Below are 140540 nucleotides of genomic sequence, written 5' to 3'. Positions count from 1 at the left end.
GAAATTTGACGCTATCTCATATATAAAGATATATTAAAAATATTTTAATTTATTAAGTTCAACTCAATAAAAAAAAAAATTAACACTAAAAAAATTTTTTTTTGTTTGTGGACTGGATCGAAATGATTTAGAAATTAGAATTTAGCTTTTACTTTTAGTACTTTTACTTTTTAGTAAATATGATTTAAAAATAACATTATGTTTGAGTTATGTAAGTTTGTTTTTATAATACAATTAAATATTTCGATTCAATAAATATATTTTTATTTAATTTATTCCACTCAAGAAACATAAATATTTAGATAAAGGACTTTTTAATAAGTGACACCGGGTGACCTTTACTTGTCAATAATGGTACATTGTTTTCAACGCGATTATCAAACTTGTTCTGACTATTCAGATTTTTTTCTTACATTTTTTAAAAAGTAAAAATGATAATTTATTCTTCATTTTTTTCATTCTAAGAGAAATTTTTTATATCATAAGGTGGCCGCTCGCTCGTTTGCCACCTTATGATATAAAAAAAAAAGAAATGTGAGAACTGTATTTGTATAAATTCATGGCGCCTATTTATTGTAAAAACATATGGCCGTAGTACATCGTAAAGTATTTATACGATTCTTTTTACGAAACATATTTTTATAATAACTTATTTTTTTTAAAGTCAGGACAATCTGTCAAATAAATACCGCGAAATCGTCAGCACAAAAAACGAGCTGTATCAAGCATCAAGAATTCAATTAAACAAAAGAAAACGGATTAAAGTAGGGCTTCCACTTCCGGTTAGCACGACGTAACGAATATTCAGGCTTAACAAGTCACTGTATACGTTGATTTTTCTTCGACAGCTAAGGATTAAGGATGAACGTCTTTTCTTCCGTCTTCCACCAAAGAGTCAAAGAGTGGTCGTAGTTATTTTTTCGTCAGTTATTTTTTGACAGTTGGCAGCCCTAATTAAAAGTCGAATACTGGGCATAACAAAGTATACACTAAATAAGGAAGTGATAACTTCAAAAGGGGGCGCGTCGATCGGAATTTTATATGACTAGAGTTAAATATACTGGATCAACCAGTCTTGATACTTTGGATGCAGCTGCCTGATCTAGTTTGTCAGTTGGAATTACATCGTTAACACTACGAGTGTATTTACTTTTTTGTATTACTTCAGATTTTTACCTTAACCTTTTGGTACTGACTTTATCATTTTTTGTTTCTATATCACATGAATATTGGCATGTTGATAACCTAGACATGTCGTGTAACTAAATGTCTAACAATTTAAAGTTCCAAATTATAATTTTATTTAAATTATAATCATCACGAATTTATATCTAATATAGTCTATAAATAAATGGATCGAGCAATACTTTCAGATATTAGTTATTCGGTTCCTGTATTCGCATTGCTTAATAATGGACTAAAGATCGTTTTGAATAAGTCTGCTTATAAACTAAGGGTGTTGCGTTCGTATAAATAAATATAATTATCACTAAACTACTCGATTCTATTTAGTTTTAGTAACATTATAAATGCGAAAGTTTAGACGTAGGGATGGATGGATGTTTGTTAGAATGTATCTCCAAAACAGCTGCATGAAGCTCGCTGAAATTTAGCATAGATGTAGACCATAATCTGGAAGAATACATAGGCTACTAATTAAGTATTTTATTCCGCGCGGACAGAGACGCGGTCTACACTAGTCTGTAGGACAAGAACAGCATTTTTTTAAATACAGTCGTAAGAATCATAATTGCAATTACATTTGACAATTATAAATTATGTAAATGTTTATAGTACGCAAATGCATAAAAGTATTTGTGTAAATGTGACAAAACGATTGGACATTCTCTTGTTATGTCCAGTTGGCGGGAAACGTAAGAGGCGAGCCCCCGCGTTTCTCGAATGCCAAGGGCGCTATACCAGTCTGTAGTGCATAAACATCGCTTGTAATTAACTCGGTCGCTACACTACTACTAAGGATTTTTGGTTTGGGTCGATGATTACGATAATCATTACTCGATTTTTAAATTCAAAAGAAGTAAAAAAAAATAACTGTACTTATATTTTACTAATATTTTAAATACGAATGTTTAGATGGATGGATGGATGTTTGAAGGTATCTCCGGATCGGTTAAACGAATCTAACTGAAATTTGGTAAAGACGCAGATAGCCTGGTCATATTATACTCTATATACAAAGTTTTTTTTTTAATTACTCGAAAAGCAAATAACATTATTATGTATGTAAATGCTAGAAGCTAATCGCGTAGTTTCTTTGGCACAACCCTAACTGCAGCAAGTTATAATATTCACACTACGCAAATCATATTCACATGTCAACCTGTGGCATAAACCGCCTTCCGACAACACAAACTATCCAATGTATTGTCGCGATCAAAATGGCGGATAAAACCCGCTAAAAGGAAATATCAAGAAAGTTTGACATCATACATTAGTGATTTTATTTCCACATTTTTGCTAAGATAACGTTACATTTCCGTTTTCCCAAAATTGTGTACTAAACGAGGTAAGGAAAGAGCTCTTACCAAATACAGATAGTTAATTTTAGCAAACAAACGAAGTCTTTGTTATGCCAATATACTAAAAATGCAATAGAATCAAAGATCTTTAGCACTGAGACCTTTAATTCTATTTACCATAGACTAGATGTCGCTGGGAACTTTGTCTACGTATAAATAAAAAAATTGTTCCAAATTTCATTTTGATCTGTTCAGCTGCTACGGTTACACACGTCCATAGTTACAAACTCCGGAGTTTGCATTTATTTGTTTGTATTTATTGAAAGAAATAAACATCGTACAACCACGTTCATTGTAATACAATATCGTAGTACATTGGAGCACGAACAGGATTTGTATCGACGTCGAATGTTTATGATGCCGCTCGTGTTAACTTGATAGACCATTTAGTATGGCCAAGGTTTACGACTAACTGAATACAACTTACAGTAAAATGTACCACAGTATAAACATGTCAGTGAACTTTACTGGTACATCGTCATTTGTTTTTTACCTAAAGTTGCCAGAGAGTTGACTGGAAATAAAAAAACATTTAGATTAAAAAAGAAAATAATTTGGTAATTAATTTTATTTAATTAAAAATGGTTATTTTGAAAAAAACTTTAATAGATAGGTATATGCTATCGCGGACTTTTATTTAGCAAATTTAAAGAGCTACAATTTGTTCATACGACATTTTTACGTAGGTCCTATAGTTTAGCCTACGTAAGCGAAGAAAGCAAAAAAGTCCAAAATGATGCTAACGCATTTTCAATTTAAACTCAAAATCTACTAAACTTCTAGTCAGTTTAAAAATTAATAAAAAAAATGGGACCCATCTGCAAGTAAAACCTTTCGATCAAAAAAAAATCAAAATCGAAGCACCAGGGACGGAGTTACGCTGTAACACACATAAAAAACATACAGACGAACTGAAAACCTTCTTTTTGAAGTCGGTTAAAAAGGACAAAAATCACACTTTTCATTATTAAATTGATCAGCAAATCATGAAAGAAACTGGTTAAGATGAAATCGATAACTTTAACACAACGTAAACATGAGATATCAATTTATGATATTTCGTTACACAATAAATTAATTTAACCGTCGACGATAAGCATCAATGTTTCAACACATGTCGTCGCTAATTGACAACGTGAATGGAGTTTCCTTGTTTTAAATATTTAAAGTAATGATATATCGCTGCGACTCCATTGACAGTTTTGTCGTGAAAACTGTATACAATCTACCAATTATCCGACTTTTCATCGAGGATTTTGTCAAATGATGGAATATTCCCTTGATGTGATAATTATTTTGACATTTAACGAGTTGAACTTATCACTGAATGAAAACATCTTTCCTTGTACGTAACTTTTCGATACATTTGGCTAACGATTTTGTATTCGAGTTTGATAAATTCGATAGAAATGTTATTGTGTTTATGACTTCAGTCTGCGTGGAATTAACAAAAACTAAATAGCCTTAGTATTCTTCTAAACTATGTTCGAAAACTATGCCAAATTTCTTCAAGATTCGTTGAGCCGTCTCGGAGATACCTTCCAACCACCCACCACCCACTCCACCCATCCATCTAAACATGTTCATTTATATAATTAGTAAGATAATAGTAAGTTTCAGGATTATTTTACAATTTATTGCACATAATAGCGATAGAATATTCGCTTTAGTTTATACATAAAGTTGAGTATTAAGTTGCCTGATAAAATTCTTTCTTTGAATTTAAGTAACATATTCTTGCTTTTAAATTAATTTTGTTTAAACCAGATTAAGCTCGACATACAAAAGACGTTAATTACACTTCCGAAGTACACAACAGATGAAATAAAAAAGTATTTTTTACATTGGCAGCAATCAATCTGTCGGATACTGTCGGAGTAAATAATTAACATTCGCCCGGATCATGTGAAGTAGCCTTTACAACGGCTTAATTCAATTTTAAACCATAATTAATGTTGGTGAAAAACAGTTGCGAAACGCGGTTTTTTCCAAATAACAAGGAAAATTATGTTTACAATTGTTTCATGATTCAGATAAAAGTCAAACGAAATGCTAAATGTTTGCATTGACGAGTTATTTGTCAGGATAATGTTAATATGTATAATTGTTTATTTTTAATATTATCTGTGCGTCAATTTCAATGTCAAAGATGTATTGTGTTGGTAAGACAGCGTGGTGAGTGAAAAATGACTCGGCAATTTTCAACCAGTTTGTAACTTGCTACCATTCGCATATTTTTTTTAATCATTTTACAACAAGCAAGAGTTAAAAATATAATTTCCGATTTTTATTTCATTTTCTTAAAACCTGACAATTACTGATTGAAACTGAAGCAGACGTAGAATATTTTCTTCTCATAAGTAGAGAAACGAGTGGACATCTGAATTCGTCGAAATAGCGAAACTTTGCCCATAGACATCCACAATTGCAGATGCGTTGCCTTTTAATCGACGGAGGAGGGGACACACGAAACGCGGGATTGCTTCCACATCACGCTTGTCTTTTGTCTGTAAAAAAACATTATGCTAACAAGACCTAGGACAAAAAAAGGTACTTAAGGAAAAAATATTGTTTTAAATTAAATTGTTATCGTAACATTTCCATGTATCGAAGGCAGAGAGATACTGAGAATAAGTTGCGGTAAATTAACAAAAAATAAAATTGGCTGTATAATAAGCGGGATTCTAGATAACAAGCTCGGAGAAGTTTTGCATGTTTTCTGTATTATTTGTGTGTTTTTCCACTGTAGGTCACTATTTCGCTTAATTGTGTTTGACTTCTGGTATCTTGTATTGAAACATGTTTTGTCCCTTCTTCAACAAGAATGTCCTCTATTGAAGTAACAAGAATAAAACATATTCTCATCCTTCGTTGACAATATTTTTTGTTCCCTACGGTGTTAATTATAATGAAATTGTTATGTCTCGACGAGAGCGTTCAAATAGCAGTATTGAAATGCCCAAGTGCTTTGCTTTACTTTTCTACTATGAAGCTCGTATTTTTATGTTCGGAAACACACTCTGCTGTGAAACACGCTCTGATTTGTAACACGCGCTGCTGTGAAACACGCTCTGATGTAAAACACGCTCTGATGTAAAACACGCTCTAGTGTGAAACACGCTCTACTGTGAAACTCGCATAAAGAGGAAATATATTGGTATCCATAGTAATATAGTATGTTAATGTATGTATAGAAGATTAATTACTTTGTATTCCTATCGTTCAGGAAATCAGATATTGAATTTAAGAAAAAGCCGGTTGATATTTAAGTAAGCGTCGTGCTGTCGGCAACATTTAATTATAGCAAATAGTGATAAATGTACCGCCGCCGTTTTCGTTTGTAAGCGATAATTCTATAGGAAACTGTTTAATGAACGGTCTTGCATGTTCTTAATTAATAAGTTTCTTGAAAATTATTTTTTTTTACAATTCGTGTAACGACAAAACGTTCTCACTACTTTTTTGCTTTTATTATTAATAGAATGTAAGGAATTGAAATAAAAATGGATTTTTTAATAAATAAAAACTACTTACGATGTAAAAAAATATTTGAAATTTATTGTGACGAAAGGTCTGTTGTTGTTACATTCATGGATTTTTTTTATTTTAGTAAATAATTTCTTAATTTTTTTCGTCAAATATTCCTCATAACTGTCATATGTATAATGACCAGACGTTAGCACTATTAACCCCATTCCATTTCCTGCGGAACAGGGAGCCATTAGCAACGGTACACGACGATAATCAAGTCCACGTTGATACGAATAATTTGCATAGAAATTCTTTTATACGTTCATTGTAACAAATCTCATGGGTCATTAAAAACTGTGAAGAGTTTTATATCTTAAAGATTGAGGTGGAAGATTAGAATCACATCTTTATATCTCATATTTTTTATGCAAACAGTATTTATGGTAAGATTCTGAAACTCTCCCAACAAATCTCAACTCAATAAAAAAAATGGATTTGTCTGAATGATCGTATTTATATTTTTTCCGCTTGAATATACATTTGAGAACAATATAAATCACCTTATATTTTCTGATTACGTAATCAATAATTAGGTGTTAAAGGTGGAGTGACTGATGGCTGTCAAGGCCGTACGACTGTTGACCCAGACGCCCACCACGCAGTCGTCGTCGGTCGTAACCCTGGGCGGCGGATTAAAGGTTAAACTTTTGGCGATTCACAAAATAGTAAAAGAAAAATGAAATATCAAAACTAATACTCTGCAACCCCGTAATTATAGTGACTTTTTTGTTGATTCGACGACGATAATTTGAGGCATAAATAAATTTCTTAATATTTAACATTTCCAATGCCGCCGATTCTATATTTCAACTCAAATACGACCACACTGAAGGGCTCAAGCCTACTCTAAGCATGTCTAAGATATTCTCTGCACTTCACATTAATACGTAAAATCGAAGCGGCTCGCTACAGTTGTTAACTTAGGCCAAACCAATACGGTGTCATCATTTAACCATCGACATATCAAAGTCAATTTTATTTTATGGCCTATAAAGTAACTATTTACGTGTCAACAATGGTATTAAGACATTAACATGGGTATTATATTCTCCATTCAATGCAAACGATACGCAAAAGCATTTGCGGATTACATGCATACTTATTGATGACTGAGTAATAAAGATCCGTGATGATTGCTTCTTAAAAAACTATAATAACTAAGTATTACATGACGTTTATTAGAATAAAATGTATGAGGATAAATGTTATTTATTTTAATAAACCTAATATATTATATAAACATTCAACATGTAATTGCAAATAAAATCATTAGGAACGAATTTACTCTTCTTTTTGGGTAACTTAAAAAGACAAATATCAAGTTATTAATTAGGGATGTGATGAATATTGTTATATTATAAATTAATAAACCCTTCAATTAGCAATACTACGTAACTACAACCAAAGAGTTAACTATTGCTTCGTAGTTTCGTAGAAGATTAAGTTTAAGCAGTCCAAGTTATGTATAAAAGTTGTGTAAGAAGAACCTAATAACTAACCGTAAGAACGTCGGATAAATGTACATCATCATCATCAGCTCAGTATACGTCTCCACCGATGGGCTCGGAGTCTACACTAAGTTAAGGGTGACTAGGCCATAGTCAGCCACGCTGGCCAAGTACGGGTTGGTTGACTTTACACATATCTTTGAATTTCTTCTCAGACATGTGCAGGTTGCATCACGATGTTTTCCTTCACCGTAAGAACGTCGGATAAATGTACATATGTAAATCAGAAATCGAAAAACACATTGGTACATGGCGGGATTCGAACCCAGGACTTGCAGATTGCAAGTCGAGTGCTTGACCCCTGAGCCACCGACGCTTTTAAAATCAACTGCAGCGAAACAATATCAACAAATGCAATCTTATAAATTTGAATTTAAAATTATGTCCCTATCAAAATACATTCCATTGTGAGTATAATTAAATCAACATCAGACTCAGCGAATAAGGAAAATAGACGCAGAATTTATATTAAAAAGAAAAAAGATAGTATTTGCAAGTAAAGTAAAATGCTAAAAATTATCAAAGTATTTATTAGTATGCGATATACAATAATTTAACTTACATTTAAAGCTTAGCTTCAAAACATTGGACAAAAAGATTTCATCAATTACTCGTGGTAAAAAGAAAATGATTGTGTTTTGGCAGAATTAAATGTAACAGCTATAAAAAGTTATGCCAATTTAAAAAGCTATAAAAAATGTAATTTATTGCTCACACTAGTGTCTGATTCCACTAAAGATGTGTTCTTTATTTTTGTCACATGTGTTTATTTTTCTTTTTAATTTGCATAGCTTCATCATAGCTACTTATTCGATCATAAATAACCTCCTTATATGATTCAATACAAAAGCCAAACAAAAAATAACTAGCTGTTAAATATGATTACATTTTTAAAAAAGTAAAATTCCTCGACGCTTTATTAAGAGTTTAATTACAAAATGTTGGATAGTAATGGATTAAACTGTGAGATATTGACCAATTAAAATGAAATTGGTACTAAAGGTCATCGTTCACAGGGCGAGTTGATTATTATAAAAGGAAGTGACACACGGGAGTGCTTCGCCAACTGGAATGTTTAAAAAATGCATAAATTTCAATGTTATTGCCGTTTCTGCTAAATTTTATGGCCATAAACTATCATATTTCTTATAATACCGTTTGGACGATTGGCACAAAATGTGTGGACTCGATTTTAAATTATTTCCAAAATAACACACTTAAGATACATTAAAGCTACGTAACTTTTAAACCAAAGACGGGCTCTCAGTACCGTCACCGTCAGCTAAAATACTCGTTAGTAAAATTATGTCAGACACTGAAAAAAGTGGAAGTAATAATAAAGACTGATTTCCAATATATTCCAGTCAAAAAGGTCCATAATGTGTACGTAATTTCTAACTAATATTATAATAATAATATTTTAAATTCGAATGTTTAGATGGACGGATGGATGCTTGTTTGTAGGTATCTCCAGAACATCTGTACAAAACAGTTTGGAAGAACACATAGGCTACTAATTATGTTTCTATTTGATTCTGCGCGAACTGATCTCGGGCGATAGCTAGTGTATTAGTCAATCCGCTATTGGTCCAAAATTGGTGACCTTAAATCATACCATATTACTAATAAATATTACGATTAAAATTTCAAATCGTTGATAATCGTTATCAGATGGGTTATAAATTTACAATTTCTAGACACAACTAACGCTTTTCGATTACCATATTTACATTTCGAATAGATCATAATTTGCTAGATTTGCATCTTTAAAATGTGTTAAATTGTAAAAATAACTGTCTATTATTTATTTATAATAGTTAATAATAGACAGTTACTTTTGTAATGTATCTATTTTTAAGGTTTCCGTTAAAATTGATTAGTACTTTTAGATATTGTTACTAAGAATGCTTTTGCACGAATGGCGCACTTTCGTTACCAAGTCGAGTGTCAGATTGATTAGTGAGGGGACATGAACGAATATTTTAATAAGGCTAGTGATGAGCCGATACACTGCCGTAGTTTCGGAATTCCTTCCTACAATTGTAGCTAATATTCAATAAGTTGTGACTTTTTTTTTTATCATAAGGTGGCGAACGAGCGAACGGCCACCTGAAATCGCTGTAATAGCGAAGTGACCGTTGCCCATATAGACATACGCAATTGCATATGCGTTGCCAAAGGTTGGCAACGCATAATCGGCCGAGGAGAGGATGCACAGAAAGAATTTTTTTTCCCTTTCCATCCATCCTCTCATCCGGAAAGTCCACTTCCACTTCCCATCCTTTAAAAAAAAGGATGGGAAGGAAAAGAGAATTAAATTAGGCCCCCGGGACGAACACTCATCAGACGAAACACGGAATTGCTTCCACTTGAAGCCTGTCTTCTGTGTGGTCGTGGTATTTCATCGGAACCGGGCCAATTCGTGTGAAGATGTTAAAGCGGGCTCTACCACTGTTAAATTTTTTAATGTCAATGAATTAAATGGGGTTAAAAAAAGTGTTTCATTTTCAGATGGAAATCAGAAGATATAAACGCAGCGGCGCATCATTTCTCACATACTGGATATTTCTGTTACAAGTTAGTAATTCATAATTAACTATTTCCCATACATTTATGTTGACGTTTGATAACGTAATGTTATGAATGTAAATAATATAATAATATCTACTCATAGAATACATTAAGTAATGATTGTAATTTTTTTTAATTACAGATGTTAGGCAGTGCCCGTCGTGGTGCTGAGGGTCACGGCAGACTGATGGACCCTCCAGCACGAAACTCTATGTGGCGGTTTGGTTTCCCGAATCCTGTGAATTATAACGATAACGAACTCTTCTGCGGCGGTTATGCCGGTCAGTTTCTCATTTATTATCCGACTCGAAGGACCATTTTTATAATTTTTTTCTGTGATTATTCTTGGAGCGATATCCTTTTAAAGAGAACACGTGCAAATATTTTTGTTCTTTCCTGATTAAACTAATGACTCGCCGCGAGGCCTTGCGGTTGAATAATGTAGGTAAAGTTTATTGAACTCGCTAACACAACAAAAGCTTAATGTTCTGGTATTGATCCATACAAAACGATATTTTTTCCATCGCTTGTAAACTTTATTCGTCACTATTTAAGGTGTTATTACAAATTATATTTAAATTTTCATTACAGCATAGCCATAGTGCACTAATTAGACATTAGACCTACAAAATACTATTCAGGTTTTTGTCTTTTTTTTTAAATATTAGCAGATTAGGAGATTTTTTGTTAATTTACTAACATTTCTTGTATCATTCCAACTAAGCTCTACGCTTGTTCAAGGGCATAGTTATGACAATAGTCGAATGGCGGAACTCGAACTCTCGACCACGTGATCGGAAATCTGTTCACTTCGGTTAGGTTAGGTTATTGGTGCTTCGTTTCCGTTAGGGTTTGGTAAAGTGGATTGTAAAAACCAATAATTTTGCATTTATTCTGACAAGAACCTAAAAGAATTTAAACTGTATTTGTTAGTATTTGTGTATGTTACTGAGATGGTGTGAGTTTAGTTCAGTGGGAGCAGAACGGTGGGCGTTGCGGCGTGTGCGGGGACGCGGAGCACTTGTCCGAGCCAAGACCTCATGAAGCTGGCGGCATGTTCGGGAAAGGCATCATCACACGACACTACAGCGTTGGGCAGGTGAGCATAAGTAAATGAACATCTGGTGTGCGTTTCCACAAAGCGTGAATCGATTGAAGATTAACAGTTACTCTCTGAGCTGTAACGACTCGAAGGACCAACTGGTAGCCGATTGGACGAGTGGATACACCCTTGAGCTACCACAGACTATCTTGTTACTGTGTGAAAAGTCACTATAGAATTATGAATATTTTTAAGATTTTGTACGAGATCTTAGGTCTATGATTGCTTAGTCTAAAATTATAGTAGAATAACATAGATTGAACGTAAAGAGTGAACGTTAACCCCAATCGTAACTTTGTAAATTAAAGTTTAGCTTTAGCGGATTGGATCTAAAATTAACTATGAAATTATATTAATTACAGGAAATCGAAGTAGAAATAGAGCTGACGGCCAATCACCTCGGCACTTTCATAATGAAGTTGTGTCCGAACAACAATCCAAAACAAGAAGCCACTCAAGAATGTTTTGACAGGTCATAAATGTTCCAATTTTTCATTATAACTACAACAAACTACTGTATTTAATGATTTTTTAATGTAAATTTTACTTTTAAATGAAATTAAAATCATATTATTTAACTAATAATAGATACCTCTAATACGTCTACTTTTTTTTAATAAAACTTCATTTGTTTAAAAACTTAAGCCGTTCAGATATGCTACAATACCAAGACTTATTTCTTAAGTTTTCTATATTCACGTATACAGGAGTTTTATCAACGACCTTTCTATAGAAAACTCCTCATAACTTCCATCACATCCTTGCAGATATCCTTTGTACATATCTGGTACACGTGAGGACCGCTTCCTGATCCCGCTGGACACCGCAAAGAAAGATACGTTTCGGTACCGCGTTCGGCTGCCGCCATACGTCACCTGCACACAATGCGTTCTACAATGGACTTACCATACTGGTACTGTATCACAATAAATGACGTCAAGGTCCACCTAATGCTACCCTCTATTGTTTTCATTATTATAATAATATTAAATTTGATTTGGAGATAAATGTCTTATCAAATTAGAGTAACCAGTGCTGACGTTAGGATAGGGTGAATATTGGTATACGCCCAGGGCGCTAGACAGAAAGTGACGCCACAATTTCACATAACTGTGATAACAAATGCATAGTAGAAAAGGATGCGCCATAGAAATCTCGCCAATTCGTCTGGAAAGAGGAGTAATTTTAATTTACTCTTTATTAATATTTGTAGGTAACATGTGGGGTATCTGTCCAAACGGCACGGAGGCGGTAGGATGCGGTCGTTCGGAGACGTTTAGGAACTGCGCCGATGTGAGCGTCATCACGAGCACTGGTGGACTCCCTCCTGCCTTCGCCGGAGACCTGAGGAGGGATAATCCATTCCTCCTCTACTACAGGGACTATCACATGCCTCAAAATGTCTTCCCCTTGGTGGTCAGGTGAGGAATTGAAACGTGCATTTGTGTGTGGTTTGATATTTAACGAACTTCTTTTCACACTTTTATTTTTACATTTTATTTATGTTTCACATTATTCAATTTATATGTTATAAACAAACTAGGGCAAGTTCCCATAATTAAAAACTTTGAATTAATGATTATTTCTTTGCCAGTTGGTTTCAAAAACAATTCAATATAAAAATATTGCTCTAGTTTGTTTATTATTATTTATTCTTATTTATTTATATATTTTCAATAAAGCTATTTATTATGTTATATATTATTTATTATCGTATATATTGTATGCAATATAAGTTATACATATATCATATTTATGCTTGATATTTCAGAAATTTACGAAAGGATTACAAAAAGGCACCGTTACGTGTAATTAGGTAAAACGTAATTGAATGCTATATATACACAACTATATGTAAACAAGTATATAACCAGCACTGTAATATATAATCAATTTTCTTTCAGCAACGATATTGAGAGTTCTACAGAGGAGGACTTATACATAGGTCCACCGGTTATTAGGTATATTCCAGTTTTTAAGGTGATTGTGGGTGCCTGCCTACCCACCTGGTGTCGGAGTACTTTGTATTTAGTACGGAATGTACTTTTGTGAATAAAATCCTCCTTTTTTATGTTTTGTACTCACAATATGTTTGTGTTGTTTACGAAGAGTGTGACTAACAATATTGTTTATCTGTGAGTTCGCTGTCAAACAAAAACATATTGTCATCTCGTTCGTCCTATTTTAAGAACAGAGAGAAATATATTTTTGTTTGTGTATTTGCAGTAACTCACGGTTTTGTAAATTGTCCTACTCACAAATGTACAGAAGCTTTGTAAAGATGTTATTAACCATGTAATATATAGAAAAATAATGATAAATTTGCATTATTGCCTAGTATTTGTTTTAAGCAAAATAAGCATATAAGCATTAATATGTCGCTATGCGTGTCGCGATAATCAACGTTCTCAACGTATGAATTTTATTTACCATTTATAGAAAACAATATTTTCTAAATTATTGAAAAATGATTTCCACAGGAAACATGTTTTTCCAAAAGGTTGACATGTACAAAAAAGTTTTTTATATTATAAATGCATGCAGATGGATGGATAGATGTTTGTTAGAAGGCATCTCTTTAACGACACAACGGATCTTGCTGAAATTTGGCACAGATGTAGAACGTAGTGTGGGCTACACATATGCGTAATTACGTTTTTTTTCGCGAGAGCAAAGTAGCAGGAAAAAGCTAGTAAAGTTTTTCAGGTCTTTTTCAGGTTTATCTGCAAAATGGTTACGGATTAGCAATAAGATGTAAAATAACAAACATCAATGTTAATACAGCAATTACACACAACTAAATATTTAAATTTAATATAAACGTGCTATATTCCACAGGGACCAAGTGTGCGTGCCATCTGAAGGTTTCCGCGTCATCCCCGGCATGCTGAACTGGTGCCAGACGAACTGTCTCCGGTACCCTCCCAACTGTCCTGATTCTCTCTGCCAATGCCCGTATGTATAACGAAGACTTTGAATTTGAATCTTACTGGACAACTTACACGAGATTAAATATGATTAAAAATAAAAAGGGAAAATTTATTTAATGTTTTCGTTTTCATCTGAATTAGATATTTTTTCTAATAAATACAAAACTTATAGATTTAATATACAGAAACTTGACTATAGGGAAGTTCATGTGACCAAACTACAAGGATGGGTATCTGATCAGTTTTAGGCACGTTCACATAGTGTCTTAACTTTCCCGACGTAACATAATTTAAACTACAAATTAATGGTATACTTATCGAAGGACCAATAGTAAAAATGTATTACTGTTTACAGGCAAGTATGTGAAGCGATTGGAGATCTGGAGGGACGTGACGGCGCCGACGTGTACTGCATGGACCTTTGCATCGTTTACCCTCCGAAGTGCCCCAAGCATAGATGTCGCTGCTACTAGACTTGACACGTTGTCTATGCGTCACAGATTATGTTACATGTACAATGTTACCATTACAAAAAAAAATTAAATATCTGTCATGTATTCTGTAACGCATATTTGAAATAAATCTAAATTTCATCACAAATCTTTTGGCAATGTTACATTTAACAAAATAAAAAATTTAATGTATTTTTAACGGTAAATATATGTTAATAAGGCAAAATCGTTAATTAGTTAAAAAAAACGGAATAAAAAATAAAATGCAACAAAGTGATTCTCTTTATCTCAAATTAAAATCGAATTATTAAATTAAAATTGCTTTTCAAATTAAATGACAATAATTAAAAACATATTGAAATTATAAAAACTTTAATTCGATAATTGCTTCAACAAAATAAAAAAAAAGAAGTTTTATCTCAATTTTATTCAAGCAATTTTAAAAATATGACAACATATTATTTTTATTATTGTACATTTGTATATATTATTAATAATTTCTGTTTAAAATTTTATTTATAAGTTGAAACACATACTCAATTCAATTTTACATAGATCTATAATGTAAAGTCCTGTTTGCCATGAAGTAAACGGTACCAGATTATGTAATTTTAAATATTTGTAAAATAAATAAAATATTATCAGAAAATGTGTTTTTTTTAGACAATTTAAAATTATAATTAATAATAGTTGACAAATCTAACCACAAATTTAAAACAAATTTTGACAAAATTTAAAAAAAAGTATTTGGAGGCGCCGGGTATCGATCCCGGTACCTCTCGCATGCTAAGCGAGCGCTCTACCATCTGAGCTACGCCCCCCGATACAAAATAAACTAAAATAAACATTGAATACTGCAATCTACGCATTTTGAATCCAAGATCACGTTTACTTTCACTTATTGCGTGATCTAAATAACGCGTATGATCAATTGTATAAGACACGTATTGTGCCTTTAATTCATAGTGAACAAGGTTGAAATTAATGTCTGCAGTGAACGAAAATACCTTTCGATAAAAACTTCTTTTGCGTACGTGCCAACTCGTGTAAAATATGTTAAATTTAAAAATGTATACAACGGGGGCGTAGCTCAGATGGTAGAGCGCTCGCTTAGCATGCGAGAGGTACCGGGATCGATACCCGGCGCCTCCAAAACTATTATTTTGTTAAGAAAGATTTATTAAACAAAATGTCAATAACATCAAAAAGTATACATAAATCTAGAGATAATAGAAAAAGATTTATTTTAATTAAATAAATAACATTTAAATATATTAATAAACTTTAAACGAATTAAAAAAACGGCCGAACGTTATTAACTTTTGCCTCCTACGTCATCAAGAAATTAAAAAAAAAACATTAGAGCGGGAATTAATTAAACTTCATTTTAAACAACAATTTATTTCGTATATTGATTTGAGTTTCTAATTATAAATAAATATGTTACGACAAAAGTGCAGCAAAGTTAATAAAAAGAAAATATTAATTGTAAGTCAAATAACTGTTAAAATTGCAATTCAATTATTTAAACATAAAATTTTTATTTCAAATGAGAAGTTAAATTGTGCAATTTTTGAACATACTCTGTGGTTGTAGTCACAAAATGCTGACCAAGATATTGATTTCAGATGAAAGGTATAAAGTCTAGATTAATAAAAATAAGTATGAAAGTAGATAACTATATTTACAAACAAAAGACGATAAGCAGTATACAAGCGAAAACTTACCTGGACGAAATATCTTCTTACGAGTCACTGTGTAAAGGTGACGTTCAGTGTCTTCAGGTATTTTCGTTTCGAGTTCGAGTTTTAATACAATAAAGTCTCATTTTAAACTATGCCATTAGTTCTCGTACTAACTTTTGAAGTAGTCCATTAAATCAACAAATAAAAATTAGTAACTTACGCGTTCTGTTACCAAACCAGAATGTTGCTATTTTTTTAGATATAACGTGTTAAAGTACTACCAGCTTTTACTTTTCAATGTTGCAAGTTTCATCATCATCAGCTCACTATGTCCCCCCTAAGGGAGGACTAGGCAACAGTCATTGAATTTCTTTAATGTGCAGATTGCATCACGATGTTTTCCTACACCGTAAGAACGTCGGATAAATGCACATATGTAAATCGACAATCGAGAAACACATGGCGGGATTCGAACCCAGGACCTACAAATTACAAGTCAAGTGCTTAACCCGTGAGCTATGGACGCTTTGAGTTTACGAATTGTTTATTTTTCAAGGTGATTGAAAAACTGACAAAATATATGAATATCGTCATATCTAATGAAGTTTCTACTATAGAAAATAACATTAATGAGAAAGTTAATACTATAGAGCTTGAAACAACGCATAATGAACATGAAATTCCCAATACCTCACCTATCTTTGAAGCAATCAAAAATAATAACAATGTAAACGAATATTTAATTCAAAATGATAATAACCATTGTAATTTCTCTAATTTAAATAAAGAACATACTGAAGATTTAACTAGTACTAACAAAAAAGAAACTATCATGCAGTTAGAAAACACGATTCCAACTAAATTTACAAAAAATAACATGAATACTGAATCCGAACATTCGATTCGAGTTATAGAAAACACGGATAGAATATCAGAAATTAATTCCATCACACCTTTAGATTTAAGAAAGCCTATAAACAAAGACTCAATTAGTAACTGGCCAGTTATTTTAAAAAAACCAGACAATACACAAAAACTGGCTGAAAAAGAAACTGATAAAAATCAAAAAGGTATTATAACTAAAATTTCAAATAAACTTTACATATTGAAATTAAATAAAGAAAATAATAACCAAGAAAAACCTAATAATGAATGTACATACAATAAATGTATGAAAAATATTTTTTTTAATAATCCCAAATCAAAAATAATGATTACACCAAAGCATCCATTGAAAACTATGGAACGCTGTACTAATATACAATTGATCCAGTCTATTTCATCTAATACCATATTAAATTCTCAAAACAAAAAGGTTGAACCTTATAAAAATGACATGGCCATAATTGGTGAAGGAAACCCAATAAAAATTTTACATAAAAATAAAATAAAACTCAACCACATTCCAATTGAAAATGAAATTACAAAAAAGAACATCGTTAAAGATAACGTAAAAAAGAAACTGACTGAAAAACCGAAAAATAAACGTAAAACCAAAAAAGATATGAATGGTCAAGAAAAAAGAGTTAAAAAAAGAGGAAGACAAGGACAAGAAAGTAAATGGAGAAAAAAAATCTAAAAGTAGTGAACCAAGGAATGCTAAAAAAACAAAAAATAAACAAAAATTAAAAAAGGATATTGTAAAAGTTGATTTATCTTGGTTTGATAATATCAAATTAATAAGACAAGTAGACGAACAAGAATATTTCAAAATAAAAAATTCAGATGAACATTAAAAAAAATAACCTGAAAGTTTTTTTCAAAGTGACGGCAAACAATTTCGCAACGTAGGAAATAAAACACAACCATATAAATGTCATAAATATTTATTATTAACTGGAAAACAAGCGAATTCACGAATTCACAAAAGAATAACGATTCCACAATATTCTTTATTAAATTATTCAAACTTTCGTGAGACATTATAACAAACTTGTATAAAAACGGCTAAACACTCACGTATATTCGTCCTGTGGCGGCACCAACTAGTCTCGAGCCCATCAGTGGCCCGCTCAGTAAGCTGGGGGCCACGTCCGCGATATAATACCAGTCCCACTCACCTTGATGAAGGGCCCTCCATGGGCTCGATACTAGTCGGTGCCGCCACAGGACGAATACACGCGAGACTGTTTAGCCGTTTTTATATAAGTTTATTCTTTATTACTTATACATATAAAATATGGAAATGTAGGCCTTCAAAATTACAACATAAAATGCTATTCAAACATATTAATTTTATAACAATACAAATATACATATTACCATCCTTATATAACATATTAACTTACATATATTTTATTTAGAGCATAATTGGCAATTCCAAAGCTACGAGTATAAAGACAAAGAAATTATTTTAAAAATCTCTCGATTTGTGTCACACAATCGATAAATAATATGTAATTTAAATATTCGATATTTATATATAAAATCTCTAAGGAAAAACCCAGTTTTTTCTGATTAATCTATATTTTTTTTTAACTGGCAAGACTAACTTAAATTTTAATTATAGTGAGCATAAGTATCACGCAAATTTAATATAATATTTTTTTGTATATCACAAATAAATAATACTGGTACAGCAGAATTGCATTTTAAATTGACAATTTGTGAAAAAAAAAACATCAATATAATTCAAAGCAGTGAAATTTCATGGCTACGTTAAGCTTCAATCAGATAAATTCGAATACAGTCAAATCTCGATAAGCGAGAGTCCAAAAAACTTCGATATATTTTAACAGTGGTAGAGCCTGCTATAACATCTTCGCACGACTTGGCCCGGCTCGCCCGGTGAAATACCACGACCTCACAGAAGACAGGCGTCAAGTGGAAGCTATTCCGCGTGCAGTCTGATGAGCTTGTGTCCCGGAGGCCTTATTTAGTCCTCTTTCCCTACCCACCCTTTTTCTTATAAGGAAAGGATGGGAAGTGGAAGTGGACTTTCGGGATGAGAGGATGCATGGAAAGGGAAGATATTTTTTCATTCTGTGCATCCTCTCCTCCGTCGATTAAAGGTAGGCAACGCATATGCAATTGCGTATGTCTATGGGCAACGGTCACTTGAGTCTCTCGCTTATGGAGGTCGGGCATCAACAAGGAGTGTTGCTTATCCATTTTCTATTATACATATATGTATAACAAAGCATTTGGCAGCTTTCTTTTAACCTATTTGATGACTGTAATAAGTTATTACAAAATAAATGCAATAATTAACATCTCTAACTAATCGGAACATTGTTGCGGTCCGTGTACCTGTAGTCGACAAGTCAATTTTATATTATAAAGGTTTTTTACTTTTCAAACAATCACTTTGTTATTAACTTTTCCTTAATTGTTCTTTAAATATTATTTCAACATCAAAATATCAACAAACAACTATTAACAATGACATTTTTTTTTAATTCCTACATTTTAAGTAAAATGTAACAATCACTTTTAAAATGCAAGCTAAAGTTTTAACTTCACTCATTTGGGGGGTAACTATGAAATTAATTTACATATTTAAATTATTATTATTAAATTGTTTTGTTTTAATATTTTCTAGTGATATGAGATAAACCCTATATATTTGCAATGCAACAGTTTAATTACAATTAGTGGCCATTAATTACATCATACAAGTTTCGTGATTTATTAACCCCGTGGTTGTGACAGCTGGTTACATAAAACACCCCCGTCCCTACCCGACCTAATAATATAATAACAAGTATTTTGTAATTCACAAATTTAAGAAATTTGAAATTTTATATTTAAAAAAGTGACAAGTCACAATATTGTGGACCCCCTTGCCCCTAGTCACACAATTTCATACTTTGTCTACGTCCCTCTTAACATGAGACGTAATTTATGGATGACCTTCAATCACACATGGCGGGACTTGAACCCAGGACCTGCAGATTGCAAGTCAAATGCTTAACCCGTGAGCTATAGACGCTTTGAGTTTACAAATTGTTTATTTTTCAAGGTCATAAATAATCGATAGCTTTTATTCGAGATCATAGTGAACCTTTTCATTTGTCTATTTATTGAAAAATTAGACCAAAAACAATGTCTTCACTTACTATTATGTAAGACAAAACTATTATAAAACATTGTTCTTTGTTAAGTAATGTTTTGTAAGACGTAGATAAATTAATAAGTATAGATGTTTTAAATACACGTTAGTTATATACTAAAACAAATCATATAGAAGAATAATATTTACATAATTCTATGAACGACATAACCTAGATTGTTATGTGAAATATCTTACATAAGTAGAAAAATTATGTATATAACAAAGAGCTATTTATAGTTTTCAATATAACTTGACGACAAAATTAAGTATTACATATTTAAAATTCCTTTTCTATTCAAAATATTAGTCAGTGTAATGAAATAAAAAAAAATGTAATAATATCTCAATTTGAAGCTATGTTTTAATTTTTACCTTTTTTCTACTTAGGTAAAGTTAGGAAGAAAATCCGATACTGTACCGGTGTGGCGCAACACTAGCCTTACTAAAATATCGACATTTATGTCCCCTCACTAATCATTCTGACATTTGACTTTGTAACAAAAGCGCGCCATTCGCGCCAAAAGATTATAACTAATAATCTCTAAAAGTATTAATTTTATTAATATTAAACAATCTATATTTAAAGAAACCTGATATAAACTATTGAATGTTTAATTCATAAATTTAACTTTAATAATTTAGAAGAAATTTCAAAAATAATTAAATTACGCCACCCAAATGAGTGATAACTAATTCAGAACAAGATTACACTTCAAAACTATAAATATATTAAAACTTAGTTACATAATTTCATTCATATATGTATATATGTACTTCTTTATAATATATTTTCTATATTTCGTAACAATAAGAAAGCTATTAATATGAAAAATACACGAACATCTACATCTAAACATGACTAATTATATGAGTTTGCACTGGCAAAACATTCACATAGCAACATGTTATCAAAACCGTATCATATATTTATATATTCGGCTTATCGAAGTCACCGGATATTATAATTTTAACATGAAATTGCACCATTAAACAAAAACTAGCAACAATTTCACAAATAAGCCATATTTAAGAATTAAAAACTAAATTTTCCCCTTACTTTGAAGAATCCTAGACTTATCTTGTTGTGTAGAAGCGAGGTTACACCTAAATAACTCTGGATTACAATCGGAGAGTGATGTATACAGCAGGCAGATGATGGCATTGACTCTATGGCCCGTTGCAACTTTTGAGCAAACGTCTCCATATCGTACATAGATCTTTCTTCTAGAGTGCCATCTGTAATAAATAACTTACCATAACTTACTATAACATATCTTCTCACTAATATTATAAATGCTTAAGTTTATATGTATGTATGTTAGAAGATATCTCCAGAACGGCTTAGTGGATCTCGCTGTAATTTGGCATAGATGTAGAACATAGTCTTGAAGTATAGGCTACTAATTAAGTTTATTCTTAATTCCGCGCAAAAAGTGTCGCGAGCGTCAGATAATAATAAAAAAAAAGATTTATTTCAAGTCTTAATTTTAGGCGAAATATAAAAAAAACATGGGATAGTGTAAAGGCTATGAATGGTTTATAATATTACAAAATTTAGGCTTTCATTTAAAATAGTACAAGGGTAATGGTTTCTACAAACAAATAATGCAACACAGGAGCTAAATAAAGAAAAAATAAACACAACTTCTCTAAGCTACGTTATAGAATTAAATCTAACCTCTCTCTTGCTCCGATGAAAAAAGTGAATCTTTCACCCCCTCAGTGTCTGCAAGTTTTAATCAAAATATGCTCAAATACATTTATGACTGACCAATTATGAAATTTCTCACTATATAGACTAGACATATTTCTTTTTTTTTATATTATAAAGTGGCGAACGAGCAAGCCGCTAAAATTCGCCGAAATAGCGAAGCAGTTGCTGCCATAGACATCCGCAATTGCAGATGCATTGCCTACCTTTAATCAATGATGGAGGGGATGCATGGAAATATAATATTTTCCCTTTCTACATGTCACCTCATCCATCAATATTTCGTTTACAGAAAATTGTAACTTTTAAAAGTATACTGTCGCAGATTAATCAAAAGCTATTTTTTAATAAGCCTAGTCCATAAACTAATACCAATCGGTCAGAGTCATTGACATTCAGAAAATTATTCAACCTAACAATTCTTTTTGCTAAATGTAAACTCACCTTTATGCCAAAATATTGGATGTGAAGCGAACGTCAGAAATGGTACATCTTGACTGAAAGGATTCCACGCAGTTTTAAGAGACAGGGGCTCACCCTTGTTCCACATTAGTCTTACGCCACGAAGATTTCGTTCCCTGTAATTGTCAGTTCAAAATTAACTAAAATTTAGATTTTATATAAATCAAAGAAAATAATATTAAATTCCAAACACCAATCATTATTATTTAGAAAAGTAATTAACATAAAGAAATGATTTTAGCATAATAATGTAAATAACAATTTCAAAGACATGCAAACTGTTATATCAGATCAATCCAGAGCACCTAAGTTCAGAGACATTTGAACGGAGCATTTATATTTTCTTCTAAAATATTGATTTAGTTTATGAAATTTTTGATGAAAGTGACACTATCTGAGATAAGATAACCTACAATATTATCTCTACGATTTTTATTGTTAATTTATTATCTTTTTAATTGATATATGAGAAATGAATACCACCATGTTATTTTCTACACTATGATTTTTGTTTAATGAAAAATAGAAAATTAATCAATGAGTAAAATTATTATATTTTAATATTAAATAAGAATAAGAAATATAACAAGAATTACGTGCAATTATTTAATTAGTATGTGTAAATGTAAAACATTAAAAAGCAGCTTTATTAAGCTTAAAAGCAGCTTCCGAGCTGAATGAATGGTTGCAATACTAATCTACTTTGCAAGCTAGCCACACCGCCACATATCAATGCATCTACAGCAACTCAAAGTACCTAGGTTCAAAATACTTGGGATCGAACAGTTTTGCCTCCTCGTTGCCTGTTGGTCGTCTGCAGAGGCGGTCTATGACACAGTCTTTGACAACTGTTGTCACACCTGTTGCGATGCCATTTAAGCGACTGTTGGGCCACAATAAGTGTTAAACTTGTTTTTAGTTTTAAACATTATATATAAAATCCTTTGGCGCGAATGGCGCGCTTTCGTTATAAGTCAAATGTCAAAGATAGTAAGAAGTAAGATTATTGACAATACCCTGTGACATTAAAAAATTAGGTTTTGTTTTATATAATATTAATAGTGATGTAATCATTTAACTATTGCATATTTTACTTTGTTCATTTTCTACAATACTGCGCCTGTCATTGTATAAATGAGTTCCATTTTCTTTTATGTAGTTACACTTTAAGCAAGTAAGGTCAAGTGCTTTTGTCACTTATCATATAGTAAAACCTGTCAATTATATAATAACTATAAATAATTCCAGGATTTAATAATTATTAACATAAATATAAAGTTTTATATCTTATAATAATAATTTGAATAACTTACGGTACTAAAGAGGAAGGTGGATAAACCAACTCGCCTATTACAATGGTGTCCAAATCATCTAAGTAAGTCTTTTTAAAATCTAACTGCTTCATTGCAATAAAATCATATTTGATTGTCATAACCAGCCTCGATGTAAGGAGAACAATTCTTTCTTTCTCATTATCCCATAATGTTATTCTGAAAAATTAACCATCTTATTAAGTTTAGTTTTGTACATGTCCTTTTACTTTTGATAAGTTAAGCTTTTTAGTGTTCCATTTAATGTTGAACCTGGAAAAGCGAATTTCTAAGGAACTACAATATTTTTTTCGATTTGATTCTATGGAGATTCAAGATTCTGGCATGTGGAGGTTGTCAGTCAAGACCAGATAATGGCTCTCATTTTTAGGGATTTTTCACTTTTCCAGGTCCATTTTTAATTCCATCCACCATTGTTTTAGTTAATAAAGATAAATGTACTTTCCTTATAAATTACATAATTGCTATATTAAAGTTATATTGATTAATTTAAAGAATGTATACATATAATAAGTTTACCCACTCAGTAAGTAACCAGGATCCTAGGTATTCCCCATCTTCAGGAAACAGCAAAGCTGTGATGCACTCTTGTATAGCATTCTCCACAACACCTTTACGGAATGTAAAGAAGTCCTTTATATTTTCTCTGTTGAATGGAACATCGTAACGCGGGTACACAGTCCTTTCTGGTTCTGATGCATTTCTTGGCTCTGGATTTGATATTCCTTCTGCTCTAGCATCTAGATTAATAATTATTGTTAAATAAGTGTGGCTTATGACAAGTAAACAAGTGTTTGTATATAGGGTTTCTTCAAACTCTCTAAAAATTACTTTTAGGTTTAATTAAGTGTAACAAGGAAACAAAATATGTGGCGTGTTTACCTCTACCTGCAAACGAAGACGTGGATGATGAAAGTGAATCAGCACCCGACAGAACAGAAGGATTCGCGTTCAATTGATTTTTATTTTTATTGGAACTTTTAGCATCTGACGCATTATCACGTCGATTATCCGCATTAGCATTATCTGAAGTTAGCTGTAACGTACCAACACGTAGTTCTAAATCATCGTCCAATATATCACTCATATTGTAATTTGCGCAAAGAATTCTAAGTATTTTTAGTAACTTTGAGATATTTTTTGTCGCTTTGCGAAAAGCGTAAATAATCGACCGGTTGATAATAAATAAACGTCAAGTGTCTATGTTGCCATTAGTAAAAAAAAATCTTTTTTGGGCGGAACGCTTTTCATAAGTACAAAACATGTACAATAGAAATAAAAAAAACATGTAAACATATCATGTTTTGTAATAAAAAAAGTCGAAAACAAATTTAAAAAAATTATAAACTTAGTTTGATTGACGTCCGACGTCTGAACTCAATAAACACTAAGCAAAGTCAAAGTCAAAAAGTTCCACCAACTTGCGACAACTCAAGCTCCCTTTCTACTTGTATTGTAAATTCCGAACCGTTGGGGTTCGAATTAGAATTAGAATAATTTAGCTGCTAAACACGATAGTAAAACAAAAACACGAAGATTAATAACTATTGTTGCTTCTTTTCTACTAACATTAAATAAAATGACATGAAATATTTTTTTTACTATCTCTTATAGATGAATAGATGTAATGAAATGCAATTTTTAACATTACTTTGTAACTTGGATAATTGGATAAATAAGTTCTAAGTTGAGCTTGGGCTAGTATTTACTAACAAAAAACAAAAAACAAAAACGAATATTTACAAAATATATCGCATTTATTCGATTGAGTACTTATTTCGTATTTGGATTATGCAGTTGGATTGGCATAATTATTGCAATTGGATACAAAAGATATCAATCTAAGCAATGGATATCCTTTTTGGATATCATTATTTAACGGACATACATAATTCGCCCACGCAGGTTTCTGAAGCTCCGTTATTTAAAGGAGATAAATATATCGTACCTATTTACGTAAAAACGTTTTCCAAAAATCTGTTTGTCTTACGTCTATGTCATTAATTTATAGGTAAATGTGTCACGTAATTAGTAATTTGATGTTTAACCTCAATTATTTGACCTTAACACAGTACGTCATTTTTCTCACAGGTTACAATGACTCTTTCCAAGAATGTTTGTGGTTATTTAGTTTAACTTGTACTACCAATTTGAATGCTTTGAATGTCATCACCATCAGCCTTTGTCTTCCCACTGTTGGACATAGTCTTTCCCAATTCTTTCTTCAGAATGCGGTCTTTCGCGTATTGCCTCTATCGACTTCTCACCGTATGCAAAACACGTCTAATACACAGGAATTTACTCTTACTAACTTATTAAATCAGAGAATTTTAATATGTGGCAGATTACAATAGTGGGACAAATTTTCAGTTGACATGTAAGGTTAGGTTGAGAGATTATTAAAACCTTATATTTACAGTAAGACTATTTATGCTATTTAGGAAGATCTGCGGCTTTTGTTTAGTAAATATTTTCTTCCCCAGAAATCAGATTCGTCACTACGTATTTTGTCGTAAGTGGGAAATTATCATTTCAAATTGCAATTATGTATTTTATTGTGTTATCGGGAATCATACTCGGGCTACTAATGTAAATAAGGTAAAACCGAATACTTTTTCAATGTAAATAAAAGATAATTAAGTAATCAACCGAATTTAAAAAATGAAGACATTCGTTCAACATTCGGCATATGTTATGGTTTAAAATTGTTTTGCGCATTCAGACAATAGGTGAAATTTATAATCGTTGATATAAATGTTTAAATAACTTTTTTTTTGTTATGAAAAAATACCGGTCCCCCTTACAAAAACTTCCGGAACTTAAAAATTATTTTATATTCAGTATTAGTTTGATTATCGTAATATTATTACTTGTCTTATTTGGGATCTAAAGAAAATATCTTCATCTAAATTAATGTTTAAATCATATAACAAAACGTTTATTTTATATATTATTAATTTTATTACGATAATTATTGAACTGATTTCACAGTTTTCCTTTAACCTATTTACTATTTGTTATTAAGTAGAACAACATTCTGATAAGTTTCTATGAAAACAGATAATACAAGAATTATTAATAATTATTGGACAAATCCTGTGGCTGCAGATAATTTTACTTATCGGGAGGATTCAGTTATATGAATATCCTGACTTATGTAAGATATATATGTATTTATAATACTGGCTAACACGCCGGTATTCAGTTCGGCTTGTGGCTTACAGGCTGACGAACGTGTCGTTAAGTACATCATAAATGGATACGAACAATTAATTGAAGATGTATTTACAAGAAGCGTTCATATTTTTGTGCGCGATTTATTTATGTAGAGCTGGATACGGCTACGGAGGCTATGAACCTACTGTGTAAGTTTTTTGTTTATAATTATCTCGCGGAATTAAAAAAAAACTTAATTAGTAGCCTATGTGTTCTTCCAGACTATGTTTTACATCTGTGCCAAATTTCATTGAGATCCGTCCAGCCGTTCTGGAGATACCTTCAAACAAACATCCATCTAAACTTTCACATTTATAATATTAAAATTATTAACGTTAAATTATTTACACTTTTTAATAAGCTTACTTTTAACTATCATTGAATTTGAGATATTTTTTTGCTGAATATTAAAAAAAAAGTTATAATTAAAGCTTAAAACCATCTGAAATTGTGTCGTCTATGTTGTAAATAGCTAATTTTAGATTATTGAATCGAAAACATATGTAGTCTTTTCATATTTTTTGAAAATTTTAATAAAATACGTGATGTACAATTTTACATTTTTGTGTTGCAAGATCGATTATTGAAAATTTTTACAACATAATTCGTGCTACGGAGATCTACAAGGTCTACAAGGGTCTACGACCCTATCTTATTTTTGACCTAAAAATTAACCCACTTAAATTGTGTTTTGACAAATTTACTCTCAGATAAAATATCTTCTAGGAAAGAAGAAATTAACGTTGATAACCTTTGTGTATGTTATAGAAACTATTGTGAAATGTTCTTTACATCTTGTGTACAGTACAGAGAGTGCTATTTAAACCGGTGGACATATATCGAACTAAATAATTAAAGTTCACTAATGCCCCCCTGTCACCTTATAAAATATAGCCGTCATGTCATTTTTAAGTCGTTTTCTATGTCTTAGTAGGTTATATATGTATTCTGATAGAACCAGCAGTAATAGCAGCGCCTATCTCACTGGTTCACATATCCTGATTTATCTATAAATTGAAGTCAATTTTAAATTAAGAATTATGACATTGACATTGGCCAAAATAAAAATATTTATATTTATAAAATAATGTAATTATTGCCAAGTGAGAGGTCAAAGAATCACGCAATCTTATCTTATACGGGTCTCTCGGGTGAGAAAGTGCACTTTTAAAAGTAATTCGTTACATTTGACGAGATTTAAAGCATTGGCTTAAAGGAACTAACGAATAAAGTTGGACCACGCTCATATGACTGACCTCTATAAATGGATAGGCCATTGCATGGAAATGACAGCTTTTGGATTGTTCCGACTTAAACGCACCTGTTGAAGTTCCTGGCAAAGGATTAACTTCTTTCTCTACTATTAGTACCAATCATCACCATGGCTATGACCAAATAGACGCAATATACTAAGGTTTATAGCTTATCCATATATAGAGATCAGTGGTTCATTTCCCTTGTTTCTCTTTTTTCTCTAAGATACAATCTTATTACGATACTGGATGTTGCCAGTTCTTGTATGAAAAATAACCAAAAATCCTTTATAAATTTATGGTCATTTATTTTCATATGTCTTTCAATGTCCCAGACAATCAGACGTAGAAGCACCATCTTACGTTCCGTCATACGCAAGGAAATATCCGGCCGCTTACTCGTCGCATCTCTACACGAAAACCGGATATACTGGCACGAAAACCGGATATACGGGCACCAAAACCGGTTACCATGGCACTAAGACAGGTTACCATGGCACTAAGAACGGTTACACGGGTACGAAAACCGGTTATGTACCTTGGTCAAACCCTGGATACGGACCTTCAAGTACTGGGTTTTCGCCCGTCGGTGGATACGCGGAGAGACAATCTTGGTTTTCTTCAGGAACTGCGTAAGTTTATTTGTCTTGTTTTTTACAAAACTTATTTAAAAATTAAAATCCAGCTTGATATCTGGACGCGTTTCTGAGAAAAATAGTCTTGACAGACAGATAGACGGACAACAAAGTAATCCTATAAGGGTTCTGTTTTCCCTTTCAAGGTACGGAACCCTAAAAAAGGTTATTAATAAGTAATAATGTAAATGTATCCAGTATATTTGTTTCGTTGTCTTATCGTTTACTTAAGAACATATTTTTCAGGCCAAGTTATGACCAGTTTAACAACCACGCAAGAGCTGTCTTGGCACGTAAGTGTTATGTTTTATTTTATTTTTTAACTTTTATTACAATTTCAGACTCTTCCTCCGTTGTCCTCCATATCCATCCCATGTAATAGTGGGGTGTGCTTTTCTAATTATCTCTACTAATAGTCTCTTCCATTTAATTCTACACTCGACATCTTCGTCATAGACATATAGACTGCTATATTGTATATATTATAGATATATAGGTCTTGGGATTTCCAATTTTTTGCACAAGCGTATACATCTGTTCATAGGTTAAAACTAAGTTCTTTACCGTTCCCCGGCATCGTATTTTACCTAAATATTCTTTGACTCGTAACGAATATTTAGCAAATAAATACATGATAGTTTTAGTTCCAAAAATCATAAAAAGCGACTATTGATGAGCAATAGTTGATAAAACTACTGAGAGAGCACTGTCCTAGCCGTGGTCCTAGATGCTCTTTTCTTTTTTTTAACTAAAAAATAAGCAGATTTGATTAATTTACTAATATTTCTTGTACCATTCCAAGTAAGCTCTAGGCTTGTGATGGGATATGGTTTGCGACAATAGTCGAATGTCAGGATTCGATTTCCCGACGACATGATCGTAAATCCGTTCCCCTAACGGCTATTGGCGCTCTTAAGTCTTAACAGATCGTCATTATTTCGTAGTTCTCTGTTTACATTTCTTTTGTCTATTAATCTTATTTCATTGGTTTTTCTTGCGCATGTAAACTTTCACCATCCATTTACTTATTTATTACTATTTTAAATTGACAATCATGTAACGTTAGCATCACAAAACAACTACTACATTAAATGTTACAAAAATAAACGCAAAAATTATCAATTTGCGTGGTATTTTTTTTATCTAACAAAACGGAAACTTGAGTAAATCTCTCGTCGGTTAGCGCACATCCCGATTTGCACAGTACGACCTATTTAACCCTCCACTTTACTGATAATGTGCATATTGTACCAACTATTGATAAATGCTGTGGGTCAGGGTTAATTTTATGATTTAAATATAGATTTAAATGCAAAATGTTACGAGAATGCAAAAGTTAATTATAACAATTTGATATTATTTAACCGAGTCAACACTATAGCGTTTCAATCTCTCCGACGTATGTTAGGGATTAAATCCGACACTGTGCCGGTGTACTGGCATAACACTAGCCTTACTAAAATGTCGACGTTTAGGTCCCCTCATAACGAAAGTACGTCATTCGCACCAAAGATTTCTAACTAATATTATGAAGTAGCTTTTCTTCGAAGAAAACTTTGAGAAGAAAATGAAATTATTCGACACAAAACCTAAGTATTTGTAAAAATAATACGTATAAGATTATTTGCAATTGCATTAAGTTTAAAAATTGTAGATAGGTTCGTCATATACGTTTGACACACTGTGATCTTACTCACATCTTGACAATAGCAACTAGAATGGTCAACTACGTTATCCAAGGGAATATGTTTGGAAAACTATGTGAATCATTTTTCATTGAAATTAATAGACGTATGTTTTGGTTTATAGCAAAATGCGACATCGAATGCAAGAACAACGGCATCTGCGTGGACACGAACGTGTGCAACTGTCCCGCCAACTTCTACGGCAAATATTGCGAGTTCGAGAAGAAACCTTGCCTCGCTTACCCGCCTCTACCAATGAATTCGCTCAGGAAATGCTCTTCTGAGTTAGTGCTTATACTTTTTACCTTAATTACCGCACTGACCGTTGGTTTTTGAGTCCAAAATCTCTGCATAAAGCACATCGCCATCCCTATCTTTGACAAAACAGATATGACTATATGTTTTAAATGTGGATTTTATTCTCAGAAACCCACGATGAGAGGGTTTTTATAACCAGGTATAACCAGGAGTACATATTAGGATTAAGTAACCATTCCACTAATAAATAAAGTTTATTTTGTATTATAGTACGGGTCGAAAAGTTCGTTAGAAAATCATTGACCATAGTATTTGATTTGTTAATGAAAATAAACACTAAAAAGCCTTTATTTAGGTTCTGTACGATCACGTGTATGGCCGGTCACAAGTTTATCGATGGCACAACCGTTGCCAACATGCGCTGCGTCGGTGGCGAGTGGCAGCCGACACGGGCCGACTTCTCCTCCATCCCTGACTGCATCCCAGAGTGCGACCCGCCCTGTCTCAACGGTGGCGTGTGTCTGTCACTTAACACGTGCCAATGCTCAGCAGCGTACAGAGGGCCTCAATGTCAATATTGTAAGTACCTAGTTTCTACTGTTAATTCTATTCCTGCGTTATTTTAAGGGTCCTTATATGGTATTGTATTATATAATACGATAAATCGTTCATATTTAGTTTTATTTTTTTAGGGATTTAATTTGTTTAATCATTCTTCGATCATATTTTTTTTAGCGGCTACCGCCTGTGACATTCGCAAGCTGGCGTTCAACGGCGGCTACAACTGCTCAGGCGACGGCGAGCGGTTCTCCTGTTCTTTGAGTTGCCCTCCACAGGCTGGGTTCAGCTCCCCACCAGCTGCCATGTACACCTGCCTTTACTCCACCGGTGTCTTTTTACCACAGCCCATACCGCACTGTACCTTCAGTAAGTTTCAAAAAAATTAGTGATATATTTAACCTTTTACTTCTTTCTTAGCTCTCTACATTCCTTAACGACCCTAGGCTTGGTTAAGCTATTTCGTTCACTACTACCGAGTCTGTAGTTCACCTTACTCAATGGTAACTTACTTTTGTTAGGAAAAAAATCCGACAGTGTGGAGGTGTACCGACACAATCCTAGCCTTACTAAAATGTCGACGCTTATATCTCTTCGACATTCATTCTGACTTTGGACTTTATAATGAAAGCACATAATTCGCGCTAAAGGATTGTAATTTAATAAATGTCTAAAACTACAGAACATTTTGGTGATAATACTCCAAAATATTGTCCAGTTCCATCTCTGTTTCGTGGGTTACTTGAGTCTTTATCGAAGCACTAGAAAGTAATGAGAAAACTTGTATTTATTTGCAATTATTCCTTGCAGATGAAGTAATTATAATTACGCCAAGCAACCGACCCAGCGATCCTCATAGAGTAAGTAAAATAGCAAACTAAGATTTCATAGTATTCGTCTTTTTTCCTTGGATATAATAAAATACTATGAATTGCTCTTACCTTTCTTAATGAATATATGAAATTTTCTTACGTGTAGGGTGATATTCCCGATAACAACACTGCGAGTGAAAGTGAGTCTTTTGTCCACGAGTCTACAACCTTTTTGTCCGGCAAGTACATCCCATCAGGGAATCAAATAATAGTTGTGCAAGACTTGACCCCCAAAGGAGGGAGTTGTCTCACCTGGGCTGGAATGCATTATAAGACCTTTGACGGAAAGATATACAGGTAAATATGTTTTAAGTATGATGTATCATGATTGTCGGGATCGTTTCGTTTAACTCCTTAACTTTAAGTAACGGGGCAAATATGACCAGAAACAATACATAAATATTTCCTATTGAAAGTGGGATAAAATCAGGGAAATCAATACCTATTTTTTGTGTTTGTATACAGTTTCCAGTCACCTTGCCAGCATATTCTAGTGCGAGATGCGGAAGAAGATAAATATACGGTTGCAGTGAGACATCCAGATTGCAAGAACTTTGCCTACTGCCCCTCAGAGCTGGTTGTTTATATCAACGATAAAATGTATTCACTTAGTGTTGGAGGTAGGTCATTTGATTAGCGTTACTTTTATTGAATGCTTCTTTAAACATGTCACATAAGTTACATTATTTCCCACAGTCAAGAGTACGGAGTAGATATTTATAAAATTAAAAATCAAATAAAAAAAATAACAATAATAAATACTTTATGCTTGTATCTTGTAGTTTTTGCCGTTATATCTCATTTGTTTTCTCTTTGTAATGTTCCAGATGAAGGAGCTGTCCTGTTTCGTTCAACTAAACGCCTGATTCCAATGCCGGCCTCGTTGCCAGGCATCCGCGTCTCTATGCCCAGTGACCAAGTGTTTGTTAACCTCGACGCTTTGGGCGTTACTATTAAATGGGACACAAATGTTAGTACGATTGTATCATAGTTGTGATAGTTGTGATACTTGTGACCACTCTATCAAATTACGAACATAATTTATAATTTCAGAACTTGATAGTAATTGAAGGATCAGTACTTCTATGGAATAAGACCAAAGGTCTTTGTGGAACGTTGGACGGAAATCCAGAGAACGACTTTTTAATCAAAGACGGCACCATAGCGAGAACTAAATCTATGATGGTTACTTCTTGGCAACTAAATAAGATCGGAGGTAAATGGAAATATTCTGAGATTGATAAAAAATGTAATAATATTAAATCTGCATTCGTTTTACTTAGTTATAATTTTATTATTCTTTTTGTAGATATTTGTGAAAGCAATCCATCTGAAAGTACTGCGTGTGCTTCTAAAACTGATGCTGATATGAGGAAAGCTACTCAGTTTTGTAATAAAGTATTCAGTAAGGATAAGTTCCGGAAATGCTCAAAGGTAAGGCAGCATTTATATAATTATACATATCACATATGTCCATGGCTGTCGATGAACACCTCGCTGTTTCCATAGCTCGTATGTCCCCTTATCTTATAAAAAAAAATGAAGTTTCTAAAATGTGAAAGTTAGAATTAATTGGTTTAAAAATACAAAATATATCAAAAAGTATTATGATTTTGAACTTTGTTCAGTATAAAAATGTCGATGAAACAAGTTTGACAATAATTTCAATGTTGCAGGTAATGGATGTATCTCTTCTCCTGGAAGCCTGTGAATGGGACTACTGTGCGTGCACAATGAGTTTAAGTATGTTTCCATTTAGTTGCTAAATGTTACTCTTAGAATGTACACCTTCTAACCTAATACTCATAAATCCAGGTCCAGAAGAATGCGCTTGCAAAACGGTATCCGTGTATGCGAAAGAATGTCTACGTCATGGAATCGAGGAAATGGTTGCTTGGAGAGACTCTGAGACGTGTCGTAAGTTAAATGATCCCTAACGTAGAAGATATCGTTGAGGCTTTGAAGGTTAACGAATATTTTCTTTCAGCTATGCAGTGTCCTGAAGGCAAGGTTTATAAAGCTTGCGGTCCTGATGTACAGCCCAGCTGTGCCTTCCCTCTAGCAACATCAACTTCAGTCAATAATTCATGTGTCGAGGGTTGTTTCTGTCCCGAAGGACTCTTATTAGAAGGTGGACGGTGCATTCCTAAATCGGAATGTCCTTGCAGGATTAGAAATCAAAGCTTTAAGCCTGGAACAGTTATACCAAAGAGCTGTAATACTTGGTAAGTTATTTTTTTCCCCTAAATCTTAATTAGTTACAAATGATTCGATTAAACCAATCAATTTGCATATATGTTTAATGACCAGCACTTGCCAAGCTGGAGAGTGGACTTGTACTCAAGTGCCATGCGGCGCGCGGTGCAGTGCAGTAGGCGACCCACATTACACCACCTTCGATGGGCTTCGCTACGATTTTATGGGGACATGCACTTACACACTACTCCAGACTGACAACGTTACTGTTGAAGTGGAAAACGTTGCTTGCTCGGGATCAATAACTGAGGTATGATAATGAAAAACTTTGAGTACAGTACAGTACTTTGAGTTACAGATACGAAATAAAATATGATACACTTTAAACTTTGTTTTTATCTCTTATATTGTAAAAAAGGATAATAAAATATTTATTCAATTTTAGGCTATGAACCTGGCACCGTACAAAGGTGAAGGAAAGCCATCATGTACGAAAGCAGTTAACATAGTTTACAAGGGGGCAAACATACATATGAAGCAAGGCGGCTTCATCCTCGTCAACGGCAAAGAAGTCTCCGCGCTGCCGGTCAATGTAGGGGACATCAGGATAAGGGCTGCGTCTTCGCTATTTGTTATAGGTAAATTAAAAATTTGATCAACAATTTACCTTTCAGATAAAAAGAACAATTGACTCCTAAAATTCCTAAAATTTTAGCAGTTTGAGAATAGAAACGCCTACTGGATAATAATATTTAATCTTTTTTGTTGCAGTTCAACTACCAATAAAAGTAGACCTATGGTGGGATGGCAATACCAGAGTGTTCGTAGATGTCCCACCGGAATTCCATCAACAGACAAAGGTTAGAAAATAAGCTACATTATTTTTGAACCCTTATTATCAATCGCTTTTTTATTTCTTTACGGTTCCGGACTTATTTAATAAGCTACAATCATTCCCAGGGTCTTTGTGGAACTTTCAATTTGAATCAAAAAGACGATTTCCTAACACCTGAGGGTGACGTGGAGCAATCGGCTTTCGCATTTGCCAACAAATGGAAGACCAGAGAGTTTTGTAATGACATCGCCACCAAAGAACCAGAGAACCCTTGCCATGCCAACGTGGAAAATAAAGAAGCTGCTGAGAAATACTGCAGCATATTGAAGAGTGCATTATTTGAATGTAAGTCCTTTAGAGAAGGTTTTTTTTATTGACTGCATCAGTATAGTGAATAAATTTGGTCTATTAAATTGGACGGGAGAAATACGATAGTAGTTCTGCAGTTTCCTATATTGAAACTTTGAGGGAACTTTAATTTGACGGTGTTCGTATTCCAGCTTGCCATTGGTATGTGGATGTGCAGCCATACTACGAGAACTGTCTGTACGACATGTGCGCATGCAGCGGCGACGTGTCTCGCTGTCTGTGCCCCATGCTCGGCGACTACGCGATGGCGTGCGCGGCCAACGGACGGCACGTGCAATGGAGATACAACGTCAAGGAGTGCGGTCAGTTACAATTACAAATGTCTTACTTTCGAACAAACTAAACTTCGTATTTGTAACTTTGGATGTTACAGACTATATATATTATAAGACTAACAAATTTTGTTTGTCAAATAACAGCAATAAATTTTCAATTCTTTTCTTGAGACTGACATATTTTAAAACGACGTTTAAATTAAGGAAAATAAAAGCACTAAATTCAAGCATGGAATTATTTGTTTGGTCTTTTCCAGAGCTATCATGTACCGGTGGCCAGGAGTACACGGTGTGTGCGGATAGCTGCGTGCGGACTTGCACGGACGTAGCCCTCACCGCTAAGAGCACGTGCAAACCGACCTGCGTTGAGGGATGCGCTTGTCCTACTGGACAGGTAAAACAATCTGGTCTACTGTTTAACGAAATTTGCAATCGGTTTTACCATGTTTTATTCATGTTTTAATATAATTAATAACTATCAGGTACTGGACAGCAGCAATGTTTGTGTTCCTATCGCTCTGTGTCCCTGCTTCCACAAGGGTATGGAGTTCATGCCTGGTTACAAAGAAGTAAGGGCCGGCACACGAGAGCGCGAACTTTGGTACATAACTTTCTTTGAATTGTATTAACAAGTCTTGGGAGATTGAGGAGACTAATGTCCAGTTGATTGTGTACAGTACATGCGTTGGTGCGAGATGGGACTGCGTGCCGGCCACACCCGAGGAGATCTTGCGATATCCGCCCGCTGAGGACCTGCGTAGTAACTGCAGCTCATTACAGCATAGAGAATTCACCACCTGCGAGCTAGCGGAGCCACTCACCTGCAAGGTCAGTCGCGATTTCAATCAGTTCTCATCTTGTCAAATTCAAATAGTAAAATTTATAACTGGCGATATTTATAACTTAACAGTGACATTATATCACAATGCATCATTACAATTCATTCATTGTCATACAATGATTTGATTTCATTACAATTGTTAACCACTAAAAGAAATGATAATAATCAATTTTTTTAAATGTTTTGCCAAACTTGGTAATTATTTCAATCAGTTGAGTTTAGTTTTTGTAGGACATATTTGGTTGTACAGAACATGCATCTACCTCCTTTGACGCGTGCGAGCGAGTGCCGGCCAGGCTGCCAATGCAAGAAGGGCTTCGTGTTGGACACGGGGTCGGGCAAGTGTGTGCAACCCACTAACTGCCCCTGCCACCACGGCGGCAGGAGCTATGCTGACGGGGAGAAGATGCAGGAAGAATGCAACACATGGTGAGTTATTAGGGCGTAAAACCGTGACAAAAATAAAATAAATTTAAAAAGTTAAGGTATGTCTTCACTTGCCAATTTTCACTCACTACGCTATCAGGGGGCGTAGCTCAGATGGTAGAGCGCTCGCTTAGCATGCGAGAGGTACCGGGATCGATACCCGGCGCCTCCAATTTCTTTTTGTAAATTCATGCTCACTTATAGAAAAGTACCAAAATATGTTTTTCTATTTTTCTGTACTTATGCAAAGAAAAATCATTATTGTTTTCCGAGATATAGTGCAGATTTAGATTTAAAAACATTTTACCAAAATTCAAAAAAAGAAATTGGAGGCGCCGGGTATCGATCCCGGTACCTCTCGCATGCTAAGCGAGCGCTCTACCATCTGAGCTACGCCCCCTATTGGTAAAGTTTAAGAATTAAACAAATATAAAAGTTATATTTCGAAATTAAATTCCATACGCGTAAAAATTACAAAAGTGTGTCACCATGTCTGTTACAATTCGCTGCTTACGCAAACGTAAACCTGTTTACATAACTCACAATTAAACAATCTAGATATTTTTAATTACGTTTATTGTTTTAACTAAATTGATGTAAATAAATATTTAATTAGAAAACGCTACGTGTTTTTTTAATACAATATAGATAGAAAGATAGATATATAGATAATAGATCAAAAATAAAACGTAAAATATTAACGGCTTTAAAGTGAATAAGATTCGAACATAAGTCCATCGATAAAACACTGAACTAATGCTGGTCTATCAGCTATAGTGCCACTTTGTCCCATATTTTATTTTAGTGATATCTTTCATGTCAAAAGTAAGCAAAAGTGTTGTAGGTTCCGAGGAAAAAATGTATGGGAAGACTTTATATTGAATTTGTTCGTGTAGCGAATGCAAGAGTGGCAGCTGGTCGTGCAGCGCGCGCGCTTGCTCTGGCGTATGCAGCGCATGGGGTGACTCCCACCTCGCCACTTTCGACGGTACTCACTACGATTTTGAGGGCGTCTGCACATACCTCCTCGCCAAGGGATCCATGGACGGACAAGATGGCTTCAGTGTTGAGATTCAGGTTTGTTGTGTGATACAAGGAGAAATTATACCCAAATTTCTACTAAGCTCATTAAAAAATTTGAAGTATTTGATGTTTTTAAATCTTTATCACATTAATAGGTTTATTAGATATTGTGAATATCGGAGTTATGATTATGAAATCAGAATATACGAGATGTTCTTGATATTCAGAACGTGCCGTGCGGAACAACCGGCGCTACCTGCTCCAAGTCCGTGACCCTCAGGGTCACCAACGCCGACGGCAGCGAGGAGTCCATCTCACTCTCACAGGGAGCACCATTACCTGATGCCACTAATTTGAAGAGGTATGGTGTTTATTCATCTGATCTAAAGAGTTTAAAATTAACTACAAATATTCTTCCCATTCGTTTCAATCACGTCTTATAAATACAGCTCTTAATTTCTTGGGACACTTTTAGGATAAAGCTCCGCATCGCAGGCGCGTACGTGTTTGCCGATGTACCCAGCCTCGGCATGAGCTTGCAGTGGGACCGCGAACTGCGCGTCTATGTCAAGGTCGACGCTATGTGGCAGAACAGGGTCAGTTCTTATAGATGCTTATAAAGGGACAATAAGTTTAGCGTGGTCACTTTTGTTCTACAACTGAAGTCATTTGTCACAGGTGAAAGGTTTATGCGGTAACTACAACTCGGACATGCGCGACGACTTCCAAACGCCATCTGGCGGCGGATTCGCCGAAACATCCGCTCTTATATTTGCCGACTCCTGGAAACTGAAGCCAACATGTCCAAAGCCTCAAGAAGTAGCGGTAAGAATACCTTATTCAATTTTTTTTATCACGTACATTATAAACATTTTTTATATATTAAGCGTACGATAGCCGCTATAATTTGAAATAATTTATATTACCGATGTTTCAGGACCATTGTAAGCAACGACCACAACGTAAAGAATGGGCGACCACAACATGTGGAGCGTTGAAGCGGTTCCCGTTCTCGCTGTGCCACGCGGAGGTGCCGGTGGAGGCGCACGTGCGCGCCTGCGAGGCGGACGCGTGCGCTTGCGACGCCGGCGATGACTGCCGCTGCGCGTGCGCCGCTATAGCTAACTACGCGTACGCCTGCGCCGCACGAGGAGTTACCTTTGACTGGCGCAAGCAGGACCTTTGCCGTAAGTATAACAATTGACATCACAATTCCATTGCGATATTTGTAATAAAAAGACCATATTTGACCTTTCTCAATAACCTTGTTCAGCGATGCAGTGCGACACCAAGTGCAGTAACTACAACTCGTGTATGTCACCCTGCCCGCCCGAGACTTGCGACAACATGCTCGACTACGATAAGTTAAAGGCCGTCTGCGAGAAAGAGTCTTGCATAGAAGGTATGCCTTCAAAGAAAACTACCTTATTCTTTGTATCTTTTGCATTCCTGGTCAGTTCTTTGTATGTACTAATCATTACTTCTATCCCAAGGTTGCCAGGCCAACAAGACGTGTCCCGAGGGCACGGTGTATTCGAACAGCTCCCTGACAGAGTGCGTCCCGCGCGCTAAGTGCCGTCCCGTCTGCATGACCCTGGAGGATGGCAGGGAGATCCTCGAGGGTGACGTCATAGAGGCGGACGACTGCCACACATGCAGATGCTCCAAAAAGACTAAAGTCTGTTCCGGCCAACCTTGCCCTACAACTGATGTGAGTCTTTATTCAATACTTTTAACAACTGGACTTATTGTAATTGAATTGGTCGTTTATAACATTTTAAATTTGTCAAACAGACAACACCATCGGGTCCCCCTACGTCACCGAAGCCGCACGACCAGCCGCTAGGCTGCGTCACCGGTTGGACGCCCTGGCTCAACCGAGGACCGGCGGAGATCGCACCCGACGGCGCCTCCATAGAAAACGAACCGTTACCTAGACCCAACGAACTGGTGAGAAAAATATAATTGCAAAATATAGCGAGGAATCAATTATCTTCAAAATAACTAACCTAACCTTAATTAAAACAACAGACTTACCGAGGAAATAGCGCAATCATCTATTTGCTGCATTTTAAACACATTTTTTTTCCAATTCTTTTTTCCCAGGAACTTTGGAAAGAGCTTATGTATAATTGTTTTAATAAAGCTCACTTGAATGTAAACTGATACCTGTAGGTGGTAGGCGCCCCAATGTGCAAGCCAGATATGATGAAGACGATCGAATGCCGCACCGTCGTAGGTCACAAGACCGCCAAGGAGACTGGTCTAAATGTAGAGTGCAGCCTGGAGCAGGGCTTGGTCTGTCGCGTACCAGAGGATGTCTGCCCTGACTTCGAGATACGTGTCTATTGCAAATGTGAAGGTACAAAATAAATCTTCCTAGCTCCATCATCAACATCAGTCTGTATTACTTAGTCCATTTATGAACTTGCTATCTTCTGGGAATACTATACGTATGTGTTTTACATAACTTTTATTCCATCGAACTCGATCCTTGGTTCGCGAAAAGGGATATTTTATGATTCCTTGATCCTATCTGTTAAACCTATTTGGGAAAACCCGCTTGCCACTTCGTCTATTTAATGCCACTGAGAGTTACCCAAAAAATACGAAAACCATCGTCCATCCTTACAGAGCCGTTCCGATGCATGAACAGCACGCATCCCAACCACCCGCACCCCACGGATTGCAGCAAGTTCTACGAATGCACCCCCGAAGTGGGCACCACAAAGGAACCGCACGCCGTGCTTAAGCAATGCGGGGAAGGTCTCCTGTACAACCCGGTAACCATGGTGTGCGACTGGCCCCAGGCTGTATACGCAGTGCGACCGGAGTGCGAGAAACCAATCACCACCACAACAGCTGCTACACCTGGTACTCACCAGATTTTTTTCTACAAGAAAGCTTTGCACGTAGTTCTCAGGAGCCTTGGTCTTTTACTTGATCGAATGTTTTTAAAGCACATCACATTCTTGGGGCTTACTAATTTATCATCACTATCATTACAATTGTTAAGATCGAAGTACTTAGGTAGATTAGAATTCATGAAGCTGTATGATTAGTTATTACAATGCTATTTTAAGGATAATGATTATCTTGTTTTTCCTTTTTACCTTTTTTACCTTTTTTTTACGTGTCTGATTTTAGCAGCTGAAGAAACAGCACCGACCGGGGTCACCGCTACAGAATCACCTGGAGGTAAATCTACGTTTGAATCTTGCCACATTATTCATTGGTATTTCACATGCATCCTTTCAAAAACTTGCTGGTACTTTATAATGGCACGTTATTGTATCAATATTATATAATTTTAAATTTTAAACAACTCACTATTTTCAGTTCCGAGAATCTTTACGTCCGAATCATTTGTTACGACTGCATCTTCTACGATAGGTAAGGTTCCTTATTGAGTTTCATCTGAGCTTACAGTATAGTTCTAAAATAGTTCTTTTCGCCCTGATAAACCAATAAAATATTTTCAAGTACTACGTAAATTTGATTAACAGCTACCCCTCCTCTGCCAACGAGTCCCCTGTGCCCGCCTGGCCAGGTGTTCTCCTCCTGCGCGTACCCCTGCGACAACCTGTGCGAACATTTCCTACAGACATTACGGGAGAGAGGAGAATGTCTCCCGGGACAGGTATACAATACATTTTTGTACTGTTTGTATTAGATGAGAGTTGAGTTAAATTGTCGAATAATTGGTTCAGACTAAAAATATAGTTAAAACTGGAAGAGAATTATTTTAGTTAATTAATTTGCATTAATTTTACAGAAATGTGTAAAAGCCTGCATCGATGAGTCGATTGCAAATATAAAATGCGAGTTTGGATCGAAATGGCGCGATGACAAGACCTGTGTACCTATCAAGGACTGCACTTGTTACGATGAAGGCCACAGAATTAAGGTACTTTAGAACAATGATATTTAGCACATAATACAAAGATTCGTGTCAAATATTTAAACATTTATCGTTTTTTTTGTTCAGCCTGGCGGTGTTGTGGTTCACGGCTGCGAGAAATGTCAGTGTCTCGACAACGCATTACACTGTGATACCACTGACTGTGTTTCCATCTTCACCTCAGTTGGGCCTACGCATATGACCTATATCCTCGAACCCAAAACCACTCCGGCTACATTCCCCACCATAGCACCGACGAAACCCACTACAGTGACAATTTCTTCTACTTGGACACCAACTACGGTTGAAGTTACGCCGACACCTACTCTTCCGCCCAAAACAACGTTATCTACAACGGAAGGAACAACACACGCTCCCACGGAACCGTCTGTAGAAACGACCGTACCGACAACGGAAACGCCACTTATTATCAAATCTACAAATACTCCGCCACCAAAATGTGATCCTACAAAGTTAGTATTATAAATCATAACAGATTTTATTAAACTAAAAATATTCAATATTGAATAATAATTTGATATAATCTCATATAATAATTTGCCTTAAATTAAAACAGGTATAAAAATCTGCTATGGAATGCGGAACCCTTACCAAAGTCTGCGTTCACCGCCAGCTCTTCATCCAGTCCCTTGTATGAACCTCAGCATGCAGAATTAAATGGTGTACCGCTAGATATATCAGGTGGGATATGAAAACAATAACTAAAATTTATGCTAAGGATACTTCAAGAAATTAATAAATGTTTTAGTAATAATAGAAGTTAAGTCTATTCCAGTAAAGGTATAATAGTTTTAATCTTCATAAAAATAACTTAAAATTTCTCATATTAAAATACTGTTACATCGTTTAAGAGCCCCAAAATATATTTAACCTAATGATATAAGTACTTTTTTTATTCAGGTGCCAGCTGGACTCCAAAGACTATGGACACGAATCAATACATACAAGTCGAGTTCCCTCACCGGGAGCCTGTCTATGGCGTGACGATGCAAGGCAGCCCCGTGTTCGACCATTACGTCACCAGCTATGAAGTCATGTATGGCGATGATGGTAGCGTCTTCTCTACTGTAGATGGTCCTGATGGAAAACCTAAGGTAATCCACTAAAAGCTTCTGATACTATAATAAAAGGCTAAATTTATTTTGTTAACACTTATCATATTCCTACTGTTTTCCCTACAGAGGCTTAGTACTATTATATTTGTAGTAATTTCCCATAAATTTCTATTAGCAGTCACTGTATTCATTTACCTGTTGTGCGTATCCATTTTTAATCTTATTAATTTATTGTATATGTGTTCTTCATGTACATACACTATTCAAAGCAATGTAATCTTCGTCTCAGGTCTTCCGAGGTCCAGTTGACAGCAGCGAACCCCTGCAGCAAATGATTGAGCCGCCCATCGAAGCGAAATTCATCCGCATCCGACCGCTGACGTGGCACAAGGGTATTGCAGTGCGCTTGGAGCTTATCGGCTGTGAGGAACCCATCACCACCACGCCGGTGCCTACCACCACTGTCACAACTGTGAGTTTAATCAATATCATCGACGATATGCCTTAGTGTAGATTTAGAAATATGCTAAGGGTCTTCCTGAGCGACCAAATAATGTCTGAGTACGCTGAGGTAGCTTAAGGACTCTTCGGCAGTAATAGGACTAAATGTAATTTAAATTTATTTTCTAGCCTGAGCCAATGCAGTGTACGGATGCTATGGGCTTAGACGCCGAACTGCCTTTGGACAACATTGAAGTGTCCTCCAACAATGAGGCGCGACCATTCTTGAAGCTCGATGGAGAAAGAGGATGGCGCCCAACTTACAGTACCCCTGGACAATGGATCAAGGTTAGTGTTAACTAAAATCTAGACGGCTTCGCTGAAAGAATATACATATAATAAATACACAAAGACACTTGGATAAACTCATCAGAATAATGAGTACAGCTAAAAATTTCATTTTAGATTAGGAACACCATTTCGGTATGAACATTCAGTAAATAATTATTTTGTCCACAGTTTGACTTCATGGCACCACGTAATATAACCGGCATCAAGACCAAGGGTGGAGTGACAGGATGGGTAACCGCATACAACGTGCTGTTCTCGTGCAACTTGTCGCTGCCGTTCAGCCCCATGGTGGACATGCTCGGAGATGTGCGACAGTTCCCGGCCAACTACGACAGCGACACAGTGGTGACGACAGAGTTCCGGCCGCCGATACGTGCTCAGTACTTAAAGATATTGCCAGTCAAATGGAATCGTAATATGGAGATGAGAGTGGAGCCTATTGGATGTTTCGAACCTTACCGTAAGTTTTAAGTTCCTTGTAATAAAATGTTTAGAAATCGAGTGCATGTACTTTATGATCATAATTTAAAACAAAAGATTCCTTGATGATGATTAATTTTTAATCATTGGGCTTGCAATTCGAGCAATCACGATATCTTTCTTAAGAATAGTTTAAATTAGGATATCAAGTTTTTCAATGTTAGTACGGCTTGATATGTCTTAGAAAATAGTAATCCCTTAATCCGAAAACAGTTTTTCTTTTGACGATAATTTACGACTTTAAAGATAATTAACTTGTTCAGCAACGACAACAACCGTCGCTCCAACACCGACTCCGAGCAGCAGCGGGTGCGAGGTGTGCCCGGGCGTGCGACCGACCGCCTGCAACTGCACAGAGCTCCAGTACTTTGACGGCGAGACCTGCGTCTCCAGGGACCAGTGTCCATGCGTCGAAGGATTTATGACGTAAGATTATCTTTTTAAGTTTATGCATATCTCATAGCAAAATTTACTCTAAAGTGTCGATACTATTACACGAAATGGTTGATGATAAACTAACAAGAAACTTTTTTGTTCCACTGTATTTGACTCTTAGTACGTTGTGTCCTCAGGTATGCGGTCGGTTCTATCTTCCGCGGCACTGAATGCGACGAGTGCATGTGCAAGCTGGGCGGCATCACCGACTGCAAGCCCATTAAGGAGTGCAAGTGTGAGCCGGTTAGTTACGTTCACGGCTTTTATTTTGAATATATAAAACTGAGTAGCATATGCCATGTTGGAGACTAATCTCTGTTCCAAATCCATCTAGATCCGTTCAGCCGATATGATGTTATATAGGAACATATTTATCCGTTCAATCTTTCGCATTAATAATATTAAGTATGGTTACTCTTTTAATAGGATATGGTACCAAAACTGTCAACGTCGACATGCGAATGCTCGTGCGAGGCATGCCCCGACGGCACCAGGATCTGCCCGACGAGCGCGCTGTGCTTGCCGCTGGAGAAGTGGTGCGACGGCCTCCAGGACTGCGGAGATGACGAGCGCGACTGCATCACCAGCACCGCCATTAAGACCACCGTCACAGAACCCACATTCATCAGCACGGCCGTGCCTATTGCTGGCGCCACGCCGCCTGCCACCACCACCACCACACAAAAACCAGAACGTAAGCACAATCAGAATATTTAACAATCGCTTAAGTGTAGATTTTTAGCAATTAATGTATGCAAGACTCCCATCTTCTACATATGTGTAGTGAGTATGAGATTTAGGAACGATGTGATTAATTAGCAAATTAACAAATACAAAATTTATAGAAACATATCTTTAACAGGCCGTAAGGAAATTAAAGAAATTGCTACATTTTATGAAAATTTTCATCCAAGATTAGAGAAGGTACCGAAAACTCTATTTATAGAACCTAAGAACGAGGATAGAAATATAGGTAAATGATTCAATGACGTATATAAGCCTAATAAATGCAAGTGTATCTGGCTGTTATATTTCGCGAATATTTTATGGCTTACATATAATAATGTAAATAAAGCTTCGCTATATCATTATGTATATACGTATGTAAGTATAATGGTATTATATTTACATACAAAATTTATCGTTTTTCTCAGTATAATAATTGTATAAGAAAGTCGCGTAAGTTACACTATTTATAACTCAAGAACGGCTTTACCGATATGCCTGAAAATTGGTGAGGAGGTAGCTTAGATTCTGGAGACGGACATAGGATACTATTTATTCTTTTTTTTCGAATTTCTGCCTTGAAGAGCTGCTTTTTATTTAACTTATCTATATTTTAAGTTTTTTTATATATCCATGCGGATGGAGTCGCGGGCGACAGCTAGTATTAAAATAATTATTGGTATTTAAAGTTATTTATATGGCTTGTATATGTAACATGTGGCAATTTTTATTTAGCTATAATCTTAAACTAGCAAGTACCGAATAAGAAAATGTTATGGAGTTGTTAAGTAATTCGGAAATGAGAATCGTTGTGAGTACTCACAGTTGTTGTAACCAAAATTTTAATTTGAAAATGTTTGATTTTCAGCTGTGAAATGTCCCAAAGTGGAATGCCCGCGTGGTTACTTTGTCCAAACCATAACAGGCCGTCCTAATTACATATCATCGTTGACATCTGACCTGCCGCCTCCAAGGCCAAGAAATTCCTACCAGAGGTACCAAACTGGAGCAAAGACATGGTACGGGAGGAAGGGTGGATTTTCGAAGACTGCCTTTTCTAAGGGAGGATTCTCTAAAGGCGGATATACACCTTTTGGTACGTGCTTTCACACCAATGCTCTTTCTACAGCTTAAAACTCCTTTAATGTGATCTTTTTTACATCATTACCATTCGCCAAAATTAAGTAAGCAATTCCAAAATATGAGTAATTATAAAAACGACCTTGCTCTTGGTAAATGACGTGTTTAAATTAAGAATATTCTCTACAGGCCGACCGAAGTTCCCGCAGCAAAATCAAGCATTCTCACTGGATAAACCTGCGTTAACGAAAGACACCTCGTCCAAGGAAGTCTGCCCGCAATTTAAATGCATCCCGAAACTACCCCCACCGCCGAGGCCGGGCTCCACCCTCCCGCCCCTCATCTGCTCCGCCCCTCTCTGCCCGCAGCACTACTCACTCAAACTGGAAAGTGTACCAACCGACGTTCATAAGTGTCCACAGTAAGTATCGTCAAAGGTTAAGATTTGCACCTTGAATATGTAAAAACTAGATTTTATTTGGTGTCTTTATATAGGAACTATAACCATTTAGAACCATTTAAGTGCTTGCTGAGATCCGATTGTCTTGGTTCTCCTTGTGTCTATTAACAAGATAAGCCAAGAGAAGTTAGAGCGGAATGTTAGTCAGTTTGTCAAGTAGGCAATATCCATGTTATGTTCATAGGTACGTGTGCGTGCCCCCAGTGGAGCGGCCGGTGTACTGCAACGTGACAGGGCGCACCTTTAATACTTTCGATGGCGTCGAATACAAATACGACATCTGCTTCCACATCCTCGCCAGAGACAACCGCTTCGACGCCTGGACAGTTATTGGTAACATATTTTGGAAAAATTAACTGTTCAAAAATTGGAATAAAATTAAATTTCTTGTCATTGCCTTTTCTAACAAAGTTAAATTTTAAGTCATATTCGCGACAATAATCTCAAGTTAATATGGTTTTGGCAAATATAATTTTCGCATCACTAGCCCAAAAACATAATTTTTACCGTGATCCTTTCAGTCCGCAAGAAGTGCCGCCCCGATGGTTGCGTAAATCAATTGATGGTGCTCCAAGATGACCAGTTGATCCTCGTGAAGCCAAATCTAATGATAGAATACAACAACTTCGAATACACAGTGGAGCAGACTCGCAAGATTTGCTTCCAGAAGAACAGCTTCGATGTCGACCGCCTTGGCAACGGCGTGTCCATTAAGTCTAGAAAATATAACTTCACCGTCTTGTATTCAACTAATGGTGATATCAAAATTGGGGTTAGTTTAATAATTTTAATCCATCCCATAAATCCATCAATCTTTCGATTATTAACTTGAATTATCTTTTACGCCTATATGTTTTCTTTCGGATAATAGCTGCTTAAGACACACTTGGGTGGTGTGGACGGTCTCTGCGGTGCTTACGACGGCGACTCCAGCAACGACCGTCGGCTTCCAAGTGGCCAGCAGGCGGTCAGCATCGACCAGTTCGGTAGGTCTTGGGCCAAGCCCGGCCTCAAGCCTGATGCCTGCCAGCCCAAGGTTATTCCGCCCAAGGAACAAAAGAAATGTTGGGACATGTGCGACGTTCTTACGTAAGTCTAAGCAATTAGAGTTTCTATAATTCTCTGTATAATACAGAAAAGATCACAAACCTATTTTACGTATGTTTTATAAGCAATACCAAATTGATGAAAGAATATTGCCTCAATTGGATTATTAATAAAAAAATTATTGACAGGAAAGAACCGATCTCGCAATGCGCCAAGGTTCTTAACCTGGACAAATGGCGGACCATCTGCTTGGAGAAGGTGTGCGAGTGTGCTGAGCAGGTGGTGAATGGCACCAAGCGCTCCGAGGAGGAGTGCAGGTGCAAGTTCGTGGAGCAGCTGGTGGCGGAGTGCCTCGCCGCCGACAAGGATCTCGACATACAGAGCTGGAGAATGAATATGAATTGTCGTAAGTAGAGATTTTAACTGACGATTTTACCACTGAATTAGATGTTAGTTTTAAATTGAACACATATAAAGCTTAATTATATTTTGAGTTGTGTATAATTTAAAAAGTTTACAACCCATTTAGTTTCAGTAATCCTGATCGAAGGGCCAGTTCATGTTTGGTGCATGTTTTTTTTACAATGTTATGCAATGTGTGTAACAGCGGCGGAGTGCGCTGCGCCGCTGGTTCACTACGACTGCTACCGGCGCCGCAGCGAGCCGACCTGCGCTGGCGTCGGCGCCGGCAGCCGCAGCAGCCAGCAGGAGGACGGCCTCTGCTTCCCCGGCTGCTACTGCCCGGAGGGACGCCTGCGCAAGGGCGACCAGTGTATAGCGCCTACTGATTGCTTAGACTGTAAGTAACTTTAAACAAATAAAAAAGCTTGGAACGCATCTTCTCATGGCATTATTCATCTTAATTAATGGCAATCAAAGCTTATAATTGTAAAAATATTTTGTTCAAATGTTTCATTAAATTACATCCATCCTTCAAATCTTAATATTAAAGTCGATTATTTGTAGGTACTTGCCACGGTTTGGGAACGCCTTCGAAGTACCAGACGTTTGAAGGTGACGACTTGCCTTTCCTCGGCAACTGCACCTACCTCGCATCTAGGGACAGGAATGAGACCGGAAACCACAAGTATCAGGTAAAAATGGATCCAAGAAGACACAAAGAGTTAAGACAGACCAGACAGTTTATTGTGAACAATATTCCCAATGTTTTAATTTGTCTTCCAGGTCTACGTGACAAACGAACCGTGTGCTGACAATAAAGATGTTGCGTGCACGAAATCAATCTATTTGATTTACGAAAAGAATATTGTTCAGATCGCAAAGGAGTCTTATTCAAACATGGTAAGTGAAACATATCGAACATATCTAACTACTAAGTACCATGCCTAAGCTTATTTCAAATCCTTGTTAATCCTCGTTAAGGCATTGTTTATAGCGTCGTCTAAAAATACCATTTTGTATTCAGATTCAGACAACTATAAACGACGAGCCCGTGTTCAAATATCCGCTGAAAAATGAATGGGCTGAAATAAGTAAAGTCAACGGCGAAGACGTCACAATCAAGCTGCCAGATATACATGTGGAGGTTTGTGAGATATTATTTTAAAATATCTGTATTTCATATCGTATTTTCGGTTACTTAATTAAACTTGGTCCCTTGAGTCGGATCTAAATAAACAATGCTAATGTCACAGTATGTGCATTTATTTTTAAACAGACATTTTATAAATAATGTATCAACACTAAATTTATGATGTAACTATTGAAGTACAAGATTTTGATTATCCTTTTCCAGTTGTCAGTGCTGCGAGCAAAGTTGGAGTTCTCAGTCCGCGTGCCGTCGTACCAGTACGCCAACCAGACAGAGGGTCTGTGCGGCGTCTGCATGGGATACCAGGATAAACTCATCACCAGGAACGGAACCGTCACTGATGATTTTGAATTGGTACCGATACCTTTATGAAATATAACGACACGTTTTTGTTTTATTAATTGTGTCTAACTTACGATTTTTGTCTTCAGTATGGCAAGAGCTGGCAGGCAGATATAGACACCCTGTCGGTCCTGAACGAGGCGGTGCTGATGGTCTGCGGCGACTTCCTTCCCGAGCCTGTCTGCGACCCCTTGCCTCCAGAGCGCAACCCCTGTCTCGTCCTCAACAACGTCGAGACCTTTGGAGAGGTCAGTGTACATTGAGTCCGGCATCCTTATGTTTGTACTGGGAGATAAGTTGTGGACATGACGACAGGGTTAAAAAAATGTGGATAAGAGACATGAAACAAGAAGACGGGATTGACGGGAGATAGATGTAGAAGCGAAAAACTTTTCTAACTCACCGGAGAAGGAAAATGTCTATATGATGATCCATTAAAATCCCACCAAGATGATTTATATTTATTGGTATTTTGTGCACAGTGTCACGCGCTGGTAGACCCGGCAGAGTACATAGCGCAGTGCGAGGATGATCTGTGCGCGTGGAACACGACCGACGCCTGCCCCTCGCTGGAGATGTACGCCGCCGAGTGCCGTCGCCAGGGCGTCTGTCTGCAGTGGCGTAATCAGGAACTCTGCCCATACCCATGGTCAGTTCAGATGCATAGTACACAATACATAATGCGTTTATTAGATAAGAATGTCATAAATTAGTATTAAGGTAGCTGAACCATAAGAATAAATTGTTACTTAAAGTACTTCGAAGCACACATTCGTGGACAGAAACTAAGTTACCAGTTTTTGTACATGAAACAATTGTGTTAATTTCCAGCGAAAGCCCAATGGTGTACCGAGAATGCGTCGATTGCGAGAGGACGTGTGAGAATTACGACATTCTCGAAAAGAATCCGGAGAAATGCGACACCTTCCCCGTCGATGGCTGCTTCTGTCCTAAGGGAAAGGTAACATAAAGATTACGGCAAAGACTATTGCAGGTTTAACTTCAATTTTGGTCATTTTCAAGCCAATTTCTGCTGATTGTAAAAATGGGTCCTCTAGAAAACCATTATAAAACATAGAACATTAAATAAAATGTTTATAAAAACCTTAATGTTGTTGCAGGTCCGAGTGAACAACACGTGTATTGAACCCAAGAAGTGCTTCCCTTGCGACGCCAAAAAGGAACATTACTCGGGCGACGAGTGGCAAGTAAGTACATGGAGTTCATTTTTAAGAAATCACAAATTAATATCCTAGCAATCAAGTCCTAGAAATAACCTCAATTACTAAAAACTTGTTACTTTTAAAGGAAGACGCGTGCACTAAATGTACGTGCAGCAAACTGGTGGACTCAAATGAGGCACAAGTGTCGTGTGTAAAACAAACGTGCACTGTGTCTGTGTGTGGTGAACACGAGAACCTGGTCACCAAGCCCGCCAAACCCGGACAATGCTGCCCAGAGTACATGTGTGGTAAGATTATACTACTAATCTTTATTTAGGGTCTGCGACCCCTATCGTACTTTAGCTTCTATTTATCATATCTGCTTCTGCTTTTAGTGCCGAAACCGATTGAGAAACACTGCGAGGAACCGAAAAAGATGGAGTGCGGATTCGGTCAAGTGTTGAAACAAAAGAACACGCCCAGCGGATGTAAAGAGTTCTCATGCGGTAAGTTCGTAAAGGATAACTTAGCTTAATAATTTTCTTTTTATAAGATAAGGTAAAAGCAAAGAGCGGGAACACCGAGGTGTTCATCGACACCCATGGACGTTTGCAAGACTAGAGGAACCGCAGATGCATTGCCTACCTTGAGATAATGCCATACGTTGACCATGTTAACAGAGTGCAAACCGGCGAGCGAGTGCGAAGCCATTCCTCCGGACAGCGAAGTGGAAATAATGGAACCTGGAATGGAGAGGGTGATCGACAGCAGCGGCTGCTGCCCGCGCGCCCAGCTCGTCTGCCGCCGCGACTCCTGCCCCAAACCGCCAGTATGCCCGGAGTTCCATAACCTCAACACTACCGAGCAACCCGGGCAATGCTGCCCCGAACACAAGTGCGGTAAGTAACAAGTTTTGCGATGAACATGTTGAGGAAAGAGTAGTGAAAAATTGGATAACTATCAAGCTATTTTTTTTATATTTTTTGCAGTACTGCCTAAAGACAAATGCATTGCTAAGCTGGAGTGGGAGGCAGCGGCTCGAGGTGGAGAAAAACCAAGAGAAGTGCCGCAAAGTGTGTTAAAGGATGTGAGTAAAAATTCATTAGCTCATTTTTAGAAAAGTCAATTACAAAGCACTATGACTGATACGAATATCGTTATGCCGTGTACCCAGGTGGATGCGGTGTGGCTGGACGGGCCGTGCCGGTCCTGCCGCTGTAACGCGGAGTCTGTGGGCGCGGTGCCTCAGTGCGGCATCACGGAGTGCCCACCGCTGGCCACCAGCGAGGAGTTCGTGATGGAGGCGCTGCCGGTGCCCTTCGAGTGCTGCCCGCGCGCCGTGCAAGCCGCCTGCCGGTACCAACACCACGTATACAAGGTAACACCATATCTCAGATAATGAGGTCTTTAAACAGATTGGGGCAAATTCAATACACAATATCATTTTTCGTATCTAAGTAAAAAAGCTTGACACGATCTAAAGATGCTATACCTTTTGTATTCACAAGGAATTAAAATGATAAATGGCTACAGGTTGGCGAGAACTGGACGTCGCCCGATAACCCCTGTGAGACATACCACTGTGTCAAAGTCGGCGAGGGACAACTCGACAGGGTCACCAAACAACAATACTGCGACGAAGACTGTCAACCGGTAATTACAAAAGATTAAGAGACTTCTTTTATTTAAGCAAAAATTAAGAATATTATACATAGAATATTCATTGTCATCGTTTAAAGTCCAACATCCGCAAAAACTGGAGGTGTGTTGCTAGACTGAGAAAATGAAGACTTGCTTTGCAAAGAACATAAATTCTCGGAAATAGCATTGGCTCTGTCTTATAATAATTAAGGAATTGGTTAAAATTACTCAGGGTTGGGAGTACGTCCCGGCTGACGAGAACAGCGGCCAATGCTGCGGCAAGTGCAAGCCGGTGGCGTGCGTGTGTGAGGACACGCTGCACCCCATCGGTCAGACCTGGGCCTCACCAGACTTCTGTACCAACTATACCTGCGTAGACCTCAATGGAACCGTAAGCATACGACTACTTTGCACTTTGTATACATTATTCTTCATACAAGGCCAACCTTCATGCCGAATGACCACAAATTGGTTTGTAGAGATCAAGTTGGTTACACTCTAGTTTACAACTTTAGAAATCATTTTAGACAAGTCTTATTTAGTAATTTAAATACATTTTAATGATTAAACCTAAAGTAAAATGTTATTTCCATTCAGCTCCAAGTGCAGAGCGCAAACGAGACCTGTCCTAAGATATCGGAAGAGATGCAGAAGCAGTTCGTGCTGACGGAGGAGAAGGTGCCCGGCAAGTGCTGCCCCAAGGTCGAGCCTGTCGCCTGTCGCGTCGATGACAAGATCTACCAGGTGAACATCACATTACACATCGCCAACATATTCATATGATATTATAGAATATGATGATAAATGTATTGTTTTTAGGTTGGCGAGAACTGGACGTCTGAAACTAACGCATGCGAATCGTACGAGTGCGCGCGCACAGGGGACCGGCTGGAGCGGCTCACCACCGTGCACTACTGCCATGACGACTGCCAACCGGTCAGTATCAACACTGCTGATATAAACAAACGAGCTGTTTTAATCTATGGTTGACTACATATTAATAGACATAGAGAAAAGAGAAAAAAGACGGTAGTTGGTTCTCCGGTGGGGAAAAATACATACGACTCGAAGGACCATCTAAACAAATCGCGTATCAACATTTATCTATTATTATTATAATTCAGTTAACCTATACTTGTTTATCCAGGGCTGGGAGTACATACCATCGGCGAACAAGAGCGAGCAGTGCTGTGGTACATGTGAGCCGGTGGCGTGCGTGTGTGAAGGTGTTCTGCACCCCATTGGCGAGGTGTGGACCTCTGCCGACTTCTGCACCAACTACACCTGTGTCAATCTCAACGGAACAGTGAGTATTAACTCAGTTAGGAAACTATAAAAGTAAATAACAATATTTAGTAGTACAAAAGACTTACCGATGTAGCTACTAATAGTACACACGTTACCGCACTCTCACAAGGACTCCTCGTCTTTATCTCTAAGGTTGGTTACATAAAGTATGTCCTCTCTCTTTGCCCGTATCTCATTGGTAGCATTTTACATCTAATAAACTCTGATTGCTTTTGTTTATCTTGTTTTAATTATTTTAGCTACAAATCCAAAGCTTCAACGAGACCTGTCCGGAAATAAGTGAATCCATGGAAAAGCAGTTTGTGCTGACTAAAGAAAAGATGGAAGGCAAATGCTGTCCCAAGGTCAAACCTGTCGCATGCAGAGTGAATGATAAAATATACGAGGTAAGAACTAGATTCAGATATCGATCTATTAAAAATCAAGTAAATGAGTGGATTTCCACAATTATATTGTTAGAATTAATTGAATATCTTTTATGTGGTAGGTTGGACAAAACTGGACATCGCCAACAGACGCATGCGAATCTTACGAATGCGCACGCGCAGAGGACGGCAAATTGGAGAAGGTGACCACCGTGCAAAGCTGCGACTATAGCTGTCAACCGGTGAGTTTCGGGTTGGGGCATTCGATCATTACAAGATTCTATATGTATATTTTATTAGCATAAAGCTTTATACTTACCAATTATAGAAAACAAAAGAGTAGTAGAGGGTAGAGTGTATTAGATTAGGCATCTACAAAATGTTACTTAGAAGTTAGTACAAAAATATATTCTGTATTCAATGGTGTAGGGCTGGGAGTACGTACCTTCGGTGAATAAGAGCGAGCAGTGTTGCGGACGATGCAAGCCGGTGGCGTGCGTATGCGAGGGCGTGCTGCGACTCATCGGCGAGGTGTGGACCTCCAAGGACTTCTGTACCAACTACACCTGTGTGGACCTCAACGGCACTGTAAGTATTACAACTTGGAAATTATACTTCTTTTCTACAAATTTCTTATTTTGTCTAATCTTGCCAACTTCCTTTGCATTCAGTCTCTTCAATATTTTCCTAAATTAATTTATTACAGCATCTAAAATGATACATTTTCGTACAGCTCCAAGTCCAAAGCTTCAACGAGACGTGTCCAGAAATAAGCGAATCAATGGAAAAGCAGTTTGTACTCACGAAACTTAAAGTGGAAGGAAAATGTTGTCCGAAAGTCGAACCTGTCGCATGTCGCGTTGCTGATAAAATATATCAGGTAAGTCCATCATATCAATATGTTATTAATGTGCTTTTACTGTTGAAGTATTTTGGTCTCAACCCTGGTTTCTTAATCTTTCATATTATATACTTTCACAAGAAAATATCTGTCTTCTTTCCTCGCTGTCCTCGTCTATAACTGTTTTATTTGATTCATGAAAGGCTAGATTTTATTGTTTTTATTATCTATCAAAGGTGGGAGAAAACTGGACGTCGCCAACAGACGCATGCGAGTCGTACCAGTGCGCGCGCGCAGAGGACGGCAAGCTGGAAAAAGTGACCACAGTGCAAAGCTGCGACGACGACTGTCAACCAGTGAGTAAAATTATAGATTCTGTAACTTAACAAGAAGGAGCACAAATTGTTTGAAACGGCTGGACTGGTCATATAGTCATAGAATAAAGGATTGATTTGGCATAATTACTAAGGATTGATTTAGTAAACACGTGTATCGCAGGGCTGGGAATACGTACCTTCAGTGAACAAGAGCGAGCAGTGCTGCGGGCGGTGCAAGCCGGTGGCGTGCATGTGCGAGGGAGTGCTGCGACTCATCGGCGAGGTGTGGACCTCCAAGGACTTCTGTACCAACTACACCTGTGTGGACCTCAACGGCACCGTGAGTACTATCACACTACTTTAATAACACACACAAGCAAACACACGCAAATACGTAATTTAACTAAATATTGTTAATTTCTATATTTCAGTTACAAGTCCAGAGCGCCAATGAGAAGTGTCCAGTGATCAAGGAGGCCATGTTGAAGCAGTTCGTGTACTCTGAGGAGAAGGTGGTGGGCAAGTGCTGCCCCATCCGAGAGCCCGTAGCGTGCCGCGTCGGAGACACCATCTACCAGGTTACCCCTCATATTTTTTCCGACATGCAAAGACAACGTGGCTATTGGTACTCGTCATTAATTTATATTAGCCTTGTAAAAATTTACAAAAATCCAGACTTCGAAGGTAAAACAGACAAATTCACATTTCATTCACATTCACATTCACATAAATGTTGTTCAACAAGGAGGGACAGAGCTGGACAACGACGGACCCGTGCGTGAACGCGACGTGTGCGCGCGACTCGGACGGCCAACTGTCGCGCAAGGAGGCGACTGAGGGTTGCGTGCGCGACTGCCCGCGCGGCTGGCTGTACAAAGAGCCGCCGCCCGGCGTCTGCTGCAGCCGCTGCGTGCAGTTCGCCTGCCTAGTCGATGACAAGCTCAGGAAACCTGGTAACCTTCGCCCCCAATACACTTGTATCACTGCTCCTATAGCTTCTGCTTATTCTATCGTATGCCTGTAGGCGAAACTTGGCAATCTGGCGACAACTGTACGACGTTCTCTTGCGAGCGTGACGGCGAAGAATTCTACACGACGTCGCTGCGGCGGCCCTGCCCGGACGTGTCCGCCTGTGCGCCCGAGGACCTCGTCAACGAGACCTGCTGCCAGGTCTGCAAGATGACGCCGAGCCCGCTCAGTGAGTAAAATAATCGTTGGCAGTTACCTAATCCTAGCAAATGTACGCGAAAGCTAAAAAACGAATTGCAAAGCTAACATATTTTTGAGATAGATGTTGAGGATTTCGTGTCTTTTCTCATAGGTACCTGCGTGCCTAAGTCGATCCCGAGCTTGGAGACGTTGGGTCTGATCCGCGTGCACATGGGACCGCACGGCTTCTGCGTCAACCGCGAGCCAGTGCCCGGCTTCCGCGAGTGCCGCGGCTCCTGCGACTCCGGCACCTTGTACAACAACCGTGAGTCGATCGACCATCATAATTGTCGACAGTTATGCGAGATTGGCACAACAAGGTCTCTAACAGAGGAGGATGGGAAATAAATATTCTCCATTCCGATTCAGATGTTATAAAATCGACGGTCACTGCAAAACTGTCAGAATGCGGTAGTTAACATTGGTATATTCCAGAAACGGGTGCTCACGACTCGAAGTGTGAGTGTTGCGCGGCGGTGAAGTACGAGCGGCTGGTGGTGGGGCTGGTGTGCGAGGACGGCAGCCGGCGCGCGCACAGCGTGGCCTCGCCGGAGCGCTGCGTCTGTCAGCGCTGCGGGGGCGCCGCCAAGTGGACCGCCACCAAGACAGGTACCACACAACGATCATTACGATCATTAGTCGAAGGATCTACTTCTTTACTTACATTTTCAAATTATTTTCAGGCGTAAAAGGGCCGAGGTACACATCAATACCACCGAGATATAACCCCATATTGGATGAAGACTACAATATTCCAGACATGTTCGCTAGGTTCGGCACCACGGGCCGACCGCCGCCGAGACTTTGAACATTCATTTACCCATTTTAGTGAACCGCAGTATTTAAAATGTGTACAATATGCTCAATTTTACAATTATTATTAAGTAATTAAACGATTTATTATTATTTATTAAGCTTCCAAAGTTCAATGTTACTCGTTTTAAACGTACTGTGGTTTACGTGATTGTATCGAATCCAAAGATATGTAAGCTTACAATTTTTTATTGTCTTTATTTTTGTAAATAATTAAAAAAAAATCGAAGCATATTTTTGTTTTTATTGATCTTTTAGCCTTTACCTATCTTTCGTTTGTATAAATGACAGAATAAATAGTGAATTGGTTAAAAAAAATATTTAGTTCAGAAGTAGAACGAATGCTATTTGACTCTGTGGGCATAAGTCAAACTAAATTATGACAACTCACTAGCGCATTCTTGTCAATCTAAAAAAAAGTGTCTTATCCTTGTTGTTACTACTGAAACAAGGACAACTGTCCCTGCTGCTGAGACGCTGAAGATATAAAAAACTACATGGGCGTAGAAAATTACATAAAGAATGACATGATGGCTGCACTACGAAATCTTGTGACGTTAACAAAGAGGGCGTTAGTGAGCTATCACAATTAAGTTTGACTTATGCTGACCGGGTCAGATAACTGTGATACTATAAATATAATTAAAATTGATAAAAGGAAAAGATAAAACAAGTAAAATTCTTATAACAACCAATATTTTATTTTGATAACCTTTTTTGTTGAATAATTAAACTGGGATCATAAAAACGCTTCGATCTGTGACCGACAACTTTCACCAAACTATTACGACTGTAAAATAAACATAACAAAAAAAATTCGTTAACGCACCGTCAGTTTCTGAGACCAAAATACCCTTTTAAAATATATTGTCATACTTGTTTTTTTATTCAAAGATAATGACAGGGATGACAATATTTTATACATATATATTGTCGTCAGAAACCCAAGGTCAGCCACCGCGAACTACTTTGGAAGCTTCATTAACGACGTTAAAATCGATATTCACAAAGTAAAACTGGTTCGAGATCAAATATTGATTTCCAACCTCCGATAGTTTATAAATAAGTTGACAAATCGATCGTAGTTTTATTTTTAATTAACAATGTCTCAGTATTGTTTTAATAATTTAAAGGATTAATTGATTACGAAGTTATTTCTTCGTCTTGTTTTTGTGCGTCACTGGTCTCCTCCTTCTGCGCTTCTCTTTCTTCTTCTTCTTTCTGTTTCTGTTTTCTCACAACATCGGATAGATATTTACACCTCTGCATGCATTCCTCCTGTAAAAAAATAGTGTAAAGTTCTAAGTAGATTAAAAAATAATATTCGATTTATACTATGCGATCTGTCAAATAATGTACAGATTGCAAATAGAGTAACTTTTTTTTAATTCGGGTGATTAATAAACAGAGCGGCGGTAACTCAGGGATTAAGCACTTGATATATAATCTGCGAGTCCTAGGTTCATATATATACCAATGTGTTTTTCGATTTCCGATTTACGTTTATCCTATGTTCTTACGGTGAAGGAAAACATCGTGATGTTGCACATATCTGAGAAGAAATTCAAAGATATGTGTGAAGTCAACCCGCACTTGACCAGCGTGGTTGACTATGACTTAGTCACACATGACTTAGACTCCGAGAACTTCGATGGGGGCGTATAGTGAGCTGATGATGTTCTACTGTTGTAGATCTGTAAGCTATGAGGTGACTGTAGCATAAATGAGTAATGAGTGCAGTAGTGGTTGTACTTTGGTCTTGCCGGGCACAGCGGCGGCGATCTTCTGCCAGCGATCTCCGGCGCCGCCCTTCGGGTGCTTCGCCAGCGCAGTCTCCAGCGCGCGCTGCTGACTCTGAGACCAGCTGCCTCCACCACCACCTTCCTCCGCCTTGCGGGTCTTCACCTGAAGACACAACATACATACATAAATTTATGTAAACATATAAAAAAATGTGAATTTTTCCAACATCGATAACATGGCATGATTTAAACATATAGAGAAATCATTAATCATATATGATCCTTACTTGTACATTTTAATCGTAATTCATTTCATATCAGTAACGAAGATACTAATTGATAGCATTAATCGATTTGTTGTAATGGAATTTAATTTATGATTTACTAGCTGTCGCTCGCGTGTCTGTCTGTGCTAAATTAAAAAAAAAACTTAATTAGTAGCCTATGCGTTCTTCAAGATTATATTACACTACAGTGCCAAAATTTAGCGAGATCCATAAAGTTCTTCTGGAGATATCTTCTAACAAACATCTAAACATTCGCATTTATAATATTAATAAGATTTCAAAATCATTTCATCATTAGGTTTACAGCTAATTAGAGCATTTGTCGTACCTTCTTGGGGGGTTCAATGACAGTTTCCTCAGGGGGTTCCTGTCCTGGTATCTTGTAGCAGTTGTCCTTGAGTCGCGCGGCGACGTGTGTCACCTCGGGCACGCCGCGGCCCATGGCGGTGGCGATGCGCTCCCACCGCTCCGGAGTGCCCCCCGGGTACTTCTTTACCAGCCGCACCAGCTCCGCCAGGTCCTCGTCCGTCCACAGACCACCAGTTATCACCGGCGGCGTCTAACAAGAACAAGTTTTTAATAACAATTTGCACCTCACAGATTGCTGTCATTATAAATATTATGTTTGAAAATGCTTGTTTTACTGACCATACATATTTCTTTCGATTTGAAAGCTACAATAAAAAGGCATTCAATACTTCTAAAGCACGCTGAGATTACTAAGATTGTGTGTTACAAAGGAGTGTGTGTTTACGCTTCATATAATTAACATATTAATATAAATATGAATATATAATTACAGTTTTAGCAGGCTGCACTGTGGGGGCGGTGTGGTGAGGCTCGTCAGCCGCGTCCAGCAGACAGGCCTCCCGCTCCGGCGGCACGAAGCCCCGCCGCCGCCGCGCACCCCCCGCACCACCCCCCGCACCACTCGCCGCGCGCGCCTCCGCCGCCGCCGCATCGCGCTCCGCACGCACACGCTCCTCCTCCTCCCTACACCACACACCACGCACCATACACTCACCTACACACTGACAATTACTGACTAACTTAAGCAAGCAACCTGAGCATTAACATCTTCGCACGACTTGGCCCGGCTTGCCCGGTCAAATACCTCGACCACACAGAAGACAGGCGTCAAGTGGAAGCAATTCTGCATACTGTCCGATGAGTGTCTGTCCCAGAGGCCTAATTTTAGTACTGTTTCCCTTCCCACATTTTACTAAATTAATTGAGATTAGTTGTCTACAACAGACAGAGGAAGGGATACATAGAAAGAGAATTACTTCACATCTGTACACTCTCCCCTGCTAAATTCTTTCCCATGTAAACCTCGGTAAGAATAAAAAGTCATTCCCTCTTTTTATACATACTTCTTTTTCTGTCTTTTAGCTTCCTCTTCTCTCTCCTTCATTTGTCTCTTCAGCTCCATGATTGCTCTTGGCACAGCTGTCACCATCCACCAGAGGAACCTTGGTATTTGGAACGGCAGTGTGTCCTTTATACTTGGCTTTGGTAATTTCTCTAATATTTCCGCCAAGCCAGTGTCAAAACCACTTTTTTTTAGTTTCCTGCCTCTGCTATTTAATATTTGCTCCTGTAATTGTTTACAATTTATTATCTTATTATTCTCTTGAATATTTCTATCATAAATTAATTTAAAACACCTTTTACAAGGTTTTTATTTAATTATTCACCATTTATATTACAATTTTTATGAATTACTTACAGCTGTAAATTTCTTCTCAACGTACGCTGCCCACCCAACAGCATACTGTCCAAATGTAATAATAATAAATAAAATCACAGATCCTTCGGCTAAGCCCATTTTTCTTACATGTCGATAATAATATACAGCGGATCGCCAATTGGGAAGACCATTTTTCAGCACTTCATTATACCTGGATAGACAAAAATTACCATTAAAATGATAGAAACATTAGTTGTTGCCCGCAAGTTCATCCGCACAAATTAAAAAGAAACTTAATGAGTAGCCTATGAGTTCTTTCATACTATTTTCTACATCTATGCCAAATTTCATCTGGATCAGTTGAGCCATTCCAGATATACCTTCTAAACATCCATTCATCCATCCATCTAAACATTCACATTTGTATATTAGTAAGCAGTGAGTCTTTATCAATCATTGACACAATATAATTTCAGAGTTATCCCTCAGTGTATTTCAAACATTATTGAGTTTAAAAAAGTAAAGGATAAAATACTTTTCTCTTTTCCCTGGATCCTTTAGTATATTATGCACTGAAACTAAGTTCCTGAACTGAACATCAGCATCTGGTGCACTATTCTTGTCCGGATGTAGCTTCAGAGTAAGCTTTTTAAATGCACTTTTAATCTCTTGCTGCGAGGCTTCCTAAAAACAAAAAATCACCTCATCTGTATTAAATTAATTTATAAATAGAACATAATTTTAATATAGTATGTTTACAGAAGGAAACTAAATAGTATCTGATTAAAAATAATATAACATTCCAGTCAGAAACTTAAAAAATCATGCATTTAACAAAAAAAAATTATAGGATACATTTACAAGTTTCTGCCAGTTTAGGTGAAGTAAAAACATGCATAGCATGAATAATTATAATGATAATATATTAAGATTAATTTAAAGTGCAACTTTACCTGTGTTACTCCTAATAATTCATAAAAATTTTGGTTTACTTCTTCAACCACGTCAAATACTTCAAAATCATCATCATCCCAAGCCGCTGCGCTTGCAGCATAGGCCAAAAAGACGAGAATAACAAATCTCATATTTATTCTATCAATTATTATCACATAATATTTTAAAATGTATTAACAATTCTTTCTTTAAAAACTAAATTTTGATTCACGTATGACTGTTGTCTGCCAACTGTCACAAATACGTCAAATGTCAATGTCATCGTCATCTGTGTGTATTTTTTAATCAGAATCAAAAATCGACCAAGGTAACGAAATTAAAATTATAGAGAATTAAATATAATTTTATAATAAGAGCAAATCTGCCAACCCAAAATATCTTAACGGTTTGATTTTCTTTCCTCAAATCCAAAAGACAGGACAGCTTTCTGGCGATTCCAACGCCATCTGGGAATATTTCTTAATTTATAAAAGACTAGCAGTTACCCTCGACTTTGTCCTCCCAGAAATTAAAAAATCTAGTAGGAAATATATTCTATGTCAAAATGGTATATGGTAATGGTATATAATGGTAATGGTATAGCTTCCCAACAGTGATTTTTTTTTCATATTAGTTAAGTACTTATGAAGTCTACAACAAATCCAACTGATTCCCTTTACTTCTTACTAATAATCATGGATATGCTTATACTTCATAGCTATAGCTAAAAGCGCCTGTTGGATGAACATTTACAAAAAATTATTTCTTTTGGTAATCCTATTAAAAAAAATTCAATAACGTAATAATGCTCCACATGCCGCATAGTAACAAGGAGGCATGGCGCCGCTTATTCTTTTACCCTACTTGGAAATATTCCCAATGTCACTTATGTATGTAACAGTTTTGTACACTAACTTAACGTCTTACTACTCTATTAAAGGCATTTTTCTATTCTTTCAATGTATTTTTTTCCTTTTTTCCCGCCCCCTTCGCCTCTTATTTTTGTAGTATCTAATGAAGATTTTTAAAAGGGACGCTTTTGCAAAGAGCGGCTATTCCATTTTAAATGAAAGCACCAAAAATTGGTAAAATGCTAAATGAAACTCAGAGAAAAACATACATTTACAACCAAATGCTGTACGTTAATAAAACAAATAAAAATGAAACGTGACAAGGACGCAACGTGTATTTTTTTCTGCGAAACAACTTATTTATTGAAATATTGATTATGAGCTAAATATAGATTTAATTAAAAGCATCGCCTTTGTAAGAGCCTTCTATTACTTTATTATACCAAATGGACACAAACAAGGGTGCGATATGTGAGGTGAGAGAGGTCAATTTACATTGGTTAGGTTATTTTGGTTTGGCTCATCCATTCTCTACAGAATTTCAGTCTTCAATGATCTTCAGTCCCGCCCGCGCTGCCCTGACGGGCGGTAGTGTTTTACGGGGATGATTTAAACAAAGTAAAATATTCGTGAATTATTATATTAAGTATAGCAGAGTGCTGTGCACTTTGCGAATATAATTTAATGTTAAAACATGTGAGCTGAACAAATGTCGGGGCCGACGCTTCTAGTGATAATAACAATGGTTTTCGCTGTTCTTATTGTGACATTAGTTGGGATCATTTATAATAATACGGCTGTAAGTTTTTAAATATTTATTAAGCCTAAATCTATGATGTCCATTATTTTTTTTTAAACAATTTTTATAAGCTACGGTTCCGAGTCATAAAATTGGTAAATAAGTCATAATGGATTGTTAAAATGTATATAATTAATTGATTATGAAATATTTTCAAATAAATCGATGTATAATCGACATAAAAACAATCATTATTAATGATTTTTTAAGTTATTTTATCATTTTTCATAATAAATACATCTAAAAAATAATCATTTCATTTGAGCTACAAGATTCATAAAATATTCGATAAAAATAATACCACAAACACATAGCCAGTGTTCATTTTGACAGAGATATCGATTGAAAGAGAAACATGCGCCGTGCATTCCTCTCCTCGCCTTTACCAGTGAAAACTGGAATGTTTACTTCATTCACTGGCTATCTTCTAAATTCTTGTATGATCTTCCATATTTACAGCTAAATATGAGAATAATCTTCAAAATTATGAATGAAACAAATTAATTTTTGTCTTGGAAAAAACCCTGGTTAAGAAAAACAACGCATTTTCATAATTAGGTCAGTTGCGGTTACTGTTTGCTTCTAGGTTAAAGATCCGAACCGAAAGATCAGAACCGGCGTTTTAGGCCCTATTTTTAGTATCTTTATATCATTAAAAAAGCGGTCATAGGATAATATCATGCTACTAACAAGATATTGAATAATTTTTGAAATATTCGTAAGATCATTTTGAGTTGCAAAATATGAGTAATAAATAATTGTTTATCAGTATGCTGCATCGTGCGAGGACGGGCGACTGTGCCCGCCGCCGTGGCTATGCTGCGAGCAGGGCTGCTGCACGCCAGCCACAGCGCCGCAGCGCCACGACCCCGACCAACATGATGACGAGGCATTCAAGGAAATATTCACCTTCCCATGGTATACTCAATGGTACATGTCAATCTACAAAATATACAATATGAATTTGTAAATACAATAAAATTATTTGATCAAAAAGCGAGTCTCATAGCTTTAAAGTTACGAGCAATTTTTCGACTGAAGATTTTGAATTCTACGGTCAACACAATCTCAGCAACAGCATCGTTTTTATTTGACTCGTTAAAGTCGTTAACAAGAAAGTCGGTAAAGTCGTAAAGACTTTTCAAAATTATTGCAAATTCTTGCTATCGTAATCAAACAGGACTCATTTAATTTGCAGGCAAGTTCTTTTCCTGCTGGGGTGCTTGGTGGGTATTCTGATGTGCTGCAGCTGGTGCCTGTTCTTCCGGCGGCCGCACGGCGTGTACATGTTGTCTTTGTGGTGCTGCGTGCGCCGGCGAACGTCAGAACACGACTCTGCCGGCTCCGTCTACCCACCGCCCAGATACAGCCGCTGTAGCTCTTTCCATCAGGCACCACCACCTTATTCTGAAGTATGTTTGCTATAAATAATCTTTTCATTGTTTAAATATGAAGTTTCTTCCAAATTCAACTTTGTTTTAGGTAACGTCGAAGCCGGATTTGTATCCGCTTGTAATCACGTGCGCGGAGGGCGACGCCAAGAATGGCACCGGCGGGAACTACCTTATGGTACACTACTTCAGGAATTATGTTATCCGTGCTCCTGGTACGTTATTAAAGTTATAAAAGTAATACTACTAGTATACTTTTAGTAGAACCAAGAAAATTTACCTTATTTCCTGTTATTATTTAGGTTCCTTGTCGGCCACAAGTACTGCAGAATCTCTCAACTCAAGTTTCATTTGTAATGCCGCAAATGAGGTACAAACTTTATCTGTTTTACAATTCAACTGACTAGTCTTAGTACGCTTTATAAATTTGTTTGATCTACTGACATCTTACAGGCTAATTCTATAATACCGCCGCCGTACTCATGCGCGAGCAGCTACGATGAGTGTGTAGGGGGTGTGGGGGGTGTGGGCAGCGCGCGCGGGGCGGAGCGCCGGCCCGAGCGCCGCGAACAGGCCGCCGCCTTCAGGGAGAACCTCATCACATCGCCCGTACAGCCAATGGTAATTGCCACTATTACCTTTCAGTATAAATCCATGAGATTTGGGTGAAAATATCCAGTATTTGGCGTTACTATAAGTAAATAATGTTTTTAACTTTTAAGGATGCGGCTTTCGATCTTGAGCTTGAATTAATCGACTGTGAGATGTACTGCGATGGTGGTTGCAAGCCGCGACTGGGAACCTCCCCTCCGGCGCATCGCTCTCACTCCAACGTCAACGACGCCGTTTACGATCAAGAGGCATACGGACTACGACATCTCTTTTCTTGCCCTTCTCAAGAGAATGCAGGTGCCTGCGAATCTCCCCCACAGCCAACTAGCCCCACTCAAACGTCAAGGGAATCGACTCTAAGAAGACCGAGCGAAGAGAGGGTGGACAGACGTACAAGAAGACTGGATAATGTCAGAAAAACACTAAAAGCGCGAAAATCTAGTTTATATATGCCGCTGTCGCTAGCACATCCTGGAAGACAATCTAGAGTGTCTCCGGGGACACGGGTGTCTTCGCGATCCGCTCCGGCGACTCCGTGCGGTGCACTTGTACCTAACATACTCATATTTACACAAAGGGTGTCAGCTTCGAGACACAGCTCGCGATCGTCGCGACTCGAAGAAGAAAATGATCCATTACTGGCGGACGTTGAAAACCCGCGAACTGATCATAAATTTTAAGTAAAAACTCATCGCTATTTGAAATACCAAACCCAGCCAAGCCACAATGTGATCCTATCATCAAATAGTTGTAATTATATTTTTCAGTGTAAAGGGCCTATTTTGCCGAACCCCAGCATTGAGCCACAAGATTCTTATTTTTAAAAATATAATAACTTTATTATCCATGCTCATTCTAATACGATTGCCGCAACTTAGCTAGTTAAATGTTAATCAAATATTATGTTTAGATGTAAGAAATGAGCTTGTTGGACCATTGTTCACATGCATTATAAGATAATAAATGTATGTGTAAGAAAACTATTGACCTTTTTTTTCAAATGCGCCTAACTGTGACCATATGCGGGAAAAGCACACTTAAAACGTAATTCTTTGAGTCGTCTATTAATAAAAGCTTTTTTAATAACTGTGTTGTGTTTATTAATTTATATCTTTTTTAAAAGCGATGAATTTTCAACTGAGAAAGTGAAATGGTGGCAAAAACCGTGTAGTCGTTGCTGGAAAACAATATGCATGTTTTTCTTGAAACTGTCAACGTCACTGTCAATGTCAGTGCAACTTTGACGTGATATTAGTCCGTATAATTTGTTTACAAACAAATTAAAATAGAGAAAACCCATCGCTTTGACTAAAAATCAAAAGTATTCATCAAGTTTACAAATGTCTGGTCAAACAGATTACGGTCCTGATTCAGGGGGAAGAGTAAAGGTAACTAAATCCAACCTTAAACATCAAACTCGTCTGAAGCCGGGTTTTTAGCTCCAAAGATGCAAGATAATGTAATAAAACTAATTATTTAATGTTATTTTTCCAGGGTTTAGTCATAGTAAAGCCCATCGTATATGGTAATATAGCTAGGTACTTTGGTAAAAAGCGGGAAGAAGACGGTCACACACATCAGTGGACTGTGTACGTCAAACCATACGCTAACGAAGATATGTCAGTATATATAAAGAAAATACATTTCAAACTACATGAAAGTTATGCGAATCCAAATAGAATAGTTACAAAACCGCCGTACGAGCTTACCGAAACTGGTTGGGGTGAATTTGAGATTGTTATTAAAATATATTTTCATGATCCCAATGAGAGACCTGTAAGTAACTATCATCATTGTTATTAATATTACAAGGGTAAATCTCTCATTTAAACTACTGCTTGGAAAGTGCTGTTTTATTATAATAACTAGAAGACAATTTCAAAATTTAAATTTAAGATTCTCTTGTCACATAATGAAGTTAATGACAAAAAATGGAAATATGATAAAAAATAAAGCAAACATAGTGGAGTCTAAGTGACAGCAATATTTTTCTAACCCATAGAGGCTTCTTTCACATACAAGATTTTGAAAGTTGTCCCATGGGACTAGTCTATGTCTCTCGCTTATAGAGGTTTCTTATTTATCCAGTTGTGACTGTACAATGCTTGTTTCAGGTCACTCTCTACCATATTCTCAAGCTATTCCAATCACCTGTAAATGAAAGTGCACCACCAACGGTGGGCCGTGCATTAGTCAGTGAGTCCTACGAGGAGATAGTGTTCCAGGAGCCAACATTGCTCATGCAGCACATGCTTTACAGTGTCAAGCCTATCACCAATGGTCCCTGGGTTCATGACACTAACTGTAAGTATTACACTAAACATTTTTTTTTTCAAATATTTATAACAAGTTTATTAGCATGTTAATTTATCAAAAAATCATATTAATATAACAATTTGAAAGCATGTAATCTTGGTGAAAATAATTGCCATTGTTTCACATTGTATTAAGCCATTTACTGTGGGTTTCTGAGACCAAAAATTATTTAAAAAAAATTGTTATCTGCTTTTTCAAATATAAAAGATGGAGGTGATAATATACAGAGATTTTGATGTCAAAAACCCTTGGATACTGCTACATTCCTCATTAAGCAATTATTTATATGTTCGATGTCACCAAGTTACCGTCCAATTTCAATTTAACACATTAAATTCATAGCATTTAAAGTGTTAAGTGACATTGAATGTGGCAATTACTTTTCTGTTGAAAAAAATCTCAGAGTTTATCTAAACCTTTTTTAGTTGAAGAAAAGAAGGAGAAGACATTAGAAAGGATAATCGCAGCACAAGCAAAAGTTCGAAATGAGATTTCTGATTTGAAGGAAAAGCTACATTTAGCAAAGGAGACTATCACCAAATTTAAAGAGGAAATTGCTAAGGTTCAGAATAATCCACCTTCCAGCATTTTATCTGCTATATAATATTTAAATTAATATGAAGTAGAAATAATTATAATAAGATTGTAACGTGTAAATAAAGAATTTTTGAATTATATACATTTGGTTTACGATACCACATTATTTTGTTATTATCTTGATTTATAATTTTACAAAACCGAACAAGTTAACAAAAGTTAATCATACTATCTTAATTATAAATGCATATGTTTAGATCAGTGGTTCCCAAACTTATTTTGTCTACTGCCCACTTTGAGAATAAATATTTTTTAGCGCCCCCCATATTTTCACATTTTTAAAAACCACTATAACTTCAAATTAAATTAATTATTGTGACCTATATATGTATATTAACGGAGAATTCTAAACGAAACTTTTACTATAACCCGCAACTTGAGACCTGCAGCGCCCACAAGGGGGCGTTATCGCCCACTTTGAGAAAGACTGGTTTAGATGGATGCTTGTTTGAAGGTATCTCCAGAACGGCTGAATGGATTTTGATGAAAATAGGTATACATATAGAACATATCTGAATTAACACAGGCTACTATGTTTTGTTTTTAATTCCGCGTGGACGGAGTCGCAGGCAACCGTTAGTATGTCATAATGATGATGAATGATTCGATTGTTTTTTTTATATTTCATTTTCAACAAAATACTTGTGTTTTATATAATTTTTGTTGCACATATAAAACGACGTAGATACGTAGAACTAGGTCGTGCAAAGAGTTCGGGCGTGCATTACGGGGTAGCGTGCAAGTTGTGCGATGGCTGGGGCCGACGCGGCGCTGTTTGATGCAATTAAATTGCTATAAAATTAAAATAACACTGAAAATATTTTATTTTGAAAATATTTCTACGTTAGAATTTAAAGAACTATCATTTTTATGTAATAAGTTGACAAACGATTCGGCCAACTGAATTCGTCGAAATAGCAGTGTCCTCTGCCCATAGATATCAGCAATTGCAGATGTGTTACCTACTTTTAATCAACGAATATAGAGAAAGAATATTTCTCCTTCTTATGCAGGGAACGTCCTTTAAATCCACAAAATAAGGCCACCGACACACACACATACCTATCAGACGAAACGCGTAATTACTTCCACTTCACGCCTGTCTTCTGTATGTTTTATGGCCCGATTTAAATGTGTCCAGTGCATCGACTTCACAATAGACCTGATTTATATGTATTAGGTTGCATTGCATTGCTCAAACACCTCTATAAAAATCCTCTCATGCACGTCGAAAAAAGAAAAGAAAACATGTTTGTACATGAACAAGTTATTCAGTGAGGAAAAGTCGGGCTACAAAGCTTTCCTATTAGATTAAACTAGCCTTATTTTCAAGATGCTGTACTAAAAACTAGAAACGTGTTTTATCGGCATCGCAGTTCCTATTAACCTCCAGACTTTTGTTTATTTTAAAAACGTACACTCTACTCCAGCCCTGAGACTGAAAACGTTGTAATTTGTTAAATACAAATTACCTTGTTTTAACCATTCCTTTTTATTGACTAGATACGACCCAAAACTAAAATCATCAACAGTAATGTCTGGGTACACTTTCTTACCTTAACGGTAATGCGTAGATCTTTGTCTTCGGTGAGTAATAGGTCGTTTTTTCCCGCCAGCATTATTTGGGTAACCTTTTTTTTAAGTAGACATTTCTATTAAGAATGTTTTTATAACTAAGTTCTTGGATATGCTTTGAAAATATGCGTTACAATCAATAGCTTGATTAGCATTCATCATACTTACAGCTCCTTCGACTTGACCTTTGCGGTGCCGAGCATGCGAGCGCCACCTGTTGGCGACCGCAAGGTCAAGGCGTTACTCATTAATTTGTAACACACATTCTTTCCCACAATTTACTTGTGTTAATACCCATACTAACAGAACTTCTTTGTACCCCTTTGTGACTAATACCGTAAATTCATAATTAATTCTATCACGTATTGACAAATATAAGAAAATAAACCGAATTCTTTCCCTAATGTCGGAGTAATTGTGGTCACATTACGTTTCACGAATAACAAAGCTATTTTGTAATAAATGCAACTCCATGGCAAATTGATTACAAGAGTTAATGTACAAAATAATATCGATTAAAATACGGATTATTTAAAAAATAACTCACATTTATTGTGTACACAACAAAACACACAAAAACTTTGAGCAATAAGATATAAATCTTTATATTATAGTTAACACTTAAATTTAATATTTTTCGTAACTTTTCTATACTTTTTATTCCGCTTCTCATCATCATGTTTTCCATAATCGTAAGTTAAAACCAACTATTCTCTTTTTTCATTCTATCTCTGTGCCGACCCTTCATTTCCAAACATTGAAATATTTCTGAGAGCTTGTTAATTTTCTGCGCAGGACTGTGCGGCAGCTCCTGCAATTTGAACGACTTATCTTCATCGAAATTTACTGTAAACTTTTCTCTTTCCCGCATACATAACAGTTTTCCAGTCTCCGGCATAGAGGTAAGCTTCGCAACATGCATAGCCGCCTTCTTAAACCTTGATTTCGGTGACATCTTCACTTGCTCCGAATCCTTCGACTTTAAACTGCTCTTTCCATCGTCTTCCTTCTTCGTCGCGTTAAGATAAATAGGTTCAATCACATCGTAAGTATTCTCTCTTAACAGCCGATGTTTTCTCTCAAACCGATCCGAAGAATTCTTCCGTTTAAATCCGTGTATGCTTAACGGTGTTAAGGGCTTTAAAACTTCTTGTAATTTCAACGCTTGGTTTTCAATTGTATTTTCGGTGTTTATATCGAAGAGAATCACTTTAGCTTTCGGTGGTGACTTCTGTGTGATGGCGGGGAGGGGATGAAAGGGGGGTATAGTTTTCACCGGCAAGTTGCTGTCGAGCATTCTGTTCTGTGCTGTTTTGTTTTTCTTTGACTTCTGTTTTCGCGGCGCATAGATGGTGGTTAGGGCGCGCGCCTTCTGCGGCTCTAGTCCGACGAGTGACCGCGGCATGGGGCGGGGGCGGGCGCCCGCACCCTGTGCGACCTTGGGCGGCGGAGGCGTCCTCACCCCTCTGTACACAACTCTGCTATCGAGCAGGCCACGCGCGTGACGAGGTAACGGACAACTGGACGTTCCCCGTGCCGTATCGACGCGTGACGACGTGATACAAGATAATATCGCGCACCGAGATTTGATAAAATATCAATTTAATTAAATGAGTAATTAATTCAATAATCAAAAATGGACGTCAATATTTGTCTTGTTAAATGATGAAACATTTTATCAGCCAGTAACTATTTGAATAATTTATATCAGAAAGTTTTGAATTAAAAATCTATCTCTATAACATTCAATATGTCAACATCATGTTGTCATTCAATTTCAAGTTTCTATAATACAATAAAAATAAATATTATCAAATTAATAAATATTTATGGTATATCACTGAAGCAAAAAAATAATAATTAATTTTTTAGGAAACTTTGAGTCAACGGTAATCGGTAAAATACATAAAATGAACACTACCATTGGGAGATGATTTAGACTAGGTCTACAGTTATAAGTAATATGCTCTTATTCGTTACGTCGTCTTATTTCTATTATCTAGGAGATAGGGGGAGGGGGGATACCTGCGTCTTATATTTCCTTCTCCCATCTATCTTATTCTCCAACAAAATATCGACGGCATTAGATGACATGAAAAATAGAAAGTAAATAATAAAAACCTGTCATACACCACGGGTTACAGTCACCTTGACTTCATACATAAGGTTTATTAGTTATTTATATGCATATTACTTCTATTCGACCAACGCTTACAATTGCGATGCACGTTGATAAAAACACATAAAATTGATGAATGTGTTAGAATCGATTATATCATCGTAATAGCTCGAAAACTTACAAAAACATCGATTATTCGTAATTGCCAAGGCACATGTGTTTTTAATGTGTTTTCCGTTGGTACTGTGTACGTGAGATCTTCGGTAACTTAAGGGTTAAGCACTTGTAATCCAATCCGTAGGTCCTAGGTTCGAATCTCGACATGTACCATTGTGTTTTTCGATTTACAAATGTACAATACATTTTTCTACCGTATACTCTTACGGTGAATGAAAACATTGTGATGTTACATGCACATATCTGTCTGGAGGAATTTAAGTATCACACATATGTGTGAAGTGAACCAACCCGCACTGGACCAGCGTGGTTGACTATGGCCTAGTCACCACTGACTTCAGTTAGGGTCCGAGTCTCTCAGTGGGACCGTATAGTGAGCTGATGATGATCGTATACAGTGTTACAACAATCTCGTCATCTCTTTTAATCTCTGAAGAACAAAGAGATAACGATAGCGTTCTTATCCACGTGTTTCCAAAGTTGAAATCCACTCATTCACAGTAATAATTTCCTTTTGTTCATCGATTACGATAAAAGTACAGTGCGAGTAGTTTGTAGTAGGGGTAAATTACTGTTATTACGCAGTTCATCGATCGCAATGACCTTCGACAGCAGAAATTTGTCACTGACGAGCCCAAACTATTGACTACATTTACAACTAGTTGTCGACTGCGGCACCGTCCGCACGGAATCAAAAATAATTATAGCCTATGTGTTCTTCTAGATTATGTTCTACATCTTTGCCAAATTTCAGCCGTTGCCGTTTTGGAGATACCTTCTAACAAACATCCATCTATCTAAACTTTCGCATTTATGATTACTAAAATGAGTAAGATGACAACCTTGGATAATCTTCGTTAGGTCATCGGGGTGTCTTAAGAAAGGCACAGCTGAGTAAAGTTTAGCGTTATTATGTTCTATACGTATATCATTTTAAAAGACTAACCATTGGTAGTAAAGTAAAAGCTTACTTTTGCTTAGTTCTTAGTAACCGATGCTTATTTGTAGGTGACTCAATAACTTTCATTCATTGTAAGGTTATATTTGAAGGGCAAGGCAATAAATATAACAAAATGGAAAATAAAATAACAAAGCGACGTAGAACACGTAAATACCTATATTGTAAATCAGTATTATTTTGGGAAATACACTTCTTAAATTTATGGTTATACATTTATTTAATTGGGCATGTTCCATCGCTACTCCTATGTTGATTAATAGTCTCATTTAAATGTTTATGCTGTTAACTGTTGTATTATAGAACATAAGTTCTTCAAATATCGGCTACTTATTGAGTTTTTTATTCCGCGCGAAAGAAACCGCGGCAACAGCTAGGCTTTCAATAAAATAGTTCGAAAAAAGAATCCGGAGAATTCGAGACAAACTAAACCTAGCCACACTCTCGCCTTTGATAGACTAGATTAAATTATGTCTTTAAACTTTATCCTGTTGGTATGTATATGGATTCAAAGTTCAAAGTTTAATCTGTATTGGATACGTTCGGAGTTTCCGATTGCTGAATGGTTGTTTTGCTTACCTTGCCAAAACACGTGGTCGGTTTACACAAGAATATGTTTATGCGTTAAAGAGTAAGTATAACAAAGCAATTCAGAGATAATATTCTAATAGCCCCGTAATCATCGATATGCAATAAATTTTACAATTAAACCCATGTATTGAATGTATTCAAGCACATTTAAGTAAAATTGTCATTCAATAATATCAGAAGAAAATATCTATAAAAGCCGAATATTTGCCCAGTGTGCGCCATGACTCAAAGTGACCTTCGAAAAAGTATTCTGCCACATTGACACAAAGTTCTTATCATTTGTAACATCTGTCTATCATCTCAGTTCTAATAACTATATAAAATATTTTGTTGCCAAGCGATCATGAAATATATTAAAGAAAATTAGTTCTCGCATAATGCCGTCCGAAATACGCAACAAGCAACAAGTCATCTGCAAACGTCACAGATAGGCGGTCACCAGACCGGTATTCTAGTAGTGTATTCGGTGTCGATGAAGTGTGTCGTTCATTCGCACTAAATTACATTAGAATCTCAAATAATTAAAACAAATACTTATTTTATATGTGCATAAAAGTGTGGTAAAGCATTTCGTGATATAAAAAATATTATTTTAGGAAGTTTTGTTTTGTAAGTGTTGTTCAATACATTTTAATGGTAAGTTAAATAGATAGAATTATTTTGATCATTTTCCCGACTTAAGAAGTTTACATATAAAATAAACAGTGTAAAATTTAGGTTATGTTGCTGTTATTAAATTAGAAAAATTACTTTTAATCATATAATCAATTTCAGTTATGTTGAAATATCTCTATTGGATAATAGATATTTTACGAAGTATATATGTTTTTATATATGTATTCAGGCCGTGAAATTCTTCAATATTAAAAATTAAAGTTATTATAGATATAAAAATGCGTAGTAATATTGCTTCCGTATCATTGCGTTATTGACATAAGGACAAAATTAGTTTACCTTGACGAGTAGTAGATTATTATTTCACGGTCGCCACTTTTGCTATTCTTATGTAACACGCCTAGTTTTAGTATCATTTAATAATACCAAAAAATCAAGTAATCAAAGTATCAATATGGAAATATAAATTGTAAACAAGAACTAAAATTGAACCAAAACATGTTCTATAATTAAGAAGCAAAAGAAACTATAAATCGTTCCAAATTTATTTTTACGCTGCGTAAACAAACGAACGATACTAGGTACAGTCGACGATGTTTATTTCCTATCCATTTAAAACAACAAACATAATTCATACCCGTAACCCAGCGAGGTAAGCAGTGACCACGGACCTATTGGTACAGTCTTGATTCACCTCTTGCTTCTTCTACATTCATTGGTTTTGGGTGATCTTGATGCCGCCCTTCTTCAGTATTTCATTAATTTGAACAAGAAAAGTTCAGTCTGGCATCGTCCGGTATTTGAATCTAAATGGAAAGCGAATTTAGTTCATTGACTTCTTTCTTTATAAAAAATAAAAAAATTACCTTGAATTTTTAACTTACTTTAAACTATTGTATACCTATAACGATATAACAATTTAAATGTAGAGGCGTCGTTACACATCTTAAAATGTTAAGATATAATTATATCTTAGATAAGAAACGCGATAAAAAACTGCCTAATAATTACTGTTCAGGGACAAAAATTAATGTAACATATTTACAGAACGATTTATTCGTCAATTTGAACAAAAATGGGGTAATTATAGGGCAATTAAAATAGAACTCTTTAAATAAACATAAAAAGTAAATCTTTATTAAAATGTAACGATTTCAGAGAGATTTCTAAATCGTAATGGACTTCGTGATTGGTGGCCTGGCGGGTGCTGGGGCGACCATATTCACCAACCCCATGGACGTTGTAAAGACCAGATTCCAGCTGCAAGGCGAGCTGCGGGCGAGGCACGAGCATACGGCGCGGTACCGCGGTATATTACACGCCCTCTACGTCATTGGGAAGAATGATGGTATACTCGCGCTGCAAAAGGGCCTCGCCCCCGCTATGCTACTGGGATTCACTATGAATTCTGTTAGGTAAGTGTATTAACTATTTTTAAAAAAAATATATTATAAGGTGGTAAACGAGCCAGCGGCCACCTGAATTTGAAATGGCGAAGCCACCGATGCCCATAGACATCCGCAATTGCAGATGCGTTGCCTACCTTTAATTGACGGAAGAGGAGACGCAAAGGAAGGGGAAATATTCGCTTTCTTCAGTCCCGTCAACCGTCTAATCCACTACCCCTTCTCATAAGAAAAGAGTGGTAAGGGAAAGAGGACTAAAATTAGGACTCCGACGCGCAACGGTTACTGGTACAAATTATTCAATCCTTATTGTATTCATTTTCAGATTAGGAATGTACCATATAGCTGAGGTGCAAGGTTGGACAAAGTGTAAGGACGGCGAGATCAGTATTAACAAGACCATGTTCTGGTCTAGCGCGAGTGGCGTGATGAGCGGTCTCGCCGCAAACCCAGTCTCTGTGGTCAAGACTAGGATCCAAGCAGCCGCGCATCCCAGTATCGCTGTTGGACGACAATACCGGTACAAGGGTAACTTACCACTTATTTTACCCGTAAGATTAGCATATTTAAAGTCGAAGAGACACAGGTCGTATGATAATCAACCAACTAATCAGTTGTAATATACTGGGATGTTAGAAATTGGTAATGAATTAAAAGAAAAGAGACAATCAAGTGGGACTTGGTTATACTATACGCCTTTAATCTATGACGTCCTGGTACTTCACCAGTAAACTCGGCAAGTAAGCAGTAGTAAGTACCACTATTACTTTGCACTCTTAGAACGAATGTATTTAATTCCTTTGTAACATTTCAGGTATGTTTGATGGTTTCATCACAATCTATAAGAGCGAGGGTTTAGCTGGTTTCTTCGCTGGTGTGAACGCGACCTGTGCAAGGCTGGCAGTCGGCAGCGCAGCACAGCTCACGACATTTTCCACGTACGTTATCTTACTTGATAATTTTAAAAAATACCTGATTTAAAAAGTGACCATATTGCTTACATGATGATCAAAATCATTTGTCAATCTTGGTGACAGAAAGACCTCGGATTAATTTTTAAATTCGTAATCTTCTTAACAGAATTGCACATTTACTTGAATGTGTAATACATGTATTTCATAGTTTTTGAAGACAATACTTTATGTCTACAGCGCCAAAGAAGTTTTACAATCTCATAATATATTCGAGCGGTCGTCACTCGGACTGGCGTTTTCCGCGAGTGCGCTCAGCGGCGTCATGGTGGCCGTGGCTATATGTCCCTTTGACGTGGCAGCTGTTCGTCTGTACAATCAGGGTATGAAGAACTACGACATCATTCGCTATACTCCTCACCGAGTATCCATACATTTGTCCTGTTTGCTCTGAAGCAGCAAAGCATTGGTGTCGGAATTTTTCATGAACTGCATGAAGACTTAACCTCAAAATGTTAATCGTAAATAAATCAATATGATTAAATATTAACTTATAATTATTTCAAATAGATTAGGAATTAGTCGCTTACACTTTCGGTGCCGTTGTAAATGATGGAATCATTGTCTTGAATCTTTTGCGTAGACTAGTCAGGATGAGGTTTTGGTTTGCAAACCAATTGTAAGAAAAACCTCATCAAGCGATGATACGCCTAAAATTTGACGTTTTATGAGAACCAATAAAAAGGGTAATTAAGGAGTTCGTCATAATTCTCCAGTATATGGAAGACACTGCCAAAATTACGGTCATATCCCAATAGTCTTTAATTCTTCCGTTATTAACATACGTTTAAAGTTCAACGTTTTTACGTTTGCAGACTGAAAGAATATATCTTAGGGTTGGGTTACTGTGAGAATGCACCAGTGAAGCTTGCGTTCGCGGCGAGCATTGTGTCGGGCGTGTTGTGTGTCCTCCTTGAGACTCCACTGGATGTTGTCAATACGCGTCTTTACAATCAGGGTAATTGGTCCATGCTGTTACGCTTGCTTTGGTCTCAAGGGATATCTTGTAAAAGCTTTGTGTAATCGTAAATAATAATTGTCGTGGCAACTGTTTACGAACGTTATTGTTTTCTCTGTTCTTTTCAAAGACAATAAAAGGGATGTCAATACTCAGATGAAACTCATCGTAATTGTTGCTATGGGCATGGTGTACTAAAGAGAGTTAGTCGCTTCTACTTCGTTTTAGTGTTTTTAAAATTATTTTTGTCACTATTGTAGTTGTTTTATTAAACGTAAATTTTCTTAACTTTCAATTTTGATAAAATAAATCGTTTTAAAAATTTCTATTCGTATTTCCTAACAAGTTTTATTACTAACGCTAATTCCTCAAACCATTAATTCACATATTTTCATTATAATATCACCATTTGGTTTTAAACGTGGGCACTTTTTTAACTCTATGATTTTATGTCTTACTTTAATGACCTATGATATGTGTTAAACGATGAAAATGCTTTCTATTTTTATTCTTCTTGCTTACAGAGTTGTTAATCGCAATATAATTTTTTAGTAATTCATCTGCTATATTGAATTTTTCATTTGACAAGATTTACGCTATCTATCGCTATCTTGTAAACCAAAATATTAATAAAAAAACGAAGTGTTATATGGTTAACGTAAAAATATCTCTGTCCAGGTCCAGCATCAACAGGTGAGCGACTCTATAATGGCGTGCTCGACTGCCTCACGAAGATTTACACAAAAGAAGGCCTTCACGGACTCTACAAAGGGCTAGGACCACTCTACTTAAGAATAGCTCCCCATACAACACTGTCTCTAGTCATATGGGATATGTTAAATAATTTATTTGATAAAAATAAACACAGTTGACATTAAAAATTCTTTTATTAACAATCATTAAAATTAAAAGTCAATTTTACCGAAGACTGCTTAAGGGTGGTGAAAAGTGAATCTCCCAATCTACTTCGGAGGAGGTGCAACTTGACATTTCGACATCAGAGCAAGAGCAACTGTCTAAAATATCACCTTTATCCATATCTTTTTTAAGACCAGAAAAATAGTCATCGGGTTTTAATATTCCAACTGCATATTTATAAGCATTCAAACATATTTCGTCACATGCTTTAGGGTTATAAGAATCTTTAATATCTTTTGCGGCTCTTCTTAATATCCTTCTTTTAATTCTTTCTTTCTTATTATTTCTGTCTTCGTTATTCGCATTCGCTATCTTATATACCAAAGGTGTATATTGTTCGGGGCATTCTTCATTTGGGTCTGGTACTGCTTGCATTTCTATCTTGTACTCTCCATCTATTTTACTTATAATTAAAGTTGCCTTTTCCTCTTTTCGCTTTTTAGTCCGTTTCGTCTGTTTCACCTCCTTTACGACTGATTTCGATAGCTTTGCTTTATTCAGTTTTCTCAACAATCGTTTTGATATGGCTCCCGGTTTCCAACCTTTTGATACCTATTAAAATCAAATCTTTTAATAAGCTATTGATTTTATTTATAAATAATTTGCATTTGCACTTACTTATTACTATTTTACTGCTGAAAACTTGTTGAGAAAATAAAAAAAATGAATAAAAAATAAATATTTATTTTTCTCTTATAGTTAATGACGTTACAATTTTACAAACCAAATTACAATATTTATGTACAGGTTGACACAAAAACATGTTAATAAACCCAGACAAACAAATAAGATAGAAAAGACAATACTACTTAAATAAATAATAAACATTTGCTACATCTGAGTTTCACCGTGTCTTACTATAGAGAATGTCTGAAATCTTTTCCTTTGCTGTTGCTTTATTATTTCAGAATTGATAAAAGAATGAAAGCAAGGGACATGAAAAGAGCTCAAACTAATTCCATGTTTCGCTAAATCGTCCATTCTTTGTTTAGGTCTTTTGTTTTTAGACCGTTTAAATCTAAAGTACGTTTTGTTTCCGTATTCATCCACTGCCTCAACCCCTTTATCTGATGGAAGCGAATGTTTGCATTTCCCTGTCGAAAGGGACGTCAGGGGAGTCTTCTTCTTCTTAGGGCCTACTTTCGTATTAGATAAAACATAAGTCGTCGGCGGCGTTTGCACTTTTATGCCTTGCTTTATTAAGTCCTCTAATTTTTTCCTGAGTAATTTTCTATCCGCTCCGTGTCCGGTTATTCCTCTTGCCGACAATTGTAAAGGGCTAACACCAACGAAACAACTCCAAGATGATGGTGATTTTCTCAACATGTTGTGATCTTTTTTATATTTGAAATAATTTTTCATTTCGCTCATCATCAATGGCCTCTTTTGGCTCATTTTACCTCTCGACTTAGTGTACCAACGCCATTGCCCTTGGCAATCTACGTAACCATCAACTCCAACAACGAGCCAATGCCCATCAGTCGTCTGAAATTTTCCAGCTTCACCGTCCACAGTTTCGCCATGAGGCCCTATAAAGGTGTTGGGAGCCCACCGCTCATCGGGTCCAATATATCCATCTACGTTTATTTCTAACCATTTATGATCGGGACTCCAAAATCCACCTAAATCACTACATTGCTGCTTACCATCTGGGCCTTTGAAAAATCTTGGTACAGGGTTACCGAAGCGGTCGAGTAATTTCACTCGGAAATCTAAATATGAATATTGTGTATGCTTGTCACATTTGGCTACTTTCTTGCACTTATACGTAGGGTCAAATGTGGCGTTCGGAGGTGTGAATTCAATTATCCATTCATCAGAGTCTGTATCTGAATTGAATGAGTCTGACACTTCTGAACACGAGCAGGAAACATTCACATTGGTCTTGTCGGGGCCCGGCTCCGCTGGGTAACAAGTACACGTTGGATCCTCGGCGTCGGGGAGGATTCCTAAAGCTTGTTGGTAAGTCTTTAGACAAATTTCTTGACACATATCTTTAAATGCGCTTTGAATAAACATACGCTGAGCTCTTTCGAGACGTCTTTGTTCCCTCTCTTTCTTCTTTTGCCTGGCTAGATTTTCTTCTTCAGTTCTACCAATGACATAGGTCATGACTGGTTTATCTTCATACGGTTGTTGGTTTAGTTGTCTAGGTTTCGCATAATTTTTCATCGTTTCCATAGTGACGGTATACTCTCCGTTCTTCTTACTAACTACTAATAATGGCCTCTTCAATGGACGCTTCTTCTTGCCTGTATCCTTTCTTCTCTTTTTAGCAATAACGTCCCCTGGATTCCTAGCTAATTTTAACAGTCTGTATACAAACTTGTGAATAGCTCCGGGTTTCCATTGGGGATTGAACTAAAAAAAAATGAAAAAAAAAATAAAGAAAATAATAAAAAAAAGAAAAAAAGGAAATACAAACACAAAACTAGGTACCTTTAGTCCTGGCACATTGTCAGCAGTCCATAACCAGCCCATATTTCTCGGCACCGGACCCAATGTCCCCGTGCAAGGCATTGCACAGTGGATATGTCCGATTTGAGGAGCTGTAAGGGATGAAATTTATATAAAAAAAGAATAATGTTTTAAAATAACTTAATTTTCAAATTAATATCATTAAATACATACGTATACCTTTATAACCGTAATTAAATTTGAACCTGTCGTCTTTCTTTTCTTTTTTTGGTTTTTTTCTGTCCTTTTCGGATTCACTTTTTTTCTCTGCTATTGACCGTTTATCAGACGAAGTACCAGATTTTGATCCAGTTCTTACACTTTTTTGGCCCGAATCTTCTTTCTTTTTAGTATCACTTCCAGATGTACTTAAAGCTTTTAATTTATTTTTGTCCATAAGTTTGTGATAAACAGGACAAGGCATAGGAAATGTGTGCTTCGGCGCATGGTCATATTCTTCTCCAAGTTTTTCATAACCACCACAAATACCACAAAGAGTGGTTTTCTTTGTATAACTAAATGTACATTCACATGTACAATAACAAGGATCATTGCCGAGCTTCATCTTCGCAGTAAGCCCTCCTACAACTTCCTCGACTTTTTCTGTTTTATCACAACATATCTTGTTCAAATTTTCCAAGTCCAACAAGACTTGCGGATCCGGGGGTGTATGCACATCTCTATGTACTCTATTTTCACAATCAACCTTTTTGCATTGAGTAACGTTAAGTTCTGCTTCTTTGCTAAATATACATACGCTTTCTGAACTGCTACTTGAGCTACTATCATTTACATTGCTTATAGTAGTTCTGTAAGCATCGTCTGATTTATCGGTTTGACTGTCGTTTGTTTTATCTGAGCGTGATTCTCTTCCTGATTTACTATCACTTTTATTTTGCTCAACTGTGAAATATCCAACATAATACACTTGTTGTTTAGGAAGTATGTACTTGTGAGGAGCATTTATCTCTCTATAAATGTAATTTAAAATATTAAATTTCTCAAAAGCTTGTATTGCTGATGTGGATTTTGATTTTCTTGTGCTTATGTAATTGATTTTATTTAAATCTGTTGTGCTGTTTGAAATTCTTCCTTTCCAAGTTATAAGTTCTTTTACTTTAGATTTCTTTTGATCTATATTTATGTCTATATCTTGAACATCTATTAGTGAATCCTCACTCAGCGTTATGTGTAATTTATCGTTTGAAATAAATGTAGTTACCAAAGATTTTTTACTATCGGATTTTCGAGCTCCAGTCACTTCCCTTTCATCAGTAATATCCTTCGATGTTTTAGTTTTATGAGGAACAACTGACTGTGGCGGAGATTTGTTTAGAATAATATCGGATATTATGGAACTTTGATTTCTTACTAAGCTTAACTTCACAGTTGTCTTAAAACACGCAATTTTCTGTTTTCCTGTGTCGTTTAATATTGTACATTTCTTCACGGTTTGAATTGGTTGAGGTAATTCCTTGGTAAATTCTAAGTTTTTCAAATAATCAATATATAATTTTTCCCATTCGTATTGCATAAATCCAAATTCCCTGACTGATTTAAATTTTTTGCGAAGAAATATTACCATTGGCATCTTCTCCATCTTTGATATTAATCTATTGACATCATAAGAAATAACTATTGAATTAGTGGCTTGCAGTTTAGGTTTCCTTGATTTTTCATTAAATGGACCACTTTGTGTTGTTTTTCGTGTGAGTGCGGATTGATCTTTTGCTTTTTTGTGTATTATTCTTGGATCTTTAATATCTAACGCGAACAAATCACTAAATGTACAGAGAATTCCGAACTCTCTACATTTAATGAAACTGACGAAATCTTCTATTTTGATTTCTATCAAAAACAATGAATCCGAAGAAGACATTATCAGAATTATTTTTCATTCACTTTACGTTACATAAACAAGAATAATTATTTTCATTACTTTAAAATTTCACACTTGAAAATTTCAAAATTTTCCCAAAATGGTATGTCAATTTTTATTGTGTTATTGTTTGGGTGTGTTATACCAGCCAGACTGTTGTTTCTTTTTTTTAGAATTTTTTTAGGAATATCTCCGCGATTTCTGAGTTATTTAATAATCTCTCAAATTATTAAGCTCGAAAATTGTTCGCAGATTTTTTACAAAGATTGAAAGTAGTTTTTTTTTAATTCCAAGAAATATACTTCTTGATGAAAAAACAATTCTAACTAAAAGACGATGCTAGCGCGCCAACTCTGTCCACTTAACACCTTAACTATTTACTTAAATAAAAATCAATGTTTGTGTGTTTGCGAATTACGTAAAATTTGTATTTTGAACAACTTGACTTTTTTATATTAAGTATAAGGTGGCAAGCGAGCAAACTGACACCTGAATTTGTCGAAATAGTAAAGCGACCGCTGCCCATACACATTCGCAATTGCAGACACCTTTAGTTGACGGAGGACAGGATATACAGAAAGAGAATATTTCCCCTTACTATTGTTTAATCCCCTCATCAGACCCACTTCCCTTTCCCATTCTTTCTTTTTAATTAAAGAGTTTTAAGGGGCAGAGGACTAAACACCTCCGGTCTCCTGCCTCCTATATTTTTTTAGATATGACATACAGACACTCCAATTTTATTTACATAAAAAAATATCTTTATTACTGTAGCATACACATATTTATTTAGCAAAATGATAGTCAGATCCTGTTGTGGTAACACTTTCACCATTGCCGATAGACCTGACGGACCGAGTTCTCTGGACCATTTTATTTGGAATCCTCAAAGGACTTAATCTCTTTTTTGAAGTATTACAAGCTCTATTTGTTTTCGACGGCAACCTAAGTTCTAATCCTTCGTTATAAATTTGTTCCATTATCTCATTGTATCTTTCCAACCTCGCTTGATCCATGGCATATTCTACATCATCCTGCTGCATCAGTTTTCTTTGAACACGATCGACAGAAACGCTCATTACAACAGGACTATTTCCTTTGCCACGAATACCAACTTTTTTAGGTTTCTCTTTACCACCCTTTGCCATAGCACTACTTGCTACTTTCTTTTCATGAGCTTTCGGTGAATTTGGTTTTTTCACAGGCTCAGGTTTCGCTTTGCCGTGTTTTTTACTTTCTAACTTCTCTTTTGCTAGTTTAGAGCTTGCAGTTTCGGTGGTTGACATTGTTTTAGATTTTACACTTTTTGGTAATTTCCTGATTGAATACCAAGCCCATTTACCATCTTTCTCGATGTAACCATCGATTCCGATCCTTAGGGTACGACCTGTGTTGTCAGTGAAAAATCCCTCTTCAGACGAATAAAACATACCATCAGGACCGGTAAAATTCATTGGCACCCACCTATTATCTGGCCCTATGTAACCATCTTTATTAATCTCCAACCAAACATGCTTAGGGCCCCAAAACCCACCGAGATCGCTGCATTCCTGCTTTCCATCAGGACCCTTGAAGTATCTAGGTACTGGATTGCCATTTTTATCAAGTAACTTAACTTTATAATCTAAATAATTGTATTGACTTTCATTATCCATAAGCACTGGGGGATGTTTTACCTTAGGATCCCAACGTGCAAGTGGAGGAGTAAACTCAATGACCCAATCGTCGTTATCGGTGTCACTACTGGTTATACTTCCTTCGTCAGAACAGGAACATGAGTCTATTTGAGGAGAGAGAGGTTTTACCGTATCGGTGTAACAAGGGCATTCAGGATTATTGGGTTCCGGCAATGGTAATAACCCAATAGCTTGATTATATGCTTTTAAACAAATTTCTTGACATCTATTACGGAACGTAGACTGAAGGAGGCGACATTTCCGTCTCGTTTCTCGACGTTCTCTTCGTTCCCTCTGTTTTTGAATTTTAGCTTTTTCTTCTTCAGTTTTTCCTATTGTGTATATTAGTGGTGGTTTTTCATCATAAGGATATTGGAATATCAGACGTTCTTTTGAGTATTTTTTGAAGACTTCCATCTGTACTGTGTAGTCGCCATTCTTCTTTTTCACTACTAGCGTCGGTTTCATTTCCATTTTCTTCTTTCTTTGTAATAAGGCTCTCTTTTTTTTCGCTATAATATCAACACCTTCTCTAATTGCTCTGTACCGTCGTACCAGTATCTTGTTGGCTGCACCCGGCCTCCATTTCGGTCGAAACTGTTAAAAAAAGACATTATATTTATATGATGTAACATACAAGTAAAATTAATATTTTAAAAAACAATAAAACACAATATAAAGAATAAATTTTTTATTGTAACGATTACATTTATTTTGCAAAGTTTTTATGACGTATTTTTCATTAACTTGGTGAACCACATTTTTGCTGTATCCTGAAAAATTAATACCATAATTGTTAATTTAACATAAAAATTAATTATTTTAAACATAACTTATTTCATCAACAGTGATAGACAACAAAATAAACAAAAATAAAAACTCACCACAAAAAAAAGAAAAAAAGACATCATCACGCAATAACCAAAACACAACAAAACAAACATGCGAACACTTATGGTGTCATAAAAAAAAAACAAGATGGAATCATCATTGTTAAAAACATTAATCCAAACCATTTCAGTTTTAATGCATAGTCGATGGAAAAAATAAAACGAGAACAGCGAGTAATAATATTAAATAAAATAAAAGTGTTCACCTTTAAGCCCGGAACATCTTCGGCTGTCCAAAGCCAGCCCATATTTTTCGGAACAGGCGGAAATGGGTATTTCACCTCTGGCGGTTTCTCAACAGGTGATGCTGGAATTAAAAAGAAAACAATAATAATACACTTTTGTAATAGTTATATTAGATCTAATGTCTTCTGAATTTATTATGTTGTACACGAAGACATCTTAAGTGATCACGGTATGAAAAAATAAAACTTACGTTGTTTTTCAATTTTAGGAACTATTTTGTTTGGTTTCTCTTCTTCTTTCTTTTTCTTTGCTTTAGATTTCGTTAACGCTTTACTAGATTTCATCTTATGTGAGCTTCTGAAGGATCTATCAGAGCCCATCTGATCCGATTTAGACTCATGTATGCCAGATTTTGTTCCGCGCATTTTCTTTTCTGATGTCTTCGTGTCTCCGCCTTTAGTACTTTTTATACTCAAAGTATCTTGTGCTTTCTGAGCGTCCTCGTCGGGCCATGGACTTGGTACTTTTATGAAATGCTTGTCGTAAAGCTTATTATAAACAGGACATGGGTGTGGCTGAAGAAATTCGGGCAACTGTTTTACATCTTCTCCTATGCATTCATAGCCTCCGCAAACAGCACAATAAGTGGTTTTATTCGAAAAGTTAAAATTGCAAATACAATCGCAGTAACAGGGATCTTCAGTAACGCAAATCTTTTTTTCACTTCTGGCTCCTTGCACTATAAAATCTTTTACTGTTTCAACCACATTACAAGATTTAACACAACAAGGGTTTTTAATTTCATCAAAATCCATGACAACATTACTGTCGTCAGGACTCGGCTGTATGGTTTGACTCAAGGAATCGCAGACACTTTTCGTCGTAGGATTTTTATTACTGTCTTTAGTCGATGAAAATGTACAAGCACTTTTAGAGCAGGACGTTTTCTCTGTAGCTTTAATACTGGGACATTCCGATGTACAATATTCGAATTTAGAAGATTTATTGGTACTTGTGTCTGGTGGTGAAGATGTTCCACTGCCACTTTTATCATATTTCACAAAAAAATAATATACATTATAAACTTGTGTCGTATTAGGCTTATCTCCAAACGGACAACCTTTTTTCTTACAAGCTCCTTCGCTGTCACTCGTAGAAGAGTCATCGCTGCCACTCGCCTTAGGCGGTTTCTTGTTCATAAATGCATTTTGCATTTGCTCTATACAAGCACATTGAGTAGAAAGACCTTCAACATTATTAATCTCTTTAAATACTCCTTCTTGACGAAGAAATTGTTGAATCCTTTCAGCTAAAGTACATTCTTTGCTTCCACAAGGTCCAATAATGTCGTCTATTTTTATTTCTTTGTTGTCTTCCTCTATAAGGTTTTCTATATAGGCTCGAACACCTCTGGCTATTTTGCAATCGTGTCGCCCGCAAGGACCTCTTATGTTAGCTATGTCAAATGTCGCCGCTACTTTTCCAGTCGGCTTTGCATCTCTTGCACCAGGCGTTCTACACAGAGGACACGGATCTTTTTGCACTTCTTTTTTAAATCTCGATGAAAGTTCGTTCTGCGGCCAGTTGGTTTCTTTGCAGTAGCATAGCCTATCAATATCTGTCGCTTTTATTCTTGGCTTTATTGTCGGACGAGGAGTCAGCATTCTCATATTATCGTAACATGAGGTTATAATTTTTCGAACATATTCTATTATGAAATCTATATCGGGACAAGTTTCTGGCGCCTTATGTGGAGAGTTTGGTGGTTTATCTGCGTGACCCATACAACAGTAATCTCCATCAGTAAAGGTAAATCTTGCACCTGGTGCATTTTTGTAATCAGCGAAAATCATATGTGGAGGACGTGGTTTATCTATAATATAATTATTTTCCACTTTGTTGCAGTTCTCTTCGAACACCTCATCTGTCGTCTTCATCGTGCATATATAGGATGTTGTTTTTGAATTCATACCGGTGTACAATACTTTTTTTATTACTGGGTCTTCCGAAAGCGTGCGAAACGCTGATGTTACCTTATCGCCTAAGTATGAAAGTTTAACTTGAATTCCAAGCTTTGCTATTAATTTAGCTGTTCCTTCTTCAAATATATTGTATTCTTCGTTCAGAGTTACTGGAGGTGCGTCCTGGCATTTGTAAAGTAATTCTAAATACTTGAGAAACTGGGAATCCCATGGTATTGAAACAGATCCGATGCATGTTGTATAATCTTCTTTATTCCATAAAGATATTTGCATTGGGCAACCTTTCATATTCTGTGTGAGTACTTCGGGGCTGCTGGAAAATAATACAGACTGCCCAGACTGTATCACAGGCTCCGGGGGCGGGGCCTCCACTGCACCCTTTTTCTTACCCTTTGGCTTTTTCTCTTTTTTTTTCTTTTTCCCTGGCGGCTCAGGTGGCAAGGGAAGGGGCTCGGGCATAACTATATGCATTTGCTTGGGATCTTTTAATTCTAAGGAAAATATGTCAGCAAAATCACTTCTTATAACCAATTCTGTGGAATTTGTCATATTTTTAACACTTTGTACCACAACTTCGAAAATGAACATAGCATTTGTAACAGACATTTTCCTTTTTCTGCTTTTTTTTGTATTTTAACTGTTAATCATTTAAACAACTATTTTTGCTTAGATTTTTTGTGTATTTTCAACTTGGAAATTTAATAAGTCAAAATGACATAAAACTTTTTCGTTTAAATGTGTTTTAAGGAGTTTTTATTCAGTAACGTCACTAGAGGCACCGATAGTATCACAATGTGGTCCGTATAGCATTTGATTTGGCACGTCGGACACAACAGTGTTGTTTTGCCCAACGTGCCAACTTAAGCACCAGGTAGAGATTTTTATAGAACAAATATTTGTTACATAATTAACAAGGACCTCGAAAATATAAATATGATTATTCAATGATATTTTTTCAATTCAATCCACAATTTTTTTTTCTCTGGAAAATTTTTATATCGTACAATAAGAGATAAAATGTTTTAAGGCTGTTTCTGCCGAAGAAAATCATGGTAATTTGTAAAAAAAAACACACAAATGTAAAAACATGAACAACTTTAATAAAATATAAATTTATTAAAAAATAATAAGAAATGACAATATTCTTTGTACTGTAGTCATAAAATATGAAAATCCATAAAAAACGTATTTATTATGTTCTTCCACTGACATTTTATATAAGTTTATAAAAAAAAGAAACACATAAATATCTAATACCCAAATAAAATTAATATAAAAGTTATAAAATTAAATTCCCCATCGAATATTGAAAATAACATAACAATAATAATTCTTTGTCAATATGAAATAAAAGCAATTATTCTATTAATTAACAATGCTGCAAATAAAAAGAATGAAGATAAAACCTTTAATATTTACTTCTTATCATTCATAAAATTGTGAGCGTCGGTGGCTCAGTGGTCAAGCACTTGACTTGCGATCTGCAGGTCCTGGGTTCGAATCCCGCCATGTACCAATGTGTTTATCGATTTCCGATTTACATATGTACATTTATCCGACGTTCTTATGGTGAAGGAAAACATCGTGATGCAACCTGCACATATCTGATAAGAAATTCAATTATATGTGTGAAGTCAACCAACCCGCACTTGGCCAGCGTGGTTGACTATGGCCTAATCTTCCTTAACTTAGGGTAGGCTTCGAGCCCCTCGGTGGGGACGTACATATAGTGAGCTGATGATGATGATTCATAAAATTAAATTAAAATTAATTAAAATTGAAATATCAAGTATTATCTCGTCAACTACCTAAGACATTCAACATGTTTATATTTTGGAATATGTTTGTCAACTTCTTAGAAATTCTTCTAATATTTTAAGTTGGTCCCAACAGACCAACAGTAAAACGGTGTGAGGACCCAAACGTAGATAGTTGGCACCAACTCCCTTGTAGAAGGCCCCAGCTCCCTCAGACCTCAACATCTTGAGGAAACAGTCAGACATACCGCGATATAGTGTACCTTTATTGTTATTGTCCACGGCTGAAAATATAAATTACGGAAAAAGTTCATACGGAAGCTTCGAAACAATTTAAAAAACACACATGTAGATTTAATTTTGTTTCCTAGAAGTGGTAATGATACTCATAGCGGCTTAATCCTCATTCAACAAGACTGAAGGATAGTTAAACTTACTTTTTTACTTTTCACTAAGCGTCGTTTTAAAGTAAAAAGGGTGTAAAAATACTTACGTTGATTGGAAAGCCTAGTGGCCATCACGTCAAATGGGTTCAAACAAAAGGTCATGACAACCCCGCCAAGATTGGCGCCAAGAAATGACAGCAGGAGTGGCGAGGTGGTGCAGATGTCACGGTCAAGTAGCCACTGCTTGGCATAGGCGAAGCTCACCATCTGAGAACTACTGCCAACTGCGCCGCGCGGGATTTGAGGGTAAACACCACGGAATATACCTAGAGGTTTGAATGACATTAATAGTAGTTGAAGAAACCTCTAATTATTAATAACTAGCTGTCGCCCTCGACTCCGTCCGCGTGGATATATAAAAAACTTAAATAGTGCAGCTCACCCATCCATCCACATCTAAACATTCGAATTTATAATATTAGTAAGTTAAATAAAACGCAGCTCTTCAAGGCATACATTCGAAAAAAAGAATAAATAGTATCCTATGTCCGTCTCCTGACTTTAAGCTACCTCCTCACCAACTTTCAGCCATATTGGTAAAGCCGTTCTTGAGTTATAAACAGTGTAACTAAAACGACTTTCTTTTATATAGATTTTGAAAACAGTTCGGTAAGATTATAAAAATACAGCTTGGAAGAAACATACTAACCCTTAACACCTTCTCTTCTGTAAATATCTATCAACGCATTGAAGGTCCCGCTGTGTGTATGCTGATATCCGACAGCGATGGCTTTAGCGGCCTGCGCCTGCAGTCGTGTCTTAACTAGAAAGAACGGCGTGCCTGCAATGGAGCCGAGCGCGCCGCCGAGCCCCGCTGCAACCGCACCGCCCACCACTGACACTCGACCATCGCCATCAGTAATAAGACCACGACGTTCCGATATACGGTATACTCCTAATCTGAAATATATTTCTAGTAACTACTAACATATCGGCCTCTGCTCTGAGACTTTGTATTTTAACTAAAGTCTTAGTATAATTAATGATTAAACATTATTTTACATTTTATACCTGGACTTACCTAAACGTATTCAAACAAAATTGGAATCCTAGCATGGCGGGCAATCCGCTCTGCAAGGCTAGCAAGCCCTCAGCACGCCCAATGACAAACAAGCCATGAGGCACATTCCTATAGAAGACAGCGTGTTTTCCGCGCGCGGCCAACTCTCCCTGCAGCTGCAGACGGGTCTTCACAACCTCGATAGGATTAGTAAATAGCGTCGCAAACATCGCCGATATCCCGCCCATCGCCATGTCTGTGACGTCGCGTAGGACGCCATCTTTTCTTGTGCGTGTCATATTTCCCGCTGTTTTCGGGCCCTAGGAATTAGTTTAGTTTAAGAAAATATGTTTTTATTTTATGAATATGATTATATAAGATTACCGATGAAATGATTCCATTTAAAATAAAATATTAATTCGTAAAAAAAAGACAGTTTTACTCTAAAACAATTTATTATTTCTCAAACAATGATCAACAATCTCTTCATAAACATTTTTGGTGTACAAATTTTCTACTAAACCTAAAGTTTATTTGTAATTTATAAGTAAACAACTTATCTAAACAATTGATTTATTAAGTAGAGATAGGAATAAAACGATACTTCAAGTACGATAATTGCACGTAAAGTCGCGGCGGTGCCTTGGTCCATAAATAATATCTATAAAAGTCAATTTCAATGATTACAAAACTATTCCATAGATTAAAAAAGCCATCGATAATGTAACCATGCGCTACTGCCGAAATAAAACAACAACATATCGTCATCTCTGTTTTAGCCAAAAGAACGAAAGAGATGACAGTATTATAAATTCAAGGTCATGGCTGTCATTACAGAAATACGAATTATACATAACACATCGTCATTTATAAGTAATGTTATCATAAATTGAATAATATGTTGTTGGCCTTGACTGGATTTATCTTATATTTAAAGTAAATAAACTATTCATAATGTAATGATAAGATTCATCATCATAATAATACTGAAACATCAAACTGTGATGAAACCTAACCTAACAAAATATCTATTTTAAAAATAGGTACACAAATCGATCAGGCACAAAAAGTAGCAGATAAAAGTGGGATTTCACTGGCAGACACTTAGATATAACACAAGATTAGCATAAATATGATCTTTGGCAAATTTATACATACATTAATTACCTAATTTCAATAATAGAACTCCTACAGATAATGTGAAAATAACAAATAAAATAATTTAACCTCATTTGGTATCGAAAATACATTTCAAAATGAATGCCTAGATTATTTTAACATAGAAAAAGATTTATTTGAAACAGAGCAAATATCTATAACTCTATGGTTATGCATTTAATTTCTTCCAGCCTAAATATTTTTCTAAATCCTTCAACATGTCCCAAAATACCAGAAGCAGAACCGAATGTGGTGCTTGCCTGAGGTATGATGGTCCTATTCCTTTGTAAAATGCCAAAAGACCTTCTGTCTTGGTGATCTTACGCGCACAGTCCAGTATACCTGAATAAAGAAGACCACGACCATTTGCGTCTACGGCTGAAAAGAAACAATAATAATGAAGAAAAATAAAAAAGTCAAAAGCGTATGGATTTGTGATTCATCATCATCATCATCAGCTCACTATACGTCCCCATCTAGGGGCTCGGAGCCTACCCTAAGTTAAGGGTGATTAGTCCATAGTCAACCACGCTGGCCAAGTGCGGTTTGGTTGACTTCACACATATCATTGAATTTCTTCTCAGATATGTTCAGATTGCATCGCGATGTTTTCCTTCACCGTAAGGACCTCTGAGTTGTTGAAAAACATATGAGCAATTGTTATTACACTGTGAACCCTATTCTAATCGCAATAGGGTTGAAAATATCTTAATTTATTCAAGAACCTTACCTTGATTGTATAGTCGCGTCATAATAACATCCATAGGGGTAAGTGTAACGGTTTTCATAATAGCCCCAATGTTACCCGCTATAAATGCTGATAGATATTTTGATTGCTGGAATAAATTATTATTGTCCATCCATTCTTTGCTCCTGAAAAATAATTTGAATGATTTAAGTATACACAGAATTTATAAAAACTTAAAACAAAACAGGAACTCTGTCTGTCCGTAAATCTGAGTTTATTCCCGGTAAATGACAGGACTTTTAATAAAAAATTACTTATGTATGTGAGAATCACATAAGCTAATTGTTTTATTTTGACAAAGACGCTCAACCACTACTTATAATGTAGTCAATATCTTCATCTTGGACAGATCATAGACAGTAATATATATTGGTACAGATTTGTTTGCAATTAAAAATGAAGTAAACAAAAAAATACTTACATAGAGAAAGATGCAATTTGTGACGCTGATCCAATAGAATTTCTTATCATCATCCCATGAGCTCCCCTAAACAAACCGGACAAACCATTCTTCCTGTATATCTTCATGATTGCATATGTCATACCACTATGTGCATGTTGCGTACCAACTGCTATCTTTTCTGAAGAATATGACATTAACTGTGTCTTGACTAGTTGCAACGGGCTACCGAAGAATGCTCCTACCATCCCAGCCAATGAACCAAAGAACAAACTATTTATAAACTTTGTATTGTTCATGTCATCTCTTAGTAAACCATAATCATCGGCATGTTGGTATATACCTAACCTAAAATAATTTTAAGTATGAATTATGTCGAACACTATATTGTTTGCATTAAAATAAGCATTATTTTTTTCATAAAATATTAAAATAGAGGCAACTTAAAGAAGGTTAAAGATGAAAAGCTAAATGATAAATGAAATATTGAGATGTGATTGTTTATTGGTGAATGAATAGTCAAATAATTTCATTTCAAATAAACAAAGTTGATATTTTGTTAGTATTTTTATTAAAATGTTAATATTTGATTACCATAAAACAAATGAATGATGGATTGTTCCTGGAAACATCCTGTATACTTCCTTATATATCCTTGATTACAGTGAGTTTTCTCTCATTTCATAGAATAAATTCTGCGAACAGAATCATTATATCATATCAGCGATGATTAACAACATGCAACAAACTTTACACAAAATTTGTGCTTATTGATGATTAAAAGAAAACCAAAATGTAAAGATTAATTTAAAACAGTAGGTTTTATCTATAATCAAAATGAAAGAAATGAATATGTGAGTTACAACTTGATTAGTAAATGTAGAAGCTTTATCATAATTATGCTTTATTAGTATGAAAATCTAACTTACCGCACTCCATTGACAACCAATTGGAACCACAGAGCAGGCACCAATCCTTTTTGTAATGAAGCCACTCCATCATGTTTGATAATAGTATAAATTGCATGTGGAACATTTTTATAATACACATTATGTTGTCCGCGTGCCCGAAGCTCTCCTTGCAACTGCATACGCGTTTTCACCACATCAAATGGATTACTGAAAAAGCCTGCGCCAACGCCCGCAAGGCCTCCCACGAGAAAATCCATATTTGCTATAAAACGTATCGCGATATTATTTAACAATAAAATCGCAGTAATCACCACATAACTCGTTATTTACGAGCGACAACATCAAACAACACGCATTTTTGAAACAAGACCTCCGATAAAGATATCCTCTAGCCCGACGGAGACAAATCTTGTAAGAAATATTTACTTTTACATCATACATCGAATCATGTGAAAAACATACTGAAGTGACTTTATACTTACTTTTTAACACTTTTCCTTCCTTAATAATTAAACATAATTAAATTAAATAGTGCGATATTTGCTACATAAGTTTAATTTTGTAATATTTACAATTCGAGGTTACGAGTATTGTATTATTCCAATTTGACGTAACATTACGTCAACATGTTTGACGTGAATGTCAAAAAGATCAGCTGATTATGAAACAAATCGTCAATGACGTGAACCATAAACAAAACATAGATAATATAAAAATGGATCGCAAAGAGACAAGGACTTTTCTAATATCGATGTTAAATCACATGAATTACTCCTTTGTTTACAATATTATGTGCTGAAAAATATTACTAAATGCAATGCAATTATAGAGCAAAAAATTCATACAGTCATCTTCTTTAGTGGTATTGCAAAAAAACTGCTTTGCTCAATGTTAACTCGACAAGATTTTGTCGCAAGGCAATCAAGGCTTTTTTTTGTTTGAAATACCAGTAAAATAAAATAAAACAACTGAATTGATTGTAACGTTTTATTTTTCAAAATACAATAATGATTGCAAGTATAAAAAATTACATACCACACAATTGAGCATTCATAACATATTTATGGTAACTAAAATAAAATTATGCAATAAAACCTAATTGCTATCTATTTCGCCCTAATTAAAAAAAAACTATTTTAAGTAGGCAACACAAGCAATGATTGCTGTTGATATTAAAAATGTTTATTAATATTTTATTCTTACAAATTGTCTTTACTTCGCATGGTTCATAATTAAACGAAAGTTTTAGTATATTTTATTCCTCAAAATCAGATAGCAAACTACCTACATCATTTATAATGCTGCTAGTGTCCTTTGGTAGTTTTAAAACATTACCGGCACTTTATTAAGTTTTCACTTTATTTTGCAATCTGCTATTTTTATTAGTTCATTATTTTCTTAAATAAATCTCACTAATCGACACCAAAATACATTACAACATGCACGGTACAGTCTAGTGGAAGACTTGTGAAAATTGGCACTAAAATGTGCACATAATCTATAATTCTAGTTGTATGGAACCAATGTTTGTGCGTTAATTTAATACTTATATCTAAAAACCTATTTTAAATATGGATAGTGAATTATTTTATCAATAGAACTGTAAAAAAATATTTATTCACAAGTGATTTAAAATTGAATACCAGATCATTAGACTACGAGCACCATCAAATCACGAAGTTTAAACGCGTTTATGACGGGTAGATGCCTAACATACCCGGATGGAGACACCGCATGGATCAGAAGACTCGTACTGTTACATCAACCATTAAAATATTTTATATTTACTAGCTGTGTTGCCATATCTTGCCTTAGTTTCTTGTACTAATTTATTCCATTGAAATGCATATTAAAATAATGTTCACTGGACTGCATATAAACTATTAATATTTAAAAAAAACTTATATTATTTTAACAAAATTATAATATATTAATTAAGATTTTTGTACATAAGACTACATAGATAATAAATATAAATTTGGATGGATTGTTTTACAGTTCTGTTATATTGATGACCGTTATTTACCTTAATATATTTACCAATAAAATTATGCAACATGTAAAATATGGTCAAACACTTGATTAAGTCATTTGGCAGTGCTTATGAATTATAAAAATTAAATATTGGAATATAGAAATATTAAAAATGTAACAACAAAATTAATTTTAAAACAATATTACTATTATACACTAAAAATAAAAAAAAACAAACATACTTTTAAACTAAGTCGTAATTTTTGTTGGTCTGTTTTGTTATTACAATGTTTATGTGTTTATGAAATTTAAATTATAAACATTTTTTTAAATACAATTATAAAAAACTAAATATCTGAGATATTTTCATATCTTTATATTTGAAGAAGTCGGTTAAAAAAAATAGCTGGATGCCTACAGAAAAGCTGCTAAGACATTATATTCGCGCGCTTTCGTAACGCCATATTTTAAAGAACAAGATGGCGACGGAATTTACGAAATCCATGTTACAGTTGCGTTCGTTCACGGTATTCCAATTACAGAAAAATTGCCTTGCGCAACGCAAAAAAAAAGACTGCTATTTTTTAAATTTAATTTTAGGTTGCTGGACATATTTTCAACAATTAAAAAAATTAGGAGTTTTTGTACTGTATCCCTGATTAACAAACTTCACAGAGTATAAAACATCCAAAATATTATCGCTTTTAAAATGGAACACCGCCAACGAAGGTGATTGTACATGGCGCATTTTGTGGTGTATTGTGTATGGGGTGGCATGGATGTGGCATGACATGTGTCATTGTGTGCGGATATCAGACAACCGGCATATTTGTCCGAAGCAGCGGACGCGAGCGCAGTCCCTGAGAACACCGCTCTGTCACCTGCGCCGGAGTGCTGCTTCGAGTCTCCGGGAAATATTTTCTACGAATTAAAACAATAATTAATTATATTTAAATTATTCTTTAAATATCTTTTTTTATTTTCTTACTTGAAATTGACTATATCAATTTACCAATGTTTTGTAAAAAAAAATATTACCTGACAAATAGGAAGAGAGCACCAGTGATGATGGAGAAGATGAGGAAGGAGTAGGCTCCGATGAGATGGCGCATGGTGGGGAAGCAGAGGCCGACGAGGAAGTTGCCGCCCCAGTTGGCCAGCGAGCCCCACGCCATCGCCGCCGGACGGGGACCCACCTCGAACATTTCTGAAAATATAAACACGGGCACGTACATAAAAGGTTGTTAAACTGTTTTTTACCTTTTAAGACTAGACAAAGATAGATAATCGTATATTTATTCATGCGTATTGTCCTCGCTTCTTCATTTTGTTAGTTTTGTATGTAATTAATTATATACCTGAGGCAATAAAATATGGGATGGGTCCGAGTCCGAAGCCGTAGACTAGAACATACAGTAGCACCGCGACCGTGCACACGTACGGCATCCATGACACTAATTCCTGCAACATAATAATGAAAATTGATTTATGTAAAAATATAAAATAAAACATTGTAATATTCTGATGAGAGCGCCATCTAGCGTCAGTTTAACATTAAATGTGAAGAGGCCAAACAATAAGACAGTTTGATGGAATCCAGCTCATCAGGCATTCCACGACCGGAGTTAATTTTAGTTAACGTTCTCTGCCTACTCTTTACTTAGAAGGAAATGAACGGGACTAGGAAGTGTCATTGCGGGAGGAGGGGACGTACAGAAATGGGTGTTTTTTATTTTAATGCATCCTCTCCTCCGTTGATTAAATGTAGTCAGGAAGACGGTGAAGTTGACGAGGAAGATAACAGAGTAGAACGTGGAGTCGACACAACTACAAGGTATGCATAGGTATGGAAGAGCAGTAGCGAGGAAGACGGGGCAGAGCAGAGGTATGATACAGGAGAAGACACAAGTACAAGTACCAGGAGGACATGAGTGGTGAGGGGCTTACAATAGCGTTCATGGCGGCGGCGAGCGTGGCGAGGCAGAGGGTGGCGCAGAGCGCGGAGCCGAGCAGCAGCGGGCGGCGGCCCTTGCGCGGCAGCAGGTAGGGCATGAGCGCGGCGGTGCACACGTTGATGAAGCCGCACCCGATGGTGGCGTACTGCGCGCTCATCACCGACAGACCCGCCTGCATGAAGATCGTCTGCGAGTAGTAGAACACCTGCAACAACACAATATCGTCACATTCAATTCTTGGCTTTATTAATTTATAGGTGTCTATGGTTTGCGTGGGTGTGTGCGTGTGTGCGTGCGTACCGCGTTGATGCCGGATGTCTGCTGCCCGGCCTGCGTGCTGCAGACGAGCAGCAGCGGCAGACGCAGCCGGGTGTCGGCGGCGAGGCGCGCCATGCTCCAGGCGCGCTCCCCGCTGGTGGCCGCCGCCTCGGCCGCGCGCCGCTCCTCGCGCATCGTCTCCACGTCCTCGCTCAGGATGCTCGATGACACACCGCGCAGTCGACTCAGCTCTGCAAATTGGAACAAAAAACATCAATAAAGATAAAACCTAAAGCCTTTACGTAATAAAATTACAGGATACATAAAAAAATAAACTTACGTTTCATCGCAGCAATTTCATTTTTCTTAACAATATAAAGGTACTTTGGACTTTCTGGTAAAATATATAAAAGAGGTAAACAAATAATGACTAGTACAGCATAGACGGACAGTAAGTATGGCCAGTCTTCAACACCGCCTGCAACAATACCGACAACATTACAAACAAAATCTAAATAATACTAATATCTTTTTTAAAAACATTTATTATTTCCTTAATGTATCTTCGCTTTATTGGATCACACTTACCCAACAAGAAATTCAAGCCCATAACTTGTCCAACCAGGACCCCCACATTGACCCCCATGGGGCAGGCGACCCCCATAGCGCCGGTCAGGCTCGGCGGCGACAGCTCCGTTAAGTACATCGGCACTATACTTGTTGTCAGACCTACATACATTGATATTATATATATATATAAGTAAATTTATTAAAACTGACTGACTGACCCTCTGGAATAAAATCATTTTACTCATTTAAGCTCCAGTCCCACTAGAACTTACGTACAAAACTGTATAAAAAGACCAGAGGTCAAATTGTATATGTTAGTCTTCTTCCCCTTACTAACCTTTTTCTTATAAGAAATGGGTAAGAAGATTATTTGGTCGCTTGCTAATTTGCCATCTTCTGCTATTCCGGAGGAAACCCGTGTAAAATGTTTGTGAAAGACAGCATACCTCCAGCCAGACCAACGAGCAGCCTGCCGAGGACCAGCATCTCCACAGAGTTAGCGGCGCGGCACAGCAGGAACAGCACCGCGCCCGCCAGGAACAGACAGCTAGTCGCGATTGATGCATTCTTTCTGCAAACACACATACATTTTTTGAAATATTAGTCAGCTATACGTAAACTTTCAATTCTTTCTCATCATAGTTTATTGCAGATATAAAAAAAAAATATTGTGATTAAAATACAAGTATTATTCTTCCAAACAATGTTTGTATGTAACACATTGTTACCTGCCGAGTTTGTCTGCGAGCACGGAGCCGAGAATGGAACCGGTGCATCCTCCGACAATGAAGGCGGACACCACGGAGGACCAGAGGATGTTCAGCCAGGCCTCGTCCAGAGGCAGGTTGTACCGGCTTACGAAGCTCTCATTGCAAAACGTCTTCAAGATCTGTAAAAGATTGTATTATCTGTCTCTGTCCATCTAATGTTGTGTTTCCATCAAGTTTTTGTGTCCTAAATCAATGTGGTTGTGGTTGTTTTTAATAACAGATGAAATTATTTAAACGGTCGAATCAGCTATGACGTCTTGCACATCTATGGTAAAAGACGCCATAAACAACTTGATCGCATTACTTGCTTAATGTTTTCTATCAGGGAAAGTTTATAAATATATTCTATGCAACTAGAAGTATTTCCAGTCGTTGCTTGAAGTTGTTTTAGCTATGTCAAAGTATTGCTTTGTACATTTGTGATGTAAATGTTTACCTCTGCGGGTGTGTTGACGACACCGATATTGTATCCGACAGGCAGAGAGAGGCCGATGGTGGTGACCACACCAGCCAACACCAGGAAGAACGACCATCCTGCTTTGTATTCGTGCGACTGCGTCAATTGCTGATGCTCATTAGCTATCTGTGAAAAGGAAAAAAATCTTTATAAGACGAATGAAATGGCATCAAGAAATTTGATAGACAGACGAATGTGAAAAAAAATATATGTGATTTCATTACTAATCCTATGACATCAGAAGCTGAACCGAATTTTAATATATTTATTAGTTAGCCGACACTCAATAAGGAAAAAAATATCCATAATATACTTGATAGAGTTAGGAAACTGCGACTTGTTATTGTGTTTGATAAAAAAAACTACAGCAAAACATTATTTGCCTTTATTTTGAGTAACACAACACTTTTTAACATAAAACCATACTTATACAATGTCTGAGATGGCAAATCATTGGCAAAGTATTGTCAGGTGTGACATTTATATTTTTTGGGCACACTGAGGAGCGAACGCGAGTGATATCTCCGCTACGGAGTGTTCCCAATAAAGACAGCATTTGTTTAGAGAAATGGCACGTTGATACGTAAAGATTCGATATCGCTACACTGTAATTTACAAAGGGGTAATTTAAAATGCATTTATGGTTACAATTTTTTTTATTTTTATATCACAAACTTAATTTACTTATAAAACTATATCTTCTTCGATCATACTTTAATCACGTAAATAATTAATATCACCATTTCATTGAACAAAATGTACAAGCGGCCGCAATAAAATCAACCATGGATGGCAACACTGAACATAGAACGAACACGACCCAAAACCAGTCGCACGTCCAGCCGTCTAGTACTATGTAGGTCAGAGCGATAGAAGCGAAGCCATGGCAACCGATTGCTGTTACTATAGTAAAGGATTTCAAATGTTTTTTTTTTTTAAATTATAGAAATTAATTCAAGGAGTGTCAATTTACACCTTAAAAAAAATTAAATTCGGATTTATGAAAAACTACATAGGATAGTAGAAGGTATACAAAATTAGGTTGCATTATAACTGGGTGTCACTTGAAATTGAAGGATAAATCGTGGGTTTCTAGAACCGAAATCCCCGTTTAAAACATATTATAATCTGTTTTATCAAAAAAAAATTTTTTTTTTGTATCACAAGGTGACAAACGAGCCAGCGGCCACCTAAAATCGCTGAAATAGCGAAGTGACCGTTGCCCATAGACATACGCTATTGCATACGCGTTGCCTACCTTTCATCGACGGAGGAGAGGATGAACAGAAAGAAAATGTTTTCCTTTTCCATGCATCCTCTCATCCGGAAAGTCCACTTCCACTTCCCATCCTTTCCTTATAAGAAAGAGGGTGGGAAGGGAAAGAGGACTATATAAGGCCTCCGGGGCACACACTCATCAGACGAAACGCGGAATAGCTTCCACTTCACGTCTGTCTTCTGTGTGGTCGTGGTATTTCACCGGGCGAGCCGGGCCAATTCGTGCGAAGATGTTAAAGCGGGCTCTACCACTATTAAATAAAGACAGAGATGACGATATGTTTTATAGAGAGATATTACTCAGGTACTGAAAAATAAAAAGTCATTTGACAGTGCTGTTTAGTTAATTGCAAAGTAATCATTAATTATTGATTATAACGTTATTATAAAACAAGGAGGTCTTATAATCTGACCTTGTATCGAATTCTGCGTAAAAATTATTATAAAAACAATAATATCTATAATTTTAACACTGAACTTTAAAGTTATCATTTTATTAACATAATTGTAAATGTGATAACAATATTTTTTATAACGTATTTTATCAACCTCGTGCCTTCGCAATTTGATTAACTAATTTTTACAACGCGTGTCGGGAGTTCGATGTCTAGAACTGAATAACAATCAATCTATAGTTAATCGTAACTACGTACACACGGTTGGGGCTAGGATACGTTTTCATACATTCATTCATAATACTTATTACTTACTGTATTTAATTAAGTAAAATGAGTACAAACGTGTAATTTTTAAAACAACAAAATTTCCGTCTACTGAACAAAGTACTAGATGATGATGATAAGATGATGATTGTGTTGATGATTATGTTAGCAAAAGGATACAAGTCAACGAGACAGATGGAGAGAACATTGTTAGTCCCAGGATGAAGGTGACAAACTCCAGAACTAGCAGAGCGAGTGACGCAGCCAGGCTACCCACCAACCTGCAATCACCTCACCGCTTAGGTCATGTTCACACCAAACAAAATTTACTAAGCTACCGATTATTAGCTCATTATGAGCGTTTTTTTTTATATCATAAGGTGGAAAACGAGCGAGCTGCCACCTGAAATCGCTGAAATAGCGAAGTGACCGTTGCCCATAGACGCAATTGCATATGCGTTGCCTACCTTTAATCGACGGAGGAGAGGATGCACAGAAAGAAAATATTTTCCCTTCCCACGCATCCTCTCATCCGGAAAGTCAACTTCCACTTCCCATCCTTTCCTTATAGTAAAAAGGGTAGGAAGGGAAAGAGGACTAAATTAGGCCTCCGGGACGCACACTCATCAAACGAAACGCGGAATTGCTTCCACTTCACGCCTGTCTTCTGTGTGGTCGTGGTATTTCACCGGGCGAGCCGGGCCAAGTCGTGCGAAGATGTTAAAGCGGGCTCTACCACTGTTAATAAGCTTTGAGCTTCAAGACTATAATTTTATGAGCAAAAGCTAAGTGACGAATTGCATAATACTGCATCGTCATTTATTACTCTATTCAAATGACAGCATGACTGAGACGTTGGTGTGAACATAGCCCTACAAGTCTATACCGTAATTACTGATTTGTAAAGTTTGATCTAGAATATAAGGCTTGCAAAGTGCAAAAGTGTGTTTTTTTTATATTGTGTTAGAAGAATTTGTAAAAAAAATCGGTGCAAATAAACAGCAATCTGGGATTGTATCTATAATAAATATGCCGTAATAATAGATTATGAAAGTTTATATTACCACATAAGAGTTACACCTTTATTAAAGGGATAGTGGTAAGAACAAACTGTAGGCAGATGACATGAAATGAACATAGTATTGGATTACGATAAGATTGGATAACGATAAGCTATTTACATCTTAGATTACAATTAAAGATGTAATATTGTAGTTGATCTTATCAACTTTATTATTGAATAAAAATATTTATAGAAATTTATACGAGTCTGCAATGAGAGGTAAGTAACAGAAGTTTCTTACTTCCGTCTGTCACTTTTAGAGCTTGACAAAAATTACAATATTAATCTACTCCTAGAACACTTATTCCAAATACATATAAACAGTGAGATATCCTTGTCTGATAAATCCTATGAAGGCTGCATATCTTACGATTGTGGTTTTATATCGCAATTTATATAGATCAGGGTCTATGTAAGATTTGAACATCAAGGACTCGGTAAATTTCATTCAAAATATAACATGTCATATTTTTGATAACAAAGTTTAATTGGCAAATGATTTTATAACAACAAAAATTGTTTAATATAAAATATTGTTATCAATATAGCATTTATATGTATATAAAAAAAATTAGTTTGGCAAGAATAGATGGAATTTTAATTTTTTTTAATACTAATAGTACAGCATTAGACTATTTACTTTATATTTTATGACGTCACTGTTCCGAGGAAGTAACACTATATTCGAAAAAAAACGAACGACTCTACTAAAAATTATGAGTACGTCCGGAAGTACGGGACATAAAAGCGTTTGGGTCATTCACCTTACTATAGCACAAAGAACAACGTTGAGTCGTTTCGCACATTTTATACACGTAAATAACAAATATAGCGGTATAATTTTTACTATATATTCATGACTACTCAATGGTTTTAAAGCATACGATGAGTGTGTTTTTTATCACAATAGTAAATGCGTAATACATAATTACGCTTGTTGTTTCAATGTCGATCAAGTAAATAGCGAGCCTCATACTCAAGCGGAACGTAAATCCTTAGTTTATGATTCATAAATCATTTTATTTAACCCTAATACAATCTTAAATATACCAGTAATAATGTAGTTAGAACCACGATATTTATAATTTGAACAGGTAATGGACATAAACCAAATCAATTCTTTATAAGACTTTACAACGTTTTTGTCAGCTAAAGCCAATCTATCTTCCCAATTGTATACATATGTTTGGGGGAAGATATCCTCCCGAACGGTTGTATAGATCTCGCTGAAATTTGTCACAGATGTAGAGTATAGCCTAGAAGAACACATAGACTATTAATTAGGTTTTCTTAATACCACACGGACGGAGTCGCGGGCGACTACTAGTTAATCATATTTTCATAATAAGTATTATTCATTTAGTTCTTAATTTAAAATCTTTTCGCTATTTATGGCTGCCTAGAAAATCTGAAATGATTTTTTACAACAGTGAAATCGGATTCAGATTTAAATATAATGTATCTTTTATTTCATAGTATAACAGATCAGGATGAAATATAATCTATCTGTACCCTTTTCTTATCTAATCTTATCTTTCAGGGACAATATCAGATGCAGAAAGTGCATGTCGGAATATATTTGCTCACGCAACACATGAGCGGGACTTTAGTAAATTTTATTCAAATTATTAATAGGTAACAATTAAATAAACAACAAGATGCAGCTACAATTTAGAGACGTTCAGTACTTTAGGGCGATCTTTATATTATATTTGAGTATAGTATAAGTAAAGTTAACTTAGTGCTAATTTAATATAATATGTTATTGCGTTCACTGATAGCCAAAAAATAATGTATAACAACAAAAATGAACACACGACATATGTAAAAAGATATTCGCAATACAAGCATCAAGAATCGATGAATATTCCAACTGTTTCATTGTCCTCTTTCAGCGAGATCTTTTCATAAATTCTGTGAGTCAATTGCCGATTACAAACCTACTTAAATATTAGTATTATCAAACAAATATTTGAGAATTATGGACTTGGATAACGCTAACGATTAACATTGTTAATTCTTCGTCTTATTGATAGGATAGAACCATTTATTACATAAGGAGTATAATAAAATTATTATATACCTAGAAACATGGCCAACTTCTTAGATAATTTGCAAGGTTTATCGACAGAAACATTTTTTTTTATCAAGTTTTATCAATTTTGTCGTATAATATATTGATAACCTCACTCATCTCTTTACAATGTTTATAATAAAAATATCTGTGTTATTATTTCTGAAACGTTAAATTGGATTTTTGAGATGACATCTACACAAAAATATTAAAAACCCTAAAATCCTTTTAGAAAGTTTCTACCTATTATTTTGCAATTAAGTGTTACTACCGAGATTCAGAATTTCTAGAGAAAAGCGATATTGATAGACCATCTTATGGTTAGCTTCGGTAACAGCCATTAACCGTGGTTTTATGAGACCAAAATCTCCATTTCAAACATATTGGTATCTCTGGCCAAAGATAATGACAGGTATAACGATATGTTTTATAAAGAGATTTTGGTCTTAGAAACCCACATTAAATAGCTTTCAGGTATTTTATAGAATTAATATTATATTATTCTATAACTTTATATCAGTAACGTCACTAACCTTATCTTTAACAAAATTAAAGTTACAATTGACACATGACCTAAAGGAGTTTGATTGCGAATTTTCATTTCGCGCGGAAACTATTTTAATCATGTAAATAAAAAAAAATATTAAACATTAAAGTTCAATAGATCAATATAAAAATGATAAGTGTAACAAAACAATAATTAACTAAAACTTTACTAGTGATTTCATTTAATAGAATTTGTGTCATTTACATGTCCTAAAATAAACAATTCAAACAATGCCTGCTCTAAATACTTATAACGAAACATATTCAATCACCTATAGTTCATTATTTTGTAACATAAATTGACACATTTTAATCAGTATTCGAAATAATGACACAGAAAAATAAAAATAAATCTCAAACACATTAACTGCAATTGTCCTTAAATACTCCATTCTATCTCTGTTCCACATCCAAAATCCATTAGGTATTTCTTCGCATTTATAGCTACGATGTTTCAGACTACGGAATGTTTTGATTATTTTCTTACGCATTTATTTCGCAGCCTATTTAAGAATACTTTAAATCACTATTGGAATTATTACTTACTTTTAATAAGGTATTATTTAACCACGTGAATTTTATATCTAAAGTTCTCTTGTTACAATGTTAGTTACCATACTCCTCCGAAACTGCTTAATTGATTTTTATGTGTATGCATATTCAGTAGTTCTGGGAATCAGCTACTATCTATATTTTAATCTCGCGCGGATACGCGGGCAACAGCTAGTAAACCATAAAATAATCTAACTTGTACATAAATATCATAACTTGCAGATCGTGACCGACGTTAAGTGAAGTTTTTAAATGCATCATAATCCTATCCTATTTCTAGATTAGATTTCTAGATAGATGTATATTTCGTTGGCGGAATAATAACATATAGACTGCTTTACAACAGAAAAGTAGAGATTAAAGATTCAGGCACTTGGCAAAAACAATAGCCATTTATTCGTTGTGACGAGAAATTCGAGACGAATCATAATTGTACTATAAAATTTTGTAATATTCTTGTAGTATATAAGAGTATTTTAGGAAATAAATAATTTACAAAAAAAAAATATAGTAAAATCCTATGAACTGACATTAACGTATAAGAAAATCGTTTATAGAGATATGTAAATAAATTGTTTTGCAAACTCATATTTACTTCACTCGTTCATTTAAAAGAGTTCAGAAGAATAGTGACAAACTCAACAGGTGATGTTCGACTATAGGTTATTTTGCATACTAATGTAATAAAACAAAAATACGATAATTTCAATTAAAATTTAACAAAAACCTCATACTTTTAAAATAAAATAGTAAATAATCAAATCAAACCTGTTTTTCTTTAGCGTCCATTTCAGTATCCAAAGCTCACATGCGCTCTAACACAACAGAACAAACAAGACAGACGCGCACGCGCACGCGCAACGTCCGAGCGTAAACTGACACGCAAACTTGTAACACCACGTTATGTTAAAACCAAACTTGTCACTGATAATAGCTACTAGTACACCATGTGTTTACATATCGATATTTTATCAATTTTGCTATACTGTTAGCTTTTTTAATACGGTGCGGTAACAAAGTGTTAGGAAATATAAATATTTTAGTAATGTTAGTCATGGATGACGTTTCATTTTCTCGATTGCTAAGATCCCTATCCCTAGTACAGTACGGTATGCTATAATTCCTTTACTGAATAGGATCTAAAGCTTTGTCGCGATCTTTGTATGTATTATAATTACTACGTAAGTATAATGCATAGGATTCGAATATAGGACGACAGACAAAACTACAACGACATATCGCTTCGATATAATTGGAATATAACTACAAAGAAAAGTAAATATAAATATCAACACAAAAATGTTTTATGTAAAACTCGCTGTCGCACGCGACTCTTATCGTCAATTAAAAAAGACTTAATAAGTAGCTTATGTGTTCTTTTTATGTTCTATATCCGTGCCAAATTTCATCAAGAGCCGTTAAGGCGTTCCGGTGATACCTTTTAACAAACATCCATCCATCCATCCATCCATCCATCTATCTATCTTAACATTTACATTTATAATATTAGTAAGATAGTAAGATAACATATGTTCATTCACATCACAACATAATAGATAATTAAACAATTCATCTATGTATGTAATTTAATCATGTCAAAACTAAATATACAAACAAATATACGAGGGTGAATCAAAAAGTTCTTAGAAGTGCATATATATGAAACCTTTTTTGGATCAAGTTCGATATTCAAATTAAAGAGTGTCTATCACACTATATTTATGCAGACTGTCACTTGTTTTTGTCAAGAAAATAATTTTTTTTTCACAATGAATAAGGAAGTTAGAATCGCGTTATTCTAAATGCATTGCATTGGAGGGAGATTATGTAGAAAAATAAAATATTATTATTTAAATCTTTGCATTTTTTAATATTGATTCCAAGAATTTTTTGATTCACCCTCGTATACACTGATAGCCTGATAAATAGATAAATACAGAACCTATAGATGAAGTTAATTTATCCCTACAAAATAAATGTCCATCCAGCTTGATACCTTCACGCGTTTTCGAGAAAAAGGGTCTTGACAAACAGACGGATGGACAACAAAGTGATCCTATAGGGGTTCCGTTTTTTTCCTATGAGGTATGGAACCCTAAAAATGAAACAATTTTGTATAGATAATGTTCATAGTAAACAACAATAGAACATCTGTTTAATTGTGTACGTTAAAACAATTATTAAAATACAATGTGAATGAAAGTAAACCTTTATTAAATACCATATATGTTATTTAAAAATAAGTCGACGAAACTTTTCATGTGGTTTACCTACAGACAAATACCGACGATCTAAATAATCCACTCATTTTGTAAAGCCAATAGGATTAAAAAAAATATTAATAAAGAAATATTCCAAAGGTACCTTTGTACCTTTTGTTATGTGGGATTTGAACTACTAAAATCCCCTATACGACCAACCTCGAGAGCGATAGGATTCCCATGATCGAATCATGTTCATCTTCCTGTCCTTATCTCACATATGTAGGCTCGGTGTTTATAATAATACAACCTTGTTTACACATACTTTGACCGGCTGAACATACAAATATCTGCAGAGAAAATCGCACTGCGGGTTTTTTCGTTACTACAGAAATTCGAATAGAAACTTATATATTTTAGCTATCATACTAATATTATAAATGCGAAATTTTAAATGGATTGATGTTTGTTTGAAAGTATCTCCAGAGCAGCTGAACACATCTTGATGAAATTTGGCATTAGAATATAGTGTGGAAGATCACATAGGCTACTTATTAAGGTTTTTTAAATTCAATTCATTTAGTCATAATCAGTTTGATGACATGGATAAAATAATAATACGTGTAAGTAATGCAAAGTAGATATATTGTGAAACAAAAGTTAGAGAGAGGTATCGTGAAATATCTCCATGTTAATTTCTGATTTGTATACTCTACTGACGGCTCTACTTCCCTTCCATCGATTTATTGTAAAAATACTATTGCAACTAACCAAAAAACCTATAAAAAATAAGTACAATTTGCAACGACTTCACAATTCACGTAAACTCTTCTAATAAGTCACTTGCGACCCAACTTACCTTGAACTCAGATTCGTGCTACGACGTCTATACACCATTCTATACAAAAATAAAAACATAACACAAAAAACTTTCAAATACGAATAATTATAAAAAAAAATTCCATACTTCGCTAGAGGCCGAAGACCCCATAAATAGGCTTGAGCCACACACGAAAACCGAACACTGGTTCGAATTTAGAAGAAAAAAAAGAACTTTTAATATCGACAAACAATTATAACGATAATTGCACGTGACCACGAGACCATCGGCCGAGCACCGAGGAATGTGCCAACATTAGACTGATCACTTCTACATCCCAACTCAATACCTCGTGTTTGCAAAACAAACGTCGCCCGACGGCAATTTTAACCGGACGCTACTGGATTATTGGATATTAACATTGCTTAGGGATGCCACGATTTCTTTCACAATTGAAATAATGTATGTTTTGTGGGCATATAACCAAAAAACAAACATTCCCAATTGAATATTGACGTAGTGTAAAAGAGAACGCACATAGGCGCCTATATTGTGCAAGATTATACCTAAATTCGAGCACTTATACTTTTCATTACAGTTATGGGCCATCGCGAATCGGTGCTGGGGAAGAGTTGACTAATCGGCGTTAACTCTAGAACGGCAATATTATCAGTTATCATACATCTACAGTTTAAAACCATAAAACAGTTTAATACCTCAATAAATTGACGTAAGTTACTGCGACAATAGTTACACCCAATGAAGTTAACTTTGCACGTGCAATTCGAATATCTTATATGTGATCTCAATTGATGGCACAGTACTGATGGTAATGTATCAAAGCCTCTAATCCAAGATAACGAGTGCACACCAACGGACATGCACACGACGTAATAACAAACACTTGGCTATATATCTTGCAGTATGGAAACTAAATGTCATGGAGCTACGATTGCATTATTGGTTTACTCAAATCTTTTTGCTCTAAAATGGTCCTTAATAACACAAGACTGAAAATAGTATTTATAATAAAAGAAGACCAGCAATGTGCTGGTCCTGTCTTTCAAATTATTGAAGATAGAATCATCGTATTGAAATAAAAAAAAAATATCTCGTAAGCAACCCTAGGCATTCCGATATCCGACACACGTCTGCGTATCGAACGAGAGCTCACACGTTACTCACAATGAACCGTTTAACCCAAACAGCTGTCCGTGGCTACATAGACACGATCCGGTTTTATCCGGCTCCTACTGCTTTATTGTTTCTATACCATCACGTGACCTCACTTCCCACCTGGCTTCCGTTACCTTTCATTTAATTAATTAATATGTCGATTTTTTTCCCTTTGACATGTAATTCCTAAATATTTTAATAAAACTATTTATATAGATTATACAAATTTACAATTAACAAAAACATTTTAATTTTAGATTAGATAATTAGAGACAGCAAAATCACGTACGCGACATCATTTTCTTAATGCATCTGTCAATTTTAAGCTAACAATATTAACCCAGTAAATGTATTTTGGATCTTATTGATTTTGGAAGAGAAATGCGAATCAGGCCATACGGGTGCGTAACGACTGAATGTGACGCTTCGTCACGTGAAGTCTAAATTCAAGCGACGTACACGTGACACCGCTATTGCTGCATCGAATCGAGTATCGCGTTACATGCCTTAAACATGTAGAATAACGTTTTTCCTAAAGTATGACAACAAGCTTTTGTCCGCGACTTTGTCGGCAAGGAAAAAAAGTATAGTATAGTCTTTGTTACTCGACAATAATATAACTATTGAATGGTAAAAGAATTTTTGTAATCGTTCAGTAGATGTTACAAGATCATTTTTTACAAGATGATTGGTTTAAGATGTTTTATATACAGAAATTTATGTAAGATAATGTATATATTTTATGGCGAGACAACTGGAACAAAAAACTACATTATGTTAAAATAAATAAATTCTTTATACCAAAAAGAGATCCAATTTGTTGATATTTGACTTAATTTTTTTTAATTTATAATTTTAATGCTATTAGGTAGGTAGGCAAATATGATAAATTCTAATCCTATTAATTAAATTATGTATAGATTAGTAAATTTAGATTTATAAATAAATCTTTGTTTTGTAAATAGGTGCACTGTGAAAGAAGCTTATTGAGAATAGTATTTTGCTTAAGATATTAAATAGATAATAAAGTTTGCTAACAAAATTAAGTCGAAAAAAGAGGAAATAAGAGAAAAAAAATTTAAAGTGCGACATTTTACTCACCGCCTGTGATATGTCTGGAAGTGAGTTTCGTGGAGTGGTGTCAGCATACAGTGTTGTACGCTCAGTTTGCTCTCCCATAGCAGGGTTATCAGGACGCAGAAATGGCCAAGCAGGGTCAGAAAACGCGCTGGTATTATAGTTTCGGCCCCTCTCATGCCTATGCAAATAATTAAATAATATTTAGTCATTATAAAGCCATTAAACTTATGAAAACCAAATACGAAATTGCAACGGTGAAATAAATACATCATTGTATTATTTAATTTGCTGACTTACTTAGATTAAATCCTACAAAAATAATATTCTTTGTTTTGCAGATTTTAAATTCCCCAAGCGGTCACAGATTGCTTCTGTCACCACGGGTTGTCACCAGTTGTCCCCATAACAACGTAAAATGTTGCTACTTTAACTAAACTTCTCTTTCTTCAAATACAAAAAAAAAACTGTTTTGAGAATGTACAAAACAGGTACTGAAGTATTTTAAATTCTTCTCATCAAAAAATGAAAAACATAATGATACTGTACATCATCAGATATATATTAAGATCTTTCAAAAGTTCTTGCCTATTAAAAATTACTTTCATCGGGTAACAAAGTTTCAACGCTAGGAAAGTTCGAAAACCTTATCTTTTGACCAATCTATTTTCTAAAAACAATGTACCTTTCTTAATGTATTAAAATTATTTACTTCTTTATAGTTATATAAATGTTTAAAGATAGAATGTTATTAAAACATGACAAATTAAAAAAATGTATATGCTTCATTCATAAATAAATTCCAAAAACCCAAGTTTGTTCTGAAACCAACTACTTAAATTCGGGCGGTATATTTCTGTCATTGTCATTTGTATTAAAATAAATAAAAGCAATATAATCTAATTTTCAGCATATTTTTAACACAATTAGCTTACCAGCAACATAAATGAAGCTTCTAAAACCCAGTTGGGTTAATCACGATGGTAAGTTCAATGTTCTTGCATGAAAATTTCGAATCTCTTTCATCGTATAATTTTCCAACAAAACTTTGTTTTTATAGATAAACCAATATTTTCTGTGGATATTCATCCTACGGGAAAGCGTTTTGCAACTGGTGGACAAGGAGGGGACTCCGGGAGAGTTGTTGTTTGGAACTTGAACTCTGTTTTATTTGAGGCAGTTGAAGTGGACCCAAATGTACCCAAAATGCTCTGTCAAATGGATAATCATTTAGGTTAGTGGTTTAATCATATATTGAAAAGTACAATTCTAGTTTAAGTATGATTATGTGCAAATGGATATAGGATGTATTTCTTGTCATATAATGCATATGTTTTCTACTACTTAAAAGAAACTGCTTAAAGCATGATTCTTTAAGCATGTTACTTAAACTGTGTGCATGTATGTATTGAGTTTATTTTTTCAGTGCTAATAATTGTAAAACTAAGAGGCAACATAAAGTACATTTTTCGGTTATGAAAAACTACAAATTTTCAACAATTCATCAATAATTTTTCAATAAAAATCTTACAGCTTGTGTAAACTGTGTGCGGTGGAGCAATGGTGGCCGATACCTGGCATCGGGGGGCGATGACCGTCTCATTATGGTGTGGGGACTGAGTGTTGCCCCATCTGCTCCTGGTAAAAACAAGGCTGAGACATGGAGATGTTTAGCTACATTAAGGGGACATGCTGGTATGTTGTGGTCAAAATAGATGATAATAGTCATAAGAGTTTAAATCTCTAATCTGTTTTAAAATTCTATAAACATATGCATAAGAAAACATTTAGGTGAATGTTTAAGTGTTAAAATTAAATATTATCAACTATGTCAAATTACAGCCTGCAATCATGCAAGAAAATAGCTATTTATGTCATAAATAGATATATATCCTGTCACTGTAACTTATTAAAAAAAAATTAAACATGTTTTATTATGTTTTAGGGGATGTTTTAGACCTTGCATGGTCACCGCTAGATAAATGGTTGGCAAGTTGCAGTGTTGACAACACTATAATAATATGGAATGCAGAGAAGTTCCCGGAAATGGTTTGTGTACTGAACGGACATAAGGGGCTAGTGAAAGGTGTTGCATGGGACCCGGTGAGTACTTTTTTTATAAACTAAGTAGGAAATGACTTTACACTTGGGAACAATTGGATAGATTGGCTTCATATTACTTGTTTATAACTCAAATGTTCATTTAAATTGATTGTAGGTCGGCAAATATTTGGCATCCCAATCTGATGACAAGTCATTAAGAGTTTGGAAGACTGCGGATTGGGCACAGGAAACTGTTATAACTGAACCATTTGAGGAATGTGGAGGTAATATTTTTGGTCACCTTTAAACATTGAATCACTATTTTTAATATTACTCCATATTAGAAATTATTTAAAAAATATAAGTGAAGCTTTTGAAATGGATCTGAACCTTGGAATCGAGGTTTGATTATTGTATTCCCTAGAATATGTAATTCTTTTCTTGCATCACTTGGTAAGTTAGTTTCATATTTTTTATAAATACGAAAAGATCTCTTGCTGTATTTTTCTCCAGGTGTACCTTCTTGAGTTTTGTTTTAATTATGATTATAATGAAATGGTGTGTGAGAACATTGTGTGGTATTGCAGGAACAACGCACGTGCTGCGTCTGTCCTGGTCACCGGACGGTCAGTATGTGTTGTCTGCGCACGCGATGAACGGCGGCGGACCAACTGCACAGGTCGTGGAGCGGGACGGCTGGCGCTGCGACAAGGACTTCGTCGGTCACCGCAAGGCTGTCACCTGCGCTGTCAGTATTATATTATTATACATAGGTTACGTACTAGCTGTGGCACACGACTACGTCCTCATGGAATTAATAAAAAACTTATTTAGTAGTCTATTGGACAGACGATATTCTGTACGAGATCCATACAGCCAGCCGTTCTGGAGATATCTTCTAATATCAACATCCATCCATCCAAACATTCACCTTTTCAATAGTAAGATTTCGACAAGTTTTATTCATTATTCGTTCAATAATTGAGTTGTGGGTTGTGTTTGTCAGCGCTTCAACAACAACATATTCGTGAAGGAGGGCAAGAAGTGCTGCTGCGCGGCGGTGGGCTCCCGCGACCGCGCCCTCTCCATCTGGCTCACCTCCCTCAAGCGACCTCTCGTTGTTGTGCATGACCTCTTCACTGACAGCGTGCTCGACCTCTCCTGGAGCTCTGACGGTAACCCTCCACCCACCTATCCATACATATTCATGATATAGTATATTGACCGCTATGTTTAATTTTCAGAGATTTAAATTTATGTGACTTATATTTTAGGTCTCAATCTCCTGGCGTGCAGTTCCGACGGTACAGTCGCCTGTATACAGTTTACCAATAAAGAAATCGGAACACCTCTAACACTTGATGAAAAGGTCATTATAGGAATTTATAAGAAAAACATTTCCTATCTCATAAAAAATCCCAACCAATAAAACAAGATCAATAATGTAATTTCAGAACGCATTCTACGAAAAGATATACGGCAAATGTTTAGTGAACGAATCTGGAGGTGACTTGACATCAAACTTGCTGGTGGAGTGCCCAGAGATCCTGCTGGCGCGCGAGAAGCAGGAGGCCAAGAAGGAGGCCGTCAAGGAGGAAGTCACGCCCAAAAGTGAGAAGTCACAGGTAAGACTTTAAATCTGTAAAACAAGGTTCTATACGTTAGCGTGAAGGAAAGAGAAAACAAAATGTAGTTAAGTAATAACGCCATCTATCGAATCAACGGTGAACTGTCTTCGTTATTATTGTTTTTTGTCGGTGGTCTATGGTGATGTGTATATTTGTGTGCAGAGCGTGCCCGCGGTGACATCGCCGGCCGGCAGCACGGGCGGCAGCATGGGCGCGCTGGCCAGCACGCCGCTGCGCCCCATGGACAGACAGATAGAGACGCGCACATCCGACGGCAAGCGCCGCATCACGCCCGTCTTCATACCGCTCACCAATGCTGACGCCAAGTTAGTACTCACACCTCCCACAAGCTTATGTACTCCTGGTACTTTACGACTTGTTTCTTATAGTGGGCGGGGTCATGCTAGTCACCTCTTTGCGGCTAACTTTGGATCACTCATACATTCCTGGTACCTTCTCAATCATATAATAAGTCTAACCGTGAAATTGCATTGTCAAAATACTTGTATTTAAACATGTTGTTTAAACAAATCTCTTCGTATCAAACAAAGGATAGGTAATTCTTGCTATAGTCGATTGATGAGTTTATATTATTCCAGTGAGTCGCTGGGCTCTCAGCCGGGCGGCGGTGAGCACTGTTTCAGTACTTCCTCGCAGAGCAAGTCGCGCATCCGCGTCGAGCGGCGCGACGACATCGTCATACATCCCAATGTCAGCAACCACGCCACCTCGCACAACAACACCAGTAACAACAACAACGACAAGTCAGTACATTCACTAATTTCGATAAATTATATCGTGCAATAGATGTATAAAGTTGTATTCATTTAATTGTTAATACTTTAACTGTGTAGTTCCGTCGGCAGTGGTTTGGATCAGCGACTGCGCAAGCGCGGTGGCGGACAGCTGCCGGGGCCGCGCGCGGATGAGCTTGCGGCGCGCGCGGGCGGCGGAGCTGCTGGCGGGGCCGCTGGCCCGGCGCGTGTCTCGCTGCCCGCACCCGTGCTCGGCGCGGCCGGACCTGTCGTCAGAGCCGCGGGCGCGCTGCGACTACAGGTATATACTTTCATTGTTTTATGCTCGCCTGGTACCCGCAAAGACAAGGTAATGAACATAAAATTATTTAATTAAAAAATATATGGCAATTTATTGTTACAGGTTGTTAATAAGGCATGCAACACACAATACGGCACTCTGTCGCGTCTGCAACTCATACCTAACAACTCCGCATCAAACGATCCCGTTTGGGAAACGTATTTGGGTAATATAGCGATTCATCATCAGTTGCAATACAAAGACTCTTGCAAGATTAAAGTTGATGTAATGTGTGTGCAGGTTCCCCGGTGACGTGCATAGCGTGCGACGCGCGCTGGGCGTGCGTGTCGTGCGCGGACGGCACGCTGCACGTGTGGCGGCTGGGCCGGCCGCACGCCAGCCGCGCGCTGCCACCCATCGGTATGTTACATGGCCGTATGCTGCAATTATCTGGTTATAAAATCCACTGTTGGACAGACTACGATGTTAATTTTATCCGTATTCATTACTGTGTGTTGCAGCTCTGATGTCGCAGGCGGCCAAGATGACGCTGTCGGGCGATACGCTGCTGCTGGTGACGACGTCTGCTGAACTCGCCATCTGGGACCTCGACAACGCCGCTTGTATCATACGGCCGCTGTGCTTCAGAAGTCTCTTGTCCCATGGAGGTTACACTTTTATACTCATCATTTAATATAGAAGTAGATAAGAATATTTAAATTTGTGTTTGTTTGGAAAAAAATTGACCGGAGAAATGTTATTTCTTATAACGCGGAATGTTTTTTCAGTGGCGGTATCAAATTGTTCCCTGCTGGAGGACGGCAACCCGATGATCTCACTCAGTAACGGAAGGAGTTATATTTACAGCCAGAAATTATGTGCTTGGTAAGTTTACCGCTGAATTATTGTAATAATCGTTGATATAGTAATTATTATAGTAATGAGAATTAATTACTGATGTGTGGTAGGGTGGTGTGGAGCGAGGCGGGTGACCCAGTGCGGCGTGCAGGCGGGGGCGCGCGCTCCGTGCTGGGTGCGCAACGTCCGCGCCGCGCCCCGCCCCCGCACGCCGCGTACACGCCCCACGCGCCGCACACGCCCGCCGCGCACTCGCTCGGACCACACGCCGCCAGGTACATATACTGACCGAATTGTTATGCTTAAACACTGATTTTACTGTGAATCCATAGCGAAATCTACTTCTATCGGGGCTAAGGTCTAAAAAATGAAGGTGACACACGAAGGGAACACAAAAATAATTATTAAAATGTATTGTATGTGTGTGTGATAATATTGCAGCAGCAGCTACGCGACGGGCGCGGCTCGCAGCTGGCTGGAGGCACAGCTGGCCGCCTGCTTGCATCTGCGCCTCGCACCCGACTACCGTTACTGGCTCTCATCTCTTTTTACACATCTGCTCAGCTACGGTCAGTAACTCACTCAATTCGCTCTCTTACACAAATTATAATATCTCTGTCAACTTTACATTATTTGTTTTATATAATTACAGGAAACGAAGAGCAATTGCGCGGCATACTGGATGATCTCCTTGGACCTAGCCACTGCACGTCCGTGCCAAAGAAGTGGCAGTCCAATGTTCTAGTGAGTATATTATACATGTGATAGATTAAACGTCATAATTTCTAGTTACTTTGATGATGAAGTCATATAACAATTTTCAGGGTATTAAGAAGCACGACTTATTAGAGGAGATGTTATCGCTGCTGGTGAAGCAGCTGCGGTGGCAGCGGCTGTACACGGAGTACTCGGAGCAGCTGAGGAACGTGCGTGCAACGCCGGCGCTAAACGGCCACTGACATCGGAGGCACGTACTGTGCATCTGCGAGGCCCCGCCTCCCGTGCACCCCGCGCCCCCCGCGCGCACGGACACGCCCCCCGGTGCGCATCACTAAGACATGTGAAATGTTGTGATCTGAATGTGTGTAATTCTAATTGCAAGTCATGCAATTGAATTGTTTAAAAGTGAAGTGTTGTGATCTATGTAGAGGAGTGAGCAGGCAATGTGTGAGATAATCTTTGTGGGTGAGTATTTCCTACGATTGTGTTCATAGCATTTTTTAAAAGAAGATGTCTCAAAATTATCCTAAATTGATTTTGATGAAATTTAATGGTTGTTATATATTGTAATTATTATGAATTCTATTTTATTAATTGTAAATGTGTGAACAAATTGATATCTATGTGATTGTCTTTTGTATTTAGAAAAGAATGTCTGCATATTGCGACACAACATACACTGCCTGAATAAATGATGCCAATATGCGTTTTAAGTAATTTAGTTGAGAATCGAAATTTTTAATGATCTTAGAATACTAAATGTATTATTATGACTAAATTTGTATATATTTATATAATTAGATAAAATAAGCATCATGTCTAAAGGATTAGAAGGAAAAAATCAAATGCTTTTTTAATAGTCACATAAAGTACCTTGTTTATTTGATCTTTTCTTGTTCTATCTTTATTTTTTATCATCATCAGAACTACACTTAGTCCAGTTTTCTTTTGGTTATTTTCTTTCCTTTTCAATCAACTGACGGCTTTGGTGAGAGAAGTGTAAATCATTTCTCAGATTGTCAAGGGTATAGGTATCACTATTTACATTTTAATATTAAAAATATAGTTCGATAATAAAAAATATCATTCTAATTTAAGTGAATCCAAAAGTTCCTGTATCTTCAGTTGTGAAAATTTATATTTTTTAATCTGAATTTCTAGAGTAGCTGTGATTTTCTGAGGCCATATTTATATTTTAGATGGATTTTGTTCTCGGAAACCCACAGTTAGTGGTGCTTTTAACACATCTCTTGAAATTACAAGGTTATTTTTAAGTGAGAAATTTGTTTTTTTTTTTGTTATTTTCAATATATGGTATACCGTTAGGTGACAAAATTGACGACTTTCATCACAAGGTTTTTTTTTTATTTACTTATATCTTAAATATAAATGTGTTAGGAATCCTTTATCAAATATAATATTTAATTTTCATAAAAATGTAAGCCTCAAAAACCTGTCCTAAACAGTTGAAATTTATATATTATTGTATTAGAGCTTCTAAAAAGATGTAATTCGCTTGTTATGACTAAATATATATATTTTAGAATAATTTTTAAGTTGTGTTCTTTGTGTTTTGTGTTATAAAATAATTTGCTGGTCTTTTAAAACATATGAACTGCATCTTAAAGTATTCATTGTGTAAGTCACTAAATATATTGTGATTTTTAATCACATTATTATAGAATTAAAAGAAATCGGTCTAAAATTAGTTTTACATTTTTTTTTACAAATTGCTCTTAAAGTTTTTATTTTAAGAACTGAATGTATTGGTTTTGTTTAATGAAGTGATAAATTTTGACTGAATGTATAAAAGATAGTTTTCATTTTATAAAATGAGTGAGTTAAACTTATATGTAAATAATTGGAAAACAAAAAAAAATAAGATTTACTAAGTACATTGTGTTTTATTTGTTCTAAGCTAAGATAAAAAAACTGGTTTGTGTCTAACTTCCTCACTCTTCAAAGGTCACCAAAATAATCGAAAGTAAAACAAAAGTGTATATCACAATAATTTATTTTTACAAAGGAGTTATAAATCACAACAGTTTTCACAAGGAAATAAATCATCAAATTCTTCAATATTAGAAATTGTTAAAACTGAAATCCTACAGTGAAACTATACGGTAAGAGAAACATAATTATACACAGTAACATGGGAACTCGATTTAAGTATGGACAAGACGTCAACAGAACTGTCGCGCTCCGGCCGAGGCCACGACAACCCGTCTCCGAGTACCGGAGCGCTACACTCGCTTCCCTTAACAAATTTCCCTAACTATCGTAACGTACCGAAGCGGTCACTTATAGTGATAAAATTTGACATTGTACATAAAGCACGACAACAGGACGCCGACATGCGATGTCCGACGTCTACACAAATTTTGGTCCCAACGTTTGGGCAAACGCGTCGCCGCGTCCGAGCACCGTGCGTGACGTCACGCCGCAGTGGGCGGGGCCGGTGACGTCACGCACACGCTCGCACGCCGCGGCGCATCAACAACATTAGGTAGGAGAGCGCCGAGCGTCTCGCGACCATCAATAAATAGCGTTCCCGTCGCGTTATTTACACTGCGCTGCGCTCGGCCTGGCCTACGCTACATTTACAAGCCTGCGAACGCTCGCTTACAATTATGCTTTTGTACCGGTCCGTAGACTCGCGATTTACGCAAACGAGACACCGCTCCGCTCATCGAATCAATACTTGTAAATATAATAAAATTACTTTATATTTATAAATAATTAACCTTGCAACATTACAAAACTCCTCAAAAATTCATTCACAATGATTCTAAGCGCAAAATACTTTAGATTATTGTATAATAACTTGCCCAATATTCCGGGGCATAACATCCGATACGTTTGCGCGGCGAGCGGCGGTACTTCACATTGAGGTTCGCGTAATCGGGAGTCTACCGCGTAAAATATATATACAGAGTAAACGCTAAGGCGAGCCGCTGCTCGGCCTCGGCTCGCAGCCGGGCGCGCTCACTTCACAACGTCACTAGTCTTGTCTTGCACTTGTCACTAGAGCAGTCCCTCACTGCACACACGCGCACTGCTCGCCGCACACACACTGCCGCTGCCACCTCATGCCTCCCTCACATCACGAACACCGACAAACTCGCGTTTCACTCTCTGGACTTGGTTACTTTCATTGATTCAAGGAGGCCGTTATCCTACATGTCATTTTTCCTTAAAACAGCTGTTACACATACGAAAATAAAACGAATACCTAGATAGGTAAGGTATACATTTATAGATCTCGCTAACCCAATTACTAATTCTAAACATGACCATATAAGATGAGAACTTTACGCTTTGTGATAACTTAGCATCTTATACGTGACGTCGGTCACCTATCTTCTGTGTTACATTCACCAGGAATGTAAACCCAAGTCCAGATGTGTACATGTCGAGTGCGGTGAGAGTTGATGTGTATCTGGAGGCGCACTACCAGGAGCGCAGAGTCAGTCAGACGCGGCAGCAGAGCAGCGCGGCGAGGCGACGCTAGCAGAGCACGGCGCGGTCAGGCGGCGGACGCGCGCGCACACGCAGGCAGCCCGCCCCCGCGCACGCGCACTCGCCGCCCGCGCGCTCGTGTGTGTGCGCGTGCGCGTGCGCCAGCGTCGCCGGCTTCTCGTAGTCAGGCTGGAACTTCTTGCACAGCGCTAGTACCGAGGGCGGGGACGCTCGCGATTTCCGTGATACCTGAGATAGAGAGAAATAATAAAAGTAAATAAAAATCCTTAATATTGGTAATAAGCAAATTTCTATAGGAGGAGAAAAAAGTGGGCGTGGCGTGTCGTACCTTGGGCGTGGAGGGCGCGTCAGGGAAGGGCGGGGAGATGTCGCGCGCGTGCGCATGCTTCTGCCGCTTGTCTCGCTCCTCGCACTCGGACTCCTCTGCAATATTACACACCGCTATATTTATCAATCATCCATAGAGAATTATTAAAATTATTTAATTTGAATGAGAAATGACAATCAGAACTGCATTCTGCAAGTTACCTTTGTCGTCGTGTACGCCGTTAGTGCCGTTGCATCCGTTCGTGACGTTGTGGCCGTTGATCCCGTTGACTCCGTTGACATTCGTCACTCCGTTGACTCCATTTACACCGTTCACTGCGTTGATTCCGTTTACTCCGTTTATACTGTTTACGCCGTTGATACCATTAACACCGTTGACACCATTGACACCGTTGTGGCCGTTGACGCCGTTAACACTGTGTGTGTCATCATCGGACTCCGCGTCGCTGGCGAGCGTCGCCGAATATCCGACGCCCTCGATGGCGAGCGGAAGGCTGGCTTCGTCTTTCAACCAGGGGTGCTCCAGGCACTCTTCCACTGTAAGACGACCCCTGGAAACGTTGACAGAAAATATACCATTAAATTCGTTACCCATGGAATTGGTGAAAAAAAAAACGATTACAAAGTGCACGGGACAATTCAAATTTTAGTAAATTGTGGCAATTATAGTTTTCTTATAACTTAAATACAGAAGTAAGTAGACAAGCCTCACTTAGGATCTAGGACGAGAGTCTCCCTTATGAATTGTATGGCGCGGTGCGAGACGCCGCGGAAGAGTTCCGGCGGGAAGGAGAGCTGGCACTGCGCGATGTTGAGGTACGTCTCCTGCTTGGTGTCGCCGGCGAAGGGCGAGTACCCGCTCAGCAACACGTACGCCAGCACTCCCACAGACCACACGTCCGCTGCCAGCGACAACGGCTCGTACGACAGGATCTCCGGCGCTATGTACACAATACATATACACTGACTACTGAACTTATCATACATAATGTAGTAATTTACGATATTATTATTACTTTGGTTATGTATTTTAAGATGCAAAAAATCCAGGAAATAAATACAAACCTAAAGACCACTGCCATGTTCCCGTGATATACAAAACCCTTAGATTAGGCCGTTTAAGAAATTTTATATTTTAAAGATTAAATATAAAAAAGAAGACTTCATACGAAAACAAAAAAGGCGATTAAAAGTTTCTACGTCTATAGAAGATATCGTACAAATATATTACATAACGTCTTGAATTATTCATCAAACATCAGTGTACCATATTTCTATGGAAAAGTAAGTTTACAATGGTGAAGTATAGCAAAGTGAAGCGGTGATGTAAATGTTATTCAGAGTAGAACGTGCAGCTCTGGCGGGCGCGCGTCACTCACACGTGTTATTGAACACTTATGTACTGTATTATTTACGCGTAACTGCTTTAAAAATTAAAAGGAGAAAGTAACAAAGTGTGAGAACTTTTAATTTATTTGCACGTTATTCGAGGCAGATATCTATGACGTAAAGAATATGGAATATATGTATGTAAGCAGTAAAAAGGTTAAAATGTCATGTCATGTTGGTGTGACAGTGACCAGGTGGGAATGTGTGTACTGACCGACGTAGTCCCTGGTGCCGAGTATCTCGCGCACGTGGGCGCCGGGCTGTATTGCACGACTGATGCCGAAATCGCAGATAACGAGATCCTCATTGCCGGCACTGAGCAACAGGTTCTGCGGCTTGAGGTCGAGGTGTGCGACGCGGCGTGCATGCAGATGCGCCAGTCCTTCGAGGGCGTGCCGCAGCGCCCGCCGCGCGCCTGCCTCCGCCAGCCGTTCCGCTGCGTCCAGTACGTGTTGCAGCTCACCGCCCGCGCATAGCGACAGCACAATTGCTACCTCCGATCGTGTCTCGTACACCTGCAACGCCACATTAGCAACATTTAAATATGATGTTATGGTCTTCCATAATATTTTACTATTTTTACATATTTAGGCTCAATTAACTCACTTAAGCAGTCTTGTATAATTCAATAAGATTAGCACGTGCATATGGTTCAGAATTCAAACTTGCTACACTTGCTTTTAGTATCTTTACAAATGCAAAAGCTCGCAAGTAACATACCTCGTGCAGCCTTACGACGCGGTCGCAGCCGCCGCAGAGCGCGAGCACGGCCACCTCGTGGTGAATCTCTCGCGTTGAGTCCGCCGCGCGCCGACGCTTGCGGATGAACTTGGCCGCGAACTCCTCCCCGGTCACGCGGTGACGAATCTTGCGCACTGACGCGAACTTGCCTCTATAATAAAATAACAAACATATTGATATTGCATAGAGTAAGAGGAACATGATGTACACATCTCTAGATATAAAACATAATAAATATGTAAATTAATTTGCACATTCTATTCCATTAGTAGATCTAAGTTAACGGTACGACCATTATGTTAGTTGCTTTATGACTGCAATTAAACTGTGTCACAATAATATTTTAATTGCGAATCTACATTTATAGTATCCTCAATTAAATCACACTCAATGTCTCTGAGAAGTAAATTATTATGATCTAATTAAAATGAACGTTAAAAACGTTAAATACAATACAGTGGCGATTTTAAAATTACTGTTACGGCAGACCAGAGATGGCGAACCAATGATACACAATATTTTTGACACGTCACTGATAACAAAATTAACACTAAGAAAAAAGTGTAAATTAAGCACTATGACTAGTAGGTATTATATAGGATGACACAAGTGACCCTACGGTACGGAATGTTCCAGTCATCATAACATAAACTCAAAAGTATTCAATGACACGATGTTAAATAAAGATTCACTGTCCCTGCCGTAGACTGTAAATAGTAGACAGTTTTACAGTAAGTCTGATTTATCAAACGGCACTTCCACAGGCCAACTAATATGCAGAGAGTTGTGATTAGGCCATCTCATTAAGCTGTCAGTGGGGGAACGAAATGTCTTTCATAAAGACTGTGCGCCGCTAGAGGGCGTCACTCATGATAATTAGTCGCTCGACTGATATGTGTTGGAAAAGCGTCCGACTGACGTCCTACTGCAGGGACATTCAGGACTCTGGACTAAAGAACAATTTCTTAATATTTGTACCTCTAAAATAAGCTATTCCAAAGTTTAATTCTGATAGAATCCTAGAAGAAAGTTCCTATACAAAAATGCAAAAGTCAAGCTTTTTCAAAAACTAGAGGAATTTCTATGTATTATAATAAACTTATATAAAAACGGCTAAACGGTCACGTGTATTCGGCCGGTGGCGGCACCGACTAGTTTGGTGCCCATCGGGGGCCCTTCATCAGGGTGTGGTACTGGTATTATTTCGCGGACTCGGCCCGTCGCTCAGCTCACCCTGATAAAGGGCCCCCGATGGGCTCGAAACTATTCGGTGCCGCCACCGGACGAATACACGTGACTGTTTAGCCGTTTTTATATCAGTTTATTATAATGTCTCACAAAAGTTTGAATAATTTAATTTCTATGTGACTAAAATTTTACGAAACACTACTATATAAATGTTTGTCGGTTCCTTAAATCGTCCAACATCCAACACAACATTACATTAATTTGAACACCAAACTTTCGTTCAAGAGTATCTATGGAGAGTTTAAATTAGCTTTAATAGTTAAATGTTAATCTATTCGTAGCGTTAACTATCTCATAAGGATGAGCGTTATTTAAGGAGATTAGTGTGACAGGGTAGTTAACATTCCGAGCGGCGTGCAGGGTTGTGAGCGGATAAATCCTGGCGCCGAGCCGCGCCGGCGCCCTCTACGCCTGTCATCGTCTGTGCTATGATTTAAAACTAGACGTATGAAAATACTAATAGACTAAAAGGTTTCTGCAGCTAATTATATACAAGATAATAAAAGTAATATAATCCTTTTTTTATTTCCCACGCAAAAAGTGCCGAATAAACGATAAATAATTGAGAAAAACACGTGACAATACCAAACAAATATGAACGAACAAGAGGTCACACAGTCTTTGTTACAGTATATTCATAGAAACTGATGTCTTTTGACAATGTATATGTAATCTTAGACTGATGACGTCACTCAAATGCATAAAACATTACGTCCCAAAATTTGACTTTTAAATAGAGCGTGGTGTTCGCGTCCCGCAGTGCAAAAAGCGTCATGGTAAATTACCACCGTCGGCGAAGTGTTGTTCGGCGACCGCGTGAGGGGAATTATTATCCGACTACTCACATTAATACTAGCGGAGGTAACCCGCTGCGAGCTGCAGTGTTGCAGTATACAGGTTCGATGCACTTTCCTGAGAAACGAGACTGAAATTCGAGATGTACTCTAAAATACAAAAGTCATACGGCGCGTGTTTAAAGAAACGCTTCCTGCGGTGTATTTCGGGACCAATTTACGACGCTAAATTGGGTTCGAGGTTAATTGTGTTCATTATTATACATTAGACATGTAAATTTTATGATGTTTGCCGAACGTATTGATAAAATTCACTTGAAAAACATTCTCAAATGTTTTGTTCGGGTATTTTATATATTTTTATTACAAAAGATAAAGTGCGGTTCCATATCATAATGTAAAGAGTCACTTTAATAACATTCTTGGAATATTAAATTAAAGACAAGAACACAAAACTAAAAAAGGAATTTACAGCAGTACAATTTAAAGAACGCAATGTGATGAAGTTAATTTTTAATTTAATATCATACATAAATATATAACAAATTCAATAGGAAGTATCGTATCAAATTAGTACGAAGGGCGTCGGCGGCGAAAGGTCGATAGAGGGCATGGCGGGCCAAGGCAGGGGTGGATCAATAGCCGTTGACATCGTGCCCTACTTGTTGAAGGTAAATAGGTCAGCGTATTGCAGGTGATGAGACACTAAGTCACTTAATACTGCGACATATATAAAACGCCTGGCAACTGGAGAAATCATTTGTTTTATAGAATACTAGAAGTCGCCCGCGACTCTTCGACGGAAAAAAACTTAATAAGTTTACGTGTTCTTCCAGATTGTGTCCTACATCTCTGCCAAATTTCAGCGAGATCCGTTGAGCCGTTCCGGTGATTCCTTCAATCATACAAGCATTCAACCATCCATACATCTAAACATTCGCATTTATAATATCCTACTCTATTTCTATATGATACGATACATAGCTGAGAAAAGGAAAAAGGATCAATGACGATCAAGTTAAATAAAGAAGTCAACATGATGTATAGGAAACGTTAAATTTTCATTATACATCTCGTAACGACACATAAATATGAATGTAAATGATTTACTTTGACAACGGTATCATTCATCTTGCAACATAAATAAAGTTGACAATATTTTAAGGTGATTTAATGAGAGTTCATCCGGCATGTTCATCCGGCCGTCCAATTAGGGCGAGCGAGGTGCAATCTGCGAGGTGAGCCAATCCCTGCTTAAGCTACGCACCTGCTCCTTATGTCTGTACAAGGTTACCGTCCAAATTCAACCACCTGCCCGACAGCTGCTCAAAAAGTTTTTTTTTTCAACCTTTTTTTCTCAGGGATGGACTGAGACTTTTTTTGGGGTTTATTAAAGACACGTGTCGTCGTACAATGGACAAAAATCAGAGCATGCAGCATAGCTATGTCCATAAGTTCTAAGTAAACGATGCTCAATCGCTAATTCTCTTATTTACTATCGCATTAGCGTTCACGATTTGTTCCGGACGCGTCGTTTGAAATGGAGATGTACGCAAATCCAAAGCCGCTTCCTCTCCATCAATGAGTCGAGATCACGCGGCGCTTTTGTAGTACTCCTATATCACGTAATTACAAATATTTTGCATTCAAACTGACAACGTCATCAACTTCATTAAGGTTTTACGTAGAATTAGAATGTAAATAGCAATTCCTAATCATCAAAGGTTTATTTTATACGTCTAACTGGAGGAGTTCAGAGAGTTAAGACTTTAAGAGAAATTTTACATCTTTGTTTCGTTATTTTTTTTTAATTTAACTATACAGGCAACCAAACTTTACCCCACAGACAGATTAGCAGAGAACAAATTGACCAGTTTCCTTTGGTAATTCAATATACCAGACGATGCAAATTCAAAACGTTTTGTGCATGTGGTATGTAATTGAAGGTTCCCTAAATCAGCATACTGTTGCAATTGCGGCCGCAATGAGTATTTACGAGCGCTTTATGAATTTGCGAGCGTCGGGGCGCGTCTCATGAAATGATCATTCTTCACAATTATCGCGCAGGAAGGGGTGGACTGACCACTAACCACACTCATTCATCAACACAATGATTCATATTACGAATAATATGCAAATTATACAGATAAAGAGATGCTTTTTTCTAACATTTTAAACGAAAATAAGTTATTACTTGCCGTTTATCTAAGTGTTACTTTGTGCCTTTCTCGGAACTCACAACTCAAGTAACAATCAATAAAAGTTAAAGCTCAATGTATTGATAGATTAACTGTGGGTTTCTGATACCAAAACCCCTCAAATAAAACGTTGTTATCTCTGTTTTGTCAAAGATAATGACAGGAATGACGATTTGTTCCGTACAAATTTTGATTTCAGAAACCAAGGGTTAGCTTATAATATTAAACAAGGTGAAAGCTTTGTGAATTTGGGAAGGTATGCGTAAGAAGCACGTGTTGGTAAGAGACGATCGCAGGCGATGACGCAACTCTGATTGCGCCACACCGTGACCGATGGCGCGGCCTTGGCCCCGCCCGCGGTCGTTCCCATCGACATCGACAACATATACAACTCAATCTATTTTTTATTTGGACCATTTTGAGCAAACAAACACTTGTCTATCGATACAAACTTTTGGAACATACTTATATGTATACTAATATATGGAGATATTAATATATTTAAGGTTCATTGTGATTATTTAATAATTAATGCATTGTGTCATGAGTAAAGCCAAAAAAAATCTGTGACATTTTTTAAAGAACATTAATTAAAAATTCATACGTAGCTTGTAATTAAATACTGTATTCTTAAAGAACACATCATACAACAAAAGTATACAACTTTGTCTGTTAAGAAATAAGAGTTGGTAATATTAATTCATCATCATTTACAAATATAGTGTTTAAGTGGAATCAATGTACGCAAATTAAGAGAAAACCCGACTATAATGATAACGCACGGCGGCGCGCGCAGCAGATTAATGAGATGAAGCCATTTACGTATTCAGTGAGAGCGACGACATCCAAATAGGTGACTGGAAAAACTCTGAAGGTGGTAATTTCGAAACTAAGTTATTGACCAACGTCTGCCCTGATTGATTATCGGAATCGATCTTTGGTCACGAGTCATTAGCGGGTTGCACAAGCGCGGGGACGATTAATCGATACATCGACGATGGTTATCGATACTAAAGATCGCTCGGCGATGCAGCGGTGACGCGACCCTTTCGCCTCATCGATCAACCATACACTCACCACACGATATTTTCTCAACTCACCAACGCTACTCCTACTACATACCATTAAAATTGAAAGATATCATCAAGGGTTGTGTTTCAAGTAGGAATCATTTGAGAGCATTAAAGGATTGCAACGAGGTTGAATGTGAAGGGAATTATATCATTTGGTGCAGCGCGACGGAAGTCATAAAATCACGGCGGGCAGCCGTCGGACCCTTGCGGCGGCCATTTGTAGACTCGTTGCTTTTGCTTCCTCCACAGTACGAATGTGCACAGGGCAAGCGATCACTCTTACGAATGCACAGACGTACCACTATACTAAAGAGTTTTACTTGACTAGACTTGTGTTATTACACGTAGAAACTTTATCTTCGAATGGAACTTCATTACATAAAAGAATAAACAAAATTGTTTAAGTATGCAGTCTCTATTTGTTGGTTAGCCTGTATTCCATGTACTCATACAAGAACAATGGGCAAGGCAAAGGGGGTGCAGAACGCATTGCAATCAAGTTTTAAATGAGAGAAGCGAGCGGTCGCATTGTGCGGACGTCAAATACACATGAATTACAACCCTCTACCACTTTGTTACGACAAACCTAATGAGTTTTTGTTGAGCTTCAGACACTACTGTGTTCTTGGAAGAGATACCACGCTTATGTTGTTTACAATTGTTCTCATTTCATTGCCAAGCGTTCAATAGATGGATCTGATTCCTACTATAGAGGGTTTTTGATATAAAAGAACTCGGAGAAAAAATATTTGTTTATAGTTCTGTAAAATAAATTAAGTTTTATTTACACTTTAATTTTATATGAATAATTTGTAGGTCTATGAGAAATGACTCTCCAGACAAGTTTAGGGAGACATTGCCATCCACACAAATCACAATTGGCCCTGCGGTTAAGGCTACATGAAGTCGAAGCATTACCCTACAACAGTCGGGTAATAAAATTACAGAGATTCAAATTAATTGTACAAGACGATATCATAACTTCAATTTGATTGCTTAATTCCTACCGCGGTTTATTTATGTAACCGAACGCTCATATTAGCGCGAACTATAAATCACAATAGGATCGCTTGTTAACACCCAACTGTTAACTTGTAATATAGTTATTGCCAGTTCCCTTTGATATAAGACAGACTATTTACAATAAAACATTGGTAAAAATAATTAGTAGCCAACGTGTTCTTCCAGACTATGTTCTATATCTGTGCTAAATTTCATCAAGATCCATTGCAGCCATTCTGGAGATACCTTCTTACAAACATCCAACCATACAAATGTTCGCATTTATGATATTAGTAAGATATTTAATTATAATCATTTTTAGACAACAAATAATACGTTAACATTGTTTTTTACATCAATTTAATTCATGAAAAAGACAGTTATTGCAGTGCAATATCTTATAACTTGAGCAATAAATCCGTGACTTAGACTTCGCTAAAACGACCTTTGGATAATGCAATATGCACTGATTCCAATTATAGATTTACTTGCTGCTATAAAATTGTAAAATTTTAATGTCGAAAACTAACTTTAAGAATTAAAATTAACCAATATTTCAACATTACAAAAAAAACTACAACAATTACGAATCATATCGTAAAGTTACAACACCAGTGTAAGCTATAAAATAGCAAGCTGTAGATAAACAAATAAATAACACGTGTAAATACTAAACGGCCGGCGGTCGCCGTCGGAGCGATATAAAAATGACAAAGTCCTCGCTTACAGCTATTAAAGTTAATAATATTTATACAGTTCAAGTTGATTGTGCGACGATAACCTAAAGGTCGTGTTCATATTGTAACGTAAAAAGTATTAAAATTTAAAACCAAATAAGCAGCTAATCCGAGACTCCCGAGATATAAAAAGGAAACGCATTAGGACCACTTTGATTCTAAATAAAATTAATGGCACCTACATACTTCTCCTGTTTCCGAAAAATCGACAATAAAATATAGCATATACTATATTCAACGTTATAACTATTAGTAACGTTAAGTAGTTAAGATAAACGAAAATAAGCAAAAAATACAGTCAAAAGTTTTTGTGAATTTTGCTTGTTAATTTAGCTCTATAGATTGTTTTCTTGTACAAGAACCGGTCGCATCGCCCGCAACGGCTTTTAGTTTGATCTTTATGGATTTAGATAGCGCTGCGTCCATCATCCGCGCCGTCCGCATCGAAAGGCAAAGCAAATTTGTTTAATCCGTGCGTGCGGTGCGTCCGGCGCGGGTCGATGAACGCGTACCTTAATTGTCTCGTTACAATATCGGCCGTGCTCGTTGGTGAACGTCGCTTTATGATTATGATTGCGCGGGCTCGGCATCGGCCACTCATTATTTCTACCGGGTCGGCGCCTGCGCATTGCGGGGGCGTGCCCGCTAATGGAGACGTAGGGACGCGCGTTTATATTTTATAGCGTAGATAATTGTCCAAACAACTGCTCGATATTTCATTCGCGAGTGCCGGCGAGAAATTATTACTGATTTTAATACTTATAGCTAATAAATTGAAGTAAGGAAATTATTAGAAATTCAGTTGCGTTAATAAGAAACTAGGCTTGTAGCGCGCAGACGTTAGAAAACATTAACAAGCCCTTAAATCGAAAACTTGGAGCTACAGTAAACCTCATTTTCTGCCACAGTTTATAGCTATTTAAGCATTTAATTGCGCTCTCTGGATGTCAAGTTCTCGTAGGAATCTTGTGCATTGAATGTGCTGGCCTCCGTTGCAGAGGACGGGAGGGGGCGGGAAGCGGACGGGCGCGGGGAACACCATCTGTTAAATACGTTGCCGGGAGAAGTTCATTCATCACAATTACAGTTGCCTCCGGCCATTTTAAAATACGGTAAATGGAACTTTCACGTGGTCTGTACTTAGCGGATTTATTGGCCTACTGTTTAATAGCGGTTACAGAATGTTAAGTGTGCTTCTGGTCTACTATTAATGGTCTAGGAAAATAGTCTAGAATCTAAACAATCAACTTGGCTTTAATTCTAAAATGCGAATAGAACGAGAAAAGAGTGACTATAAGAACAAGTTTTCTTGTTCAAGAACAGACTAACACATTCAATGTCACGATTTTTCGTATGAAACTGAACTCTTCGCGCGAGTCGTTGGCATTGAACGTATTAAATGAACTATGAATGATCATTAGACCAATATATCGGAGAAGGATTGTCGACAATAAGTTGTTTTAGATGCATCTTCCATAGCTCACAATACAATACAAACAGTATTGGCGTAACAATCGCGGAAACAAGACGGCGACTGCTGCAAATGATATCCACCGCTAACAATAAGCGGACAATGGAATATTGCACAGATCTGTTACTCATCTGTTGGCACAGAGTAAACTAACTATAGAGATGATACAGGATTTTGTACAATTATATAATAAATGAAAGAAGAATAGACAATGGATACAAAAGACAATAATTACACACAAAGATTAATGACACTTTTGTGAATAATGTCCATTAAAGTAAAGAAGTCTTGCATTATATAAAGTTAAATTCGAATATTAGTATGGCCTATCTTACTATCTAACTTCTTACTGAGCACAAGATGGTTGGATGTATGTTTGTTTCAAGGTATCTCCAGAACGGCTGAACAGATCTCGATGCAATTTGGCATACATATAGAACATAGTCTGAAAGAACACAGGCAACTATTTTTTTTATTCCGCGCGGAACCGAAAGTGTGATATATTTTCCTAATAAAAATGTTTAGTATCACAAAACGTCGAGAAGTGTACACACTTGTAAGGTTAATTACCGTCGCAGAGCAAGTGTACACTTCAGTGCACTACGAGCGAGCAATTTATGAATATATTTGTAAGAGATTGCCCACCGGGTGCCACTAACAAGCTCAAATGGCTGCAAATTGCTTACGTGAAAGTAAACATCTTATGAATATTTTTAATTAAAGCTCATTAACACGTAATTGCATATTTTAAGTATCAAGCTCCCTTTCTGTATACTGTTTGATATTTTTTTTGCCTATTTCAATTGGGATAACCAAAACTAGTGAAACAAGACTTGATTTTATTGGTAAAAGACAGTTTGAAAACAGATATTTGTTTGTCTAACTGACAATCATACCCTATACAACTTAATTATTGTAGAATCGAACTAACGCTATATTTAAAGAGAAAAATTACTGTAAAAACATGTACATTTTAAACACTAGTCTAAACCTATTTGCTGTTAGGCTGGCTCGCGGTACAATACACAGGGCCGCGGAAGCGAACTATAATTAATAGCTTCACCTACGCTTCGCCGCGGCCGCGGACGGTATTTAAAACGCCATTTATCTCTGTTCATTTTAAAACATTCATTTACATAATCAAAGGTCGTATAAAACTACTAATTAATCTTATGTTTCTTCCTAAAATGTAATCAAACGATGGAATACTAGGGGATGATGGCGTGTTCGTCATGGTTTAGGCACCGTCGCGTCGGTAGATTTGGTTATTTTACATTTATAAATGAATTATATTGAATTTTTATTTGTAAATACTGTTCAAGTAGAGAAGCTCCCCTGTCTGTATCAGTTTAGATTACGTATTTGATAGTGGTCGAGCAGACAGTGCTGCGAGGCGACCTAGAAGCACTAGGCATAGCGGAAGCACTAGTCTTAGAGACGCTAATTAGAGCCGCAGGGATTGTTAGACGACTTTCAAACGAAATGCAAATCTACAGTTATCTCAGGAAATTTATTTACTCCCTTGGTTTTGCCTTTATTTTTTCTCAAGTTACATAACCTTTTACAAGCCAGTACTTTTAGAAATTATTAATTACAATCCTTTGGCGCGAATGACGTGCTTTCGTTACAAAGTCTGGTGTCTTGAATGAATCTGAGAGGACACAAACGTCGACCTTTTAGTAAGACTAGTGTTGAGTGAATACACTGGCTCATATCCAGATACAGATGAATGAAAAGAAATAATTTAAAACAATAATATTCAGCAAGATTTCATCAGAGACTAACAGTATATATTTATAAAAATATTATATTAATATATGCAAAATAAATAAGTACATTAACAATAACGCGACCGCAAAACTCCGATACAATGTTGCCAAAGGAGCGCAAGGTCGCTGTTGGTATTTTGAGATCCATTGTGTCCCTGCACTACGCAGTTTTTGTTAAAGTATTGAATGACTACAAAACAATACACTATCTAGGTTAGTCTGTTTCTCAAGACTTTTTTAATAATTACCATAGATATTTGTCAAAAAGGTAGCAGATGTAGAGCTAAATTACAATTCTTGGTTCATAAAGATTTGACTACTTTCTTACTAAGCATAAAAGTAAATTGCGTCGGTAATCGATTACAGTATTTAGACTGTCGTGCCAATAGAGAATGCCTTTTATTATTAATCTGCGTGATAGCGAGATAAATCGATACATTCATCGCAATATAGATGCTCACCGCGCGCGCGTTTGTCATTGTCAGCGTGCACGGCGGCTTTGGCTGAGACAATTAGCCTTTTGTCAACAGGCGGTCAGCCACGGCTGCGGGGTATCGGGTATACTATGCAGGAGTAATCATCCATACTCTATTTGTCATATTCCAATTTGTAGTTAGATTATTGATTACGTGAGCGTACCCGGTGGTTAGACAAAGTGCATTCATGCAGTGAACCGACAATAACTTTCGATAGGTCACGTGATTGTCGGAATCGCCTCTAAGCGAATGCATTTTGTCTAACCTCTCTGTTCTCCTAGCACTCTTTTTCTAGGATATATTGAATGCCCTTTATGACATTAGGATAATGTTGCTTGTAACGATACGTTATTGACAGAGCAATGACAGATAGGTGGATTAATCGAGAATCATGGCAATAGAAATTAGTGCGGATGGAGATAGCGAGTTAGCAAGGATTTTATCGCGCGCCTCGTCTAATGAGATGCAATGCATCACTGTATAGGGGACGATGAATGATATCGCCGGAAATGGATATCGCGATAGGAGCGCGAGAGCAGCGCGATAGCATTACCGCATCCATCACAAATACACCAACTGTTCGCATCGATACTATATTATGATTAACTGTGCTTGTTTTGACAAAAGCCACATAAATTTATCCATACGAATAGCCAGAATTATTTTTATATACTAATGTTGTCGTTTCATTGTCTCGATGTCAGTACATACTTGACTTTAGGTTAAAACTCGGCGTAGTCTGTAATTCAAACAATATGCGGTTAACAATTTCGAAACGAAATGTAATCAGGCGTCGAGTAAACGGCAGTAAACAGCGGCATTTACGAGCGCAAACAATGCTCGGTACCGTTAGGACGCTAACAGAGGCCATAAAGAGGAAGATGTGCGAGATTTGACAGGCGTGGTGTGCGCGGTTGCCGCCGCCTCCAGTTCCGTATTGCCCTTCTATGGGAGACACGAAACGCGCATTAGCCGCCCTTTGTCTGTGCTCTCCCGCCGGCTATAACTGTAAAGCCAAGAAAGCAACGACTCAACGCTATTTCGTATTCTGTCTGCGGTCCCCGCGTCAAAGTCGTGCGCTAAATTACGTTTATCTTCACATAAAGGATTGATGGAACCCGCGCTGACACCGCTCAGGAGCGCGCAGTCCGCTAGCCGACCGTATCCGCTGCGGCCGTGACCTGCAGCTATTTAGGTCACTGCCAACGAACTACGGATTTTACGATTATTGTTTGTTGCGAAACATTTATTGGCAAAATTTCAAATGCCCTCTGTGAAGGCGTCTCTAGTACGTCTCATGACCGTGACTTCAGGAGTTGTGGTGAGTCATACACGAGTCTAGTGAGGCGTTATTGTGATGACGCGTCAATCGCATTTTCGACAGCCAGATCAAAACTCTACTCTAATTCAACGACCGAGAGTCGACACTTGGACGAATCATCCACGGTTTGGGAGCGTCTGGACTCTATGATATGTGATTTTAATTTTAGAATAACGGAAACGCTAGGCCCGGCGACGGCGTCTCGCGACGCATTTATTTTCCTTTTGGCCTTCGCATGAATGGGATGCCGGCCGGTCAACGATCAGGCAGACTCAATTCGAATCGGGACGCAATAATAACGAATAGATTTATGGCTCATTAAGATGTGAGTCGATGGCATTCCGGTGGGGTTCTTGCTCGATAAACAATGTCGGTTCATCGAACGAGCGGAGAGCAGTGAAAGTACCTCGGTGACAAATCCGTCGGGTGTGCAAAGAGCAATGCGGCGGCCACGCGCGCCGACCGGGAATTAATGCACAGGCAGCCGGCAGTCGGCTGCCGAGCTTGGGGCGCTGACGGGCATCGAGTCGTGCAGAGTAATCGATTACCATCGACTTTTAATCTATCGCTCGTCGTATGCGCTTAAGAGCTTTTGACGTCGCGAATGCGCGCAGTCTTATCATGAAAAGGCAGAGATTAGATTACGAAACGGTTAGTAACCGAGCAGCGCGCTTAGATATCGGGACAATGGGATTTAACACCGGCGAGCTCATTCTAATGCGACATTGTCGAGCATTAAAATAATGTATTTATTGAATAGTTGTTGCATTAGTAACAGTCGGCATAGGCCGTTAAGTGTTAGAGTTTATCTCAATGTGGTCCTGTAATGACGGCGGAGATACTATCTACGGCCATCAGCCGCCGCCGCGCATTCTGTGCACGGACGCACTTAGCGTCAACCTTCGCTGAACTCAACTGCTCATTTATGTTCCTGCTATTATAATGAACACAATTAATAATCGCTCCATAACCAAGAATTAATTCGTTCATTCATTTAATAATTTATGAGTTATCTAACATAAAACTTAGGTAACGTAACACTTAACAATCAATTCAAAATATAAACATCCTAGTTAAAATTGTTGAATTGTCTCAAAACCCTCTAATCAGAAATCCGGTACCTATCTTTTACTATACGATAACAGTGACCACGACACAATGTGTCGTGGTCTTTACATCATTATTTGCGTTGCGCGTGCAACGTAAATTATACAAATGTACATTAACATTGAAATATGCAAACATCGGTATTCTTTGTTCTGTGCGCAGTTTATGCGCAGATAACGCGCAAAACATTCGCACACATGGGGCAACAGGTGTTTTGAGATGTTAACTGTTACAAGATTAATTAGAGTGATAATTAAAACTGCACATGAACCTCACTCTGAATAGAGTTGACGTAACATGGTGGAACATTTAACAAATAACGTCATTACATTGAATTTAGTAGTTTGAATAGTAATGTATGAATTCAAACAAGAAGCAACAGATAATAATGTTATGTCGGAGCAGCTGCTATAAGCTATACCGGATCGTCATACACCATTAATAAGTCCTCAAGAAAGCGAATAAAACGACTTGTAACCCACAATAGGATGCAAAACGCGTTCATTATCGGCGTAGCGGGTGCGGAGGGTACAGCGGGCGCGGAGGGCGCAATTAGCCGCCCATTGTACCGGTTGGCTCTCAATTTATTAAGTGGACGAATTCAATTGCTTGCACTGGAAAAATTAAGTGCAAACATGAATACACAATTAGTGGCCGCAGTGCAACAATACCAGTTCTTTTCATTAGCAAAATATGCGTGGGTGTTCGTAGAAATGATTATAGTCGTGTTAATAATAGTTTTATCTCGACTGGGCGCTGCAATAATGATAGCCGTGTCTTAACACATCACATTTTATTACTCAATACTAACGGAAAAAACTTTATGTTAAATACAGACAAAGCGAATGAAATTACTATATGAAAACAGTTAAAATAGAAACAAAATAAAATAAACCTCATGAATATTTTATGAATAAAAACAAATGGACGTCTGATTGGGCCCTTATTAGGAATTTTTCACGTTAAAGTCACAGATTTCGGATATAAAAATATTTTGAGTAAGTTCCCTTTCTAGTTTGGCTTTAGTCCTAATGCGCTATACAGGGTGTTCATTGCCATAAAATTAAAAAATTATCGTTAATAGTTATTAATAAACATATCAAACCAATAAGTCGCTCGCTCAATCAACAATGTACCTGTAACAAAAAAAAATCATAAAATTACTAAAAAAATCAGTAAAATTATCAAATACACGAACCTGTTCAGTAAAGTATTCTTATGGGAACGACACACAAGCAATGTTTCGCAAGATCGAATATTTTCGTAGGCGTGAGTTTCGGTCACTACACTACACCCACGTCTTGTATCTACGCCGCAAGCAAGTTGAATATGCAAGAAATAGTGACCCGGACTATGTGCTCTTTACATATGTTTTTAGATTGGACCTTTAGATTACAAAAATAATTAAAAGCTCATAAAACATATTAGTGGAAGATGTTAAAATTTTATGTTCAAAAAAGTTTCCTTTCAATGCAATTAATAAAAAAAATGGAGACAGCACATTTTTTTAAGTGAAGTCTAATCATAGTTTTGATGATAATTTATTGTATAACATACAAGTTAAATATATATAATAAATATTGCTTTTTTTCTAAAAGCTTACGACACATCAAATTTTAATTATACACATAAAATATTAATCCAACAACTGATGTATATTTTTATGTGTACTTTGGTTTAAATAAATTATTATTATTATTATTATTAATGATAACATTATTCATAATGATTATCAAAACTGGGATTGCAGCATCGACAAACTAACAGCGACTCACTAATATCATTGTATTTTGATTGCTTCTCCAATCATTAAAAAATTGATTCGTCACTATCATTATTTTGTGACTTAGTAGATACATATTACAACATTTCTATAAATAACATACAAAACTTCAAACTAAACACGTATTTATTATTGCAAAATTTTTAAAGGGGAATACACTGATGTACCGACATAAAATTAAATTAATATTTTTCTTACAAAAGCCAAAAAAAGAACGGCTGGGTAAAGCCGCAAAATACAACAAAAGTTCTGGTCTGGTGATCTGGACATCTATCCACAATGCATACAAAAATGTACCAAATATTTATGGGATAAAGTCTTTCTCATCCAGATACCGCACAGTCCGAAACTGCTTGTTCCTGTTGTATCCGCTTTATCAAAAAGTACTGAAGATTTTTACACTTGTGTTTCATCCAGTTAGTAAACTACAGTTAAACAATTATAGACCGACAAAGCTGTCGCATGCGACGCGATTAAAACATAAGTAACCTATGTAATCTTCCCGACTATGTTCTATATGTATGCCAAATTTCATTGTGATCCGTTCAGCATTTCCGGAGTTACCTTCAAACAAACATCCATCCATGTAAACATTCGCATTTATAATATTAGTAAGAAGTAAGGTAAAAGAGACAGCAATATTGTCGTAATACAAATGTTATGATTATATGATCATTGGTCAAAATACAAAAGTATACATGCATTTATATTTACCCTATTAGGATAACAGTAACGTGAGAAGTAATACTTGAGCTTCTGTTCCTTACACAGAAGGCAATACTATTCATAACTCGTGCAATATACATCGCTTACAATTTCAAAATACATTGCACCTATGAGCGCGATAGAAATTCCTATATCAAATATCCCACGCAACCGAAGAGATTAATCGTTTCGATGCCTTGGTCAAATTAATTACGTGCTGGATACTACTCGTATATTGTTGAAAAGATATCTGGATGTACCAGTCGGGGAATTAAATTCTCTTCCCATTTAAGATTGAATATCGCACAGCAGTCACGATACGAGCTAATAATTTTCCCG

At 36.7% G+C, this 140540-nt stretch overlaps 13 protein-coding genes and 4 non-coding genes across 34 annotated transcripts in view; 8 read left to right on the top strand and 9 right to left on the bottom strand.

The window, feature by feature from the left end:
* LOC106127195 (uncharacterized) overlaps positions 1 to 15277 on the top strand; it is a 36369-nt gene extending 21092 nt beyond the window's left edge. The window contains exons 2-11 of one of the 3 annotated variants that reach the window (XM_013325253.1): positions 10091 to 10156; positions 10293 to 10431; positions 11119 to 11249; positions 11615 to 11724; positions 12020 to 12165; positions 12466 to 12673; positions 13024 to 13068; positions 13157 to 13213; positions 14091 to 14207; positions 14538 to 15277. In XM_013325253.1, the coding sequence (XP_013180707.1) occupies positions 10091 to 10156; positions 10293 to 10431; positions 11119 to 11249; positions 11615 to 11724; positions 12020 to 12165; positions 12466 to 12673; positions 13024 to 13068; positions 13157 to 13213; positions 14091 to 14207; positions 14538 to 14655 (1137 nt within the window). In that variant the 3' untranslated portion in view covers positions 14656 to 15277. The remainder of the gene's footprint in view (positions 1 to 10090; positions 10157 to 10292; positions 10432 to 11118; positions 11250 to 11614; positions 11725 to 12019; positions 12166 to 12465; positions 12674 to 13023; positions 13069 to 13156; positions 13214 to 14090; positions 14208 to 14537) is intronic. The other 2 variants (XM_013325254.1, XM_013325255.1) reach the window with 2 other exon arrangements.
* Positions 15278 to 15382: 105 nt separating this feature from the next.
* TRNAA-AGC (transfer RNA alanine (anticodon AGC)) lies at positions 15383 to 15455 on the bottom strand. The gene has a single exon. It is a non-coding gene; the product is annotated as a tRNA-Ala (tRNA).
* A 258-nt stretch (positions 15456 to 15713) lies between these two features.
* TRNAA-AGC (transfer RNA alanine (anticodon AGC)) lies at positions 15714 to 15786 on the top strand. The gene has a single exon. It is a non-coding gene; the product is annotated as a tRNA-Ala (tRNA).
* A 5447-nt stretch (positions 15787 to 21233) lies between these two features.
* Positions 21234 to 25054, bottom strand: LOC106127022 (tumor protein p63-regulated gene 1-like protein). 7 transcript variants are annotated; one of them, XM_013324955.1, is made up of 7 exons: positions 24760 to 25054; positions 24401 to 24617; positions 23860 to 24036; positions 23304 to 23429; positions 22529 to 22662; positions 22052 to 22099; positions 21234 to 21609 (listed from the first exon to the last, which is right to left on the bottom strand). In XM_013324955.1, exons 1-7 carry the CDS (start codon positions 24962 to 24964, stop codon positions 21407 to 21409), a joined length of 1110 nt encoding a protein of 369 aa, XP_013180409.1. In that variant the 5' UTR covers positions 24965 to 25054; the 3' UTR covers positions 21234 to 21406. The 7 variants fall into 7 exon arrangements, with proteins under 7 accessions (XP_013180409.1, XP_013180411.1, XP_013180412.1 ...); XM_013324957.1 differs by having other exon boundaries at positions 23319 to 23429; XM_013324958.1 differs by having other exon boundaries at positions 23331 to 23429.
* A 2016-nt stretch (positions 25055 to 27070) lies between these two features.
* Positions 27071 to 58101, top strand: Hml (hemolectin). Of its 4 annotated transcripts, none has more exons than XM_013325043.1 (85): positions 27071 to 27242; positions 28682 to 28978; positions 29228 to 29274; positions 30791 to 30950; positions 31280 to 31503; positions 31660 to 31851; positions 32293 to 32342; positions 32461 to 32651; positions 32820 to 32974; positions 33182 to 33324; positions 33408 to 33570; positions 33664 to 33788; positions 34031 to 34097; positions 34170 to 34271; positions 34342 to 34579; positions 34665 to 34860; positions 34996 to 35188; positions 35322 to 35410; positions 35511 to 35730; positions 35886 to 36056; positions 36287 to 36423; positions 36512 to 36630; positions 36707 to 36857; positions 37121 to 37299; positions 38193 to 38373; positions 38547 to 38680; positions 38795 to 38915; positions 38998 to 39144; positions 39257 to 39506; positions 39593 to 39721; positions 39813 to 40030; positions 40114 to 40269; positions 40495 to 40681; positions 40954 to 41193; positions 41470 to 41517; positions 41659 to 41712; positions 41826 to 41959; positions 42095 to 42226; positions 42308 to 42693; positions 42798 to 42922; positions 43142 to 43335; positions 43586 to 43768; positions 43927 to 44085; positions 44257 to 44548; positions 44832 to 44994; positions 45141 to 45246; positions 45430 to 45697; positions 45866 to 45976; positions 46598 to 46825; positions 46999 to 47230; positions 47454 to 47602; positions 47791 to 48041; positions 48141 to 48358; positions 48505 to 48722; positions 48924 to 49115; positions 49283 to 49410; positions 49502 to 49618; positions 49743 to 49862; positions 50073 to 50222; positions 50300 to 50458; positions 50693 to 50859; positions 51042 to 51171; positions 51332 to 51418; positions 51519 to 51681; positions 51769 to 51879; positions 52054 to 52272; positions 52363 to 52460; positions 52548 to 52751; positions 52907 to 53026; positions 53247 to 53405; positions 53612 to 53758; positions 53834 to 53950; positions 54162 to 54320; positions 54562 to 54708; positions 54810 to 54929; positions 55117 to 55275; positions 55421 to 55567; positions 55765 to 55884; positions 56027 to 56185; positions 56277 to 56423; positions 56591 to 56798; positions 56870 to 57043; positions 57167 to 57319; positions 57490 to 57663; positions 57738 to 58101. In XM_013325043.1, exons 1-85 carry the CDS (start codon positions 27157 to 27159, stop codon positions 57860 to 57862), a joined length of 13689 nt encoding a protein of 4562 aa, XP_013180497.1. In that variant the 5' UTR covers positions 27071 to 27156; the 3' UTR covers positions 57863 to 58101. The 4 variants fall into 4 exon arrangements, with proteins under 4 accessions (XP_013180497.1, XP_013180496.1, XP_013180499.1 ...); XM_013325042.1 differs by having other exon boundaries at positions 41467 to 41517; XM_013325045.1 differs by lacking the exon at positions 40954 to 41193 and having other exon boundaries at positions 41467 to 41517.
* Positions 37396 to 37468, top strand: TRNAA-AGC (transfer RNA alanine (anticodon AGC)). Its single transcript has one exon. It is a non-coding gene; the product is annotated as a tRNA-Ala (tRNA).
* On the bottom strand, positions 37624 to 37696 carry TRNAA-AGC (transfer RNA alanine (anticodon AGC)). Its single transcript has one exon. It is a non-coding gene; the product is annotated as a tRNA-Ala (tRNA).
* Positions 58102 to 58737: 636 nt separating the features above from the next.
* On the bottom strand, positions 58738 to 62769 carry LOC106127011 (uncharacterized protein F54F2.9). Its single transcript, XM_013324940.1, has 8 exons — positions 62540 to 62769; positions 62122 to 62270; positions 61626 to 61797; positions 61270 to 61493; positions 60697 to 60889; positions 60225 to 60455; positions 59620 to 59772; positions 58738 to 59145 (listed from the first exon to the last, which is right to left on the bottom strand). Exons 1-8 carry the CDS (start codon positions 62669 to 62671, stop codon positions 59011 to 59013), a joined length of 1389 nt encoding a protein of 462 aa, XP_013180394.1. The 5' UTR covers positions 62672 to 62769; the 3' UTR covers positions 58738 to 59010.
* A 1180-nt stretch (positions 62770 to 63949) lies between these two features.
* LOC106127048 (uncharacterized) lies at positions 63950 to 67176 on the top strand. 2 transcript variants are annotated; one of them, XM_013324992.1, is made up of 7 exons: positions 63950 to 64169; positions 64939 to 65087; positions 65368 to 65581; positions 65652 to 65775; positions 65863 to 65930; positions 66014 to 66181; positions 66283 to 67176. In XM_013324992.1, the coding sequence occupies exons 1-7, from the start codon at positions 64080 to 64082 to the stop codon at positions 66850 to 66852; spliced, it is 1383 nt and encodes a 460-aa protein (XP_013180446.1). In that variant the 5' UTR covers positions 63950 to 64079; the 3' UTR covers positions 66853 to 67176. The 2 variants fall into 2 exon arrangements, with proteins under 2 accessions (XP_013180446.1, XP_013180445.1); XM_013324991.1 differs by having other exon boundaries at positions 64939 to 65099.
* A 236-nt stretch (positions 67177 to 67412) lies between these two features.
* Gas41 (YEATS domain-containing protein 4 Gas41) lies at positions 67413 to 69113 on the top strand. Its single transcript, XM_013325000.1, has 4 exons — positions 67413 to 67560; positions 67667 to 67948; positions 68287 to 68476; positions 68914 to 69113. The coding sequence occupies exons 1-4, from the start codon at positions 67513 to 67515 to the stop codon at positions 69090 to 69092; spliced, it is 699 nt and encodes a 232-aa protein (XP_013180454.1). The 5' UTR covers positions 67413 to 67512; the 3' UTR covers positions 69093 to 69113.
* Positions 69114 to 74953: 5840 nt separating this feature from the next.
* Positions 74954 to 79336, top strand: LOC106127182 (solute carrier family 25 member 35). Of its 2 annotated transcripts, none has more exons than XM_013325233.1 (6): positions 74954 to 75141; positions 76279 to 76535; positions 76852 to 77054; positions 77341 to 77464; positions 78313 to 78455; positions 79134 to 79336. In XM_013325233.1, exons 2-6 carry the CDS (start codon positions 76297 to 76299, stop codon positions 79325 to 79327), a joined length of 903 nt encoding a protein of 300 aa, XP_013180687.1. In that variant the 5' UTR covers positions 74954 to 75141; positions 76279 to 76296; the 3' UTR covers positions 79328 to 79336. The 2 variants fall into 2 exon arrangements, with proteins under 2 accessions (XP_013180687.1, XP_013180686.1); XM_013325232.1 differs by lacking the exon at positions 78313 to 78455 and adding an exon at positions 77678 to 77820.
* Positions 79337 to 80069: 733 nt separating this feature from the next.
* On the bottom strand, positions 80070 to 83789 carry LOC106127181 (uncharacterized). 2 transcript variants are annotated; one of them, XM_013325230.1, is made up of 3 exons: positions 82005 to 83789; positions 81813 to 81922; positions 80070 to 81734 (listed from the first exon to the last, which is right to left on the bottom strand). In XM_013325230.1, exons 1-3 carry the CDS (start codon positions 83707 to 83709, stop codon positions 80205 to 80207), a joined length of 3345 nt encoding a protein of 1114 aa, XP_013180684.1. In that variant the 5' UTR covers positions 83710 to 83789; the 3' UTR covers positions 80070 to 80204. The 2 variants fall into 2 exon arrangements, with proteins under 2 accessions (XP_013180684.1, XP_013180685.1); XM_013325231.1 differs by having other exon boundaries at positions 82011 to 83789.
* Positions 83790 to 84474: 685 nt separating this feature from the next.
* On the bottom strand, positions 84475 to 89131 carry LOC106127238 (uncharacterized). The gene is made up of 3 exons (XM_013325318.1): positions 86712 to 89131; positions 86482 to 86582; positions 84475 to 85982 (listed from the first exon to the last, which is right to left on the bottom strand). The coding sequence occupies exons 1-3, from the start codon at positions 89047 to 89049 to the stop codon at positions 84495 to 84497; spliced, it is 3927 nt and encodes a 1308-aa protein (XP_013180772.1). The 5' UTR covers positions 89050 to 89131; the 3' UTR covers positions 84475 to 84494.
* Positions 89132 to 90198: 1067 nt separating this feature from the next.
* On the bottom strand, positions 90199 to 95490 carry LOC106127227 (solute carrier family 25 member 35). Of its 2 annotated transcripts, none has more exons than XM_013325298.1 (5): positions 95346 to 95490; positions 91668 to 91966; positions 91296 to 91546; positions 90694 to 90912; positions 90199 to 90484 (listed from the first exon to the last, which is right to left on the bottom strand). In XM_013325298.1, exons 2-5 carry the CDS (start codon positions 91943 to 91945, stop codon positions 90291 to 90293), a joined length of 942 nt encoding a protein of 313 aa, XP_013180752.1. In that variant the 5' UTR covers positions 91946 to 91966; positions 95346 to 95490; the 3' UTR covers positions 90199 to 90290. The 2 variants fall into 2 exon arrangements, with proteins under 2 accessions (XP_013180752.1, XP_013180753.1); XM_013325299.1 differs by lacking the exons at positions 90199 to 90484; positions 90694 to 90912; positions 91296 to 91546; positions 91668 to 91966 and adding exons at positions 92879 to 93182; positions 93535 to 93677; positions 93974 to 94300; positions 94882 to 95125.
* Positions 95491 to 97425: 1935 nt separating this feature from the next.
* LOC106127191 (solute carrier family 2, facilitated glucose transporter member 3) lies at positions 97426 to 112687 on the bottom strand. Of its 3 annotated transcripts, XM_013325248.1 has the most exons (12): positions 112597 to 112687; positions 112321 to 112477; positions 100827 to 100973; positions 100349 to 100509; positions 100067 to 100191; positions 99639 to 99779; positions 99391 to 99528; positions 99093 to 99301; positions 98785 to 98997; positions 98196 to 98298; positions 97876 to 98044; positions 97426 to 97758 (listed from the first exon to the last, which is right to left on the bottom strand). In XM_013325248.1, the coding sequence occupies exons 2-12, from the start codon at positions 112396 to 112398 to the stop codon at positions 97650 to 97652; spliced, it is 1593 nt and encodes a 530-aa protein (XP_013180702.1). In that variant the 5' UTR covers positions 112399 to 112477; positions 112597 to 112687; the 3' UTR covers positions 97426 to 97649. The 3 variants fall into 3 exon arrangements, with proteins under 3 accessions (XP_013180702.1, XP_013180703.1, XP_013180704.1); XM_013325249.1 differs by lacking the exons at positions 112321 to 112477; positions 112597 to 112687 and adding an exon at positions 110191 to 110313; XM_013325250.1 differs by lacking the exons at positions 112321 to 112477; positions 112597 to 112687 and adding an exon at positions 107791 to 107920.
* A 473-nt stretch (positions 112688 to 113160) lies between these two features.
* On the top strand, positions 113161 to 120290 carry Hira (histone cell cycle regulator-like protein). Its single transcript, XM_013324905.1, has 20 exons — positions 113161 to 113279; positions 113357 to 113530; positions 113830 to 113991; positions 114242 to 114399; positions 114515 to 114623; positions 114927 to 115087; positions 115346 to 115514; positions 115614 to 115708; positions 115794 to 115964; positions 116130 to 116293; positions 116567 to 116731; positions 116834 to 117023; positions 117126 to 117228; positions 117303 to 117422; positions 117524 to 117670; positions 117791 to 117887; positions 117971 to 118135; positions 118302 to 118429; positions 118513 to 118604; positions 118685 to 120290. Exons 1-20 carry the CDS (start codon positions 113243 to 113245, stop codon positions 118817 to 118819), a joined length of 2742 nt encoding a protein of 913 aa, XP_013180359.1. The 5' UTR covers positions 113161 to 113242; the 3' UTR covers positions 118820 to 120290.
* Positions 120291 to 122087: 1797 nt separating this feature from the next.
* Positions 122088 to 125157, bottom strand: Drak (Death-associated protein kinase related). Its single transcript, XM_013324904.1, has 7 exons — positions 125132 to 125157; positions 124497 to 124668; positions 123991 to 124291; positions 123100 to 123328; positions 122589 to 122938; positions 122389 to 122483; positions 122088 to 122288 (listed from the first exon to the last, which is right to left on the bottom strand). The coding sequence occupies exons 1-7, from the start codon at positions 125155 to 125157 to the stop codon at positions 122088 to 122090; spliced, it is 1374 nt and encodes a 457-aa protein (XP_013180358.1).
* Positions 125158 to 140540: the final 15383 nt, after the last annotated feature.

Source organism: Papilio xuthus, unplaced genomic scaffold, assembly GCF_000836235.2.
Source record: "Papilio xuthus unplaced genomic scaffold, Pxut_1.1 DF824888.1, whole genome shotgun sequence".
NCBI lineage: Eukaryota > Metazoa > Arthropoda > Insecta > Lepidoptera > Papilionidae > Papilio > Papilio xuthus.
The sequence above is the reverse complement of the archived record's forward strand: the minus strand, read 5'-3'. Positions and strand labels throughout refer to the sequence as shown.

Bases quoted from the DNA above. Each gene is read 5' to 3' on its own strand.
- LOC106127022 (XM_013324955.1), bottom strand. From the start codon at position 24,964: ATGAGTGATATATTGGACGATGATTTAGAACTACGTGTTGGTACGTTA. The intron at 24,618-24,759 runs GTAAACACGCCA...TTATTAATCTAG, and splicing joins GTCTTCGTTTGCAGGTAGAG to ATGCTAGAGCAGAAGGAATA. The intron at 22,663-23,303 runs GTACTTTGAGTT...TGACAATTACAG, and splicing joins CCCAAGTATTTTGAACCTAG to GGAACGAAATCTTCGTGGCG.
- Hml (XM_013325042.1), top strand. From the start codon at position 27,157: ATGTATTTACAAGAAGCGTTCATATTTTTGTGCGCGATTTATTTATGT. The intron at 50,459-50,692 runs GTCAGTGTACAT...TTTTGTGCACAG, and splicing joins ACGTCGAGACCTTTGGAGAG to TGTCACGCGCTGGTAGACCC. The intron at 50,860-51,041 runs GTCAGTTCAGAT...GTTAATTTCCAG, and splicing joins GAACTCTGCCCATACCCATG to CGAAAGCCCAATGGTGTACC.
- LOC106127011 (XM_013324940.1), bottom strand. From the start codon at position 62,671: ATGAGATTTGTTATTCTCGTCTTTTTGGCCTATGCTGCAAGCGCAGCG. The intron at 60,890-61,269 runs GTATGTATAAAA...TGTGTGGTGTAG, and splicing joins GCTAAAAGACAGAAAAAGAA to GGAGGAGGAGGAGCGTGTGC. The intron at 60,456-60,696 runs GTAATTATATAT...TGTTCTTGTTAG, and splicing joins CAGTGCAGCCTGCTAAAACT to ACGCCGCCGGTGATAACTGG.
- LOC106127048 (XM_013324991.1), top strand. From the start codon at position 64,080: ATGTCGGGGCCGACGCTTCTAGTGATAATAACAATGGTTTTCGCTGTT. The intron at 65,582-65,651 runs GTATGTTTGCTA...ACTTTGTTTTAG, and splicing joins CACCACCACCTTATTCTGAA to GTAACGTCGAAGCCGGATTT. The intron at 65,776-65,862 runs GTACGTTATTAA...GTTATTATTTAG, and splicing joins TTATGTTATCCGTGCTCCTG to GTTCCTTGTCGGCCACAAGT.
- Gas41 (XM_013325000.1), top strand. From the start codon at position 67,513: ATGTCTGGTCAAACAGATTACGGTCCTGATTCAGGGGGAAGAGTAAAG. The intron at 67,561-67,666 runs GTAACTAAATCC...TTATTTTTCCAG, and splicing joins ATTCAGGGGGAAGAGTAAAG to GGTTTAGTCATAGTAAAGCC. The intron at 68,477-68,913 runs GTAAGTATTACA...AACCTTTTTTAG, and splicing joins CTGGGTTCATGACACTAACT to TTGAAGAAAAGAAGGAGAAG.
- LOC106127182 (XM_013325233.1), top strand. From the start codon at position 76,297: ATGGACTTCGTGATTGGTGGCCTGGCGGGTGCTGGGGCGACCATATTC. The intron at 76,536-76,851 runs GTAAGTGTATTA...ATTCATTTTCAG, and splicing joins TTCACTATGAATTCTGTTAG to ATTAGGAATGTACCATATAG. The intron at 77,465-78,312 runs GTACGTTATCTT...TTACGTTTGCAG, and splicing joins CAGCTCACGACATTTTCCAC to ACTGAAAGAATATATCTTAG.
- LOC106127181 (XM_013325230.1), bottom strand. From the start codon at position 83,709: ATGTCTTCTTCGGATTCATTGTTTTTGATAGAAATCAAAATAGAAGAT. The intron at 81,923-82,004 runs GTATGTATTTAA...CATCCCTTACAG, and splicing joins TTACGGTTATAAAGGTATAC to CTCCTCAAATCGGACATATC. The intron at 81,735-81,812 runs GTACCTAGTTTT...ATTTTTTTTTAG, and splicing joins ACAATGTGCCAGGACTAAAG to TTCAATCCCCAATGGAAACC.
- LOC106127238 (XM_013325318.1), bottom strand. From the start codon at position 89,049: ATGTCTGTTACAAATGCTATGTTCATTTTCGAAGTTGTGGTACAAAGT. The intron at 86,583-86,711 runs GTAAGTTTTATT...TTTTAATTCCAG, and splicing joins TCCTAAAATTGAAAAACAAC to CATCACCTGTTGAGAAACCG. The intron at 85,983-86,481 runs GTGAACACTTTT...TTTTTTTAACAG, and splicing joins AAGATGTTCCGGGCTTAAAG to TTTCGACCGAAATGGAGGCC.
- LOC106127227 (XM_013325298.1), bottom strand. From the start codon at position 91,945: ATGACACGCACAAGAAAAGATGGCGTCCTACGCGACGTCACAGACATG. The intron at 91,547-91,667 runs GTAAGTCCAGGT...AATATATTTCAG, and splicing joins TTTTGTTTGAATACGTTTAG to ATTAGGAGTATACCGTATAT. The intron at 90,485-90,693 runs GTAAGTATTTTT...TTATATTTTCAG, and splicing joins CACTAGGCTTTCCAATCAAC to CCGTGGACAATAACAATAAA.
- LOC106127191 (XM_013325248.1), bottom strand. From the start codon at position 112,398: ATGGGAGAGCAAACTGAGCGTACAACACTGTATGCTGACACCACTCCA. The intron at 100,192-100,348 runs GTAACAATGTGT...GTGTGTTTGCAG, and splicing joins CTCGCAGACAAACTCGGCAG to AAAGAATGCATCAATCGCGA. The intron at 97,759-97,875 runs GTAATATTTTTT...TTTAATTCGTAG, and splicing joins GCTCTCTTCCTATTTGTCAG to AAAATATTTCCCGGAGACTC.
- Hira (XM_013324905.1), top strand. From the start codon at position 113,243: ATGAAGCTTCTAAAACCCAGTTGGGTTAATCACGATG. The intron at 115,515-115,613 runs GTAACCCTCCAC...CTTATATTTTAG, and splicing joins CCTCTCCTGGAGCTCTGACG to GTCTCAATCTCCTGGCGTGC. The intron at 117,671-117,790 runs GTTACACTTTTA...ATGTTTTTTCAG, and splicing joins AAGTCTCTTGTCCCATGGAG to TGGCGGTATCAAATTGTTCC.
- Drak (XM_013324904.1), bottom strand. From the start codon at position 125,157: ATGACTGGAACATTCCGTACCGTAGG. The intron at 124,292-124,496 runs GTATGTTACTTG...GTGGCGTTGCAG, and splicing joins GCGTCGTAAGGCTGCACGAG to GTGTACGAGACACGATCGGA. The intron at 122,289-122,388 runs GTACGACACGCC...TCTCTATCTCAG, and splicing joins ACGCGCCCTCCACGCCCAAG to GTATCACGGAAATCGCGAGC.